General features: G+C 39.5%; 4 protein-coding genes across 6 annotated transcripts; 1 reads left to right on the top strand and 3 right to left on the bottom strand.

Annotated features, from left to right (window-relative positions):
* Positions 1 to 49,262: 49,262 nt before the first annotated feature.
* On the bottom strand, positions 49,263 to 55,647 carry vrtn (vertebrae development associated). The gene is made up of 2 exons (XM_088647995.1): positions 55,282 to 55,647; positions 49,263 to 53,268 (listed from the first exon to the last, which is right to left on the bottom strand). The coding sequence occupies exon 2, from the start codon at positions 53,264 to 53,266 to the stop codon at positions 51,248 to 51,250; it is 2,019 nt and encodes a 672-aa protein (XP_088504121.1). The 5' UTR covers positions 53,267 to 53,268; positions 55,282 to 55,647; the 3' UTR covers positions 49,263 to 51,247.
* Positions 55,648 to 59,933: 4,286 nt separating this feature from the next.
* Positions 59,934 to 71,631, top strand: abcd4 (ATP binding cassette subfamily D member 4). Of its 2 annotated transcripts, XM_088647998.1 has the most exons (19): positions 59,934 to 60,345; positions 61,354 to 61,472; positions 61,928 to 62,055; positions 62,588 to 62,727; positions 63,359 to 63,475; positions 64,016 to 64,141; positions 64,420 to 64,470; positions 65,264 to 65,358; positions 65,867 to 65,988; positions 66,706 to 66,797; positions 67,501 to 67,590; positions 67,918 to 68,123; positions 68,936 to 69,027; positions 69,456 to 69,492; positions 69,718 to 69,767; positions 69,870 to 69,922; positions 70,012 to 70,088; positions 70,661 to 70,776; positions 71,269 to 71,631. In XM_088647998.1, the coding sequence occupies exons 1-19, from the start codon at positions 60,305 to 60,307 to the stop codon at positions 71,335 to 71,337; spliced, it is 1,821 nt and encodes a 606-aa protein (XP_088504124.1). In that variant the 5' UTR covers positions 59,934 to 60,304; the 3' UTR covers positions 71,338 to 71,631. The 2 variants fall into 2 exon arrangements, with proteins under 2 accessions (XP_088504124.1, XP_088504125.1); XM_088647999.1 differs by lacking the exons at positions 59,934 to 60,345; positions 61,928 to 62,055.
* A 4,130-nt stretch (positions 71,632 to 75,761) lies between these two features.
* On the bottom strand, positions 75,762 to 92,645 carry LOC148653240 (acetyl-coenzyme A synthetase 2-like, mitochondrial). The gene is made up of 14 exons (XM_088647997.1): positions 92,032 to 92,645; positions 90,082 to 90,178; positions 89,665 to 89,864; positions 88,024 to 88,199; positions 87,110 to 87,262; positions 84,664 to 84,811; positions 84,134 to 84,271; positions 83,126 to 83,218; positions 81,017 to 81,129; positions 80,318 to 80,444; positions 79,547 to 79,674; positions 78,802 to 78,865; positions 78,322 to 78,443; positions 75,762 to 76,816 (listed from the first exon to the last, which is right to left on the bottom strand). The coding sequence occupies exons 1-14, from the start codon at positions 92,354 to 92,356 to the stop codon at positions 76,640 to 76,642; spliced, it is 2,061 nt and encodes a 686-aa protein (XP_088504123.1). The 5' UTR covers positions 92,357 to 92,645; the 3' UTR covers positions 75,762 to 76,639.
* Positions 92,646 to 93,250: 605 nt separating this feature from the next.
* On the bottom strand, positions 93,251 to 109,016 carry vsx2 (visual system homeobox 2). 2 transcript variants are annotated; one of them, XM_088648001.1, is made up of 5 exons: positions 108,508 to 109,016; positions 107,457 to 107,541; positions 104,220 to 104,343; positions 99,947 to 100,127; positions 93,251 to 95,372 (listed from the first exon to the last, which is right to left on the bottom strand). In XM_088648001.1, the coding sequence occupies exons 1-5, from the start codon at positions 108,914 to 108,916 to the stop codon at positions 95,062 to 95,064; spliced, it is 1,110 nt and encodes a 369-aa protein (XP_088504127.1). In that variant the 5' UTR covers positions 108,917 to 109,016; the 3' UTR covers positions 93,251 to 95,061. The 2 variants fall into 2 exon arrangements, with proteins under 2 accessions (XP_088504127.1, XP_088504126.1); XM_088648000.1 differs by having other exon boundaries at positions 93,251 to 95,435.
* Between the last annotated feature and the right edge of the window lie 9,801 nt (positions 109,017 to 118,817).

Consider the following 118,817-nt stretch of genomic DNA (forward strand, 5'->3'; position numbering starts at 1 on the left):
TATAATCCCAGCGAATGTATCACTGTTTCCGTGTTTATGTTTGGTCTTCAGCCATCACACTGTGCAATTTCCTTTGTTTGCTGATAAATTGGCTCAGATATATGTGGGTGCCATCTGTGTGAGCTCAACAGCAGTTCAGAAACATTCACTGCAGTCTGTTAAAGAACAAACCTACCTCATCCCATCAACAAAATAGAAATGAGTGTTGTGTCTGAGCAATAGCACTGTTCATCTAAACCAAAGTGAAAGTCCAAACTGCACCAGAATCAGGATTATTAAAAGTTTGACATGAGTTGTACAACTTTAAAGAGACCGCCTTTCTCATTAATCAGCCCTTAAGTTAAATCCCACTTAGGCAATTTATCTTCTCTGTACCACTTGGCTGCGACAAAATTGTTTGGGGTGTCTTTTCAAATCAGGTCAAATAGTATTAACTGAACTTTTTAACTGAAACATGAAACATTTTCTGAGTTAAAATCTCCTTTTGATCTCAAAAAGCCCGCTGCTGTGGGAAATGAAAAAGAATCTCTCCACATCTGTATTTTATGATTCTCTTAACATACAGTATCAAAATATGTCCCTTATCTTTCCAGGCTTTGTTTGGGCAAAAACTGCTTTAAGATTCAATATACAAGGATGCTGGACTGGGTGAGAACTGCATATTTAGATTACATGTTTGAGTAAATATTGGAAAATCACAAAAATAAGCATTGGTCTATTACTTATACAATGGTATTGAAATGGGACTATTTAATGTAACACTGTAAACTATAAGCACTTTGTGAAATAACCATTCCTCAAGCGTGGAATGATTATGATCAGCAGAATTTTCCTTCTTAGAGAACACTGGCATTAGTAAATCAATGATGGATTTGACAATGACCATGACACTCTTATTTGGGTGGTTCAGAAACCGATTGTGTTGACTGCTCATTCTTTTTCATTAAAAGAGGGTAGAATAGAATTTGTGGTACAACTCTCTGGTTGTGTGAAAAGCTGAGGATGCAGAGAACCGAGTTCTATCTCTCTAAATGACATTTCTTCTCGGTTATATTATTCGTGTTTCGTGTTACTCAGGAAGGCACATGAACTCTTAGACAACAGAAAAGTTCAAGTACCATTTAGATCTGGATTTTCTCTCCCTTTAAACACACAACTCATGCAATGTTTAAAAAAAAATTAAATTCTTATTTATTGTGCGCACAATAATATGGTGCCACTTTTGTGGATTCTTAAGAAGACAAGCTGCTTAATGTTTTGCTTTTTGGAAGAAAAGGAGAGTTTGTAGTCATTTAACATCTACAAAGAAAGCTGTTAATGTATCTTTTTAAATGACCTTTCACAGTCACGTGAAAGATTTTTATAAACACAGGATTCATGATGCACGTGCAAGAAACAAGTTCTTTTTTTCATTTAGACATATTCACTCCTTTCCATCTCTGAGCCTGGTCAGTACCTGGATGGGAGACCTCCTGGGAAAAACTAAGGTTGCTGCTGGAAGAGGTGTTAGTGGGGCCAGCAGGGGGCGCTCACCCTGCAGTCCATGTGGGTCCTAATGCCCCAGTATAGTGACGGGGACACTATACTGTAAACAGGCGCCGTCCTTCGGATGAGACGTAAAACCGAGGTCCTGACTCTCTGTGGTCATTAAAAATCCCAGGGCGCTTCTCGAAAAGAGTAGGGGTGTAACCCCGGTGTCCTGGCCAAATTTCCAATTGGCCCTTACTAATCATGGCCTCCTAATAATCCCCCTCTATGAATTGGCTACATTACTCTGCTCTCCTCCCCACTGATAGCTGATGTGTGGTGAGCGTTCTGGCGCACTATGGCTGCCGTCGCATCATCCAGGTGGATGCTGCACATTGGTGGTGGTGGAGGGGAGTCCCCATTACCTGTAAAGCGCTTTGAGTGGAGTGTCCAGAAAAGCGCTATATAAGTGTAAGCAATTATTATTATTATTATTATTATTATCTCTTTATCCCCCTTTCCTCGACCAACAAACTTAGCTGTTGTTCATATTAATATTAAATAATAAATGAACATATCCCAAAATAGTTCAAGTGTCATCATGCATAGGCTGCAAAGGAACAAGTAATAGGTTTATTCCATGCTGAAAAGAGAAGAGAGAAAACACAACGTTCTGGCTGTGGAGCCTTCTTCAGTTTTCATAAGACACCCGAAGGCTCTACAGACGATACATTGTGTTTTCTTTCTTCTCTTTTCAGCAGGGAATAAACCTATTACTTGTTCCTTTGTAACAATATATTATGTTGATACAAACAATTGATGAAAATTTACTGAAGGTAAAGTGCATTTAGTAGCAAAAAAAGCGATACATTTAAACACAAAATTCAGTTTCTCTCACCTCTGCTTCTTTACAGGGAATTTCCCTTTACATTGTTATGTTGTTCTGTATTTGTTCAACATTTGCTATTTTTCAAAAGTAAAAGTAAAATGTGTTCAAGAAAGCACCAATCAATATTTTAATGTGATTCTTAAATAAAATATTTTTGGGATCTGATGCAATCAGGAGAAATGTTTGTGTCCAGTATAAAATGATAATAGCTTACTTGGAGTACTACACAAAACAAAATTGATAGCAAAGATGGGGATGAGAAAGAAAAGAAAATCAGGAGAAATAAATAGAATACAAAGAAAAAGGAATGTGTTGTTTTTTTTTGTTGCATTGTGTTTGTTGCATTCATTATAGTAATCCAACATCACTCTTGAATGCTAATTGGTTGAGATCAAGGACTTTATTTGTACACAGTGACAGGACAACCTCTGAAGAACGGAGAAAAAACACTGTAATCAGGAGAAATCAAATGGGCTTAGCATAACCAACAAACTGTAGACCCAAGGGTACAAAGTCTGATTAGTTGCACAGAAGCCAATTAAAATCTGTCATTCAGCCATCAGTGAGCAAAAACAGGCCGTATTCCCAATGCAATGCAATGCAAATGCCTTGACACTTCAGGTAGGTTTGCATCTGATTCACAAATCAAAAATATGCTTGTCTCACAGAAGAAAGAACAGCCTTTAAAGGCTAGAGCTCACCAGGTGGTCTGATTCTTTCTGTCCCTGTGATGACACTTCACTGTTAGTGGGGTAGTTACCACTGACTTCTCCACCTCAAACAAAGCCAGCACTATCCCAGGTCTTCTCTCACTTCCATTCTCAAGCAAAACGAACAATCGCACTCAGTGTCAATTTCCATGAAAAAAAAACTTTTTTAAAAAGTCTGACAAGCCGTTTGAGAAACAAAAACACATCTGTGTGAAGCAGTGGTAGGGGTAGAGTTCAGTAATCTGACAGTTTGGGGGAAGAAACTGTCTCTAAATCTGGAGGTCCCTGCCTTTCTGCTCCTATAACACTTACAATTGGGAAGGGGGGAGAAAAGTGAGAAACCAGGATGACAGGTATTCTTAGCGATACTTCCAGCCTTCCTAAGGCAAAATAGAGGGGAACTGTACTCCAATGATGGACTGGGCTGACCTGATCACTACCAGTAACGCCTTCTGGTCAGACAATGAGCTGCTGCCAAACCATACTGTAATACTACATGTGAGCACACTCTCAATAGCTGTTGTGCCTTCTTTGTAGCACCAGTCATATGCTGGGACCACGTTATTTGCCTTTTACTGCTAAAAATATATATTCATGTTCTATTCTGATGTTACTATTGGGTTATTTTCTGCTCATTTAATTACATATTTTGATGTAAGTTTATGTTTAAAAGAAGTAACATGAAAGACCTTCTCTTATACCTAGCCTGTTTGGTTGCATCCAAGCATCTCATTTACCTATGACTTGAAGGAAGTCAGAGTATCAGCTTCAACAACATGGTTATGTAGCTTGTTACACTTTATTTAATCAAAATCATGGAAGATCATGCTTGCATGAAATGCCATGTGGTTGTTTTTTGGACATATTTAATAACAGCAATTGTTCTAGGAATGTTGTAGTGTTATAAACACTATTCCCACTATCCAATGCAGAACACCTGTCAGACTTCAGACACAACTTCGAGCCCTCTCTCAAAATGCTTTTTTATTAAACAGTATGACAAAAATGACACACAAACGTTAAAGAAAAGGATGCATATTTCCATAAACATAATAACCCCTGCCACTCACACCTTTCACAAAGCCTTATGAGGGACATTTGAAGTGCCGCTGTGGCCTGCTCAGAAACGTTATACCAGTGACAGCTATAGCAGTTGACAAGAAGAATCAATACTCTTATATCACAATAAGCTGCTACAAGACTGATTCCAGTCAACTCAGGGCTGCTTCTGATAGCCACACTTCCACGGAGAGGAGGGAAGGTCAATCAATAAACACTATTTCTTCAAAGATTTTTTTGCAACGAAACAAAATTTAATTGTAACAACCTTGATCTGCCAAGCCTCTAAAGCAACAAACAATTTTTCATCATCATAGGGCCATTCTGCTACAATGATGTCGCCTTTTACAAAATTACCACTTGAATGATGGCTTTAAGAAGAGTACAGATTAAATTCCATAGATTTTAAGCAGTATGATTTGAAGCAATAAAATTGAATTTTAAGCATTGCTAAAAAAATATTTGAATATAATGGTTAATGGAAACAACTACCACGCAAACACTTGTTTTTTTTAGCAATACCAGTCCTGCTGATGGTGGACTTATCTGTTAATTAAGCACGTCTAAAATAATTTGCATGCTTATTCATAACAAGAGAGAAATAAAGAAATAGATATTTCCTGTTCATAGGAATGATGTGATCTTCAAATATACTGAAACTTGTTTTAACAAGAAAACCTCTATTCCACTCATTTAATCTTGAATTCATGTTATAGAATCAAAGAAAGAACGAAGTGGAACTTCCACGGTCCACTCTGAATCACTGATACGGATGAACAACTAAATCTAGTTGTTCAACTAACTCAGTTGTTCAATGAACGACTATTAAAAATAGCATATTTCATAAGTAGCATATTTTTAAGAAGCTATTTTTGCTTTTAAAGAGGCATCAGTAATGACCTCTAACTGAAAGGGCTATACTGCTGTATCTGTAATACCGTTCTCTATGGCAACAGGAATGCTGGTCTTGATTGACAGCAATTGTGAGTTAACGCTCCATCCCATTGGTCTAGAAGAGGTTCAAAGTGAAAAAGCCAGGGTCTTTATGAAGCCACTGGGATATGGAAGAGGTGGGAAGAGGATCATTAATGTCTCATTACTCTGCTCCTTAGTAGGAAGCACATGCATGTCGAAATAACATGAAAGGGATGTTGCTCATTTTCTATGTTGAGCAAATATATTATTCTCCTACTAATTTGTACTTTCTAAATAGCTGCACTGGCATCCAGTATTAATTGCTGTAAACTTTGAGCAAATTAATTGCATTATTCAAATTAATTCAGGTATGCTATGCAAGGGAAAATAATGTGGTGAAAAAAGTAACACTGCTATGGGTATGTATACTCTAATTTTAATAAAAGGCACCAATACAGCTTCAAATCTTATTTGTCATTAGCTGACCATGCATGCAATTTTTTCAGGTAGTTCTTGGGCAAAGCCAATGTTGGATAAAACCAGATTAATACAGTATACTGTATTCTAGTGAAGGGGTACCCCAATCCAGTCCTTGGAGTCAAGAGATGCTTTGTCTCCTAATGTACTAAAGTGTGCATACGTTGTTAAACTGATAAAACAGGATTGAGTTGACCTTTTGTACTTTCTACAGAACTGACAATTTAACACCTGGTCTGGGGTTTTTGGAGGAAACAGGAAAGAGCAGTGTGCACAATCAAACAATTCTAGATCTGTCATCACCTCTTATATCACTCCTATATTTGCCACCTCCAAGACTACTTTGAGAAGGAAATGAGCACTGTTTCGCAAAACAGCATTCTCCGGTTTCTCGATTTTCCTAAGAGCTTCAGCTTCCCAAGACAGATCAAGATCAACATTGCCTGGTTCCTCAGATCTGATAAGATTACATGGTGACACAAAAGCGTCAATGGATGTGAAATTTAGCAGTTTCTTATTTGGAAATGAAATGTTCAACAGGCTCTTTCAATCCGAGCTGGACAGCTTTTTTTCTTCACCATTTTATGATTTACAATAGCTTGTGGCCCTGCAGTCAAGCTCCAGGATAATTTCTATTTTCAGAAGAGTCCCATGGAGATCCAGGCTCTTAGCTAGGAGATAATGAAACACTTTGCAGCTCTCTTATTCACACCATTCTTTCCAGCGTTCGGAAATCCTTTTCAAATAGTGTAACCTTTGCATTTATACAGCATTTATCTACCAAATAAAGTGAAGGGATTTTCAAGGTATCATTACACAGATTTAGATTGAGAAAAAGCATAAAAGGCAATTGATTTGACAGAAAACTGCAAGATAAATAGAAGTAGACTGGAGAATAGGATAGTGGGTTTTGTCAAAGATAGCAAGAAAATTGTGCCAGGTCCTGGTGAATTTACAATACCTAATCATGATTTTTTTTCCTGAATGTGAAGTACTTAGGATGTGCCACCTTTTCATTGAAACTGCTATATCTATCTACAAGAGCACTGTGTAAATTTAATTATATTGCAAAAATAGAAAGTAAGTCAAGGTTTCATTACTCAACAGGATGTGGTGCTCTCCTTAGAATCTAAAAAAGCTTACTTTAGACCTGGTAAGCAAATTCAAGTACCATAGCTAAAAACCATTGTATCTACAAGCTACACATTTAAAATGAGTATTATGATGCACGTTATGATATCCTCACTTTTTTCTACCAAAAAGCAATAGAGAAGAAAAGTGTGTAGTAGCAAATGTCTTCATGCTCTATTTCTGTCAAGCACACACTACTATTTTAGAAAGAGACCCACATGACAGAATTTGAAGTAAAAATGCAGAAGAGGTAAACACCATTCTTTGTTATAATTTTGTGAAAGAAATATATGGTATTTGATTTGCAATATAAAAGCTCTTTAAATGAATTTCAAATGGCAATTTCAAAAGTGTGTAAAAATCTTAAATGTCTCCTCTCATGCCATATTTAAAACATATAAAGTCCATTAAAATGACCATCAACATAGCTGAAAAACAGTAAAAAGGAACCCGAAGAACAACCAATGTAATGTTGTAAAAAAGTCTTCTTTTCACAAAGGTTCCATTGGGAAATTAAAGCTTCTTTCTAAAGGGTACAAATTCAAATTAGCTTCAAATCAATAGAACAATATATTCTGTTTTACAGTTTTTCTTAGTGAGCAAAGTCTCAAAGTCATTTGTAATAAGTTATGGTACAATGGGGCATTGTGAAAGTACAGCATACAAATTACCGAATTATTATCGGCAGGTTTTCAAAATATACAGCATGATGATTCTAAATTACAGATCACCCGGTATAGAATGCTTTAAAATTTATGAGTTTACTGTACATTCACAGAAAGATGAATCCATTATTTTAGGCTTTATACTAGGGGATGCAAAATCCTTTTATGACTTCTTTTAAAACCTGTGCTAAATTTACACACATTTACAGAGTATCAATAGGCACTACTAATGACTACTTGCATGCTTCCTAAAGAAAAAACACATTTCTCACTTAAATGATTTAACAAAGCATAATTGATTGTTTATAGCTTTTTTGTAAGATTCATAAAATCTAATGTTTAATACATTTGATTTAGGAGGACCCTGCTACCTGTGTTTTCTATAAATAACATACTAGCAATTTACAAATAATTGACAACCACTGTATAAAGACTAGCCAGGTGTGTGTTAACCATCATCCCTAGTAATTAGTATACATCCTAACTTTTTCACTGATAGGATATCTAAAACAAATCCTGTCACATATCAAGCAGTGTTTCACTAATAAAGTAACACATGGCTTACAGGTTACAACTAAACTAGAATCTTACCCTAAAGTGTTTCAAAAACTATATTATTATTATATAAATATTAATCCACATGCGTTTATAGAAGAATGAAGCACACTGATCTTGGAACTTCATTCTGCAGTTTTAGTGTTATTCTGAGGAACTGATCTTTCGTGACTGACCATGATGCACTTGAGTGAATCTGATTTTTGCATAAGCACCCAATTACCTAATTAGTGAGAGAGTTTATCGGGCACAAGTGATGAGGAGATTTGACTTGTTCAATGTCAAGCCTGGTCTAAATCAGAAAGAAAGAAGAGCACAAAAAGGAAGCAAAATACTCTGTTTGCCAAGTGTCTCCTTTGTGCCCTCTGCAACTATTGTTTCATATTTCTGCTTCTAATGGTGTCCACACCGGCTCTGGTCCTGTGACTATCACAGAAGACCCCCCCTGCTGATGACAAACATTAATCATTATAAAGAATTAACCTGTATCATATCAGTGTAATAAAATATCTGTGCCCCTGCTACAAAAAAGTGACATTTTACAAATAAGAACTTCTTCTGTTGCAGTTACAGTATGTGTCTAATACCAAGGATCCTCTTAGAAGGTTGTCAGAAAGTAGGCTCAGAGAAACCCAGACAGAGCAGCTGTGTCTTTAATTTAGATTTTCAGCATGGGGGGCAGCAGGTGGCATGAGATGACAGAGGTCAGGCTGATCTTGTGACTTTGCTGTAGGAGCTCTCACTGTCAGTACAATTCACAAACAGCTCTGTCATTCCTTAGGACACTAATCACCATGCCTTCGAATCTCTTCTCTTGACATTGTATTAGGTTAGCAACTTCAGGTAGCATACTGTATAAAGAAAACATCTTCCAGGACATTCAGTTTCAATCCAATATACTGCAAATGAAATGCTACATTGCTGCTTTCTCGGGAAATTCTTTTTGTAAATGCCGAGTGTAAATGAGGAAAACTGAATGAATAAAATACCTTTAACGGTTTTTGCAAGAGCCTGTTTTCCATGCAACAACAGCATTCTTCTTGAGAAATAGCAGCAAAAAAAAAGGCATTTTATATCTCTGAAACCTTCTGGAGGAGTGTAGTCATCACTGTAAGGGTTTATTTCTTGAATTTATGAATTTATGAAAAAAAAACTGAATGAAGCAGTGCTGTACCAGATTGTAAAAACTATTCAAGCAAAGCCCTGCTGTGACTGAAATGTAAACATTTTAATGCATCTGCTTTATTTCATGGTAGTCTTTAGAATGTGGCAAGCAACACATTGCAGTCTGTCACACTGAGCTACCCGCGAACAAACAGTGGAGAACAAAAGGGGTTCAGTAATTAAATTGAAGTCAATGTGATTACAGCCAAACCTTAGGCTACTGCATCAGAAAAAATATATAAATATGTATATAACAGATTCATTATAATTTGTATACAAATCTCATTTAATATGCATTCAAAGCAGTCTGTTTGCTGATGCCTCCCTAATGCACTTATTTAAACCTATCATGCACTTTTCAGTGAGAAGTCATTCATGTGTGTTCTGAGACGTTGTGCCAGGCAGAATTATTTGCCTTTTTGCCCAGATTTATTTTTCCAATAAATGCCTACCCTGAAGTCCCTGAATATTTCTTCTGTATATGTGTCTGTTATGCCCAAAGCTGTCATCTATAAAAAGATCACAAAATATTTGTAGTTCCTTAAAAGTGGAAGACTTTTAGACCAGATGCTTTTGAAGTACGAAAGTCCACTGTACTAATACCAATGAAATTAGTCAGTCTTTTAAATGCTGAAGCAAATTCACTCTCCCTTGCCAAGATAAATGTATAGGCCACAAGAGGGGGTGAATGACAGTGACAGATTTGTTTGTATTCTTGCACATTTTGAAGTGGCATCCCTAGTGATGCATGTAAGTCAATTACTAATTAATTGTAGTGTCAATGATTTAATAACGCACGCCCTCATCCTTGCACATAAGCAAAGATTAAGATCAAGGGTTGCAGTGGTATCGTGGAAGACATCCGAAACCATTAAAAGATCAAACTTTTGGGTTAAAAAAGACTTCTAAGAGATTAAGAAAAAAATATGATTCCTGATTATGGAATGCAATGTTTATGTCTGCAACACTTCAGATAAGTGACAACAAAATTTAAAACACATTATACAGGATGAACATTGTTTTCTCATGCAGAAAATGAAGAAAGGTCTTGAAACTAGAGCACAGTCAGCAACGATTAAATGATAAAGGATTCAATACTTTTGATGTCCCTGTTCCTTTTGGTCATAGTGTTTCAATTTTCCAGTGCTTTTCCATCTAAAATTAAGTCAATTTCATGATGACCCCTACCAATTACCTGCTTGGAATTACATTAGTCATCAGCTGTCTTTTTCAGAAGCACTGGTTCATGAGTAATGATTAAAGACAAACAGAAAACTCCAATTGAGCACCAATCTGTATTCAGACGAACTTCTAATATGGTGTCATGGAATCAGGAATGTACTGTATCGGCAATCCTAACATATAAGGACAATTACCTGTACAGAAAACTACCAAACAGGCTGGACGTGCCCAATGACCCCTTCTTGTCTGTAACCATTCTTATGAATTCTAACTACCTTAACTCTTCTTCCTTTCTGGTTGTGCTTGTTGTCTATAATTATGAGACAACCATAAACAAGGAGGGAGCCTCAGTCAAGAGCTCCTACTTTCACCTTCCCCTACCTTCTTGTCTAGAAATGTCTCATGCATTTGTAGCTCTGCACAAACCTATTTAGGAGCCATCACTTCCTAGCAGGCTGAGATTTAAGGGGCATTAAATGCCACACGCGAGCACTGCACCCCAGCAGGCCTGCCCCATGACCTTCTCAGTGCCTCCACATCAAAGGATCCACACAACCATCCAGGATATTCAGCAGTGCTGTCACTAATTAGCAAAAGTCAATGATGTTTGCATGAAGCAATTAAAAAAACCCATCAATGACTTTTAAATTCGTGCATTTTAGATCATTTTTAATACCTTGCATCGCTAATCAAAACAGGTCCACCATCGATCTCTGTGTGAATATTCCATTTATCTTCTTCTTCTGCTGTATTTAGCCTTTTCGAATTAGCTATACTTGACATTTCTGCCAGTTTTTATTGCCACAGATTTGTTTTCCCCTTTTTAAAATTCAATTGATTACTATTATGTCCATGAATATTTTACATGCTGTGGCCTAATTATGCAGGCTGCCAGACTGATCCTAGTAAACATGATTCTCATTGAACCTGTACCCACAGCTCAGTAGCGCTGGGACTCTATCTTGTTAAACCAATAAACACACTAGTGCGCAGGACTGTTTATAAGTGCACTTGTCAAGAAGAGCTGTGATGAAGATGTAGGTCTAACAGGCACGTTTTTAAAAGGTGATTTGAAAAGCAGCTGAACTGAATTGCAAAGAGTGCACTTTTGAAAAGAAAAAACAGGAGCTTCTTCTGATGAACTGGCTTCGATTGCAACAGAAGAATAAAACTTCATCTATGTGGTTTGGGAAGGAATGTCCAAATCACAGAAGTAGTTCCAGACTTGGGAAAGTGGGGGGCTAAAGTTGGGGATGATTTGGGGGGCGCAGCACCTCCTAGCAGGTATATAAACTGCTACTGCTTAATCTTCTATGAATTACAAAAGGTGCAAAATCATCCCAGTTAAGAAAGCTCATTTCTACTCTTAACTAGAGTATGGTTACATAAATTCCAACAGAATAAATAAAGGTTTATTCCATACTGAAAAGAGACACACCCAAAGAAGTCACCACAACAGAAAAGTTGTGTTTCTTTTCTTCTCTTTTCAGCATGGAATAAATCTTTACTTCTTCCTTTGCAGTCTTCGCATGCTGACGAAGCTCCCTACTTGAACTAAGTTCCGACAGGAGTGAAAAGCAGTAGTCCCATAGGCTTAGAAAACATTCGGGTCATATAAAGATTGGAAATGCACTTGGCCACTGTGTCAGTCTTACAAAAGCCTGCCTGCAGAGTCCAGCTCAGATTTACCGTCTGTGCTCAGACCCAGACGATGTATTTCTCTTTTTAAATGACATTCAATTACCTCTCACTGACAGTTTTACCAAATGGTACTCTTACTTTTTAGGCTTTATTGACATTTCCAGGGGAAAGCTAGGTTTATAGCACCGCTTTTAGCAATACATTAATCCTCTGTTTTATTTATATTGTATTAGGGGTAAAACCTTCCAACTGGATAAAGAAAACAAATGATTGACAGAAAAAACTGTAGAAGAAGCAAAGACAGATTGAGAAACTAGAGACTCTAAGTAATATATCAGCACTGTTAATTGCAAGCGGTACAATTCTAGCCATAAAAAGCAACACATGCTGGTCATAACACCAAACAGACAGACAGTAGTGATGAAACAAAAGGGCCTGGAATAGCTGGATTTAACACTTAGGGGCACAGAAACTGAATTGACTTGCTTCTTCTCTTGCTTCAATTTCTAATCACTTCCATTAGTACACGAGGAAACACCATAGACTGATAGCTGCAGGGCTCCTCACTCCAGACCAGGGCTTAGTAAGAGAAAGGAAATGGAGTAGCCAGAGAAACCTGCAGTGGTAATCACAGCAGATCAATTCTTAATTACGTCCCTGCAGCCAGCTGTCTGTGTATTTATGGAATTCTTTGATTTCCTGGGGGGGGGGGAGAGAAATCCGTTGAATGTGTGAGAATGCAAGTCTTATCCACAATGGCATGCAATTACCTGCTTCCAAAGCATCTGCATCCTATTGTCTCGTAAGCAGGGAGAGAGTCAGAACAGATTGGACAGTCTCGCTGTCTCGGGCAGGTGCTGTTTTGTCCACTCCAGGTGTTTTTTTGTACATTTCTGGCACCCTCCTGCAAAAGAGAGGTGAGTCACTTTATGATATAATATCTGCTCTCATCAATGACAACTTTATGAAGTGTTCAAGTGGTTTTGCTCAGAAACGTGCGCTTTAACGCTTTATTTTTCTGCTCCTGTTTTAGAACACAAAGCCTGCGCTATGCAAGCAACAACCCAAACCTGTTTATGGTTTTTCATCTTTGGCAAAACATTGTATAGGATGTCTTGTATTAGAAATTATCTTATTTTTCTTCCACTTTAAATTGTTAAGGTCTATTATAGAAAATGGGGTGGTGTTTTTTATTTCAATAAAACAATAATTTATTACTGCAAACAACACTAATCAACCAGTAATATAGGATTCTCAGTAAATGATTTGTGTATACTGTTTACTAATTTATTTGCAATTTTTGCAAGTTTGTGTCTTTTGCTCTCTCAGTCCTAACCAATGTGTTTCTCCTCTGAAGAAATGTCACACTTGTTCATCTGCTTCACACTGGCTCCATTCTCAAAGGCTGGACCTATCAATTAGCAGGCAGATCAGCAAGTAACCATTAATCAAGACACCACAACTATACTAATGTGGGGAAACTTCCTTCTCTCTCTCTCTTCGATTTTTTTCACCTCACAAACTCCTATCGAAATGCACATTTGGGAGATGACAATGAAAACTTTTTATTTTTAAATAATAAAAATTTCTTTCTGTTGAAGATGCACAGCATATTACTTCACAGTTAACACAGCTTCCATTTTGTTCCATTGTATCAGACGATGCACAGGTCTCCCTATAACACATAATCCTACAGAGGTCTGGTTGTTCTGATCCTGTCTAGCATCCTGTGTATGATAAATCATCTGCTGAGTGGAATATTTTTCTTGTCAATCTCTCTCATCAAGGACATTTGTCTATCCTGCTGCCTGAATACATATTATCCAATAATTTGCACCTGCAGCCCACCCAATTGTAATGAATGGTGACCACCATTCCTCTGGATAAACCTAACAATGGACACAATTGTCCACCTATCTGTGTCCTGTGGGTTCATACTGTATGTCCTCTCTTCCATTCATCACCATGGAAACCAAGATAAATTCTGACTCAATGAGCCATAAATATGAAAACTCCCTATAACTCATAAAAGTGAAGTAAATTGTGATTTTGAAAGGCTATGTCTAATAAGACAGCTATTTTAAGTGATAAAAAACTCTGCACCGCTTTTTTTTCTCTGAACTCTGAATTACCTGTGATCATGAGACACAGGGATTATCATATTCCATTAATTGCACTGGGACACTTCCTTGTTATGATCTTTGTGTTCAGCTTTCTTACTTGACCCAGACTATAAGCATATTTTATACTTCAAAGGAAAACAGACACTAGGGATGTCTGAGAGTAACATTTTAATTTCTACATTTCTTGCTAGGAAGAAGGAGGAATAAGGATTAATACTACAAACAGATAAGATGGAAGTTTCCAGTGTCTTTACTTTTGAACTCTTTAATCTCACGTCAAGTACTTAACTATTTTTAGCATGCAGAGATACTGTATTCACAGAAACAATAAAAATGAAAAGAAGAATAAGAGTAAAATTGTATTATTTCTGCCAAAGTTAACCTTCAAACCATTCCTGAATGGTTTGATATTTCAGTTAAATCATCTAGTGACAGTGTAATCGCAAGACATAAGTAATTACAGTTCCAATACAGCTAATCTAACAGAAGTGTTTAGATTTTACAGAATAGACCCCTCTGAGAATGATGCACCTTGCTGAAATTCAATGGTTGGTCTGCTATTGAAAGCAATAACATTATGATATTACAATTTACAGGTCTAGTTCAAGCTAGTGGCTATGAATTGGGTTATTTCCAAGAGTTTGCTTTTCCACTGTCATCAGTCTTGAGAATATGAAACTGCAAGGTTTCTGAATGCCATTCAAGAAATACTTACAACAAATGACACAGCCCCTCAGACGTACTTACACAGCAAATGTTTTTGGAAAGCAAATGCATAAATGTAAGATGAATACATTTCATTGTCAGATCTTAATAGCTCTTCAAATAAGAAAATGTTAGCCCTACATATGTCTTTTGTGGCAGAAGAATATAATTAACGTATGTGATTACGCTTTTCAAAACCAACAAAACAGGTGGGGTGGTTAATTGCTTAATTAACATAATTATCCTGTGAGAAGTATTATATATATTATAGATCCAGACCCCACAATTTGTGTTTTCAGAAGACAGATATTATGGAACACAGTCATAAAATGGACAATGTTATTCAGTGCACAGAGCAGTGACTGATTTTCTTTGGTTTTTGTTTCATATCAGAATACACCACATAAATTAAAGAAAACCTTAAAATACATTTCTAATGTATAGTGTTGTACAGAGAGAAGGACAATCAAACAAACAGAGGGGTAAAAACTGGGTCACTGATTTTCAAACCATTTGAATTTACTGCATCCTTATATTTACAGTACCTCTGTAGCAATTACGTGGATTAAATGTATTCGACAGGGTTTCAATTACAGAGGCTGTGTGCCCAGGAAGTCTTTCTTAAATTGTAAACTTTGTCATTCAGGAGAGTTTCTATCAGAGTAGCACAGGAAGAAAAGATGCAATATGGCTGTGGATAATGACAGCACGACACAGACAAGCTAATTGAGAGAGATATGGTAAAGAAAAGAATAAAACAATGAGTACAAAAAGAGTAAATCATTAGCATATAATAAATGCATACAGTAGTAGACAGATTTACTTTGAAGAAAGTAAAGTGAAAAAGTGGGGTAATGGATTCAATCGTTTTAGTTTCAGGGATGTACAGTACATTGTTTCCTCCAGAGTCTATTTGTAATCCTTACAGCCTGCAATATGTGGGTCCAGCAATGGAGGCCTTTGTTCGAGTCTGAGATAGCTCTCCTGTTTCCCGTTGTGCTCTGCCTATGAAAGCTCTGATCAATTGAGAGAAGGAGAGACTGGAGAGTAGCATAATACGGTTGTCATTATTACAGCATAAAAGCTTCTCATTTCATAAAATCACTGCATGTTTCAAACAGTAATAACCCCAGAATAATTTAGGAGCCCAGCTTGGTGCTAGAAGAATGCAAATGTCTTGCCAAGCCATATTTAACGCAGGGGCCAGTGGGGGCGTCAGTGACAGCTCATTTCTGCAGGGAGCTGTGGAGTGAAATATAGACATCTCTGGATTAATTTCAGGTGAAGAATATTTCATCCGCTGGTCGAGAGATCCTTCAAGAGTTCTAGAATCAGGGAGGTTCTAATAAGTACAGAAATGTGTCACTAAATTCAAATTGTCTGACCAACAGACCCAACAGATTGATCAGTGTCATTTCATTTAAGAGATGCTCTATGTATAATGTATGAGTTTTATCCAGGAAGGTGTCTCTCATTCTTGCTTAAACCTAATATGGTACCAATATCTAAAGCAGCTGACCAGAAAGAAATACCAGTAACCTTAGTACTTCATCATTTAGTCTTGTATCAAGAGCCGGTTTCATCTCAAAACTTAAACACATATCCCTCTTAACACTTTCTTAAGAGACCTTCTGCACCATCAAAACACAATGACCAGTCGATTACCATGCCCTCAGACTTCTTTCTACCCACTGTCTCTACAGAATGCCCAATCAAGAACCCCAGTACAGCACACTGGAGTGGAAAAACAATAAAGCTACTCCTCAATATTGTAACGCAACGGGGGCACAGGCGGGCGCCCTTGCCGCATTAGGTCAGCCCCCCACCGTCGGGGGCTCGAACCCGGGACTCCCGCGTCTCTCTGCAGCGACCCAGCCCGGTGAGCCAAAGAGAGATCTCTCTACAGCCCAGTAGCTGTAGTCCTGCTATCACAGGGAAGGGCGGTGACGTCACCTGCTCTGGTACGCCAGCTCTTACACAGTGCCTGTCGGCCGTAAGCGTTACACTCTCCCCCGCTTAAATCGCCGTCCCCGGCGAAGGGCTATCCCATCCCATTCTGACACCAATGTAACGCAACAGGGGCTCAGGTGGGCGCCCTTGCCAATCAAAAGATTGATTTTCTTTGGATATGAAGAAATGTTCTGCCTTCTCTTTGGGCAGTCACACCCAGATCCAGGAAATCACTACTTAAGCAGTACATTGGACCGTCAGGATCTGCTTCTGAAAGCCATGACCAGCAATTCTCATGATCAACACTTTTACTTTAAGTCAAACTACCTTCAGTCAAATGAGAAATCTAAACAATAAACTTTACATTAAATAAGAATAACTTACAGGTATGACGGTAATTTGCAAAGTGTAAAAAAAGCCCAACTTTCTAAAACAATTCACACATGGGAATCTATGCCATCTGTGAGGAAAGCACCAGGATTCCAAAGGGACTAATTAGAAAGAAGACATCTTGAGTTCACCTCACTGAAAAAGTCAAAACTGCCAAAACTATTGTGAAACAGAGTTTTCTGTTACCAAATTGAAGGGTCCAAACTGTTCTCAACAGAGATGCTTCTAAGATGGTGATGACAGGATTCGTCTTTCCTATTAAATTAAGCTAAATGTGTCAGTACGCCTCACAGGATGGTGTCGGTGTCCAGTTGACCACACAGCTGGAAGAAGGATTTTATTCTGCCATCCTTAGGAGATGGTATCAAAAAGTCAGAGACGGAAGTGTTGCTGTGCTTCTGGTCATTATTATGACCAGTTCTGTCTGGGTGACGTTCTGTGACCAGTCTTGACCAATCATTCTGTCTGATTGGTCAAGAAAGATAAGTCACAGCCATGCGACCTTGGACCTGGAAAATGTTACCCTGTATAGCTGCATGAATATTTTACAAAATAAATAAATATATATATATATACCCGTGAGTGTCCGTGTATTTAGTTTTTTTTTATTTCCTGTTTTCAGGTACCCCCTCCTATTGGTCCATCATTACTCCATCACAGCATGTGTGACGTCATCACCAATCTACCCCTGGCCAATCAGAACCCAAGATCAACAGTTTATTTACCAGAACAAGTCTGGACCCCGACAGATTTTTGCTCAACTTCGGTTAACTTCAGCTTGTGTTCTACAGTATTTGCTCGCTAGTGTTCGTTGTTAGTCTCTGCTTCATTTGTTTGTTGGCTTGTTTGATTAGTCTTGATTACCTGCGTTTTGTTATTACCTTCCCTGCACTTGTTACTTTCCCTTTTACCTTGCTTGTGCTCATTTGTTACCCCATTCCTTGCTCACGTATTTCTTCGTATATTACCCGTTTCCCATATTCGTGCAATTGGTTCACTGGTGTTGTGTAGTGTTAACTGAACTTGTTGTACACCAGGGGAAAAGATAAAGGCAAGGCCGGCGGGTTACACTGTGCACACGTAGGTTTGTTTTGTTTAGTCACACTAGGTTAGGGGCGAGTGCCAGCAGCCATATCACCCTGCAACTCACAACTGGCAACCCACTGAAGCTAAGGAGGTGTGAGCCTGGTCAGTACCTGGATGGGAGACCTCCTGGGAAAAACTAAGTGGGGCCAGCAGGGGGCGCTCACCCTGTGGTTCTGTGTGGGTCCTAATGCCCCAGTATAGTGACGGGAACACTATACTTTAAACAGGTGCTGTCCTTCAGATGAGACATAAAACCGAGGTCCTGACTCTCTGTGGTCATTAAAAATCCCAGGGTGCTTCTTGAAAAGAGTAGGGGTGTAACCCTGGCGCCCTGGCCAAAATTCCCCATGCCTCCTAATAATCCCCATCTATGAATTGGCTTCATTACTCTGCTTTCCTCCCCACTGATAGCTGATGTGTGGTGAGTGTTCTGGCGCACTATGGCTGCTGTCGCATCATCCAGGTGGATTCTTCACACTGGTGGTGGTGGAGGGGAGTTCCCATTACCTGTAAAATGCTTTGAGTGGAGTGTCCAGAAAAAGCGCTATATAAGTGTAAGCAATTATTATTATTATTATCTTTGTATTATCTGGTTTTGTATAGTCAGTGTAGGTAAGTCGGGGCTTTTGAAGACACCAAAGACCTTATGTTTCGTGTTTGTCTTGGTTAGTTAGGTCAGATCTCACTCTCACTTTATTAGCTAGCTCTGTTCAGTTTGGTTATTTTCTTTTCTTTGGCACCGCTCAACTTCCTTTTCCCTGTGTGTTCTTTGTATCCTTTAAATACGTACCAGTCACTTATTCACTTTTTTTCACTTGTAAATCACTTTTGCACTGAAAGTTTGTGGTTCACACTTCCCAAGTCCTTCACCGGAATTCCATCTGCATCCAAATTCATCCGGAATGTGTGTAACACATATATCTATATCCCCTATATCCCTAGACACGTGGGGTCGTAACACATTTAAAATTAAAGAGATTTTGTAAAACATTTAGTAACTGTATTTCAGCTTTCATCTATTGCAAGCAGTAGTGTTAAACTGTGGTCCTAACTTCTAGGTCATTAAAAAAACCATGATGCATGTTTGTAAGCATAATGTTAGCTCTGGTGTCCTTGCTTAATTCCAAAATGGTCTTCCTTATGTCTCCCTCAATGCAGTTGGTGAAATAATATATTTATTTTCAATGTGATCTGCTGTGCTGTGGCTGATGTGTAATGGAAGCCACATGTAACCCAGCTGGGTGGTGCATTTCAGTGGGGGGTGAGCTGGACCACCTCTTATATTTAAAAGTGCTTTGGGGTTCTTTGATTTGAAATGTGAGGAATATTGCTATTCCAGTATGAAAGTTCTGCGAGGTCTGAGTCAGATCTTGGTTTAGCATTGGACTCTGATGCACTCTGAAAAACTAGCACCCACTAAAATCAAGTCAATCTTTGCTGCCTGAAGCATCTTGTTTAGAACATCTAGCAGTTGTGAAATCTCACAGACTGTGTGTGCAATGAATTTAAATTGAGGTTCTGTTATTTCTTTTAAGACATAAAATCTTACATCTGCTTGACATGCACGAATATCCTCAGTTTCTGAAAAAGAGTTCAAACATGCTATGGTATGACGTGACAATCAAATCTAATGTGGCATAATGACAAATCCTTTGATGTACCAGTCAGCATGGAAGTTTCTCACCATCTTAGACAACTGACAATTTCCTTTTGAACATCTAGAGGGAATCACAAATGGCAAAGAATTCTCCTGCTCTTCTTTCTGATGACATGGCATGTACAATGACTAAATGTGATTGATGAATTTCATTCCAGTATTTCTGGCATCAGTTTTGGAACTGCCTCATGCTGGCCTGACATCACGTTCACTCCATAATAGCACTGACTGAGCATTTTGGATATACTAAGCACTGCTATTGTTATCTCCCTGCACCACAACAGTGTTAAAGAGTGATAAAGTATCACGTGCAGCAGTGATGGCTATTATGAACCTTCCTTTGATTTATAGTTTCCTGTTTTTTGAAAGAAAACAAATTACGTAGAGTCTCACATTCTATTCATTTTTACAATATAACACAAATTTCTCATTTCACAGATAAAATTATTTTTTGTACATTGTTTGCAATCTATGGGTTTTACTACAAGGTATACTGAAATAAAGACAAGAGAGGTCTGCTAGACCCTTCAGGTACATTATCGCTACCACCTATGAATGATGACTGCCTGGACCAGGTGAATAATTGAAGACAGTTAATAATGATTTCTAGCAAGAAGGTCAGTCATCTTTAGAGTAGCTGTATCCTTTCTTTGTAGTTCTTTGCCTTTTTTTCGTACCACAATTTCATGCTGCACAAGTGCTCCATGCCGTAGGAATTCTTTTTTAACCCTTTATGTGATTCCATTGCATGTTTTCAATCACGGCAACCACTTAAAGTAAATGCTAGATCAGCAATCCCTGATGAAAAAAATTGGATTTCTACACAGGAAAGAGAATGCCTTGTCAGCTTTCTTTGAATACTCAAGCTGGTCTTTTCACTGCAGGAATTAAAGAAAAATCAGAACCAAATCTTAGAACCGAAATAAGGGACAGGATGTTAGAAGGCTTTCCCACTTCTATATCCTTAAGCACTGTAGCAGCTGGAGTATTGCTGTACTGTCGGGTTGCCTGAGTCTTCTTTATTTACCATTGCCAATGTAGCATAACTGGGACCACTCTTTTTTTCCCCACTTTTTCCAAATACTTTTCTTATGTCTGACTTATACTTGCACTAAAGCTGGTTAAAATTAAATATAAAAATTAAATTGTGATGTTTTCCCTTTATAGATATAGCTGTTATATACCATATCGGCTCTCTAATTCTATATTAATGGATTAATTTTGTAATTGCGTATTGAAACAGCCACCAGACCACAACTAAGGTTTTAGTGCTATTAATTCCCATATAACCTTAGAAATTAGAGTTTTTGAGACATTTATTGGCATTATAAGGACACTTAACATTAATTGGATTCATGGTTTGTAATGCATTGTATATCATTCTAGAATCTGTAAGCACTGGATCTCGTTTGGAGAGGTCTTACTCACCCAGAACAGTAGGCCCATGGGTAGCATTTCACAAACACTGCCTAGTGTTTGCATTTTAAAAATACTCAACAAATTATGGGAAACATGCAAATTATTGTAGAATTTCCTCAGAGCACCTTACAAGGCCTTTGTGTGAACATCACCATAGTTCATGATGGGGAGTACAGACATTTGAACTACTGTAACACACATCTAAAGGAAAATTTAACACAAGATTTTTTTGAAACAGAAGAATCAGGTCTAGACTTAACGATAGATTGTAATTTATTAACATGAAAGTTAATATGAAAGTGAGAAGACTGTCCAACCAGATGTACAGTATAGATCTTTATACTCTGTGACTCGCTTAAAGGAAACAATATAGTATCTTTACTACATGAGAAGTTTAATGATTTCCTTGAATAGCATTAATAGGGGTTAGGGTTCTGTAGAAGATGCACTTCACAGACAGGCTCATGAATTTTATCAAAACTAAAATGCAAATGGGTCATCGTTGATGAGAATGAGATGGTTTAATCAACAGATGGATAGTGTTGTTGTCTCTTGACTGAGCAACGTTGTTAATATAGATGAAGAGAAGAGTTGGGTCCAGGAAAGAGCCCTGTGGGACTCCCATAGCAACTGGAAGAGACTGTAATTTAAATCTGTCACATTTACACTGCATACTGGAGGATTTAGTGAATAATATGGATTGATATTAACAAGTAGTTTAAATCAAATCAAAATACAATAAAAAACAGCTTTTTTCAGAACCATTGAATGATCCAGTTTTTTTCAACTTCAATTTAATTTTGCTTTAGATAAATCCATAAAGAACACTGCACAAATATGATCTTTGTCAATCAACATCCATGCCCACAATGAAAACTAGACATCAGATTAAACATAGTTGCTGTTAAAAAAATGGCTTAACTGCTTGTTAACAGGTTTTTTCTATGATCTTGGAAAGGCAAAGCAAATTGAATATGTCTATATCATTTAGGATCTAACTCATCACTTCCTTTGCAAAGAGGCAGAACAAGGGCAGACTTCCATTCCGCTGGGATTTCAGATGGATTGAAGGAGAGATTGAGGAAATGGGTCGGTAGTACAGATATTAAATGAGCAGTGCGTTTTATAAAAAATGGATCAATACCTTCGTAACCAGCCAACTTATTACTATTAATTTTACAAAGCTCAGCTCAGCAAATGTACACAACCCATTCAAAGCTCCAAAAATGAGCCATTAAAACCATAAGATATCTAACCCTTTAAAGAGTCCTATGAAAATGAAAGCCGTTTATAGAGAGTTTGCATTTGTTTCGATTACATACAAAAATCATTTCATGCTAGTTAAACAAAACTACATTTTGCTAATGCTGGTTATGTGTTTGATGCCGCAATACTTAACCGCAATGCTGATTCAGTTTATTTTTCTGTCATTAAGCTTCAAGTGGGTTGTTGGATGGGAGACCTCCTGGGAAAAACTAAGGTTGCTGCTGGAAGAGGTGTTAGTGGGGCCAGCAGGGGGCGCTCACCCTGCGGTCCATGTGGGTCCTAATGCCCCAGTATAGTGATGGGGACACTATACTGTAAACACACGCCGCCATCCTCGAAAAAAGTAGGGGTGTAACCCCGGAGTCCTGGCCAAATTTCCCATTAGCCCTTACCAATCATGGCCTCCTAATAATCCCCCTTTATGAATTGGCTACATTACTATGCTCTCCTCCCCACGGATATAAAATTTAATAAATAAAATAAATTTAAAAGAGATATAAAAAACATACCCTGAGACTAAAGGGGTACGATACAAGCATCAAACTTCCCACCAGCCACTTCTTCATGGAGACTTTGTGTTGACATCTATTTAGTAGAAACCTGCTGTCAGTCCCTGGACTGATATTACTGATATTAGCTGGTAGTCAAAGCTTTGCTTTAATCCAGACATCAAACAAATTAATGTTAAATACCTTTACTGACTTGTATGGCTCTCCAAATAATTTAATCTTTTTAAATCAGTTATTTGCAAGAAAGAATGCATTCTGCAGGGTTAATTTTACATGATTACGTAAAGTAAATAGTTACCTACTCCCTTTTGAGTGCCTCTCACTTTGGAAGCTATAGTCACTTGCTTGTCTTGGAAGTAAGAAACTTCCAAGTAGGAATCATAGGACTAGGACTGTCCATTCAGTGGTCAAGCAAACAGAGAATGAATGCAAACAACTCTTCATTGTAGTCCATCTAGTTAGGTAAACAAATCAGTATTCTGTTATTTTTGCTTATTTTCTTTATAGGCATGGATACTATCCAAATGGCATATTGATATATTTATATTTAAGCCCGTAAGTGCCGACATGCAGACAGTGATGTTTTGGACCAGTGACAGTCTATACCTGTCCAGAACATCACTGTTTGCATATTACTACTAGAGGGTATTAATTGTTTTGAGCAGCAAATAGGTCAACCAGTATACACAGGGCACCCAGTTCCTCCATATGGCCAAAATAATATGGCCATTTATTTGTACAATATGATGCAAAGCAATTGATGCCTCTTGCTGCCAAAGATTTGTAATAAGAAACAGAGATTAAACATGAGGATGCATTTTAATTTACAATTAAGTCTTCAATTAAGTAAAAAGGCAACAGTAATGCCTCTACAGTCTCAGTGTTGATAAAGACTTACACAGTCAATTTATGGGATAAATGAGAGAGAAACAGATCTGTGGTCTTCATACAGTATTGATTTCCAGCTTTTTTTCCAAACTTGTAATTTTTGGCACAGACGGAAAAATACCTGCTCCGTCTCGAATCGGTGGAATACCCTTACTGAGAACTGGATAAAATGAAGTTTATTTTATTTCTTTGTTACTGCTGCAAAACCAGGGCCCTTTAGTCCTGTAAGAAGCCTGTGTTCACACCAGATGAAACATTTATTACTGAGCTCTTCCCTCTCTTCATCATACTCTCATGCCTACCCTAGAAAAAAGATGTTTATTCATTGACAAAATGCATACCAGAATGTGGAGATCTTTAATACCACCATAACCTTACATAATATTATGTTGTTAAAGAAAGCACACAGCTGTTTGTTCATATATTAGAATATTGGATGAATGTCCCGTGCCCATGGACTCTTCAATACTCTTATTTTACCATCGTTACCATTACCACAACAAATGATCATTGTTTGAACAAAGCAGTGATACTTCAGGAACTCCTGTGTGTGAGTATAATCCATGTAGTAGGTTTAAATAGCACAAGAGTAGCCATTTGACTCTTGTGCTTTTCCATCAGCAGACAGCCTACAGTCTTAGCATCACTGAAGGTTTAAAGGGCTTGAAAATGTTAATGAAAAACGTGCAAGGATTTTGCTATGGATTTAATTAATCCAGTGTAAATTTTAGCATATTCACTAGGGTATATATTCCTGGAAGTAGTTCTAAAACACCAGAGTCTCTGTGGGAGTGTTGCTCAGTATTGATTATAGTTCAGTTGGACATCTGGGCATAAAAGGATAAGTAAAGTAAGGCACACCAGAAGGTCTCTGAGGAGACACAGGACATTTCTTCCTGGTAAGGGGAAGCTTAGCCAAATATGGTTAAGTGTGCCAGTGTGTCCCAGGTTAGGAGTAATTGTAATTTACTTTAGGTAATGGAAATTACCTAAATTTACCACACACTACCAGTGTGCAACCCCACCTGGATGATGCAATGGCAGCCAGAGTGTAGCAGCACGGTCACCACACACCAGCTATCAGTGGGGAGGAGAACACAGATGGCAATTATTAGGCAATTATTAGGAGGCGATGAGGCCAGGGGAAAATTTGGCCAGGGCACTAGGATAACACCCCTGCTCTTTTTGAGAATATGCCCTGGGATATTTAAAGACCACAGAGAGGCAGGACCTTAGCTGTACCTCTCTTCTGAAGGACGGCACCTTTTTTACAGTATAGTGTCCCCATCACTATACTGGGGTATAAGGACCCACACAGACCGCAGGATGAGTTCGCTCTACTGGTCCCATTACCAGTGGTAATTTATACCAGTGGTCTCTGGAGTTTTTTTGTAGTTAATAGCTAAAGTTCATCCAAAGATGATCTTAATTTTAAATAATTAATTATTGCAAGATCTGCACAAAAATGAGAATCATTTTACCCTACAGGACCAGAATAGGAGAGCCCTGAGATAAGGAATCATGCAATAAACAAGGCATCACATTCTCAAACCAAAGAGCACCATGGTAATGTCAATCCAGACAGGAAAGACTATGCAAGTGCAGCCTTTTGGAGTCTTTCAAAAACTGCTTATTACATATGCGCATCCAGAAGAGCAGGGATCCCAAATCCTGAACCTGGAGAGCCTGTATGTCTGCAGATTTTCCAGGTCTCTTTAAAACATAGCAACTGTGGAGCTGGGAGAAGCTGTTAAACTGGTTTAATTAGGCCGCTAATTATTCAGGACTTTACAAGCCCTACATGACTGGCAGTAAATCTATAAACACACCAGCCTTCTGGGACCAGGACTGGGTAGCTCTGCGGGAGAATTTAATTTTGTAGACACACATCATAGCAGAAAACTACACAGAATCAGGTCTGCCACACATCCTTTGGGATAGGATGTGTTCACCTGTAACAGAAACAAAGTGAAGGAAATTCATTCACAAATAACTAATTAAATGGGCTTCTTTCTGCAAATCCATTGAAAATTCACAAAACTCACAATCCCACAGAACCCAACAAAGCAGTTTAATGTTCAACTCATAAAATCAAGCTGGGAGCTAAAAGTGTTAAATAGAAGTTTCAATATAAGTGTGAGAAGTAATGTCAGAAAATGCAGAGAGGAAAATGCTATTGCATTCCTGGAAGACTTATAGACTGACAGCAAAAAATAAGCAAACAAGACACAAATACAAAAGGACATTCATGCACTGGGTTCTTTAAAACTAAGATCCCATATTCACTGATAGAGACGCGTTTTTTCAGTTTGATTGCATTGCAAATTAGCAGTCTCTCTAAAATGTAGTTCTAAGTTCTTCCATAGCCCACATAACTAAATCTATAGTCACATGGAATCAATATTATGCCCTGATTATACTAGTTTCACAAGCTTGTCAGGAAACTGTGATGCTGAGCTCTACTGTAGTTACTCATCTTTGTCCTGCCTTAGCTGGTTTCACTATGTCCAGACCTAATTTCACAAAGCAGCTGGCAGTACTGGTCACATTCTTATGGGTACAAGCTTTGTTATTTTTAGTCTCTAGATCCCACCTGTTAAAATAAAACAAAAATGTTTCTGTTATCTTATATATCACAGAAAAAAATAGATTAAAGTAAATTGGATTGTGCTTGCCATTTCCAAAAACTGTTCTGTTACCTGCAGGGTGAGTTTGCTTCAGAGCTCCCCATTAAATGCTAATTCTAAACCCAGTTCTAAAGCCCGTTTTCAGTGGCATTTTGAAAGGCCACTCCTGCCTTCCTAATGGAAATATACCATCAAATTTTGGGTTTGCAATTTGCAAAGGATGAACAGGGAGATTTGTTTGTTTGTTTGTGTTTGTGATTTGTGTTTAGTCAAAGTTTTGATTTGTTCTAGCCAACACCATCTGACAAATTGTATTTTAGAGGTTGTGCAAAGCGAAGGAAATTATCACCCTCAGAACATTAATGGCTCACATATTATCACTAAATTACAATGCTACTGATACCCAATACTATGTTAATAACACTAAGATAACGCAGATATAACAATGGGCATTACATTGAAAACAATGTAATCTCTAAACTGTTTAGAAGGGATGATGAGACTCTTAACACATTTAGGGAATTACCATACATGTACAGTATTTACAAAGAACATACTGATTAATTCAGTAATGTAGCCATTACTCCAACTGCAACAATTTTTATTATATTTCTACTTCAAAGCTGTAAACTACATTTTGAAGTCTATCTGTTGAAAATCTCTGCATTGAGAAAGATAACCCAGTTGAGCACAAAAGGCTCCTGCTCATCAATCCCAAGCAATCCTAGTCTCATGGCTGCCTTTTAACAACAGTGCTGTTATCTAACCTTTGGATGAAAGCATGACAGGAAATTAGAAAAAAATATTTACCAACATGTACAGTGCTCCATATTTATTTGACAGAACTGCACAGACAAGCTAAAAAAAGTAAATGTCTGAAAAAATAAAACTCTGCATGACACATAATGGGGAAAACTCTACAGAGCAAGCCATTTTATAAGATCATATCTGAAAAATATGGAAATTTTAACTCTTAACAGTATTAGATAGATTGAGGATCTTAATCAGACGATTCTTTTTCAGGTGAAAATGTATCTGTTTATCAGCTGAATTTGAAAGAAAATGAAAACACTGTTCATTTCACCAGTGCAAACCTTGGCTCAGGTGGAAGTCGCCATGTTCCACAGAGGGAGAGCTATTTAATGAAAACCACTGTTCGAGAATATTAATTTAAACCAGACAATATGGGAGAAGAATTGTGCATCCAGAGCATGTTTTTGACTTGCTGCTCTACATCTCCTTGTCATGTCTGCACAGAGGTCAGCATTTAAAAATTACGTTTAATTATGGTGATACAGTGTGGGTGCTTTCATAATTAGGTTAGCATTCTGTCAGCAGAGTTACACTGGCCATAGGGGCTGGATCCAGATAAAGGATCCAGGACACTGACTACACACATTCCGAAAGACAGTGTCCCACTCTTATCTAGGCATGCGAAAATACTTCATGGGCAAAAGTGTCTGAGGCACACAACAGAAATGTCTTGATCCATGCCGAAGAGACAATTGCTTATTTTGTTGCTTGCAGATTTAATATTTGAAGTAAGTCTTTAAAATATTTAAGGTGAATATAACAGTATCGAAATGAGACTCATCTAACTTAGAAAGAAAAAAATAACTAAAGTTTAATATTATCTGTCTAGCTAGCGGCTTTCCAATTGATATTAAACTATGGCTTAAATTACACTCTTTTGCATGTTTACAAGGGCAGAGCCACGGAACAACACACCATTTTCCAAACCATATTTAATACACTGAATACCAAAGGATTCAATGGTGGTTTCAATACTAAGTGTTTTGAATATAGGCCCTGTAGATGTAAGGTACAAAAATAACCATTGATTTCAATGGTCATAAATCTCTCCTGGACCACACATTTCTTCTACATCACACTATTGGCCTTCATTGTCTTAACAAACGTTCCTTCACTGGTGAAGAATTGACTAGTCTGCGCCAACCAGTAATGAAAATTGATTTTCCAATTGCTGCTTCTCTGGGTTTTTCTGCATGAAAATAAGAGACTATAGGCATCAGCAAGTCGACAGGCCTCTTTCCATTCCTCAGCCTCAGCAACAACATATAAACTGCCTCCATTAGAACTCCCACAGCTTGTGTATGTGGCAACGCATCATTACAAGGCGATAAAAGATTGACAGGACCCGAGGAGTTCCAATTTACAGAAAAAGCAGAGAAGAAATATATGCATAGGACTTTTGTATTTGAATATGCTAAACAAATGAAAGAAATATCCTGCCTCGGGGAAAAAAATCAAAATGCATGGCACGCGATTGTAATGGTGGCGTGCTAAGGTCAGGTGCATACAAAAGATGAAATGTTTCACCAATAGGGACCGATGCCTTTAATAAATCTTGGTTTCAAAATAGGGTGAAAGGCTGTTCCTAAACAACAATTCCAGCATCTCTTGGCCTGTTTAGTCCCTTAAGTCTAACATTACATCATTAAGTAGCAGAGCTCCTTGCAGAAGTCAGTCTAGAGATGGAGTGCTGCTCATTCAACCCTCATGGCTAATGGAGGAGAAAATGAAAGCTCCCAGCTCAATGAACTGAGATGAACATAATAGATTTATGCCATTCATAGGTTAGTTATCATGTTGAGGATTTTGTTTTTTAGAAAGCAAATAGATTTCTTAAAGCGAAAGCATCATAAAACCAAGTAGATAAGAGCACATGAGGCTGCCCTTCTGAAGCTGTAGTGGTTCTCCTGCAATGCAATTTCCTTTCATGAATACTATAGGGTAACGATATAAAATAACTGTATACGAATGTGAAATAACATCAGCTAAATACGGTAATAAATGAACTAAGATGTGCTCCCACTAGTCTTACCAGTGAAAAGAAGTGCTATTATATGTGTTATCCTGTACATCAAAGTCTTTTTGACCCTTGTTTGGGGTTGGCACCCAGAGGTCCAATGCCATAAATTATTTTGTGCTGAAATGTAATTTAGGACATTCACAGTATCAGCAGAGTTAGATGATTTCTTAATTACAAAAAAGCGTAATCAACATTCAGATGGCAATTCTGAATTTATCTATACACATTAACAACTCTGCTCATTTTCTACACTCTTAAATTATTTCTTGAAAACATCCTTTTGTAATATATAAATCCTTATAATACATAATAATCATCCTTTTATATATATAATAATCTGATTTATTGGTGCCGTTTTTTTCCTGAAATTGAAGTTGGTAGGTGTGTGATAGTTGGTAGTTGGATACCTATTGATAAAAGACAGTTCTGTATATAGATACCAGTATGTTATATTCTCATTTTGTTTCAGTGGAAATACCACTGATCGCTATATAAGCAGTTTTTTCCGAAAAGTTTGAAAAACTAACATCTCATACCATGAGTAAGATCACAAAGACAAGGTGCCCTTCATTTTAAACTCCATGTGTCCGTTTTCCAAAAAGTGACAATTATGCAAATGGGAGCTTTTAGCCAAAGTCTGCGATGAGAGCAAATATATCCCACCAATCAGCAGTTCTCTAGGGCAGGGGTTCCCAGTCTAGAGCCTGGAGACCCACATACCTGCTGGTTTTTGTTCCAGCCCAGCTCTCTGTCACCCAATTAAACTCTTAACTGAGTTTATAATAGGACTAATTTGAACTACTTGATTATTTTCAGCTCTTTCACATGCTGGAGGTTGCCTTTTAACTATTGCATTTCAGAAGAAGTGTAAAGTGCTTAGTAGAAAATTTGCAATCAAGAAAATTATTAGCTCATTTAAGTAATTAAATAATTCAGTGATGGACTGAAATCCAACAGGTGTGTGGGCCTTTCAAGACCAGGATTGGGAACCCCTTCTCTCGGGCATAAACAAAGGCCTTGAGTTAGTTCCTCATACTAACACCACTCCATCATTACCCAGAAACAACACCTAAGCAACCCTTTGGTTTAGAATAGGAGCGCTGACGTCCTCATTCATATTGCGAAGCTGTCATCTCACAAAACAAATGGATTTCAAGCCAGACATATCAACGAATGCACGTTCTTTATTGTAATCACTAGTCTGGATCTTCTCAATTGGAGCTCATAATGAAAGTCTGGGAGACAGACAGAACCCTATTCCTACCAATCAGCAGTTCTATAGGGTATAAACAAAGGCATTCAGACCATTGGTTTCCAACTTTAGTCACACTAGGACCCTATCTCCAGCACAGCAATCCTTTGGGATATTATATGCACCACGTGGCCAAGAGGTCATCCCTCACACCCAGACTGTTTACAGCCAGACATGTCATTGAATGCTCTTTCTTTATAAGATCTCATTAGTGGAGTTTGTCTGCATCCTTTTTCTGAATAATGGCACGCTCATGACAAGGCTCGTAATTTATTTATACAGTCATTTTAATACTTTGCAAGAATTTAATTGGTTTTTAGGAGTCACATCTAGTTTGCATTTTTAAAAGTGTTTTGTATGAATTACAACCTTGTTTTTTTGCAATCTCTCATAGCTGTGCTCTTTAAGGGATGTGTCCAAGTCAGTAGGATAAGAAGTTAATTTCCTGAGTGTGAGCACTGCAAGTAAAAAGAAGGAATTAGTTTCTCCATATATCTCCCTGGGGTCATTTGTCTTTATGTTTTGGGGATGTTTTGGTGCAAGGGGAGTGTGCTGACTGACTAGACAACCATACAATAGTTATTCTTTAACCTTCACTCGTGCATTTACAACAGCATACAATGCCTCACTGTCACAAAGAGGTGTTTGGAGAATTCCCCAATGAAAACAGCATCTTGGTTTGCTGTAGATAAAACATTTGCTGTAAAATATTCCCTGACTGTAATGGTACATGAAAACTAAATGCCAAATAAAAGGCAGGAACCATAGTAGAATTAAAATCCATGCATCCATTTCTAACCAATTTAGAAGCCAGAGCCTTAGAATTATAATAATCTGTTCAGTTTGCAGTTCACATTTAAAAACCTGCAGTTAACATTTAAAACAGCACTCCTGTAATTCAAACAGGTGGCAGTCATCCTTGGCTACCAGAATTCTTACCATAACAGGTCCATGATTTGATTTTTAACTTATCCAGGTACTGAAAATCACTTCAATAATTAAGGATTGGCTGGAGCAAAGACCAAGGTAGAATGTCTCTCCCTGCACAAACAGAGTGCAATAACATTTACAACCCATATATTATAAAACTGTACTACAGAGGATTTGTTTTCAGTGGTAACTTATGAAAACATCTCATACAAGGAACTAATTGGGGTACATTTCCATATTGAAAAACAGAAAGGGATGCTTCTTCAGGTGATCATACAGTATACAAGATAACCAGAAGTGTTATTGTCTTGAACTGACAGGAGACTGATACCATGTAAATGACATGCTAGCACAGAACCCCAAAACACACAGCTGTTCCTTTAGCTCAGTGTAAACTCTTAAATGCTTTGTTTTCATACTACACTGGTGCCATTATGTCTTTTGCATTAAGCATAAGCAATGTTTTCAGGATGATACCTACAGTAGCAAGTGATTTATGAACATTCATTAGTTAAAATCTTTTTCACATAGAGCTACTTGACCTGATTAAATCATGCCAAGTCCTCAGACTGTGATTCATGTTATAATCTCTTATAATTATTCCATGTAGATGTCTCTCTTTTTATGCCTTGGGCTTTTTGAAGGGCTAGGTTTGAGTCATTACCAAGGTCTAACAGGTTCTGGTCTATAGTCTGCATCATTCTTTACTAAAGAAGCACAATGAAAGGTTTTCCATCATCATCAGTAGAATATGCAAGGGGTAATTATTTGAATGTTGTATGAAATTTTTCTATTTATATAGAATTAAAACTCTGACTCTTTCCTGCATTGGCTTGATTAAAACATTCATACTTCAGAAAAAACGGATTCAATTATTTTGCTCAACAAATCTTATGGTATTTACATGGCCCTCCAGATTTGTAAATACACTATGGCAGACCCTACTCTTACCTAGTCCCAGGGGTCTGCAGACAAAACTCCATGATCACAATTCAAAGTAAGCACAGGTGGCTTTATTGCACAGAATATTGGGGAAAGAAACAACCATCACTAGCACCATATATGCTCTTTATATACCATAAAACCACTAATTATACCCCATGTGAGAATGTCCATTTCTACACCTATCACCAATCATCCAATAATTAAAAACTGACACCCAGTATAGCAATTTACAACAATCTGAGGCCTTTTGGTGGCCTCTAGTGGCGGGGTAGTTGCAACTGCAGCCTGCCATACCCCCTATGAAATATGAACTCAAAACAATTCATAACTCAATGAGTTATATATTGGATAATGTTCATTGCTAAAATGAAATCTATAAATGCTATACTGTGGAATAGAACCAATACAATGTGCAAAGTCATATTTGTCACATATAGATAATTTACTTACACATGACACAATGGTCACATTTCACTCCCTTCAGAATTCCATTTCATAATATCCAACAAAACCAAATACACAAAAAATATTCTACTCTTTAGAATTGCAAAGGAAGGAACTATATAGATTTCTTGTAATATGATGTTTTATGTTCTTATTTCATTAAGGGTATGCATATAGTATTGAATGCCTTGAATTCTATCCCTGAAGAGGAAAAGCTTAATTGAGAAAATAATTTAACAACGTACTTAAAATATCCCATATATGACCGTAGTTTACAAAATAATTAGAACATCATCAAGTCCCCAAGTCACCAAGACAACCTCTTCCTGTTGCCCCAACCCTCTGTAATACCCAGAAAAATCAAAAGCATTTGTATAACAAATATACGTACGATAATAAATCTACAAGTAGAGATGTCTGGTTCAGAATATGAAAAATAATTAGCCAATCACTGGTCATAGACCATTTAAGAAAACATCTTCAAGGGATACAGAATACCAAGCACACAACATCAAAAAGGATTTTTAAATTTTACAGTACATATAGGAATGTATATGGCTTAATTAGTCATGTTATTCACTGGGGATCTCACACCTCTCCAATTAAGTTTCCAAGCTGCTTTCTGTTAATAACTAACTGGACACAGATCCCCAGTTATCACTGAATCTACCTTTCCAATGGAAATGCTATTGCAATGACAACTTATATAATCCCAATATCATCAGTCTCTCCCCCTTCTCGGTATAACCTGTTGTTGTTGGAAACAGCATCCCAGTGTCTACTATGATGTGCTGTAAATGGAGATAAAGCAACCTAATATTCAAAGGACCTAGACAATATATAAGAGAAATTAAACCCAGGAAATCTGAATAGGCGATACATCTGCGTTAACAGTACCTGCAACTGTGCATTACTTGCTAATTTACAGGATTGCTTAAAAGAAGAAATATAAATGGCAATTCTAACACCAGTACCATTGGGAAATACCCTTTAGTGAGACCATCCTCAACATTAAGCTTTGAAGCTCCTGATACACTGGTCTCTCTAGACAGGTTTGTTTCCCCTTCTTAGTGTGACATCTATAGACAGTCAACTGGAGCAAAGATCAATACCCAGGCGGTTTCAGGGCAGTACATTAATCAACAGGAACTTCATTCAAATGGTGCCAGTAAGAGTCACAGTGAAGAGCCAAGTGTTCCTGTCAATAAAATCAGCCCGGGATGAGCCCTCTCTGTGGACACAAACACAGAGCTGTCGGAAAGGGCAGCGTTTTCATTAGTGCAAAAGCCTCTTCCCTATCAAATTGCCTGGTCTTTAATCATTGCTTCGGCTGCCTTGCTGTGTAGTTCAGCGATTTGTTTTTCTTAGGCACTAAATGTAGAAGTAACAAAAAAGATGGGATTAGTTTCCAGTCCACAGAGGAATACATAAAGCCTATCTGACTTGCTTATTAACCTTCCATCCAATGTTTTACCAGTTCGTGTGGTGCATGAAATAACGGTGTATTATTTCAGAAGGACTACAGTTTCTGGAATACACTAAAACATGCTGTTTGTCTTCCATTGAAATCTTACTTCAGTGATGTCCAAGCCATTCCAGTTGGACATTAAATCATTTCTCTAATTTCCATTATGGTGTATGAGAGACAATTAAAGTCTACAGTGCACAAGCAATTTGTATTTACTTTTTAAAATATTCTTTTACACCGTAAGACTGGGGAATGATAGAGTTATGCTCCATCATTTAAAGCCAGCAGCCATACCACCCTGCAACTCACAACTGGCAACCCACTGACGCTCAAGCAGGTGTGAGCCTGGTCAGTACCTGGATGGGAGACCTCCTGGGAAAAACTAAGGTTGCTGCTGGAAGAGGTGTTAGTGGGGCCAGCAGGGCCACCACCCTGTGGTCCATGTGGGTCCTAATGCCCCAGTATAGTGATGGGGACACTATACTGTAAAACAGGCGCTGTCCTTCGGATGAGATGTAAAACCGAGGTCCTGACTCTCTGTGGTCATTAAAAATCCCAGGGCGTTTCTCGAAAGAGTACGGGTGTAACCCCGGCATCCTGGCCAAATTTCCAATTGGCCCTTACCAATCATGGCCTCCTAATAATCCCCATCTATGAATTGGCTACATCACTCTGCTCTCCTCCCCACTGATAGCTGATGTGTGGTGAGTGTTCTGGCGCACTATGGCTGCCGTCGCATCATCCAGGTGGATGCTGCACATTGATGGTGGTGAAGGGATCCCCATTACCTGTAAAAGCGCTTTGAGTGGAGTGTCCAGAAAAGTGCTATATAAGTGTAAGGAATTATTATTATTATTATTATTATTATTATTATTATTATTATTATTATTATTATTATTATTATTATTATTATGCTACAGCGTCTGATAAGATGCTGGTCACACTGTTGAAGGGTACCTCAACTACTCTTACCAGCCACTCCTAAAAATGTCTGCTAGGATGTCAAAAACACCAAGAGCATTTATACAGCAGCCAGATGAAGACAGCATGAAGAGAAACTACAACATTCCAGCCTCTTTAATGGTTGCAGCTGTCGGTCTTAAAAGAAACACTCTGGACAAAAGAATTTAAAAAAATCTTCCTCTTTGCTAATATTTGCTTTTATTAACAGGCACAGCAAGGTATTGTTCACTGTGGACAAAAGCATTGTTAGTATAGATTATACTAGACTTTACTAGATATTTTTGCAGATTTTGATATGATTGATATTTATGTTTTACTTAAGGTCTGTCCTATAATTAATCTTTCTTTAAACTCTTTGATTAATTTGGTGCATTTACAAAGTCACACTTCAAAATGTCTTGCATGTCTTACATTAGTAGCACGTACCGCATGTAAGATCTGGTAAAATAAATACATTATTGTTTGAAATTAATGTGAATATTCTTATAAGATAAACAGGTCTCAATACACGGTTGTAAGGAGAAATGCGTGTTAATTCTGTGTATTCATACATTATTTGTAACAAGTGGAGAAAGATGGGGATCGTGTTTTCTGTTCACTGAGGAGTCTCATGTCCTGAAAGATTTCAATGTCAATAACAGAACCACAATATTTAAAGCATCTGATATAGATTGTGTCTAGAAATATATAAAGAAAAAAGCACTACAGGCATCCTGAGTGGCTCAACCAGTAAAGGTGCTGAGTACCAGACTTAACCAAGCTAATAATTAGGCTTGTGTTACGTCGTCTGCAACCAAAGAATACCCAAACAGTAACAAACAATTGATTTATTATTACTTAGGAATACAGAAAAAATACAACACATGGTCTCAGCATCTGATATAAGAAGTTGTGGCTATTACTGCCCTTTTTACAGTCCCAAATAATAATGATAGAATATACAGTATGTTATCACAATAATATTTCCAATCAGCATCTTACAACAAAATCTTTTATATTATATATATTCCAGACACTCATCTTTGTTTTGCAGCAGTAAAGACTTGGACTATCTATAAATGTGAATTCCCTCTTTATCTACAACATGTACGCAACATGTATGCCCAGTGTTACAGTAAATGAAGGCTTGTGCTTTGAAGCCCCATCACAAGTACTGGCTTGACCGGTCAGTTCTTCTCAGACTGAAAACCACAGGAGACTGTCAGTCTAACTAAGGCTTTCTAGTCATGCATTCCTGCATATTCTCAAACGTGGTCGTGCTATTTTCCTGAAAAGTACCAGCTCTGTTCTTTTTGCGGCTGGAGAAATAAAGGCAAATCAAAGGACAGGATGATAGCAGCTCTGCTTCGAGAACAGAACATGGCCGCGAGAGAGAGTGGAGGTGGCACAAGTGTACCACAGAGGAGCCACTGTCTTCCTTTTTCCACTATAAAGGTGGTTAGGAAGAAAAGTAGATGTGACAGGAGGTGTGTGAGCACGGCTTGCAGGAATCAGCAGTTCAGACAGCCTGGCCACTTTTGTTTTTGAAGTCCGATCTTAATGATACCTCATGCTTGGTTCCCGAATACATACTGTATTAGCGCTCAGAGGAGTGAGTCACCAAGGAGACAGCCTATGTCCTGTCCTGAAGTGTTGCAAATGTTAAAAAAAGATAGAAATAAAATCTGAGGTGTAACTAAAGAACTTAAAGTGGTTGCTATCAAAGAGAAGCCATATATTCATCATGTTTCCATCAAGCAAAGGGTTAATAAGAATACAACCTTCTCCTTCCATCTCCTGTCATTTCCCCTTCCTGCCAAAGGCAACTCTTGATTCAGGCTAATATGCCTTCAATTAGGGCGCTGCAGCACACTCTGAGACGGACAGGAGACATAACCATTTCAAGCACCTTTCCAGGCATCGCGTCACAAATTGACATTTCCAGGTGAAAACTGAGTTCCCTGGGATTCAGAATACAGAAACTAACAAGATGAAATTAGATCTGGTAACGATAGCGGTAATGCTCTGAGCTGGACTAAGGTAAAACGGTTTTGACTACCTTTCTTGAGGTTTTGCTTTTCCACTGCAGAATGGTCCCAATATGAAGAACCATTACATCCAATTTAAATAAGAAATGTATTCATTTTATATTAAATAAAAATAATATATATGTAAATATGTCTTTTTATTTATTTTATGTTACTTAGTAGCTCAGGCGTTACAATATCTGTGAAATATGAGCCTCTAGAACTTACTTAAAGCCCACCGGTCAACAAGGAATAAAACAACTACTGTACTTCCCTCCAGTGTGACAGCCCAACAGCGTTTCCAGGGAAACGGACCCTTCCCCCGAGAAGAGATGATGCCATGGGTGTAGCTGGAGTGAGGGAACCACAGCCGACCTGCGCTCAGCTCCCAGAGTGCACAGCTCTGCCCACAATGCAGCCAGCAAGCAGGCCAGCGAGAGGACCACGCTGTAGGGACGCAGGAAGTCACAACGCAGTTCGGGGTAGTTCTGAAGTAAAGTTATTAAAAAGCATGGAAAACCTTGGTGGGCAGACTCTGATCTGGCCCCTAGGCAGGAGCAGGAAAAGGAGAGAGGTCCTCAGTGTGCATTTCATTCTCTGCTTTACAGCCCTCTTTGAGGGTAGCTGTCATTGCAGGGCTTTAAATTAAAAAATATGTATAACCTCCATTTGCCTCAGACAGACACGAACACATAAACACTCACACCGTGGCCAATTTTCCCAGAAGACATTGTAAATATCAATCATATCTTATTTGATTTTTGTTGTCATAGGCATCATTGATCATCCGAGAAAGGCTGACGATTTGCCTGCAATCAGACCACTGAATGCACCTTTATCAAAGACAGGCTAGAAGATTGGAATGGTAGCAGGGAGAGGCATTAGAGGGTGAGCTGCAAGTGAACAACTAGAGGTTAATTCCGAAAGAGGGTTGGTTGGTTGTGGGACCTTTCTCAGACATGAGAATCGAACTTCGATAATTGTCAAGTGGCCCTCATCGTTAACGTCCATAAAGCTAAAAGGCTTCCTCTTGCATCACAAATTACAGGACTACTGGACTAAAATTAAGAAACAATTACAAAAACATTACCAAATAAAGTAGGAAGAATGTTAAATGAAGAGAGTAGGACAATGCAAAATGTCTGGGGGTTTTGCACAGTAGTATTTTGAGAAAGAGAACTTGAGGTATAAAAGTAACTGAAAGATAGATAGATAGATAGATAGATAGATAGATACTTTATTGATCCCATGAGGGAAATTGCAGTGCAACAGCAGCTTAACACACACAACACAGCCACAGTGTAACGAATTATATACTAATAGTACAATACATACAATACAATACAAGAGTTACTCACAGTCCGGACACACAAGAGGAAACTAGAACAGAACAGTACACAGAAAATCGTATCACACGTATGAATATAAATATAGATGTAACCATAGATATAAATATAAATATAAATGTATTGCACAGGTCCCTGGCATATATTGCACAAAAGTGGTTGTAAACGGGAAAAAGAAAAAGAAAAAGAAAGAGAACAGATGTAGCAGTATATGTGTATATGCGTTTAGTCCAGAAACAGGTCACTGTCGCTGTTGCCTCTGCCAAGACGCAAGGTGGATGCGTTGTACAGTCTTATGGCAGACGCCAAGAATGACCTCCTGTAGCGCTCCCTGTCGCACCGTGGATGAATCAGTCTATTGCTGAACGTGCTCTTCATTCCTGCAAGCCTGTCATAGAGGGGATGGGAGAAGTTGTCCATGATGGCCTCCAGTTTGGACATCATTCTCCTCTCAGCCACTACCTCCAAGGGGTCCAGGTCAGACCCAATGACAGAGCTCGCTCTCCTGATGAGCTTGTTCAGCCTTTTGGAATCTACTGCTCTAATCCCAGAGCCCCAGCACACCACTGCGTAGAAAATGGCACTCGCTACCACCGACTGATAAAACATGTGTAGCATCTTACTACACACATTGAAGGACCTGAGCCTCCTCAAGAAGTAAAGTCGGCTCTGTCCGTTCTTATAGATGGCCTCGATGTTCTTTGACCATTCCAGTCTATCGTCGATGTGCACCATCTCCACGCCACTCCCATGGATGTAGACAGGAGTAGGTTTGACCTTTTTCCTCCTGAAATCTACCACCAGTTCCTTTGTCTTTGTAACATTCAGTTCCAAGTGGTTCACCCCACACCACTCCACAAAGCTGCTGACCAGTCCTCTGTACTCCTCCTCCTGCTCACCCTTGATACATCCCACAATTGCAGAGTCATCTGAGAACTTTTGCAGGTGGCATGACTTTGAGTTGTACTTAAAGTCCGAAGTATAGAGGGTGAAGAGGAATGGAGAAAGAACTGTCCCTTGAGGTGCCCCTGTGTTATTCACTACCAGTTCAGACACGCAGTTCTGAAGTCTCACAGACTGTGGTCTGCCCGTCAGGTAGTCAGTGATCCACGAGGTCATGGAGGCATCGACTTGCATCTCCTCCAGCTTCCTCCTTAGAAGTAAGGGCTGGATGGTATTGAAGGCACTGGAGAAGTCGAAAAACATGATCCTTACAGTGTTGCCAGCCCTGTCCAGGTGTGAGTAGGCCCTTTGCAGCATGTAGATGATCGCATCCTCCACACCAACACTGGGCTGGTAGGCAAACTGTAGGGTGTCCAGTGATGAGCTGACCATGGGTCTCAGGTGGGATAAGACCAGCCTCTCCAGTGTCTTCATGATGTGAGAAGTCAGTGCAACTGGTCTGTAGTCGTTGAGGACAGAGGGGCGCCCTTTCTTTGGTACCGGGACCAGGCATGATGTCTTCCAGAGCACCGGGACTCTCTCCAAGCGCAGGCTCAGGTTGAACAGTCGCTGGAACACTCCGCTCAGCTGATCAGCACAGGCCCTCAGAACTCTGGGACATATGTTATCTGGTCCTGTGGCCTTACCCCCATGCAGCCTCTTCAGCTCCTTCTTCACCTGGAAGATTGTGGGTTCAGAAGAGGAAGGAAGAGGAATGGCAGCAGGTACTGGGGGGTCTTGCCCTTGAACACAGCTCATCCTGGGGTTTGGGGGAGCTGAGGCATTGAATGAAACTTCCTTGCTACGGGGTGGGGTGCATGACATTTCATCCTTCAAAAAGAGGCTTTTGTCCCAAAGGAACAAAGAAAACAATATCTTTATACTTTTGAACAAAGGGTTAAACGTATAGCACTCTGTATCATGCAGAATTACACCATTCCTTTGACATTTTTTTAATTTAAAGGATCAAAAATAAAGAGCCAGTAAATCTGTATTGTGAGGTGCACTCCACTCTGGGTACTTTGGACCTTTAAAATTGTATGATGTTTACTTTATAAGAAAACTAGGGACTCTCAGGAGTGATAACTAGTACTAAACACAGTGTGGAAGCTAAGGAGGTTTCAAAATACTTTTTTTTGTAAAAAGGCAATTGTGAATTTTGTCAATACAGGTCAGGGATATTGGACAGGGATATTCTACTAATTTTAGTATTTTATTTGAAGCTTTTATCTTAAGCAGCATGCATGTGGACCCATTTATCCAGTAGAGCACTTCACTAGAGCAATCCAGTTGAAAGACTTGGTACAAGGGTACAACAGCACTGCTCCACGTGTTATCTGAACCCACAATCTTCCAGAACCCCAACTACAATACCACACTGCTGCCCAAAACAATCCTGTGGTAAAATAACCAGGGTGAACCTAATGGTGCATCAGATATTTTTTCCTAGCCCTTCCTTTCATGCTGCCCTTAAAAGCTAACTGATCTGACCTTTGGTGATTCAAGGAAAGTGAACTGTAATGTTGAAAGAGTAATTACAATATGTACAGTACTCCACAAAGAACACAGTGTTTTAGAAATGAAATGTTAGCAACAGAGACAATGAATTCAGCCAAACTGCACTCTTACAATATAAGCTGTACTGACGTCTAAAAAAAGATAAATCCTTTTTACTTCGGGTTATTTTTTTCTCCAATCATTAGATTGTCAGGGAATGATCATTCTTTTCCATTAAGGTAATATATTGTGGCATTTTAAAATGATTAGATGTTTTGTACCAGGACTTCAAAATGAGAGCATAATCCATTAACTAGCTGAATGCAACCCAAAGGTATGTGTAGTTTAAAACATTAAAAAAAACATATATTAAGTTTGCACATGTCGACTACTCTCCTGGTTTGGTTTCAGACTGCTTTTGAGGCTCTTATCAAGACCAGGTCAAAGTTTGGGGTGACTCATCAAGTCTCTTACCATTTTTTAGTCATGCACGATAAGCTGAAAATAGGAAGAAAAAAAACAGACATGAATAATACTTTAGCTACATATCAGTTGTTTTTGGTGCCAGTGTAAGAGGAGCATCAGTTCAAAGATAAACCTAAAACAACACATCAGTAAAACACCTCATTTGCATTGTTATCAGTCTTCGCACCTTCATTTTCCAACAACCTGCAGTTTGCAAATATGATGGCTTTTGCCAGACGTTTCCAAACAACAGATAAAGAATGCCCACAGATTTCAGACCCTACTTATCTCTCTCAGGCAACAGGGGAAATACTGTCCATCTGTTTTCCCTTTTTTCCTTCTTTTTAGTCCTCATGGACTGTAAACAAACCAATATCTGAACTTCGCTAGTGTATTTAATGGTGCCTCACACTAGCAGTCGAATATATCCGTTGCTGTTTGAGATATGGCGCTGTGGATCTGAACATCCTCTGTGTTCTATTACATTGCCATTATATTTTAAATTGGCAAGGCATGGCTCTTGCAAGGAGAATGCTGTTTTAGGAAACCGCAAAGGAGGCGAGGGTATCAGTGATGCCAATCTGGATATGTATCTGCAGAGCTGAACTGATGCAGGTTCAGTAATCAGCAGAAAATCCACATACACTTCAGCTCAAAGCAACTTTCCTTTTCATCCTTTATTTAGACAAATATGTCAAGTGAGAACAAATTCTCATTTAAAAAGATGACCTGGAGCGTATCCACTTAAACTACAAGGCAGATTTTAACTAGTACGCATTTGATGTAAATTCCTTGCTAAAAAAAAGGTACAAACAAAAGCACCGTTCCCAGGAACTGAAACTACGATCCCTCCAGCTTTAACCATGACTACTCTTCCAACTAACTACCTCCATTCCACCCAGATTTAAAGAGGAACTGCAATGCTATTTTTACATTTCGGAGCTATAATGAATCAGCAATGATGAATGCATTTCAAACTACCAAGTACACGGTAACCTCCAATTTACATTACAAAAGAGAAAGTTCCAATGTATGTCTGGTGCCATCATTGTCAATTCTGAACAAAATTCCCATTAACTCGAATGCGGTCCTATTACATTGTAAACATGCTTGAGACCAAGCAAATTTTGCTGCTATATTAATAGTAAATGTTTTCATGAAACCAACACATACAAAGCGACATGTTTTTTAGATACTTTTGACCATTGCAAAAAAAGAGCAACCTGCCAACCAATTAACACTCATAATAATTAACATTGCTTGTAGACCATGTTTCTCATTCGCTTACAGTGAATAGTGAGCAGGAAAGGTCGCATTAATGTCACAATTCTCCCAAACTCTCGCTCTTGCCCATGGTGAGACCTGCGGCTTTTCGTTGGCCTGCAACAACATGCCAACCATGCAGTACTTTCACAAAATTCACATTTTACACCCATACCGTCAACTGATTTATTTTTTTACCGAGATTTAACAACCGGTCTGAGAAATTGGAACTGCAGTTCCCCTTAAAGACAGGATAGAGATAACACTCCTGCCTACGGAGCTGTTTGTAGATGATATATTATTGTCTGATTGCTCAGAAATTTGTCTTGCATCAAAGCAACTACACTGTACACACACAAAACATTTACAAAGCATACCAACAGTACAAGTAAACATACACGTAACAAAAAACTTTACATATATATTATTTTCACACCATTCCTACAGGAGCCCACACAGCTACACCAATTAACCCCCCCCCACACACACACACAATTACACTTAAACCCATATAATTACACATTACCCCTTTACATTTGCACATTTCTGTCTGAGGATAGCAAGTTAGCAAGTCAAGAAACATTCTTTGTATTACAAATGTCTCTCAGACACCTTTTGCCTTCAATAAAGAGAGCCACAAGCCTGGAGATAATGATTTATTGATCCTTTCCCTGATGAAGACTAAATTTTTCAATCAGCACCTTTAAAAGAGGGAGAAAGTAAAGGACAGGGGCTACCATTGATTCGGCTATCAATTTCTACATTTCAGAACATCTTGAATTTAATTGTGGCCATGGTCTATGACAGCATGTAGCATTCACATTCAAACATATAAAGCCCTTTTTAATTTTTCCATCTTATACAAAATGAGATTTAAGAGCTAAAAGATCTGGACAGCAGATATATGCTTCTGATCGGTTTCCCATCTAACCTAAATGAGTCCAAAGGCTTTTTTCGCTGATGTGTCTGGAGTTTTCTTTTTAAAGCAGAGTAGAAGAAACCAGTTGGGGAAAAGGATGATGAAAATCACAAGTACAGGCTTGCGGCAACCTTTTGCTTTACATAGGAACATGAAAATAGTTACAGATGACAGGACAGGATTTGACCCTTTGGTTTGGTTCAATTTGGTTCAAAGTTATCTAAGTGGCTCATTTAAAAGTGTTTTCATGCATGTGAAGCTGGTGAGTGTCATGGAGTGCCTGGTATAGCTCAACTACATAACCAGGAAGACATATTTTTGTAAACAGCTGTCCTGGCAGTCCAATACCAAAACTCCACTGTCAACCCACATTTAAAATGAAGACAAGCCAAGCCAGATCTGGTATGATACTGTTTTTTTATGTTCTGAAGATTAACTCAGCCTTTGTTTCTTGATACTGTTTCTGTAGAAGAGGCTTTGTTTCTGCCCAGTGTTTGTGTGACAAAACAAGAGGCCACTTACCACAGTAGCCCCTGGTAGCAGCATTAATGGAGAGCTCAGCCAGAGGCTTAAAAAGTGTGCAAATAGTTTATATCAAAACACAAGCAGACTGAGGAATGTACAATACAGCCTTTCAAAATTATTACTGTAAAAGAAACAAACATGCTTTCAGTATGCAAATAAATCTTTCTCACATCAGAATACATTGAAAATTTCACTCTAGGAAATTTGCTAGGCCTGCACACACTTAGTAAATATGGAATCTGGAAGTGTTATTCTATTTTAATTCACTGTTTGCTTCATATTTTATCTCTGAGTGACTTCAGACCATTTTACATAAAACACATCTACATTTTTTAAATGTCAAAGAAATGTTATGGCTTTATGCCTGCCTCTGGCAGCAATCTACACTGTGGTCCATTTCTTGAAAAGTACTACACATCGCAAGAAAATAATACAGGTTATTATTTACTTGGTTGGTTTCCAATCTATTGCTAAGATATAATCCAGCAATGTTTCCTCAGGCAGTCCACCCCTACATAAATACCTACTCACTAAACTGTTTACTTATACTCTGGTAAGAGATTGTATAACACAACTGTGTATTATACATAATAATATATTATTAGATACAATATATTATTCCTATCTAGAATACCTATTGACTAACCCTTTTAATCACACCATGGCTAGCAGATTGCTTTATGCTCTTGGAGGGCTAATGCCCACAGTGAACGTGTTACAGTCAGGATCACAGACAGGCTGTTGCAATATGTTGGAGATGGAAGTAAACAATGAGCAACCATGCTGCTGAAAAGAGAAGGATTTAAGGAAAATAGTGGAGTGGAGTAAGCAGTCAGTGAGTAAATTGTTTGTGCTGATGGGGAAAATATAGATTTATCCTCTAAACTAAAGCAATGGCTTGGACAGGACTTGTATTCAGTCTTTTTATGGCCATTGTTTCTGTGCCGACTGTGACCTTCATGAGGAAAGAATAAAAGTGAATTTACAGACAATGGATCCTGTTTTCCCACTGTCAGGCAGTGAGCTGCTCTGCTCTCATTCTTGGGGTATTTTCGAGCATCCCACGAAACATGCTTACCTTCCTGGGAATCAGATGAAACTATGTTATTGAACAGAAAAATGTATACAAGTCCCTGCATAGATTCTTGGGGCTCCCCCCAAAAAATTGACAAATATGTCTATTAACCCATCATTTGCATGCTAAAAAGTACTACATGATAAAAAAATATATATTTTTAGCCGTGTCAGGTATGAAGAACATTAAGTGGAATGCTGTGTCCCATAAACCTTTATTAAAAACCTGTAAATGTTGGGCCCTAGACAACTGGGTTTAATTGTTTATTTACAGCTAATCTGTGTTATTAATTTTGAATGGTTTTCTATTTAATTGAACTTTTTATTGTGCCCTGTGAATTGAAAACAAACTGCGATCTGGAATGGCATGTTCCCCTGAATCTAACAGCCCCAGTGTCCCCAGTCAGCAGAGGAAAGGCAGCATGGGTGATCAGTCATGGCTGAAGACTCAGGAGGAGTGGAAAATCACTGGGCTCAGTTTCACTGGGCTCAGGGTGAAGAAAGATAAAAAAACAGCAGGAGTCAAAACAAAACACCTCTCAGTGGACTGATGCCCACAGCCCAGGTACCCCAGGCTGCCTGAGGAAAACACCATTTCTGCTCATTAGCTGCATTGCGTGGAATGAGAATCTGGTCAGACAGTGAGTGCCTCTGTGGGTAGCAACACGGGGAGGTGAAATTCAACAAGACTCCTAAAGAACTACCGGAGGTAAATGCAATTAGAACATAAAAACATCCTCCATTAAACAGGACTCTTTATATAAAAGTTTTAGTTTTCATTTTATTGGCACAAATGAGGATTAACCACCCCTGAGGGAAAGTTAAATTAAAAAATAATACTAATTAAGGAACTGTACAATTAAGTCAGATCATTGTTTTTTTTTCCCCTGTAAAGGTGGGAGATTAACAGGGAAACAGGGAACAGTCTGTGTTAGTGGTTAAGCATGAGGGTGTATTTTTTTTTTTAAATAGCATTGTACTGCCAAACCATGTATGCATGCATCAACGGCCAGGCAGATATTACTAGCTGCGTTCACAGAAAAATCCTTATCTCAGGCATTTTAAACATTCCTCCATGCGTTTCATTAAGCAAGGTTTTGTTCTATGACTGGGGTGAACATACAGTCAACAATACTAGCCCTTAAGTTCTGTGTAAACATTTGCTTTCAGAATAACATAATGGAATGGCTGCATTTTAAGAAAGGAGTTAGATCACACTGTTCAGAGACTGTTAGATCACAATCTGCGCAGAGAGGGATTGTTACTGCTCTGACTAGACCTCGTCTAAGAGAAGTGGTGTCACGGTCCTGGTACCACCAGCCCAGTAAAAAATCCCATTTTAGCTGTTCTTCATTTTAACATGTCTATGACAACCCGGTGCTCTCATAAACTAAATCACAAAAGTTGCTAGTGTATTGGGTTCCCATAACAAAACTTTTAAAAAAGATACAAGAAAATATAGCTTTCCTTAACTTTCAGCTAATTATCTGTGCAAAGAGGAAATACAAAAACTATATTAGAGAAACTCTTCCACTTCGGGATGGTTTGCTCTACAGAGTCTTACAGGAGAAGATTAAATGGTTTTAAAAGCCTTTCAGTTCAACACTTCTTCCCATAGCTTGACAAGAAAGGACTGGCAGACAAAGAGCGCCATCTGGTGGATATTATGGGTTATTAATGGTGATTTTTGTTTAACGGAATAGAAAACTGCTGTCCTAAGTAAAGGTTTGCTATTTGCAGAAAACATACAAAAGGCCAGACAAGACCAATAACTGCTACTGTATATGAAATGCTTAAGCTAAAGGTATGTTGAAGATCTCATGAAATGACTGCATATTTACAGAGGATACCCTCTTTCATTAGTCATTTATAAATTCGGTATTTCTGCATTCAAGAATAGAAAACGGATTAAAAAAAACTGCTTTTATGCCTTTTAGAGATATAAGATACAACACACAGCTTTATATGCTTCACAAAATCTCTGCAATCAAATTAAAGTATTTTCTCACTCTGTGATCATTTTCCACGTTTCAATAACTTCTCTTAGTGTAACATCTGTCATTCATTTGCACTACATGCCTGTTTCATTTATATATCCTATTTCTACAGTGAGCCATACATTTAGCTATAGCAGTAGGGATTTAAATGAATGACTCATACAACTCATTTTTTATTTATATACTCTTACTAATGATTAGGAAAGGAATGCACTTTGAAGAGATTTTAAATAAGGGATACTACGATTGGATCCTGAGCTTTCCCAAACCTCGATTTGCATTGTCTTACTGCTCCAGTAAGATTCTACCACTCTTTATGGTGGAATGTGCACATTGAGGGTTATTATGCAAAAGAAATGCATTCTTGTTTGCTGTTCAAGTGTTCTTAATCCAGATTCCTCAGAGTATTCTGGATCTTTACATGTCATTTGTTCCGAAGGCAGCACAACAGAAACTAATTGCTTTAACCTTTGACCCTTGTGATCCCCTTGCAATACCCGACTGAACAAGGAAGTAGTTTGGGTTTTTTTTAACAAGAGATGAACCCCACCTCTCATAACCACTCAGGACAGGCAGCTCTTCAGGAAGTTCAGGAAGACTGCAAAACAACCCATCACTTTTACCCCAGTTGTCCTATCCATTTCCCATAGTTAGAAATAAGTGACCCCCTTTTCACCGTTGTCTTACATATACCAGCTCCACCTTTGCAACCCCTTGAATAACCATCTACCCAACCAGGCTGTGGGGATTTTTGCAAAAGGTGCCAAGTCTCACACTACAGTAGTGCATTGCTCATTTTATTTCACATCTCAACTGGATGCATTTTTTCACTGAACCAAACCTTGAAAGCACATCCAATATTCTTCCAACTGCATTCCACATTTGACTTGAGATCATGAAGACCACAGATAAGACCAAGGACAGTGAAAAATCAAGTATTGGCCTGTAAGCATACTCAGATCATCAAAACTGTCATTTTCTCATTTTGTAGTAAAAACTAACTTTAATGTCTTAATACCTTCCTTCTAGTCTCACATTTTAACAATAACTAGGTTTAAAGAAGTTTAAGAGATCAAACTGGTACATGTTCCCTTCACGGACTTGAAATGTATTTATTCAATGTTAAGCTGTTAACCTGTGCTTGATGGTAGGAGCCATAAAGCCTGTAAAGTAAGCATGTTAAGGGAATTTATTGAAAGTTTTTGCAAGTGTGACTACTCTGTTATTCTGATCAGTTTTACGAAAGTGGACTTGAAAGCTAAACTCCCATTTTAAGAAACCACATTTTGTACATTGTAAGGAAATTTAGAAATCTGGCAATAAATAAACTGAGAAGTGATAAATTCTATCAGTTACACAGCTGCACCTAACTGCAAATCTTTTTCCTGTGTGATTCAGACTTTTGTATTGCTGAAAATTAATCTTAAGCACTTAAAAAAAAAACTTGTTCTTATAATCCAGAAAAAAAGTTTAAGAAATGTAAGTCTTACAGAAAAATTGATTCCGCCCAACAGCTGTGAATTACTTTTTAAAAGTGAACAGAGGACAATTTTTAGAAACTTGAAAATTGCACAGGCAATCTGACATAATTAACTGCCACAGACAAGGGGAGTTTCTCCTTTTTCTTTTAAAATGGATGAAAATATCTGCATCTGAAACGCTTCCATGTCAGTGAGCAGTATGTATGCACAGAAGAGGTTTTGTGATGATTAAAGAGTTTGCAAAAATGGATCAATTTTAAGCAACAGAAATGAAGAGAGCAACATGGCACTCTACTGTCTTTTCGTTTTAAACAAAGAAAGCTGGTTTGACGATATTGGTTCCCAGAAGAGATTTTAATTTTCCCCACAGATGTGAAATGATGAGTGCATCAGGTTACAGATGGAATCGATTCAAGAAACAGTCATAGCAAGAATCATTAAGTCAACATTTTATTGATTTCCCAAGTTACATGGAAAATCACCTACCTGCTTTACTGCAGGAATGTACACATCAGTCAGACACACCCCACAAACAAAACCTAAAAAATACACAAGCTCACAGACGACCGATTTCTTGTACATAAGGTTATTATGCTGACTGGCGTGCCCTACTTTTCTTAAGTGAGGATACTCCCCAGAACTCTTGACATTTTCTACCTGAGGAGTTGCAAGTGATTAAGTTACATTAACATTCTTTTACAAAATAAAACATTGCAATGAAACAAAATTATTCTTCAACATAAGAATGACATTTGCGCCATGTCTTCTGAAACAAACGTTTGCCTGAATCTTTTCACAGAGGCTTGCGAGCAAGATACAGAAGGCAGATTTTAAAAACTCCAGGAAGGAAGGGAAAACGGTGAACCAGAGGAATTCGCCATTGGAAAGTTTCGTCCAACGGAAGCTAACATAGTCAATGGATTTCAAGAAAAAAAAGACTAGAATGTACCTGAATATAAACAGCATCCTGACAAAAGGCCCCAGAACAAATAATGTTCAATCCTTTTGAAATACAAGAAAATGAGTGGCAACGTCCTCTCGCATCACACAAACTCTACAAACGAAAGCTACAGCAGGAAATCTGCCGTTCCTGCAGTCACAGTCCTCCTTAATCAATCCAGTTCAAAACAAGGCCTAAAGCCTAAATACTGAGACTATGACAAGAACCAAAGTCCATTAAGGTGAAAGACAACATAGGCCTTTAGTATAACCTGTAATGTGGATATGTCATTTGTGCAAATTGCCTTTTGACAATAGATAGAAGCACAATGCAATACAAAAAGATCCCTTAGAAAGGTGCCTTTACCCAGTAGATGGAGGGGAACACCTTAAATGGTGATTTTCAGAGCCTGCTAAAGCAACTGATATAATCTTTCTTTTTTTCCCATTTGGTACAGCTCATATGCCAAAATCAAGACAGCTTTCTGAGGAAAAGAATGAGTTGTCAGTACCTGGGGCCACTAAAGACTAACCCACTGAAACATGCACTCGAAACAGCTGTGTGTAAGCATTACAAGCACCTTTTGTCTCATTGATGAAAAATCTCTCAGGCATCACAAATAATGTTACAATCATAGCACGAACGCCATTAAGGGTATTTTGTGAGTCACTCAATTACATTCTGCAACAGTAAGGAGCCATTTTCACATCACAGACAAAAAGGGGAGAAAGAAGCAACAGGCTTCGTGAACCCCATCTTAAGCCAAGTAAGGCTGCACAAAGGCCATTATCATTAAAGAGCAAAGCCAAATCCAACGCATTAGGATGGCTTGTCTCGTTAAGTATTAACATTTCAACCAAGCGCCCCAAAGACTTCAGTGGCAACAGAAAACTGGCAACTGGCAACTATTACTCTACAAAGCATTAGAATTTGGCTTGGAAAGAAGCTTAACTGAAGAATGGAAATTTGTGTAAAGTGGAAGTTATGCACTGAAATACATATGACATTCTTGTACCTTACTTGAGAAATCTGTAGTGTTTAAAAGAAAAATTAAATGTGCATACTTTTGGGAATCTACCTCCCCCACAAAAAAATGTAAATTCAAAAGCTCAAGGAAAGCATTTAACTATCAGCAACCGGAACAGCTTTCTGGCCGGAGGGCATGTAGATCTTTCAGTAGGAATCAGGGCAGTTAAGGTCCTGTTAGAAGCATGTAAAAAATTTGCATGTGCTAAAAACAAGGTTAAAGGGGAGGGGGGAAAAGGTGACAAGAATGCTTAAGGTGCAATAGCCGCAATTACATAGCTTGTCAACTTCACCTGAAAAGCTGACTCCAAACAGATCACAATGCCTAGGCAAGGAAAATCCAGGTCAAAAACAAAGAATAGCAGCAGGGATTCCAGGCAGCAAAGCTTCGCTCTGCAAGAAGATGACAAGCTGAAGGGAAACTTTCATGTTGCAGGTTTGTGCATTCTGCGATATTCAACCATGTACTAAAGGTAGGCCATGATGCAGAGCTCTCTTCCACATGTAATAGGTCGAGCGAGGGGTGAGTGGGAAATAAGACCGAAATTCCTTGAAAGTGGGAAAGGACTTTTCTTCAAAGCGTTTCTGCAGGAATAGCTTTGCCTTGGCCTTGAAGTTTGCCAGTGCAACAACATCCATGACGAAGACCTGCTCCTCCACGTTTTTCTCAGGAACTGTGTAGCCAGAGAGTTTGCCGTTATAGGGGCTGAAGGATGTACTATTCATACTCCCATCATTCTTCTCGCAGGCAGGAACATCTTCAGTTGCCATCATGTAAGGTGTCTGACAAACTGGGGACTTAGACAAATCCGTTTCCCATTTCATCTCGTCACCGACTTTCTTGTCGGCAAACCCCTTCTTCCAAAACCAATACAAACATGCAGAGACAGAAGGGTACTTGAGTCTGAATTTGGGAAAGGACATTTTACACTTCTGGACCCGTGTCTTTGCCTCTCTTCTGAGCTTCATTCGTCTGAAGGAGGAAAAACGGAAGCTCTTGTGATTACGCTTATAACAACTCCCGTTGGAAACGGACAAATGAGCCTGAGCGATCACAGGAGAGGAGTGTCCATTAGGATGGCGAATTTTTACTTCACCGCTCCCGAACGCATCCTTGAAATTGGAGTTGGCCACCAAAGCTTCTCTTCTCCAGTTATAGTACGTCGACCTCGAAATGCCAGGAAAACGTCTTTTGAAATTCCTATATGGAAGCAAGGTGTTCATTGCGATGCAGTTCTGCAAACACTTTTTTGCTTCTTGCATGAAAGCAAAATTCTGAGCGCGGTCTCCCGCCAGCTTCTCGCCATTGACGGCAAACAAATGAGTCACGTTGTCGTAGCATCGCGGGCGATTTGTTTCAGAAGGGGACACGTCTTCTCCCGTGTCTGCTGCATCGTTCTTGGGGGTCGCCATGAAGTTGCCCCCACCAGACTGAAGCTCGTGCTTCCAGGCATAGTATGTGGATCGGGAGATTTCCGGGAAGAACTCCTTGAATTGATGAAGTGGCAGCAGCTTACCTTCCGAAAAGCAGGCCTGTAGAAAGTGTTTGGCCTCGTACCTTGCAGCAGCTTTCTTCCGATGTTCCTGCGTCTGCCTCTTCCACCGGTAGAAGGTACTCTTTGTGATGTTGTACCTGTCTTTGAGGCTGGAGTACGAGAGTTGCGGGTCCCGGTTCAAAAGCTCCAGTGTCTTTAGGGGGATGGCGTGGTGCTCCTCAGCTGGACTTCCCATCTGAAGGTCACTTGCTTGGACAACGGCCACAAAATGGTGAGGCTTGAACACCGAATCGGGCTCTAACTCGCCTGACCACATGATATGGAGCGTCATCATCTCAGACCCGCCAGGCCAGGTCCTGGGGCGAATAAGGCGATTGAAGTATGGCCGGATCTTCAGGTTGTACATGGGGTAAATGGAGTAGATGTTACACTGCAGAACAGAGGCCAGGGCGTAAACGTGCCACATGTTTGCGAAGGAGCCAGGGAAGCAGGATGCTTTTACGTCCGTGTCGAAGATGGCTTCTAAAACAGCCCTAGGCAGATTCAACTTCTTGGCCGATTCCTCTGTACAAAGGGAAAACCTTGCCGCCTGCAGCATCACTTTGGAGTCTATCATCCCACTGAGGTAGTATTGCTTGCGCAGCAGCATCTCCACTACCGTGCGGACCTGAAGCTCCAAACTGAGGCTGGTGTTCCCAACGAGGAGGGTGCTGGCGGCATCAAACAAGAGGTTGCCGTCCCCCTTGCAGGCCAGCGGGAGCATGCCACCGGGGGCGTCGTCTGGGTAAAGGCAGCGGGCTGTCGCGTCGATCTCCACTCCGGGAGGAAACTCCCCGCATGTGGAAGCTGGCAGCAGGAACCCAGCCATGGTCTTTTCCACAGCCAGTGCAACGCTGACCAGCCGGTGAAGCCCGGCACACTCTGTGGCATCCTGCAGCTCTCTCAAGACAGACTGCACAACCTCTTGTCTCTGAATCATGCCTGTAAAAGACAACACACATTACCTTATAAGCACACAGTATGCAGACTAAGGCCCTATACATCAAAGTAATTCATTTTAAAAAAAAAACGGAAGGCAAGCACCACATGCAGCATATCACTGAGATGCAATACTTGATATTTTGTTAGTGTGAGACTAACTGTTAGAAAATCTTAAGACTTGTCTTGACTTAATCTTAGAAATGTAATCTAGTTAAATGTTCTGTAAACTGTACATACTGTCACTTTAAGTCGTCAAGGTGCTGTGGTGACATAAAAATGATACTTGTCTGGATGCTGCATGGATACATCAGGACCTCAGCTTGGAATGGTTTACATTTGGTAACAGACCCATTTCAATGGCTGTTCAATACAAAATGTAGACTTATTTTCCTTATTGTTCCAGAAGTGAATTTTGCTTTGCAGGCAGGTAACAGACATATTTAACACAACATCAACCCATTAACAAAATAAACACCCATACAAGTTAGAAGTTTTAAATAATCCTCACAATCCAAAATAGATAAATACTGAAGGTCAATCTGTGAGTTAGATACATACATGAAAATAAAATCAGTTTCTTGTTTCAATTGAGAAGGTCCGCAATGGGAATAAAAGAATCTACTTATACTGGACTTAAATCAGTGGTCTAAATCAATGTCCTGATTTAAGGAGTTCAAATTTACTGTGGTCATGACAGTGATATTATTGGCCTTCCGCAATACTTGAGAAGTTTGCTGGCCACCTTCACTGTCTGGCCCAGTCTTAATACACAAAAAACAGAGCAGAGTGGGCTGTCAGCCATTCAGATTTAGAAAACTGTACTTTAAAATGCAACAAGCAACCAAATATGGTTGTGAGGGTTATTTAAATGAAAAAACACAAGCTTTTAATTTTACAGGTGAGACCATAGGACATTTAAACACACCAATTAGCTGAATATTATACCTATGCAAATAAGACCCCAGATTTCAAAATTGGGTTTCTTACAGTAGAATGTCCAGAATAGCATATTCTTTTAATGATTATATTTCCAGAATTAATGTTCAAAAATGAACTGAATAATATTATCCAAATTTGATAAATATGGGGGAAAGTTTTGCCAAGAAGCCACTTAAGACAAGGCCTATGGTTAAGGTACAAAATCTTATACAGGCCTACCACAAGGCCTCTGTTTTTCAACCAGTATAGTATAAAATAACTTCCTATAAAGTATACAAAAGATAACTGAACCAGACAATGCTTTGGACATTTAAAGGCATTTTTTGGCTTTATTGTTGTAAGTTTAAAGTCCAGTGGTAAAACAAAATAAATTTTTTAGAATATTTTCTATTTTATATGTTTTAAGATATCAAAACTTTTGTTTAAAAATCAAAACCGGCTAGAACAGTACTAAAATTGGGCATTTCATAAAACGCTGATGAAGCTACCAAGCCTCATAATACTTTTTTTCTTCAACCCTTAAGATCGGCTTGCATTGATTTTCAGAACAGATCAAGCATAAATACACAACATTTAAAAATACTCTCAGTCAAGAAGAAGCTTCAGTGGCGGTGATGTGAGACGTTAATGTTTCTTAGCGTTTAATTACGCGTCAGGGTTTGTATACAAACCAAAGCTATGCGATAATGATTACGTGTTCCGCACGGTATTTACTCAGCAATATATTATTCCAATTTCCTTGTCCCCATTCCTTTAAAAAAAATCTGTCCGTGAACGTTTTAATTCACGGGTCTCACACAAACGATGTTGGTTAACCAAATGAATACCGACAATTGTGCGAGTAAATACATTTCATTCAACTTCAAAGTATTGTGCATAGGCGACGCTGCGCAATGCGATTATAATCCATTGAAATAGTTTTGATTCACGTTTTTACGCGATAATTGGTGTAGGTGAACTTAGATGTAGTCTAAGTTAGCATCTTGAACCAGGTTTCTCGAAACTCCACGCGGCGGCAGGTAAAATTGAAATAAATATAGACATAGGAAAAGTTTTTAAAAATTACAACCTTACCTGAGTTATTCTTTTAAGTTTCCTTTATAAAGATTCTAAACTACCATTAGACATTCAGGGCAAGATTTGGCTAAATAATTGCTTTCTACAGGTACTGATCTCGAAGAAAATCCATACTGCTAGTTTGGAAGCTGCCCCACTAGAGTCACACATTGAAATTGAAAGGCTCAAACCGGACAATTTGGGGATTTGAAGTGATGTCAATAGTACCTCCCTCCAGGAAATTGTCAATCACACCAGATTGTTTTTGTCCCCTGTTTAAAACAACCTATATCGGAGCCAGGGTCAATTTCAATGTGAAGTGTTAGAAATACCTGTTGTGTAGTGACTGTTTGTATACAGTTTAGTCTCTGTTTTCTTGACGAAGTTTTATTGGGGATTTCTTAGTCCTCTCTGAATCTGCGGTTTATTTATTTTTTTCTTTGAAGGTTCCTGTTTTTTGAAGGTGAAGTAAGGATCCATGTAAACCTCGTGGAAGACGACAAGAATTTAGCGCCTCACTACAAAATTATGTAATTTAATATTTAATCTTGGTGTTTGAATTATGAATTAGATGTGTCTCGAAGAAGTGAAGCGAAGCGTGCTATTTCTATCACAACTGCTAGGAGGCAAAAACAATTAAACTCCCTTTAATTAATACAGACTGATTAGTCATTTTTGTGTTGGTGTTTCGGTAAATTAACTTCTTACAAATTTGACGCATCGAGCTGTTTTTACTGTTGGCTCTAAATCATACTATACTGCCAGTTTTCCTCAATAAATGCATAACACGCTCAACAACCGTAATTGCCCGTACTCATCCCTGGCTCTCACACTTGTTCTGAATGACCCTTTCTGCTAAAAAGAGGCCCTTCACTTCTGTGTACGCGAGCTCTACAAAACAACAATGGAAGTTTCCTATACAGAATGAGGTGGAGTCTGAAATGGAGAGATAAGACTCTAGTCATTATGTACCCTCTCTTAACACTTCAAGAAAAATGGTCCAAAATGGAGTGTTTTTTGACTAGGACAAGACTAGGGGGTCATGCACTCTGTATGGTTCACATGATAAACACACTGACTCACACTGATCATTCTAAACAGATGCTGCGTGGTTTGGGCTATTCCTGGTTAAGCCTCCGTCTCGTGTATATATATATATTTGAAAATCAGTTCCAAATTACAAATGTATTTCTGAGGGAAAAAAAATGTTCCCTACATTACAACATTAATAGAATTTGCATCTATGTATAGTGGGGTTGTTGGTGCTTCAAAGAGTGTATTGCTATGCCCTTTTTCACAATTATTTACTGAAGCAGGGGACTTTATCACCATCTCATCGATTTTAAGATCAGAATATTACTCTTCAATCACAGTAAAATCAGTAGAGAAAATTGTAGCAAAAGGATCAGGCAATCCTTTATTCCTGAATCCTGGATAGGACGCTTCTCCAGCTGGAGTACAGACTGCATTTCAATGACCGAGGAAGTTATTAGCACTGACAAAAGTATGGAAATGGGAGGTGTGGGGTTGTTATTATTTATTCTCAGCCATTGGCTTTAGTTTGAGAGGTTGGTGTTAGGGGAGTTGTAGTACAGGGCAGCCGATCTTGTTTTTTTTTTTGCAGGGTATTATTTTTAACACCTGTCTCTGCCTTTTGCATAAATAGAGTTCTGAATCAAAGCCATTCCTCTGGGCTTGTTGACACATACACAGCGCTTATCCTTCTGCCCCCAACCCCCCAGAAATTTTTTGGGTTCCGTCTCAGGACAAACAGAACGCCACCCCCTTCGACTCCTCTGCTAGAGTGGTCTCTTTGCTTTGGTCTCAACTGTGGTTTTGTTCACAGCTGGACACTAAGACAACTTGGTGCCAAGATGTCCTCCGCTGTGTGACCACATGTTAAACACTGAAAGAGGGATAATGGGCTTTCATATGGATGCCAGCATTCAATCTTCACAGTAGTGTTACAATTTATGTTTGGAACCGCACATTTTTTTTCCTTTTCTTTGGTCTGTAGTCTCAGATTCTGACATCTTTTGGCAAGGTTATAAATAAAATCGGAAGATGTGGGATTTGCAGAGCACTGTCAACTGAATTTCTAAGGAAAACGCATAAAAAATGATCTCCTCTTTAGTTTTTGTATTTGTGTGTATGCGTTGATTGGGTAACGCTTTCAAGGATTAGGCTGGGAAAGGGAAGTGGTTTGCTTGTGCAGATAAATCCATTAATCAAATAAATAATCCTGTTATTAATTTAATCCTGGCTGTTACATGGTATAAAGATGCATAGCATAGAAGACAGAAAACCGTTAGAAATACTAGAATCACTTAAGATAACCCACTTTCAGGAATCAATTGCTTCAGAAACTATATGAAACTATATTCGGACAAAAATGTGCAGAAACTATATACTAGTTATAATTTTTTTTAAAGACAGAATGTTAGGAGTATGCTGCAGACCTCTATATATTCAGGTGTGGTGTATTTTAATTTTTCTTTATATGGATTGTGAAAAAGCTGGAGCTGAAACCGACATTGAGAAGTTGTAACAGCTAGAAATTGCTTCCTTACTCAGTTTGTCAAAGTACCTACTTGAGTGGATGCCTGTATCAATCTTGTCTTTTCAAGCAGTTTAAGATAGTATAAGGAAAACAGAAGCAACGACATAGTTAGACCACTCTGATCATAACATGTGTAATGTGATATACATTTTGAGACTGGAAGAGTAGACTCCAAAGAAAACTTTTATAGTTTCAGCACAGCAGACCGTGAAAGAAAGAAAATGAAACTTAAGAGAAGTAGTCCGGCACAAGACAGATATGGATTCTGTAGAGACTGGATAACAATAGTTGAAAGACTGAAGCACAGGACACCGTCATCCCAACAGTAAGTAAGTCAAGGGCTAGGAAACAGAGGGCCAGCTTTAATAAATCAATTCTGAAAAATATAAGAAGAAAACACTTTAGAAAATTATTTTAAAAGAACAAGATCTAGTTAAAGGAAAGGAGAACAGAGACTTGTACCACAAGTAAAGACAGAATGGCTGCCATCCATCACTCAGCTGTGTGCTGTATTTCACTAGTGAATGAAATTGGTCCCTTCTTATATCTGAAGCACTTTGGGATCCTTTGGGATGAAAAGTACTTCACACTTGCAAACACAAATGCAAGTGATTGATTAAAATTAATTTGATACCGAATGAAATTGATGGACCAAATGGCTTCCTTTCCCCTGTGATGTTTCTTATATCTGGATTAATAGTCCAGCTGTTTTACAGAACAGACTCATTAAGCACCAGCTCCTAGACTTTCATAAACTGTTAGATAAAAACCAACAGAAGACAAAGTTCTTTACCAGCTTTTTGGGACATTAAGCAAATTTAACACAAAGAAGGCCATGATTCAGTACAACACAATAAGGTGATGTCACATAAATGAATCCAAAGCCATAAGGAGTGTTTTAAAGAATATTGTGTGTAAAAAACTTGTATTTTCTTGTTTCTTAGGTGTGGCTACCAGTCCAATGGCATCTCTGAAATTGTCTGTTGTGCCTGACAGTCGGTTTCAGAAGATCTTAGGTGAAGATTCGGAATCTCAGGTGAAGCAGTGTAGCACAGATTAGCCAGTGTGTCCTCTACTGCTAGATGATTATTGTGTAAACACATGTGGCACTCCTCTTGCAATTAAGGTGATTCAAAGGACAGTGGAACAGCTAGACAGCAGCTCAGTGTACTTGCTCATTTTGTTATTTATGATCTCTCTGTACTTAAAAAAGAAGAAATATGCCCTTTGCAATGAAACTCTACAATACTGAACCCCGTTTTAAAAATAGTTTAATTTACATTGAAAAAAAATGTATTATGAACATATTCATGTCCTTACACTTTACAGTAACATGAACAGAAGAAACGGTCAGACGTTTGGCTTTAAAATGGACGTTCTTTTCCATTTCCCTTCAGTCCTTTGTAGACTTCTGTGCAAACCCAAGCCCTGAAAAGAATCTGTCCCTGGTGCTGTTTCTCTCTAGACAATACTACTTCAACTGGCCTGATATGGCTGACTGCTCAGGACTCCAGAAATCACCTCCCTCCCTCACCTTGGACAATCACTCACCTTCCGTGTGCAGATTAACGGCTGTGTTGCAGAGATTGTGAAAACAGAGGGCAGACCCGAGGTGTTGGAAATGCAAATGGAGTCACATTAGGACCGGCTCCGGCAGTCTGTCACACAGGTGGAGGTTTTTGTTGGGGGGGGTCTTTAAAGCTCTCTGGGGCTGGGGCTGCAGGTTTCTGAGTGGGCCTTTAACAATCCTGCATCTCTTTGTTCTTGATCTTGGCTTTGTGCAATCCAGAATGAGCTGGGCAGGGACCTTAACACCTATCACACTCCTGCAGCAGGGAGCCTCTTTTCTCAGTGCTCTGTGTGAAGTGTCCCCCCCCTTGCCCATCACTCTCAGTATCGTTTCCATGAAGATTAAAATCATATGTTCGGTCCATCAGAAACATTCCAGTTGTTGTTGTTTTTTTTTGGTCCTTTTCCATGTTTTCATTCCCCTCAATGAACCACTGTACAGAACTGTACAGTAGTATGAAATACACTTAGATATACATATTTGTGTCCAACAGAGGGCAGGCTGTTTTGAAGAGTGTGTTTTTTTCCCCCCACTCTGTGGTTTTTGTCTTTCAATCTAGGAAATGAAATTCTTTGAGCTTGCACATGATTTGAACAGTTGCATTTCCAGAATCATAGAGGTTGTTTTGAGAAAAACTGACATTTTAATATGCGGAGGCAAGTTTCGTGATTGTGTGCAGAATAAACGGTGCTTTTAAAAGTGCATTTTTTTCACGCGACTCGAGATTGTTTTCGATTTGGTTTTCACTTAGCTGTGCAGCTCTCAGGCTCCAAAGTTCAATCGACAGACAGCCACACTTCAGAAATCATGATATCTGTCATTCACTTCCCCGTGTTTCAAGTATTATAGCGTCAGTGCTGTGAGATTCATGGTACTACCCTGAGTGTGTCTAGCTAAACATACTGAAACAAATGCCAAATATCGGAAGAGCAAAAGCACAAAAATGCAAAAGGTAAGATGTTTCTACGTTTGTGGTGAGAACTTCCTATTTTGATTACGACATTTTCCACCCTCGAAAATTATCAAATATACAACTTAATGAAAACTTTTCGGTGCTGCGTGCACTCCCGGATACTGTCGTGAAATTACGCAATGCCTGTTGTAGTGTGGTACAGTTTTATTTTATAAATGTGTGCACTGTACAGTAGCATCGATCTTGTTCCTGGAGTAACGGTATCTTCTTGTTCTTAATCACACAGGCTGATTTCAGTTTTCTGTTTGGAGTATATTTTGTAAATTTGTTTTCGGCTTTTAACATGTCAGATGGGATTTGTATCAACCCAGAATACAGTTTTAAGTTTCAGAACTGCCCTCAGTTAAGTGCGTTGCCTGAAATGTAACTGATCCTTTTCAGAAGGAATAAATGCACATTGCTGGCTTGTCTGATACACTGTCACTCCCCTCTGTCTGTTTGCTATCAGTTGAGCATTTAGTAAGTACTGTTCAGTCAGAGGTAATAACAAGCAAAGTCTGCAGAAATTTCTAAAAGCTAAAATCCTACTCTTAAAGTAGAGTACTTTTAACACTCAGGACTGATGACAGAAACAAGTTAAAACTCAAATCAGCTGTGTTGTGTTTGGCAGTTATTACATGTGCAAACATATTGGTGCTTTTAGTCACATGAATTGGATATGGTAGAACTGAGAAACATCAGAAATGAATTAAGAAATAAGCCATTACAGAGGTAAATAATGGCTCTGTAATGAAGAGCTGCTATCACTGGACAGATTTGCCTTTTAAGAAATGTACTAATCATATGACCTTTTGTGATGTCACCATAATCACTACAGCATCTTGCATATCGATAGGTTGGTCCCACTATCAGTGATAAGGCACAATCCATATGGGTATCCTAGGCTGCTTTACTTCAAAGGGAGACAAGTAAAATCTGTGATCAAAGGTTCATCCTTCAGGATTGTGTTCAGTGCTGAGTTACACACAGACACCTTAATATTTTTAGCCCGAAACTGGACGTTCAGTTCCTGCGGAGGTTCTGTGGGATCCAGAAAATCCTCTTCCCTTCCTGCTCATCCCCGAATGTGTTGATGTTTGGGACACTTCTGTTAGTGACCCTTTTTGGTAAGTGTGCCAAAATCAGGAAACTATGTCAGCATAATGTCTCCAGTTATCACCCCCAGCCTGAAATGTATGTCCTTGTGAAGTTTAATAAATTAGATGTTAACTGTAATAAGTACTTAAAATTGTTTTAACTAATGGAGGGGAAAATACACTATTCACAATGGTGCAAAATAGAGAATTTCAAAATCACTTTTAATGGTTTTGTGGCTGTGAAGGTATCCTTAGAGTATCTCAAAATTAATGCACAGGCTGTTACCAGAAAATGTGAACCCAAAGCCTTACGTTTCTTCAGTGACAACATATCTGAATTAAAACACAAAAATATCTGATTTTACACTGTATTGAATGGGATTATTGTGAAGATTACATTGTGTTTAAAGTGTGAATATACATGAATGCACATCCTTATAAATGCTTCATTCATTCTGAATTCGAAACGACTGTGTGCTTTTCAGAACAGCTCATCATTTACCAGGTTGGAGTCCTCCCAAGCAAGTACTACAAGACTCTATCTGACAAGGACTTAAAAGGCTTTAAGAGCCTGTCGGTGGTCGCTGTCTTTTTAATTGTATTGAACTCCACGGTATGTTAAAAGGAACGAGAAAGGCAAGAATTTCAAGTGAAAAAAGCCATAATATAAGCTGTGTTTAAAATCAATTTTAATGTTCTGAACCTTGTCTTAGTCTGTACCTGCGTCAGATATGTGATCAGGTGAATCTTTCAATCATTGCTGAAAGAGTTGTGATGGTGACCTTTACTATCACAGCACTGTCAGTTGTGCTGGATTCACTAAGACACCAGCCACTGGTTCAGACTCAGGGAATTTCTATTTCATGTGATTAGGTCAACAATGAGCTCTATTTTAACGTATGTCACTTCAAACCTTGGGTTTTGGGATAACTGTGGTCATAATTCATTGATTTTGATCATGTAGTTTCTGTTTCTGAGCATGAAAAAGACACATATGATGAAGATTTTGATACTTAGATCTTTTTGAAAGTAGGGTTCAGCGCACAGTGTGGGGTTGTTCTATGTTGGTGGGGACAGAAAGTTGCAATTGAAAAGAATACTTTTGCAGCCTCTGACAGCGTTTTCTTTAATCCTCTTGGTCCCAGCTGAAGAGTCTGGACCAGTACATCTCTAGCCTGATGTATGTGAGCTGGCGGAAGAGCCTGACAGAGTGCCTGCACCGGGACTACTTCCAGGGCAGAGTGTACTACACCCTGAATGTGCTGCGCAAGGACATCGACAACCCGTATGCTCACTGTTGAACAACTAGTCAGACCTGTGGCGCCAGTGAGAGACAGCGTGCCCAACATGCCTACGCCTCTCACTTCATCCATTCTCAGGCTTCGTCAGTACAGTGAACATCACTGGAACCCAGATTAAAATAGCAGCCTGTCTGCTTCGTTCTTAATGGCTGCTTCTGGTTTGTTAGAGGCATTTTGTTTCTACCCAATAGAAACCTGCTTTCAGGTACAGGGCTTAATAGGTGGGTGTTTTGGCAGACTAAGCCTGGGATCCGAAATAAAAATGATCAAAGTTAACATCGTGAAGCTGGGTACTGCATAGGCACAATTCATTCTTTGCCAGAAAAAATTCACAGACTGGAATGCACTAATGAAAAATTCCTGCTTTTATTATCAAATAGTTTGTTCATTCAGGGCTGGGACCTGGGAGAGAGATTGCAGGGGTACTAACTTGTAATGTGGGGGTAAATCTCAACTAGACAACAATTGAGAGCGTAGCCTGTTTCAAAACTTCTTTTATAGTGATGGGATTGGAAGTAACAGTTATCAATCCTTCTACGAGGAATGCAGTACTGCTAAATGGTGGCTGTTAAATAGACTTATCCAATGCAAGAAACTGTCCTGTGATTTTTACAGAGACCAGCGAATCAGTCAAGACACTGAGAGGTTCTGTAAGCAGATGAGCACCATGGCAAGCAGGCTGATCATCTCTCCCTTCACTCTGGCCTATTACACCTACCAGTGCTTTCACAGGTGAAGAGAGACCGGCAGCGATGCACTGAGGGCATGATGTTGAGACTGGAGCTCAACCAGCTATGTCACAAGTCCAGACTCAGCTGTTGGAGCCATTGTTTCACCCCCTTGAGTTCATTAATGTTGGTTTAGATTTTAACCTTAATAATGGAGCGTTCACCATGTCTATCAGTATCTTCAGTGCTGAGTCCTTAATTTGTACGGTTGCACATTTAATAATAATAATAATAATAATTGCTTACACTTATATAGCGCTTTTTCTGGACACTCCACTCAAAGCGCTTTACAGGTAATGGTGACTCCCCTCCACCACCACCAATGTGCAGCCCCACCTGGATGATGCGACGGCAGCCATAGTGCGCCAGAACGCTCACCACACATCAGCGATCAGTGGGGAGGAGAGCAGAGTAATGAAGCCAATTCATAGAGGGGGATTTGTTCTTAAATAGTAGTTCCATGCAGTGCATGCAATTTTTTTTTTCAGTGCAACCTTTTTTCCTCCACTAAAATACCATCTTTCTTTGAATCTTTATTTGACAGCACTGGCTGGGTGGGCCCTGTGAGTATTTTTGGGTATTTTGTCATTGGGACCATTGTGAATAAAGTGCTAATGGGCCCCATTGTGTCAACTTTGGTGGAGCAGGAAAAACTGGAAGGAGACTTTAGGTGAGAACTGCCTTCCTTTCCTACCTCTGACTTTAATTTTTGATTGATTAGGAAAATGCATTAAAATGAGAGTGCATCCTAATTTTCTTTGGGTACAGCATGACTGCCTTTTAATTACATAAAACTGCAAGTGCCGTTGCTTTGGACTAATTGTGTCACTCAGAGCTTCACTGTGTTAAATTAAACTGAATTTGCAAAGTGTTTCTGTGCTGCCAAGCTGCTGCTACCAGAGCATTTCACACCTATTTGGTAATTTGTACCTTTGATTCCTTTTTAAGGTTCAAGCACATGCAGATCCGAGTCAATGCAGAGTCTGCAGCCTTCTACAGGTCAGTATATCACCACAGTATAACTTAGAGTAGATCAGTAACTGATTAAACTCAATGAAAGTGTCTGGGATTAGTAGCACATCAATGCAGTGACTTGACGTTCTTTCCTCAAGAGCATGGGAATATGGAAATTTTCATGCTTGCTGTGTTAAGATCGTCTTTCTTCATTCATTCATTTGATATCCCAGTTCTTTAAGATGTTTAATTGCAGGTCTGTAGGCGAGAGTTACATAATCTGCAATGTATTCCCAGTGGTCCCTGGCTTTATCAGCTTGTAGTCTGATCTTGTAAGATGTCAGAAACATTACTGGGATGCTGGACCCCTAAGGACAATCAATGTTGTGGGAACTGTAGGTGGCACCCATTCCTTTGACCAGAATCGCTAAATCAGTGACCCCAGTCTGGTGGCAGGAGTCAATGTGGCCTAGAAGGTGCTGATGTCTCCACCTGATCTGCTGTGTAGTGGGACTGCTGGAGCGTACTGGCTGCCAGGCATCACACAGGAGGATGCCCCACTTCAGTAGCGGATGCAGTGGCCTCCCTTATATTCAAAGTATTACACAAATGTAAGGAATTGTTATTACAGCTGATGTCACTGTGCGTACATTTAAAAAGTACTTTTAAGTTTGTTAACATTCAAAGCAAAACTGCAAACCCAATCAACAGATGTCATTGGCAGCACTGTAGGTTGTAATTTACCCCCCACACACACACAGTGTTCCTGTTTCATCACAGCTGGCCCAGTGAAATTCTAGGTGCAGTCTTAGCTGTGCTCTCCATGCTGTGTTTGCAGGGCAGGTAAGGTGGAGCACATGAGGACTGACAGGAGACTGCAGAGCCTCCTGCACACCCAGAGGAGCCTGATGAACAAAGAGTTTTGGCTTTACAGTAAGAGTTCCTTTGCCATGCTTATCCTGCCCCCCAATCTGGGCATTGCCTAACATCTGCAAATAAAATACGCACCCATTATCAGAAGGGCTCCGGTGGCTGACAGCAGCCTGGTCAGGATGCCAGTCCATCATCACAGGGCACACACACTGGCACACAGGGAGAATCTGGGATCCAAGAGCTGTGAAACAGGACTGATGGCCAGCATGCCTCAGAGGCCCCTTCAACAAAATATATTTTTGGAAAATAAATGAATATATTCTTGCCTTTCACCATTCCTAAAGGTGTCAAGCAGCAGTAGAACAGTGCACAGCCCCAGACACCTCTTGGGAGCACCACAGCCCCACACAGATGCTAAATTGCAATTGGAAGTGTGTGACTACAGAAGGGGAATGCAAAGTATAAGCAATAATGCATTACATAGTTTATGATGCAATGGTAAACATTGCATCAGTTTCTGAAAGCTCAGACTCCAGTCACTGACCTTTTCACCACCTCCTCTCTGCAGTTGGAGTGAACACCTTTGACTACCTGGGAAGCATCCTCAGCTACACGATAGTTGCCATTCCCATATTCACAGGGGTGTACGACACCCTGACGCCAGGGGAGCTGAGCGCTCTCATCAGCAAGGTTTGTGCATGTGAGGGCGAAGGCACAAGGTCCGTGGTGCTTTTGCACAGTTGGTGATGTTGATGAGGCCATTTATGTTAAAGTTTTAAAACCAGGGTTGAATGGTTTAGCGTGTACTTCCAAATTTGCATCTTTTAAGGCTTAAAACTTATTTTCAAGAATATTTTTTATGGTTTGTTTTGTTGAACATTCTTGAACCTGAAGATCTAACAGAGGAGATAGCCCTGTAGTTAATCAGGTAGGTAGGGTGTTAATCATAGTATTCCATCTGAATTCTCCTTGGTCTTTGAGTAATCTGTCCTCCCTCTTTTCCCCCTTTTATTCAACTAGTGAAGCAGTTTCTTACTTCTCCTGACCTGCTACACATTGGGGCTGCTGGTAACGAATTGTTTCTGCATGTCTCATAGGAGGGGGTTCAGTGGGTCCCCTCCATTCAGTGAAGTTGTTTGAGTTGAGAAAGGACTATGTAGATGCCACTGATTGTTAATCGATGTTATAAATGAATCCAGCCATAGCAGCGACAAGAAAGGAAAGGGTAAATGGCACCCTCACAAATGCCCAGTAGATGGCAGTGTTTTCCACTAAAATTCCAATTTAATCCTCTCGCAGTGAGACCCACTGGATAAAGAAGAATGTGAAGTGACACCAAGGAGGCAGTTCAGCTAGGATTACATTTAATTTTCTTGGAATTGCCTTACCTTTCGCTTCTCTTCACAGAATGCCTTTGTCTCCATTTACTTGATAAATGGCTTCAGCCAGCTGATAGACCTGTCTACCACAGTGTCTGATGTGGCTGGATACACTCACAGGTAACACCTCACCTCATCATTCCAGGATTCTAGGACACAATGTCTCTGCTGCCAAGATTGAGACGAGGAACTTTTCTGTTTTTTCTTTTATTCAAACCAAAAGAAGAATATTTTATAAATATTAAAATATATATATATATTTTAAATAGTTTCACAAATGCTGAGCATTACATGTACTTGAATTAAGCTGTCACACTGACTTGAAACTCTAAACTCTTAATTACAAAAAATAGAAATATTTCAATAGAAAATGTATGTCACGGGCTTTATGTCCTAGAAATAATACGTCTTTTAAGGTTTTGGTTTTCTTTCAAGGTGTAGAAGTATTATTTTAAAACTGGGTGATTCCCTTTAATTGTTAAGGTTTTTGTTCAATAATAGATTATTGTCTTTCATGCATAAAGTTCCTCTCAGCCTTGTATTGGTAAAGCAGTTAGAAAATGGATGGATGTTTAGTGCTTATGTTAATGGATGGATAAGCTACAACTTTGAAAGAATAGGATTCTTCTGGCTGGGATGAAGACAAGCACACCGAGACTCTCCTGGAACATGTTTTCCTTTATCATTTTCCAGAGGGCTAGGCCTAATATCTAAAAACACTTTTAGAAGAGCCCAGGCATCACAGATTCAGTCTGTGATCTGATAATCAGGCTGCCACTGTGTTCTCCAGCCAGGTGGTGCCTTATAACTTGTGTGTTGACAGGATTGGTGAGCTGAGGGAGGTGATGGAGGACATCATTTGGAAGCAGTGTGACTACGATCCAGCTTCAGGGGAGTGCTTTGACTTTGACAAGTAAGAGAGGGATTGTTTCTTAAAGTTTTAAAGAGGTATTTTTTTTTGTTCAAGGATTAATCAGTGATAGTCACTCCTAGTCTTGGAGAGGATTGTGAACCGTTTTTTGTAATGTAACTGAATCAGTTATTGGCTTTAATTTTGTAATGTAACTGAATCAGTTATTGGCTTAAATCAGCTGAACTACCACCGTTTGTAGTATTTTGTTGTTGTTTACTTATGTAGCCTGCTAGCCCATGTTTATAAACGAACAAGTGTAATTACTACCGCTGTAGTCAGTACTTCATGAGTAACGCATTTCAATAAGGCATTTGTCTCTACCTATAGCAACATGGATCCACCAGCTGCTTCCTCAGACACAGCGTTCGTTCTTGATCGGTTGTCGTACAAATCACCTTACTCTGATGAGCTGTTGGTGAGAGACCTCAGCCTGAAGGTCACTCAGGGCAATAGCCTGCTGGTGGTGGGGAATACAGGCACTGGGAAGACCTCCTTACTGCGGGTCCTCAACAGGCTGTGGGAGTCCTCTAGTGGTAAGAGGACTTCGTTGCCATAGTGATTTCAAATTCTGCTTTGCTGGATGAAAAAAGGAGCTTTGCTGAATTTGTAGTCATTCTTTTTATGTCGGATTACATGAAAACAGTACTTACAGTGGGTACCCCATTTCTCAGAAACAAAAACGTGAAATGCTTTCTTTTTTAAATTGAAAACTTTTTTTTTCAGCTTGGTCCCCTTGTCATGAGTCTGTAATGTTTACCTTTCATATTGACGGTATTATTTGCTTTTCATACTGATGGTTAAAAAATGTATACACTGATTCCAGATCTTGTTAAATACTGTTAAACATTTTGTGTTATGTTTTTTTTTACCCTTAAATGAACAGAGCATAAGATCTAGATTAATCGTACCTAATTTGTGTCTCCTCAGAGACCTTAAACTAAATGTATCCCAGATATAAACTCTCAAAAAATTTCAATATAGCACCAAAATACATTTGTGCCTATACAGTTTGAATCCTTAATTTGACATTAATCCAAAATTCCTTTGCTCCTTTTTCTTCTGTTAAAGGTTGGAGTGGAGCTAAAGTTAGGATCAGAATAAAACTTTTAATTTTCATATTATTGCTAAGGTTAAGGTTTGAGATTTTACCATGGCCATTATTGGAACTTAAGATTTACCAGTAAAGATCTGATTTTGGTTTACGTGGTTTTTGAGCAAGAAAACCTTCTTTCCACGATTCCATGATCAACATACTGTAGCTGTCGACATTTTCTTTATTCCTCTGCTTGACAATTCATATATGTTTTTCATTGGCACAAACCAGCTTTATATCTGGCTTTTCCAGGCTACCTTCAGATGAATGCATGTTTTGGGCCCCATGGGATACTTTTTCTACCTCAGAAGCCCTACCTGACAGATGGAACCCTGAGGGAGCAGGTACAGAGCTGAATGAACCCCACATCCCTATGAACAGCTTGAAATTGCACCACACATCTGTTTTCTTTAAACCCCTTGTGATGATCAACTTGAGAGAAGTCAGATTCTGTTGCTTGAGTGTTCCAAGACTTTGAAAATGGCCTGTGATCCACAGCAATTACTCTAAAACACATAAATCGTATTTTTTGTCGTAGGTAAGCACACTATCACCCTCTGTAGTGGAGTAGTTTACTGACCTGCTGAATTTGAGCATTTCCAAAAACACCGTATAGAAACTTGACATTTCTAGGAAAGGTAAACATTTTGTTTTTGTTCATTCATTTTTTAAAATAAATGTAATGGGATCTCTACAATAGTAATGTGGTTCATATTTCATGTTTAGGTTTAGTGTAGTTGGTTAATTGTGATATTTCTTTATTGTTGAACAGGTCATCTATCCTTTGAAGAAGATATACCCTGTGACAGGTTTGTATGATTTTGTATTATATGTGTGTGAACGGAATGTATATAATAATTGCTTATTATTCTGATCAAAATAGTATCTTCTAGCACTTAATGACTGTTTGCATTGTATATCTCCAGATTTACTTTCTGACGTGAAAATGAATGACTCAGAAACTACTTGAAATGTTTGTTCCTACTTTGATATTTCTGCTCATAAACAGTCTACCTGATGGGTACCTTTTGCAGGTTCTGCTGATGATGAAAGAATACTTCGCTTTCTAGAGCTGGCTGGAGTGGTGAGTTGGCACGTGCCAGTGACCTGATAGCATCGTCAATATTTGAATCGAATTGTTAACTAATTCCAGTTGACTACTACTAACAGTTATTTTATTCTGCAGCCTGGCCTTTTGAAAAGGACAGGAGGGCTGGATGAGAACGTGGACTGGAACTGGTAATACTGCTACAAAGGTCTGTGGTGTGGAAATGAGTAAGCAGCGATGTGACGTTTGGAGTTTATTGTGTGCCTGTTTCTTTACGTAGGTATGATGTTTTATCGCCGGGAGAGATGCAGAGGCTGTCCTTTGCTCGACTGTTCTATCTGCAGCCCAAATACGCAGGTTTGATTATACTTTCTTTGAATTTTGTGTAACTATTAATCATTTTGTATCAACATAAACAATCCGTTTTGCAAGGGCTGGCAGACTCCTACGTCATACATCTATTGCTCAACATATTTATACTGTACAGTCATAAAAATGAATCATTCAATAGAATGAAATCTTTGAAAACCTGCAGCATGAAGTCCATAATAGTAAGAATAGTAAGAAAGAAAAGTTGAGTAGTTTTACAATGTGACCAGTTTCCACTGACCTGACAGGGGAGCAGTTCAGTCTGGTATCTTTGGCGTTATGGATGCTGACTATCATTGTCAAACATCGCCAACATGTAGTTGCACTTCCAGCATTGGTGGGAATTTTCCATTGACTTGCTGTGGCTCATCCATCCTCCTTTACTTTTTCTGGGGGGGAAGATATCAACAGCGCGTTCGTTCTTGTCTGTAGAGGAGACTGGGGTGAAGAAGAGCCCGAGGAGAGCTCTCAATCCCCAGCCAGGGTTATTCAGGGGCAGCACCGGTGGGATATGTGCTGACGTTTGTCTTGTGTACACGCTCCCGGTGTCCCTGTGGCAGTGCTGGACGAGGCGACGAGCGCGCTGACTGAGGAAGCAGAGGAACAGCTGTACCGTGCCTGCAAACAGCTGGGCATGACTGTCATCAGCCTGGGTCATCGCAGCAGCCTGGAGAAGGTAACTGGCCTGGCGGCCCTGTCTGAGCCCCCACACAGGCTCTCTGCGTTTCTGGAGAAGGGATTAAAACCAACCCATCAAGTCTTGTCTTCCATCTCTTACATCACATCATACCTCAGGTTCTTCATAATAACACGCAGGGTAGGTTGTTGATCATGAATATCTAACTAAATTACAAATACTATATCAGATGACTTGAGTGGGCTTCTCAAACTTTTTCTATCATAATGGCTCATTTCCAGGAACTTCAGTGAAAGCAACATAATCACCCTTTTCATTGGACAGTCAGTACAGAAGTACGGATTTATTTTTTATGGTGGCACAAGACTTTTCACCTAGTTCCCGCCCTTCTTTCGGTCTTCTGTTTGGAATGATCTGTACTTCAGTGTGCTTCCCAGTGCACACCCAGCCGTTTGCTGTGCTTAAAGTGGTGTGAGTTACCTAAGGCTGACCCTCCAGACCTGTCAGGTGTCTGCGTTTCTTTGTTTTCAGTTTCATGACACCAGGCTGAAGCTGTGTGGGGATGGGAGATGGGAGCTGGCCAGTCTGAAAAAAGAGTAAAACCACAGAGAGGCAAAGCTGTTCTCTGGGCAAGATTCCAGTAGAGCAGCACTGTGGAGCTCTTTGGCAGACGGACACCTGTTGTGAAGGAAAATGCAGCAATAAACCTTGAAGGGGTTTCTGTTTTCATATAAGTGCTAGAAAAAAGCCCAGTATTATTTTCTGATCTGAAAATGCATATTGATGCTTACACTGCATGTAATATATACCATGTTACTATGTACTGTAATATAACATACCTGGTTGCTGCTTAATAATGTGATTTTGTCTTCATTAAAGGCCTTTTTTACCAGTGTCTGTTTCCTCTTTTAGTTTGTTTTAAAAAGATGTCATAAAATAAGGCCGAGGGAAGCAAATCTTGAAAAAGGTTTTTAAGATGGTATAAACAACAAAGAAAATTCACAGTTTTATATAATTCTATATAGCAAACTCAACACAATTGGGAGAACAGAAAGGTAATATACTGACATCATGTCACTAATAGGGCTTTCAGATGTCCTATTAGTGAATGACCAGCAAACAGTTTAATGAACTGCAGTGAAACTAAGAGCTGTTCTTTGTAGAATGGGTTCACCATTGGCCATTAATACAGAAAAAAGATGTCAAACCTTCATCTACTTTATTTAATCTGACCACGTTTTCTCCTTATGTATGTACTGTTAATGAGACTAAATGCACAGGTCTTATGGATTTTTTTTTTAGAATCAGCCAAGAGCAGAGCTTTTCACGACTGGTCTTGACCAGCAACACTTCTTTACTTCTAGTTACTGTGTTTTTAAGCATACTGTATAAAGCATAAGGGAAAGGTCTGTTATTCCATTCCAAAGTTTTGCATTAATTAAAACTGACCTTTAATGCGTATCCCAAAGGACGGATTATTTTATTTCCTTGAATTGTCACTACAAGACTTATTTGGTGTTGCCAGGGTAGTTCCATTCTGGTGGCAGTCAAGTGTGAATTGAATTATTGCAAAAATATAGTTTAGGGACACAATTTTTTCCAGTCATGATTTAAATTAAATTCTAAACAGTATCACTCCTGTCTTGCATGCTAATATACTTTGGTTGTGTCCAATGAACTTAGATTTTATATAAGAAGAACATGTTTTCATGCAACTTTTAATGTGTAAAGACAAAAATTGATCATTTTGTTTATAAAATGTTGATTGATTTTTGAATTTATATTTAACAGCTGTATGTTTAATATTCTTAATTAGATTTTGTGTAACCACATTATTTATTAAACTGGAAATTTATTGTACATTTGAAAAATTCTCCTTTTCTCGTTTTGCAAAATTGTTTTGCTAAAATGCAACAATTTCTGAAGTTTGTTAGAACTGTTTCAAATTTTAAAAATCTTAACTTCTAGGTTATTATAGAAATCATTCAATGTTGTTATAAATTATGCTGAACAATTTATATTTCAACCTGTCCAGACAGTAGGATGTATTACTACAGCAATGATTACCTTCTATAATAAATAAAATGAAAATGATCATGTTTCATGATAATGTTCCTACTAATTGGGAAAAACTGGGAATGAAATGGGACTGAGAAAATGCAGTCAAGTTGCTATATCATACCATTTTACAAATGAATATGAAAGAGCATTTCAAGCACCTTGAAAAAGTATACATTTAAAATATTGTAGTATTATATCAAAAACACAAAATATTTCTTTAAAAAATTAAGGTACAAAAACCAAATAATTCCAGGATTTAGAAAAATAATAATGCAGTTAAAGAACTGACAATACAGAAAACTGACAATTCTCATCTACCATATTGATAAGACAGGATGCAAATCAACACTGAGAAAAGAGGATAAGAATATATTTTAACATGCAGATAATCCTAAACTATAGTTTTGTGCTATTAAGTGCAATCATGCATGTAGCTTGGAAAACAGTAGTTGTATTACACAAATTAAAACTGACTCCCATGGCTCTATCTGATATTTGCAAAATAACACAAAATAAACCCTGACACGTAATTAAAATGCGAAGTGTATCTGAGAAAAAGCAGAAAAATGTACAGGAAATCAAATAATTTAGTTTTACTTGCCTGTGCTGCTTAACGTGTACAGTATGTGTTACCAAAAAGCAACAGCAGCAGTAAACGTTGCAAAACACCTCAATACAGCCAATTAGAAGTGGTACACAATCCATACTCGACACAACAGACGAAGTCCTCTCTGCGGACCTCGTCGACATCCTAAGAACGTTTTGTTTTCAGCTTTTGCGTGATGCTACATGGAAATAAACTGTCCGGCACCGGTTCTCAAACCTTGTATATCAGCACAGGAAAAAGCCTTTGACTGTCTCTTAAGACACAGATATGATATTGGCCGCGGGATCTGGCCGAGGTGGTGTTGTGCAGCACCTTGCCCAGAAGCTGGTCAACTTCAGTCTGACATCCTGGTGCCCTAATAGAATGATATAAGGAATCAGAGTGCCATACAAGTCAAACACCGTCCTCCCGATGTCGGCAGAAAGTGTGCCAATGAAGCCATAAGTGAGTATGGACTGGAGGAGGACACAGGTGTCGTAGACACACACGAGGCACAGCAGCGTCACGGCCGCACCTTGCTCCCGGCGCAGCTCTCGCCGCGCCAATGTGTCGCTGCAGGAGGACACATGGGCATGGCACTTGAACAGGAAGTGCAGGGTCTTGACGTTGAAGGCAGTCATTAAAACAGCGGCCGTGTACTGCAGCACTGGCAGGTACAGGGTGCTGTAGATGACGAGGAATCGGGATTCTCTTCCTGCGACGTTGGCCACGGAGCAGATGCAGGTCTTCGTGGAGTTGTTGCCCAGGGTCTCGCGGATCAGGAATAAAGGGGCATAAAGCAGGCCCCAGCCCAGCCAGTGGAACGCCAGGAACATGCTGACCTTGGTAGAACGTTCGAGTCTGGAGACCCAGAGAGATACGTGGGTAGTCCTCTTCATCTTGCAGAAGCGGTACCAGCTGAGGATGACGATGCACCACACGCTGACCTTGCGGCCCGTGTGCATCACCGAGGTCACAAACTTGCAGGCACCACTCATGGGGTAGCAGAAGGGTAAGGACATGGGCACTGTCACGGACAGGACTCTGAACACAAGGTGGAGTGTGTTTCCGCAGGCAATGTGGATCTCCAGCATTCTACTGAACCGCGCTCTGCTTTTGCTCTTCTTCTTCATGGCAATGACCAGGCTGTTGCCAAATATTCCCAGAACAGCACAGACACATGATAAAACCAAGCTGTACATTTTCTGATCAGCGCTTGCCACTGCTTCCAGTGTTTTATAAGGATTAACAATTCCCAAGGGCAAACCTGAGGCAATTATTTGCATCATTAAAGACGCAAGCTGTGGTTGGTTGGGACTTGTTTAGCACTAATAGGAGCTTAAATCCTAACAGGAAAAAATAATGTATTTACTAGATACATCACACTATAGTATGTATATATATCTCAAACTAGTACTTTGCACAAGTCACAGATGTACAAATTGTATTGCTTCCAACAGTGGTCATACACTTTACTTTCACAGATATCCCCGTTAGACCGATCCTGTCGATGACAAACGTTGATAATGCATAATGAATCTGCCATTCTTATGTCTGTTTAGTGAAATGTTAGAGCACCCGCTGCAAAAAATGCCATTTCCCCACTAACTTTGTCAATCTGTTGATCTTTCCATGTGAATCTGTGAACTTGTTGTGGTCAGTGTAGTAAATCTGAACTGTGAAAATTTCACCAGTAAGCCAATACTTAATTGCAACAAAGATGTGGTTCTGTATACCATATTTCTGTATACAATTTTCTGTATACAATATAAAAACACAGATGTTTATATGACATGTGGAGTTTTCATGTTTTACTGGTGTGGGCGTGGATTATCCCCAGATGCTGTAGCGTTTTTGATGGATAGAACATGATTTGAAAAACACAGCTGAATTTGCCAATTTCATTGTCTATATCCAGTATTTCCCCAACAGCACAAGAGAAAACCCACTGTCTCTCTCCGACACAGAGAGAGGGGTATCGATGTGCAGTGTTTGCAGGCAACCTCACCAACACTTGCTGTCCTCCATTTAAAATGTCAGAAATGAATATTCACTTTTCAATTTCGCTTCAAAACCAAGTCTTCACTGCATCAGTAAAGTAATTCAGTTGTGCCTGGTACCTTAGCACTATTTTGATTTATAATAATGGATTTATAATCTAGAATCAAATTCAATTAGGAAAGGTGATGCCTTGATATAATGATTTATCTTTTTTAATAAAACTATTGGCAGATGTGCCTTGACACTCCTATGGCACCTAGAAAATACACTTTAATTAGCTGATACAAAGATATAACAGTGTGTAGTGTGTGTGTGAACATGAAAATATATACAACATATAACATATATTTGAGAATGAAAACAACCCCACCTCAAATTTTCTGAAACACACTGCATATTTATTGGCAATACGTATTTATATGAACAATTGTATTTCTTTTATAATTTTATTCAATGGCATACTACAGACCTTCATTTACATTTGTTCTTCATGCTTTACATTTTGTTCTACTTGTATAACTTATAAATGAACAATTGTAACTGCAAGACCCTACAAAGCCAAAGACCAGTTTAAGAAAAACAGCCAAGTGGTAAAGTGACTAACTATAGCTGCACTTAGAAAAGCGTGAAAATTATATTAAACCTAAGGTCTAGATGATAAACATATCATGTAGACACCTCAGTTACACTATAAAGAATTACTGTGGTCACTGGACTTAAATTTCACATTTTATGCTCTGCTACCAGAGCATCTAATCCCTGCTGCTATTCAGTTATTGCTCAGCTCCTGCAGCGAGAGGTAATTTGTTATTAATGCATACCTAACAGCAGAACGCAATCATGAAGTGGAACCCTCTACCTATTAAATGCTATGCCCCAGGGTTTGTGGCTACAAATAATTGAATCTGTTTTCACAGAAAAGGTGCTATATATAGCTCTTCAATTAATTCCTGATTATTTGTTTGCGTTTAAAATCAAGTTAAAAAATAGCTTTGGAATCCTTGTCATAAAAGTTTCTATGTACTGATGTCGTACCGGCTTAGACAGTATTCCTCTTTTATGCTGTGAATAGATGGCACCAGTTCAAGAACGGCCATATGAAAAGATCCATTCTTCGTTCTTCGCGTTTCCTGTTTTTTTAAACATATTTCATGATTCTAGACAGGAGAGGGTCAGAACATGGTGCTTCTAAAGTTACACCATGTCAAATGCGCGATCTGGTATGAGTGGGAGACTCACTGTTTCCCCTCACGGTTATTTGCTTTGATTTAAATCCAGGAGGAGCCTGCGCCCCTGGATAATCTCCTCTACAACTCTCTGGTCGTCCAGTGTAGTGAGGTCCCCTAGTTCATCCACCTTCCCTTCCACAATCTTCCTCAGGATGCGGCGCATAATTTTCCCCGAACGCGTCTTGGGCAGCCGTTTCACAACCTGAACAAAGTGAGTCAAACCAAATGTTTAACTAAAAATACAAAATCATCCACTTCCGAGTACAAAGATGTGATCAATATTGCCTTAAAGGCTTTATGCTTCAAGCAATACATTCTTAGAGAAGTTTTTGCTTTGAACAACCCACCCGTGTGCTTTGTACACGCATTGCAGCTGCTGGGCCTGGATTGCACAGAAGGCTCCATCCGGAACCTCTCACACGGCGCTGCTGCCTGTGATGTCATAAATGAGGAGGGGCCAGAAGGTGGGCAGGGTCTGAGAAGTTCACCTATATTTCCTCATTATCTCCCTCGTGTGTGGTCGCGGTGATTGTAAAAAAAACATGGAACTCGTGATTTTAAAATCTGGTGGAAATGTAACAAAATAAATAATAATGGTAAAAAATACCTAAAAAAAACTGAAATTTAAATTGGGAAAGGTTTGCTCATTTAACACTAGGGAGTAAAAGGATGCTTCCAGACTGAATGAGAGGGGATGACCAATGACACCTAATCATGAATTGTCTATGTATGAAAACAGCTATGTGCCTCAATATTCGACTGTTAACAACGCTACAAAGCAAAACATAAGAGCAGCTAGGATCATGCATCTTGATCATGACTGACCATTTATCATTATCACACAGGTACTTCTCTTGGATTAATTAGTCACATACATATACATTTTCTGCCTCAACATGTCTCCCTAATCCTTCATCTACAAGAGCAAGTCCTGGGAGACTAATCTGCCTGCTCACTCAACGGGACAGATACATGTATATGTAGGCATGGACTAATGCTTAATGACCCATTGCACTAATCTGCTACATTTACTGCACAGAAATCCATTACAACAAATCTCTTTTAATAACATATATGTATTCATTGATGGGAAGAGCTTGAAAATGCAGTATTAGACCATTTATGAAATGGAATGGCATTCTTCAGCTATTATTTATTGCACACATCACGCGGTTTTAATTTCCACATAATAAATAGGAGTACAGAGTTTACCACGTTACAATGGAAAACCAATGTTGTCATACCACACCATCAAGGAATACCAGAGTGAAGTAGAAAATATCAACACAGATATTACCGTCTAAACAGTCATGATTCAAAGCCCAAACTCTTAATTCTTTAATAAGGTTTAGCTGGTATCTTGGTAGCTTCACAAAGCCAGTGTATTAAAAGAAAACTGCTAAGGTACAGGGCTGAAACAGCCAGGGGACATTCTGCCCTGGAAACTCGGCGCGTGTGTGTACGTGTGTGTACGTGTGTGTGGATGTAGCAGAGCTAGTTTGGGCACGGTGACATCATCGCCCTCCCTGTGCATAGCAGGGACCTCAGCCGCCTGTGCTGAGGGAGGTCTCCTTTAGCTCACTCGGCTGGTTCCCTGTTGTATTACGCCGGAGACCTGGGTTCGTGGGACAAACCGGCGGGGTGGAGCGGCGAGGGCATGAGCCCGCGCGGAACCGCGATGGTCACATGTGCGTGCTGTTTGCTTACCTGGATGTAGTCAGGAGCAGCATATTTTGCAATCGTCTTGGAAACCATGTCCTTCAGTTGCTGGGCCAGGAGGGCCTCTGGTGTATCTACTTCCTCTTTCAGTACTACAAATGCGTAGACACCTGTAGAACATCGAGGAGTGGTTGAACTGTATCCTTTAGAAGATGATTTGTCTTCTATGTGCATTGCATAAACCTTTATCATTCGCTAGGTCGATCTTGGTATTATTGCCCTAAACATTCAAGTAAAACCATCTGTGTCATAGTCCAGTTATTTCACAAAGCAAGTGTAAACCCATGTTAATCCAGGTTATATCGTTAGCTCAGTTTAATAATTTGAATTCCTGTTAGGATTAAATTGTCAACTGTGTTCAATCCATTCCCTCATTAAAACCACAAACACAATATCTTTCCATTTTAAAGTGTTCCATAAAGCTGAAAGTTCAGAGATGCTTCAGTTTCACCAAATCTTTTCTCTTACCTTGTCCTTTCACATCATGCGGATAACCTATAACTGCCGACTCTGCAACACCATGACACCGATTCTGAAAGAGACACAAATACAGCAGGCTACCAGACTGAAGAAGGAGAATGGCATTTCTTGCCTATATGTAGCTTTTTTCATCCAGGAGTCCAAAGCACTAAACACATAGGTCACCCACCTCTGTGATGCTTATGGGTCAGCAGCCCTACTACACATCACATTATGATGAGAAGCGATAAAACTGTCGACAGAAGTTGTAAATCTAATTAAAAGTTCTTTATGGAGTCCAGGCTGTAGAAGCCCAGAGTTAAAACCCCTACGCTTACAAACAGTGCCAAGTTCTCAGGACACCAGTTTAACATCTTATCTGAAGAACAGCACCTCCTTCAGCACAGTGTCCCTGGTCACTACACGGGGATACAGGACAGAATTTTCTGGTCATTAGCACCAGCTACTGGTCCGCAAACACCACTTACAGCAACAGCCTGGTCTTCCATCCCAATACAGACCAGACCTAACCCTGCTCAGCTTCCAAGATCTTTCTAAGATCTGACTATATGAACAAAAACAAAATACGAACTGAAGTATACAGTTATTGTTACCTGGTTGTAAACATTCAGAATCTTTAGAAATGTGATAAATGCTTTGAGCTACTCTGACGAAAAAGATATTCTGCTTCTTTTGGACAGAAGAAACATTTTTTAAATCATACAAAGCAGAGGGTCAGGCTGCAATTACTCACCACCACATTCTCGATCTCCGCAGTTCCCAGGCGGTGCCCACTGACGTTGATGACGTCATCGAGGCGACCGACAATTTGGTAATAGCCTTCCTCTGAACGGTACGCGCCGTCGCCGGTGAAAAAGTGATCTGGGCAACAGCAGAATGATGACTTCACTTAACAACATAATTAGCATTTTAATATCACCCTTATAATATCACCCTGCATCTCACAACTGTCAGCCCACTGAAGCTCAGCAGGCGTGAGCCTGGCCAGTACCTAGATGTGAGACCTCCTGGGAAAAACTAAGGCTGCTGCTGGAAGTGGTGTTTGTGGGGCCAGTAGGGGTGCTCACCCTGTAGACGTAATACTGAGGTCCTGACTCTCTGTGGTCATTAAAAATCCCAGGGCATTTCTTTAAAAGAGTAGGGGTGTCCTGGCCAAATTTCCCATTGGCCTCTACCAATCATGGCCTCCTAGTAATCCCCATCTATGAGTTGCCTTCACCACTCTGTTCTCCTCCCCACTGAGAGCTGGGGTGTGGGGAGCGTACTGGTGCACTAAGGCTGCTGTCACATCATCCAGGTGGGGCGGCACACCAGTGGTGGTGGAGAGGATTCCCCTGTAAAGCACTTTGAGTGGAGTGTACCGAAAAGCTCCATATACAGTAAGTGTTAGCATTATTACACTAGTATTGCTCCAGGCTATCACTGCTCCTGTGTTGCTCTTCACTACAAATCTGAAAAAGTTGTAAAAGAAACATTCTCCGATATGAACGTTTTTATCTTGTACCTGGGTAAGGCTTGCAGTAGGTCTCTATGAATCTCTGGTGATCGTTGTAAATGGACCTGGCCATACCAGGCCACGGTTTCGAGATGCAGAGTGCTCCCGAAGTGTTGTTAGCAGACATCCTATTACCCTGTTTTTAAGAAAAAAAAAACATTATCCACTGAAACTGCAGTTTCCCCAAGTCATTTTTTCACAACCATAACCCAAAAGTCCTCAATAAATATTCTGGCGACCACAGTATGACTTATTGGTGCCCCTGTATCATCAACAACTTGGCTGGTTTGGTAAATAATTAGCTTACTAGTAACAATTCACATTGATATCATTACCGAAAGACCTTACAGACCCCATGTACTGAAAGCATGCATTCCTGCTGACTTTGTAAGTAGTGTTTTTAACAAATGGAACTACAAGCCTTTTGCTTCATACAGATGATTACTTAAATAATGCGCATCCAATTTAAAGTTGACTGGAGTAGTCGTTTGCTATTGATATTTGTATATAGTGCAGGAGTACAGTAGATCCAGTGTATTTTCAGCCAGGATAAATCAATGGTGGGAAACTAACCCTAAACTACCGATAATGTAATTCACAGATGTGTGCAAAGCAAAGTCCGGGGTTCTATTAGGTTTATCCAAGAGCCCCAGTATGAGTGTGTGGCTGCTCTTGAGCTACGCCAGGAGTGTGCAGATCACTCGTCACCTTGCTGTCCATCAGAACGGGCTGAATACCAAAAAAAGGCCGCATGGCCATGGTGGGGATTATCTCGGCCTCAGGATCGGACGGTCTGGGAGCGATGCAAATCCCACCAGTCTCTTGGGGAAGGCAAGGACAGGAAAAAGTCAGGGATCATCATGGCAGATGTCAATTAATTAATTACAGTTATGTTAAGTAAATTAAATGTAATTAAAATAGAATTATACACTGTAAATCAATTATCTGATGACACTGCGCTTGCAGTTTTCTGACTCTTAATCTCCTTCCTGCAGAGTTTCCAGCTCAGGGATGATCTGTGATCGAGAGGGAAATTCTCCTCTTGTGCCAACAGTCTGCTGGTTGTGTGTGTGTGGTGGGGGGGAGAAGGGGGGTAGATTTGTCTGTGATTTTCACTGTACCAGAATGCATCCATAAATGTACTATAGATCTGTTAATTATTAATAATGTCATTTACAGCTAACTGCCAAGCCTATTAAACTGCAAAAAATTAAAACCATTATCCCTCTTATTTAAGCATTACTGTGATGGAGTGTTGGGGTCATATTATATTATACAATCAGATAAAAGCTTTGTTGTGTTTTATTATTAGCATTTCTCTGTATAAGAAGGTAATTACATTTCCTCTGTGTAACACTGTTAGTACATATAAGTCCCACAGTGATATTATATGAACTTTCAGTTTAAAAAAATATTCCGTCCTTTCGTCGGAAGGTGTTTTAAAAAATCTTAACGTAATTTGTACACATTACAAAAAAACAATTTTACTCTTCAAGAACAGTTTTCTCAAGTATTCTTCCTCTGCACTATTCCAGAAAAAAATCCAATTACTTCCCATATGAACATTGATTTCAAGGCGAGAATGTTGACTTGAATTTTATCGTGGAAACATCAGTATACTTTGCATATTTAGAGATTTCCACTTGGAGAGGTTTAGGGGAGACTGTGAGGTGCCGCCCAGGTGTGAACTAACCTCTCAGTCAAGTGTGAAAGATAGATCTGTCTCAGTGAATGTTTCTACACATGAAAGGCACAGCTACAGCTCTCCCTGCAGGGACCACTTAAAAAGAACTGTATAAACCAGTTTTTCACATGCATTCCTTAAGAGTATAACTGAAGGATTGGAAGCAGACGTCAAACTGTGACAATATTTTCTTACGTTACTGTATAAAAGCCACACATAAGGTCAACATCGCGCCTGCTTATATCAGAAAACCATCTGGAGTGAATTCACTGCATAGGAATGTGAATTCTCCATGCCAGTGAACAACAGAGAGTAATGGGATACAGAAACCTATTTCCTTGCTGAAGCTGCCAAGTTCTTACAGGACTTTGCAGACAGCTCATTCCCTTTAAGACAATGCCTGATTGGCGTCAAAAGCTGTTCTGCAGCCTGTTTTAAAGTGCATGAACTCTACATTACAGCCTTTCCTTGCTGCTTGGAAGGCCATCAATTCTGTTGTCAGTCATCCAGATCTGGACCCGTAAAGCAAACCGCAAAATGTACTGCCAACAGAGCAAGAATAGCTAACTAAACCCCCAAAAAACACAAAAGAAATGCTACAGTCAGAAAATGCCAAAGCCATACTTTTCTCAAAAAGAAAAAAAAAATCCTCCGTAGTATTTGTATTACAGTAGAAATTAAACAGAGTTATGTAATAATGTATCTGAGCTGGCAAGTGAATAAAAATGGTGCAAATAACATTTTAAAACTGCAGAAGCACGGAGCAAAAAGGTAGTACTGTACAGATTTTTTACAGCTGAAAAACAGCTCAAACAAAGTAACAAGTAAAGGTTTATTCCATGCCTAAAAGAGAAGAAGCGAAACAAAGTTTTTCAAGGAGCCTTCACCTTGTACTTGTTACTTTGCAGCCTACGCATGTTGACGCACCTACCTACTTGAACGACTTCAAACAAAGTAAGTTATACAATTTTCAGTGGCTAAACTGAAGTCCTGTGTACTGCTTCTTTGCTCATTGGAGAACTAACAATTTCAAATGTGCACACAGGGCACAGATTAAGCAAAGCTAGTTTCTTCCTCAAGGCCCCACCCTCTCAGCGCTGAGAGCTGCAGAGATAAAAGCTGGATCTGTTTACCTGTTTGCCACCAGGTGTCCACGACAGGACATCTCCCATCTCCCACAACCCTGAAATACCATTCCCAGGCTTCCAGATTGATTGGCTCTCCCACTGGGAACAAATCAGCTTAAAGGTTAACAAATATCTGCACTTTTGCCGTTAGGATTGAACATTTTTCTGCAGAATAAAATACACAGGATGTAAATGCGCAAGAGAAGATATCAGTTATATAAGATATCAGGAAAATTACAGAAATCTATCCGGAGGGTGAGACAGAAGCTCACAACAGAATAATTAATTTGTAGGAAACTACTGTTTTATCAACTGTTTTCAATCACAATGTGTGTCACTGCAAAGAGTTCAATCTTCACAGAAATATCTGATAACGGTACAATCTGCTCCAGACAGGCATTCAATTCCATTGATTTACAGAAAACAATAGCCTGGAACCAAAAGTCCTGTGAGAGATCTTTGCAGGAGGCACAAACTGTGTTGTGTAAAACTTTATGTTAACAGTAAGGCGGCACTCAGTTTATGAGATAAAGAACAGCACCACACTACTGCAATTCAAAGTAGTTTTAAATCCATATCTATATGAAGGCAGTTAACCTACAGTCTTGCAACATTATAGTGCAAGATATTCCATATTCATAGAAAATAAAAGAAGCACTGTTATTAATATTATTTAAAAACTCACTAATTTGCAAAAGAACTGTATAAAGCCATGTAGGTATTCCCATATCAATATTTTGACAAAGAGTAATGCTGTCACCCAAGAATATTCTAAAACCCATAGCCCAGTAATTTGTATTTAATGGACTCTATAAACACACTAGCCATTATGAAAATATTTCAGAAAGCATAACCATACAAGTACTTCATACAGCATTTCTACGGGATTTAGAATTATTGGCTGTGGACCTCTCTCTGCTGTCTATATCTGAGAAGTAACACCAAGTGATTTGTTCATCAGATTCATCGGCAACAACTGAGCTGCCTAAAAAGGTCCTATAAGATCTGGCATACCTGAGCCTAGGGTTTTAAGAGACGATCTGTCGTATTTTTTCACCCAGTCATCACCATATTTCAGCAGAAGCCGAATTGCTGTTGGGGCTCCATAAAACTGACTGATTTTTAACCTCTCCACGGTCTCCCAATACCTGCCTGTGAGGAGACAGAAAACCACCAAAAACATGGAATTTCAAAGGCTCTGGGTTACTGTAAAAAAAAAACACCTTAACTTCTCCTGCACGCTCAATTAAGTATACATTACTTAAGAAATCTAACCATGGTACTCAGATTTCTGTATAAAAGCTGTTTACACTGTTTAAGGTACTGTACCTTACTCAACTGGCTCTTTACTGATGGAGCAGACAGGCACAATCATGTTTTGTTACAATGTTGCTCTATTCCTCTCTGTCATTTCCTCTTCCTGCTTTTTCAGCTAAAATTCATAATGTTGTGAGAACAGGAGCTGTGTTATTTGACAGGTTATGCTGAATGCCTCCTTTGTACTAGTATTCTGATCATAAGAGAGTCAGAGCTGTCCTTCTCACCTGGATTGGGATACACTGGAGTGCTTTCAAACAGGACAGTAGTTCCTCCATTGCAGAGTGGACCATAAACAATATAGCTGTGTCCCGTGATCCAGCCAATATCAGCAACACAGCCAAATACATCCCCATCATGGTAGTTAAACACATACTGCAGAAAAAAAACATGGCAGTGTCATTAAGAAGGCTGGACAGAGAGCTGGCAGCTTTCAAAGATACAGGTTGCTTTTCTTCTGCAAGTATGACAAAAGAAAAATAGATCAGGGCTTCATAATCTGACCAAACCTACTCATGAAATAATTAATTTTTATTACTTGATCACATCATAAAAATCATTCAGTGGATGATTTTTCATTTCTGATATTTGACATAGGTACCCATCAACTTGTCGAGAGAGGGGGCTTTATCAAATTATTTAACTCAATTTTTTCCAGCCCAAAAAAAACAACAACTTTTGTTTCTGATCGTGATGCAAGACAAAGGCTTCAGCTCACCTTACAAAAAACTGTAAACCTTCACCGGGAGCTGGACAGAGAAACAAAAAGCCTTGTGGTATTGAGAAGTTCATGTGCTTCCAGAATTACTCTATATTTCCTGGCTACTGAATTACCAGAGCAAAGTATGGGATTACATTCGGGGATAAGCCTCTTGTCAATGTTTATAGAAGATTTGCATTTCCATTGCTTTGACTGAGAGCGTTTTTCCCCACCACAGACTCTCTGTCTATTATTGAGGCGGGTATTAACTAGATTTGCCCATCTGATACATTTCAGGATATTACTTACAACCATAACCTGAGAAACAATTAGTATCCTTAGAATACCTTTCATAAAGCGTCTCAAGTGTTATGTTTTTCAAAAACACATTACTTATTTTGTATTCCATTAGGTGTTGTGTTGCCTAGTTTATGCTGTCAGATGGTCCCTGAGGTGTGTGTGTGAATTAACCAGGTACCCTTTGCTCACCTGCAGATGTGGATCTGATATGGTGTTGAAAGACACTTTTTTGGTACTTCTTCACATAAAGGGTGGTGGGAGTAGGGAACAAGTTACCAAGCCATGATGTTGAAGCCGACCGTTTTCTATCAGTAAACCTTACACTAATTGGCTAGTAGTAGTAAATCCAGATGGGCCAAATTAATATGGTTTTAATACAGAATATGTGGTCAAAATGTCCTTGGCTGTTCTTCCCAAAACAACAGAAAATTCATTGGTTCAAAAAGAAAACTACAGAGAAAGTGTATGTCACTTTTTAAAATGCTTTTGCCCTTTTCCAACATGACTGTCGAATCACCAGTGTTAATCCTGATGGTGGTTTTATAAATGAGATTTAAAAATGCTGTCATTGTTTTTAAGGGGGTAATATATACAGCTTAATTTTATAAATCTGTCTAATTTTCTATTTGTCTGACATCAGAAATGCAACCTGCTGAACTTCAACATGCTTCTCTGGCATGATTAGGCCATGAAGTAAAGCCTAACTGCTCTAATGTCAATACTTGATTTATGTCTGTAGCCAATAAAAGAAAAATGCAGATACATAAACCAAATGAGACTGGTACCTGACATGTTGCACAAGTCTTATGAAACTCTACATTACTTTAAATCTGTTTAAGAAAGCTAGATTCCCAGATGCTATATATACAATGTGTGAGTGCAGTGATCAAAGCAAGAAAAACTTCCATCCCATGATTGCAGCAATTACAAAAATAAACAGAAAACACTTTTTTGGTGGCGAAATTAAGTGCTATGACCTTTTTGTAAGAAGGGCTCTGGAGTAAGTAAATAAGACCTTGTTGCGTTGCAACAATCACTGGCTGGCCCATCTGTGGGGGTGGAGAGATTAAAATGAATGTGGGTGGCTTCCATCTGTCTGAGTATTATGATTTCATCGCTGTGCAAAGCAGTCATTTTTTTATGTTACATACAAGAATCCACTCTGCAGTATAAAAGTACAGATATAATTTCATTCTCCTACCTGAAAGGGTATTAAAAGGCATTCAATGCTCTGCTGTAGAGTGGGACCAACACCATTATTTGTTTCTCAAGTGTTTGCTGGCCATGTGTTCAGATCCAGGAAAGCTTGGCCTGCTGTCTCTGGGCCAGCTGCACTTTTCTCCCCCTTTACTGGATTGCAAGCGGTCTCCACTCTTGACGCGAAGGCAGCTAAATTACTTTCCAACCCGTAATCCGCAGGGCCCGACTCCTACATTAGCACAACGCTTTTGCCATTTCCACCGAGAGAGAAAGCCTATCAGTCTGACAAGACAGATTACTGCACACAGTAAGGTGGACTACTTACACTCTTACTTACAGGGCAGGACAGAGGGCCTCAAGTTACTTCTTGCAGACATATAAACTATTTCAGCAGGTCAGTTAGACAGACACAGAGCTGCGTCTCTGGTGTATTAGGTAATGTGTGCTGCTGGCAGGAAGAGGTGGCGAGTTACCCTGTGTGTCAGAGATGTGTAGAGCAGATAGCCAGCCTGCGTGTGGACCAGGCCCTTGGGCTTGCCAGTGCTCCCAGAGGTGTACAGCACAAACAGAGCGTCCTCACTCTCCATGGCAACAGGCTCACATGTCACGTCCTCCTTCATCATCTCCTATGGAAACAGAAACTGCACTTAGAACCGTTTGCACTCTTCTCCACAACCTTGCCATTTCAATCCAAGTTCCAGGCAAGCTGAGCTCGCCTTTGGTTTTCAAAGAAGACTGATCAAGAAACATCGTGCCCATAAGATCATAGCTCACGGAGCATAAATCCTCACTATGATGATCATGATGAAGACAACTGAACTAGACTATAGGGTACAGCTGGCATCATCCATCAATGAGGCTTCCTAATCACCCATTAGTCACCAGAAGCAATTCCTCATGATGTTGTTAGTCTTGATTTTTAGTGGCGAGTTCTACCAAATGGAAGGATTACTATCTTCTTCAAACAGGGTGGCAATGTCACAAGTTTTTTTCACTGAACACAAGACCGTTCATGTTCCATAGTTATCAGGATTAATGATTAAACATCATTCAGAGCTAAAGATTATTAACCAGGAGGTATTTACTGTACAGGACAGACTTGAAGGGTAAAAAGAATAATGAACAAGAAACATGAAGCTCAATGAATGTTTAGTCACAGCTAGGACTGCCTCTCCTTGGTTTGGAACAGGAGGAATACTGTTGCAGTATTGACCAACTAATACTAAGGCCATTAACAGTGAGGACAGATAGAAGAGCTCCAAACAGAGTACTATGAAAACATTTTTTGACAGATACACTGCTCTGTGATTTACATTTAATATGAGGTCAGCTTTACAATCCTCCCTGAAGTCTACAGTAAATTAGAAAAAGAGAAACATTACTGTACCTCCTCCAATGGTATGTCTTTGTCCGTCATGGCAACCGGATTCTCTGTTCTCATGGCGACGAGGACCCGCTGCACTGAGGGGCAGCTCTTGATGGCCTGATCCACTGTCTTCTTCAGGTCAATCGTCTTGCCTCCTCGCAGGCCCTGGTTCACAGTGATCACCAGCTTGGACTGAGCTTAAACAAGGACAGCAACCGGAGGAGTCACTAAGGATTTGAACCCTCTGGTTTTTTATTTTTTTTGCGTTAAAAAAAAATAAGGGGTTATACATTGTGCTTTCCCTGACAGATACAACTATATTGTATACAACTACAATGTTATTTACTTCTCACTGTGCCCCTGTTCAATATTCCCAACCTGAATATTCTGATGTAATTAAGTTGTTTTATACAAAGTTTTCAAACATCGCTTTATTAGATTCATAGAATTATTTGTTTTCTATACTTTTAATGCTGATGTGTAAGGTAAATTCAGAAAATAAGGATTCTGCTAAGAAAATTTAATGAATAAAAATATGCCTGGTGAAACCCCTTTTAGACACAAAAGGAAAAACAGAGTGTGTATCTTGAATGAGGCCAAAAGTAATTTTTTTAATGAGACACAATTCACAGCTCTGGCTAGCTTCCACCTTGATTCTGCAGTCTCATGTGTTTTGACACGAGTTTGCAGTCTCACCAGGCCAGAAGCCCACACTCAATGTTCACACAGACATTGGAGGGACTTTCAAGGCCAGACAGGACATAAAGGGTTAAAAACTCGGGAGGAAGACATTCTTGCACAAGGATTCCTGAGTACAGCTCCCCGACATTTTCCACCATATTTTTTAAACCTTCAGAGCAGATTTCCAAAGAAGCACTGAATAAAATACCAAAATGCAAACAAAACAAAAGGAGGGGGAACATAACTCCACTTTCTTGTCTGAAAACTACTCAAATAATTGCTGACAAGCACACTGTCTTGAACTTTACCCAGTAATTTCAGCCTTAAGGTTTGCCATCAAGATCAAACTATGCAAAAAAATAGATTCTTGTGCAGTAAGTCAAATTAATTTGCATTGTTATCCAAACATTACTATACATAGTAATTGCTGCTTCATCAGCTGGTGAGAATTCAGTTGCCAGCCTACTCCATGAGCCTGAGAATTGCATTAAAAGCAAAAGAAAATGACAATACTCTTAACTCCTACTACTTCCCTCCTGGCTAAAGTTAGCACTGAGCGCAATTATTTCCGCTCACTCCTTCCACATTCCTCATGGACTGCAGTCCTTCAAAACTTCTGTAACATTACCAGAACAAGACGCTATCCCACAAAAACTCTTAGGCTCGACAGCAGTCTGTTTATTCACAACGTTGCAAGAAAGAAAATCTGTGGCACAAAAAATGAACTGTTAATCTAAATACAATTATAGCAGCTAAAACATGAATACAATTAAGCAGACCTGAACTATTATGATGATGATGATGTCAGAAATCCTTCCCGTGCTTGAACAGAATGCAGAACAATGGGTGCAAGAAAGCTGAACTGCCTGTGTAAACAACAACAAACTCCCAGCTAAAAATTTCGATTTTTTCCAGGCACGGTCTGTCACTCCGATTGTTTGGAAAGGAAAAGTCACATCACGCAGTGCCATCAGCGCATACCGTCCCTGATGCGGTCAGCCAGCGCCTCCGAGCTGAATCCTGCGAACACGACGTTGTGGACAGCACCGACTCGGGCACAGGCCAGCATGGCGGCCACTGCCACAGGGCAGGGGGGCATGTAGAGAGTGACACAGTCCCCCTTCCTCACTCCCTGCCTCTTCAGGACGTTCCCGAGGCGACATGTCAGCTCCAGCAGTTGCCTGAAAGCACAGAAATATGACCGAAAACACAACAGTGGTAATTATCACCACTCAGCCTGTAAAAAAATTCAGAAATCAGGGGTAAATTTATTTATTTAATACACTAGCAGTTCTACAACAGTACAGTTATTAGTGAAATTACTGATTTAGTCCTTATGTGAAGACATACAAATCCACACCACTTTGGAAGAGGTTTATCAACGATGTTCTCGCAGACCTGTACGTGATTTTGACCTGAGTCCCGGGCTCGTCCTTCTCCCAGATCAGGGCCACTCTGTCGGGACACGTGTGGACATGGCGATCCAGGCAGTTCACTGGGAACACACAAAGTTTGCACATGGAACCAGCGTACTCCGTTACGTTCTCTCTAGTGCCACTGGCGCCCTTCTGAGGCAGTACCTCACATTGCCTCACAAGATCAGGTTGGTTCACAGCAAAATTTTCTGACAAGTCAATGTGTTCTGTTCATTTTGAGTTTTCCTCCGAACATCATAGAGGAATTCAAGAAGGCGGCTGCGTCAGCATGCGTAGGCTGCAGAGGAACAGGTAATATGCCTTAACTTGAAACTTTGACTTTCATACAACATTATAACATCCACCTTCTAGAATCCTTTATGGATCAGCATCTGGCTCCTCCTTTTCATTAATGAGCGGATTACAACCAGTGTAATGAAAGCAAGCAAATAAACCACCCTGTGTAAGAGAAACAGCACTTCTCTAGCCACTGTGGGTTGGAAAGTATATACAGTATAAAGGATATCTTTGTTAAAGGAAGAACAAGGATGCAATATATTTGTGTCAGACTCAATGGTATTGGAGTATGAGCATTCAAACATCTTCCTCTATTAGAAGCCTCTGCTGTGTGTGTGCTCTGCAAAGGCCTGGGTGCAGAGGAAACAATGCTGCAGAGAAGGATCAGGGCACATGTGTTGGCAAAGGGGAAAGGACATGATCTTGGGAGTAAAAATGATTCCCACTTCCAGCAGCTCCACACTTTCGAAGGAAAAGAATGTTCGGTTTATGGGCACAGAAATGTCCACTTCTTCCTGTCCATGAGATAGCGAACTTGGGCATCAGTAAGGGCCTCAGTTTTTGGACTGTGATTCCATAATTATTTAATTAATCTTATCAAAGAACAACTCCAAACACTTGGTTCTTTCCCAATCCTGTATAGAGGAGGCTTCACAGTTAAACAAAATCCGAAAACACCTCTGGGATTTCTTAACCAGAAAACCAAGGTCTCATAGGTTGCAGAGGATCAGAAAAGCTGCGCAATAGTTAAATGCTGACTCCAGAAACACAGAACCTCCCACTGTTTTTCCTTTTAATTCCCACCTCCTTCTCTATTGCTCTTTTGTGTAGTCCTTGTGAAGGACGACATTGTCTTTGTGGCTCATGTGACGACACGGGCACAGGGTTCAAAGGACAACGTGCTCCTCATGACTCAGAACCTGAAAGACCAGCTTGCAACATGTGCAGTACAACAATAAGGATCTAGCCCAGTGATACCAATCAGCATTTCACAGTTTCTCTGAAATTGGAATGAAAAAGGCACATTCCAGTCTTGTACTCACATACAGAACGGAGAAGAATCCTGAACACACACCACACAGGTCTTGGATCAACAAAACTATCAAATCCAAATCATTAACAATTAATAGGGAATTACATTTTCACAGGTAAAAGGCTTCAGTGCAGTTTGTATAACCTGTTCGTAAATTCATACTTTCACCTGGGATTAAAGCAGTAAACCTTTATTTAAAACAGGATGCTGATCAAAGTTTGTTTTACCTTAATCCTTTTTTAAAATGATTTGAAATTCTTAGATATGTTTGTATTCCCTAGAAAATACTTTCGTTTTACTTAAAAAACACTCAGCCCACCAGAATAGCATGAATGGTATGTGAAGCACAGCCATGAAGCCTGAAGATTACAACGTTATGCTATGTGTACGGAAAGCCAAAAAAACACAACAAAATGTTAATTGTTTCAACACTCTTTTGTTGAGGCTTTTAATGCCTTTCGGGATAGAATACGGAATTAACATCACAGACAGACTTATAAAAACATGAGATCACTCTTTCCTGCTGAGAACAACACAAACCCCTACTTAACCAGCACAAAGGCCACGTAATCCTATTCACACGACGAAGTGTTACCCTCTTACCTGATGTGTTAAGCTGTCCTCCTTCAAACCACCTGATTCTTCCCTGGCGCAGGTCACAGTTCTGGACGGTGTGGAAAGGGGTTATCCAGGACAACCTTTCTCTGCCCAGGGCTCCCCAAAATCGCTCCCCCTGATTGACGGAGAACTCGTACAATTCCGAGTGATCCCCGACTCCGGTGAACGCCGCTGCCTCAGGCATGCAAGCGGCTATATTGTAACTTTTGCTCCTTGACAGGCAGTACTTCGGAAATCCTTTCCAAAAATCGGAAAATAAGTTTCCGGATAAAGTGTTCTTCAAAACCGCGTATCTTGCAGACGGAAACATTTTTTTTGTATTATTCTGAATTGTACGCGCCAAGTTTTAGAGCACCTATTTATGAAATACGGAGGAATATACTCCGCCACTTTACTGAAATTGTTCTCCCAGTTGGATTAACAACGTTTTAAAAAATGCAAGAACTACATAGGAAACTCATGCAAACGCATATATGTAAGTGTTTTAAAACTTTTTTATTGTAAGAAACCCTAAATTCCCCAGTGCAAAAATGTCCAAAACCATCTCTACAGTTATCCGTCATTCGAAAGAAGAAAATTTGGTCTTCTTAAAGGGAGTTGAAGAGGAGGAGACGTTTGGCCGGTAGAAAATTAAACCCTGATTAGTTACGTTTTAAACCCAGCTGAACGTTTGGATGTATGTAGTTTATATATAACAGCGTGAACGGGGAATCATGACAGTTCATCTTTACCAAACCTTTTTGTTTCGTTTTCTGTTGTCCGGGAGTAGTATTTTAAAAGCTAAAAAACTCAATCAATACAAGATTTTCAACCGAGGACTGAGGAAAAACAACTGCAGAATTCGTCTAAAACATCGTGTTAGTAACATTACGTTGCAGCCGTGGGTAATGTCTTTTGTTGTTTTGGTGTCTAAACAGTGCTGCAGCTGGATTAAAAACAAAATGTTTGTTCAAACTCATCACATACTAAGATTTATTCATATATTAAGAATTGTGATGTGTGCGGAGGTTGTTACATTCTTACATTTTCTTGTTCTTAATAGGTTGCTCGTTTGCTTAAGGTACTGGCGAAAATTTAAGGAATTTTAAAATAACTGCAAAGAGACAAATAAGCGCGCTTTACAGACTAATCAGGCAGGGAGGGGGTTGTGGAAGAAACATGAATACAGAAGTTGATGAAAGAACTGTAGGACACACGACACGCGTTGTCTAAATAACCATTGCACGTTTTATTTTTATCATACAGAAAGGTAAAACAAAAAACACATTGTTTTATTCTTAGCTACATTAAAGTATATTTCATGTTTTTCACACTTCAGTGGTATGCTATTTTCCCATTATTTACACCATTTACACCAGAAAGAAGTACATTCTAAAGCTGCTTGGTAACGTGGAGAGATCCGGAGAATGGTCAGGTTTAAACTCATCACAAGATATTTATCAGTGTTCGTTCATGGTGGGCTGTTGCAATAATGGCATTTTAATGTAAATGAGAGGATGATGGAAACTGTCTCTCTGGAGATGGGTTTATGTATGGTCAAACCGGAGTCTTTCTTATCTCAAGCCCAGATAACATCTGCTTTAAACAGTCCAGAAATAGAATGCAAAACCTGTCATCAGCTAAAGTAATTTTTATCCTCACAAATAAGTTCCACTTGGTACAGTCGAGCGTCTGGCCCTCCTAGCAATCTCAGATCTAAAACCCAGTACTTGTTGGCCTTTGTCTGCATTATCTATGCTAGAGTGTGATGACAAACGCAAAAGGATTATTAGATGGGAATGATCAGATGGGTCAGTGTTCTTTTCTAATCTGGAATCTTGTCTGCTTCATTGTTACATTCTGGATACAAGATATAGGGCGATGTCTTCATCGAGCACCAGATCTTCAAAACAGTGGGTGAGACAATGTATAGTAGGTTAATGGTATCAAAAGTAAGTTACATTTGCAGTTACAAGTTACAGTTATTATTAAGGGAATGGGTGTTGAAAAAATCCAGAAGTGAATTCCATTCACAAACAAAGGGCTTGCTGCCACATCCCACTAACCACTGAGCCCAGATGTTCATCACAAGTTTAAGTTCCAGTTATGGGATTCAGAGAATTATTATTTTGTATGTGCTCTCATCCTTACTCCTGAAAAGGGAGAAGCTGTCTTTTCATGGTGAATACAAGCTTGCCTGCCCCACCAATACAGACCTGTAAAACCAAACCTAGCTGCCATCCTAATTAACAAAGTCAATTTAAACAAGGCTTCAGTGACAGATCTGGATAATTTAGAAAGTAAAAACGAGCAAGTTCAGATGAAAGTGGACACCTTTTGGGATTTCTGGGATCTCAAATTGAGTATACTGAGTGTCATGTGGAAAAAACTGGATACTGCGTCAAGGTTTAAGCACAGGACAAAAGGTCTTCTGAAGTCTGCATGAGCTGATACCGAAATTGGAGAGATTTGATTTTCTCTGTTTAATTGCATATGACTGCAGAAAGGGCTTAAATTCAGGTTATTCTCTTATGTCTTTATGCAATTTCAGAAAATATAGACAACAGTTTTTGTTTGTTTTTCTTCCAGTGACAGGTAATAAAACAGTATATACAATGCTCCTGTGCAGGACCATGCATACAGCAGGAATAAAAGTTGCATGAGAACCATGCATGAAAGACATCACACCTTACTACTGAGTTTGTTGACCTTGACTGCCTCCTAGTGGGTGTTTTTCACTTCAGTAGGTTTGTATCACCTGTAAGAGACGTTCTGTCTTTGAAGCTAAACAATCTTTGTGCAGAGAGAAAGATTTATGCAAAAGCAAAGGAGGAAAGACAAGAAGCAAACCATAATTACGTGGCTAGAAAAAAACTACATGAATATACATGTATGTTACACTTATAAAAGCTGTAAAAGTGACGGAGATTTGACGATTCTGAAAGAGTTCTTAGAGAGGTTTAAAGTACTGCAAGGGCACTGAAAAGTCCTAAGATACAAAGAAAGTCCTTTGTTTTCAAAAGGTAACATTTGTATTTATTTTTTTTCCTCTTCTGAAGAATTTAACGGATCTCTGGTTTTCTCTTCTGCGTCGTCTGTCTCCATCTTGTTCCCCGGTCCCTCACTGGATACTGTCCCCAGCACTTTAGCACTGTGCTCCTGTGCTTTGGCCCTGAGTGCTGCAATGCTGTTTTCCCTCAGTTCCTCTTTGGAAATGGGTGACTTGGACTCTTTCCTCCTCTCCTCTGCCTCCAGCTCATCCTGTTTCTGATTGGCTGGCGACTGAGTGGCATCGGGCTTCCCTGCTGAGGGGGTCACTGACGCCTCCAATGACTTTTTGTGCATCCCTAAAAAGAATTGTGGGTAGTCGGATTTAGAAAACCGTCTGGTCATTGGAAAGCCATCTTGAACTGAAAACAGTAAGCAAAGAAAGATTCCAGATTAAGCTATAGCAGGTGCTGAATACTGTTTCTTCAGTTTGCTTTGCTTTCTCCAGAATGAGCATGCATGAGCAGAGAGAGAGAGAGAATGGAAAGTGGATGCATGTGTGAACCATGACTGCGGGTAAAAAGACTGATAAAACATTTACAAGAACTGTTGCGCACAGGAACTACCAAGTCTGTTCTGAGCATGAAAGAGCCTGCTTTCGAAAGAGATATGTGATCATATCATGTAAAAGGAGGCAGACCAATCACAGGTCCAAAAGACCAGATCACCTCAAGTTCTGTGCTCAGAAGATCTTTATAAATATCAGCAACTGATCATTTTTAATGAAATTGACCAGCAAGATGAACTTCGGCTGAACAGTCCTTATTTGAGGACACTCATAAATAATCTATCAATAATTTTTATAATCACTAATACACACAATACTATACAAACCAACAACATCCTTATGAATATGAATGATGAAGCTGAATAGACATCTGTGCATTAAAACTTTGATACGAATGTCTCGTTGTTTCATATTTCAAGTGCAGGCTGCGTGTTTCTAGTGCAATTCTCACAAAGTAAATGGAATGACTTTTATACCTACGCCTATATTGTGTATCTATATATAGATAAGTATACATATATTTAAATGGTAAGGTTCCTCTGTGACTTTGCAAGTGTTCAATTTTACATCAAGATTGTGCTGTCTAATAGGTTGCACGCTTTCTGACATTTCACTCTTCGGTCAGTCATTGTTGCTAGATGTTTTTGACTTGATGAACAAGTTAAAGAAGTTAGACCAGTCAGGGGTCCTTGAGAATGCATTTGTGAAAGCAACAATAAATATTTGAATTGAAAAAGACACTGGTATGTTGAAGGCAGTACCCTGGCTTCTTTCAAGTAAAGAGTGGATGAGATGTTTGAATCAATGAGCTTCAAACTACTCAACAGGCTAGACAGACTAAATGGCCTCCTCTTGTTTGTGACTATTTTTGTGTTTAAGAACTGGGGAGAGACTAACTAGCTATGCCTACTTTAGCTGAAATGTTCAAGGGAACATCTGCCTCCACGTAGTTAAAATTCATAGTCAAAAGACGACAAATTGGAACTGCAAAAAGCAACTTCCCTCAATTTAATCTTGAGTGTTTGTTGTTTGTTTTTACTAGTATAAACTTTGAAACTCATTAGCAGTGCCCACCGATGACCCGTGACTATAAAATGGCACTCATCATCTGCGAGGGATCTGACAATACCCAGGACGCATTACCAGGGAGACCAAAACAAATGGTGATGCGAGTGGAGGAGTAAATCCTCAGGTTGGTGGTTGGTCCCAATCAATTTGGCTGTTGGCTTAAGTCCTCTCATCAGCTGCAGAGCAACTATAAGCACTACAATCAATACTAATGATGTGAAAGCAGAGTAACCAAAAAACTAATCCATGTTCTCTTAGCAGATTAAAAACAGATGCTTCTTAAAAGTTACCAATACATTCTGACATGTATAATCTTGTATTGCTTTGAGGGACAGCTACATAACAGAGGCACATCGGGTCAGAGTTTATCCTGGTTTCAGTGACGTTTTTTGTTGATGAAAGAGGATGTGACACCCCCAGAATGGACACCATATTGTATAAATTCAAGTAGGGAGCTTTGTCAGCATGCCTATGCTGCAAAGGAACAGATAAAGGTTTATTCCATGCTGAAAGGAAAAAAAAGAGACAACGTGTCGGTTTCAAGTGTGTGAAGAAGGAAAGAATGTAACACACCTGAAGAAGGCTCCACAGGTGAAGCATTGTGTCCCTTTTTTTCCCCTTTCAGCATGGAATTAACGTATCAAAAATACTGTTTTCCAAAATATATGGAAGTGTGTTGGAATAAATGTGGAATGTAAGACTACCACTTCAAATAAAGGCTTGAATAAGCTACTGCTTTGGCAGTGAATGTTAAGTTCTTAATTTACAAAATAAATTGGTGCTTGCTACCCATTTTAATACTGAGCCAATATTGAACCAAATGAAGAAATATATTATGCAGTTGATTGGATAAATGTTGTTACTCTTTATACAAAAAATCATATTTATACATGAGCATCTGTTTAAAAATACACAGAAATATGTTTTTATTAGCGTATTTTCACATTATCTGAAAAACTGGAGGATTTTGTTTGAGAACGAATGCTAACACATAGTAACACATAATGATACCACTTCGCTTCAAAATAAGATCCTCTCAGGGATGCTGGTTTGCATACATAATGGTGCTTTTGAATAATTTTACTTCTGATTTAGGGATTAATCCTAAACATACTGTAGATATCAAGACATGATATATATGCCAATGTATTCTCAAATTTATTTCTTATTATTTCTTTAATTAAATATTTCCTACTCCTGTGTTCTTTCTATTTCAAAGTCTAAGAACCTTAACTGCAGAAAGTTAAGGTATTAATATCTGAAGTGGGAAGGAGGAAAATATATATTATTTATATATCATATTATTTCAATTTATTTTACCACCAGATACAGAAGTGCTGAGGTAGTTATCTTTAATATACTGGAACATTAACTTCATGTGCCTCATCACTACACCTGACAAGGGAACAAAAATGAATCTTTTCAGCATTGAAAAGAGAAGACTATGATTGGACCTGACTCAAGTATTTAAAATCCTCAAAGGCATTGACAAAGTCAACATGTAGAACTATCTTCTTCAGAATAAACAAAGTGGAAACTAAAGTAAGTGGAAGGGCATTTAAAACTGAGAACAGGAGGCAGTTCTTTACGTAAATGATTGTGGGGGTGTGGGACAAGGTACACCAGCAGCCATATCACCCTGCAACTCACAACTGGAACCCACTGAAGCTAAGCAGGTGTGAGCCTGGTCAGTACCTGGATGGGAGACCTCCTGGGAAAAACTAAGGGTGCTGCTGGAAGAGGTGTTAGTGGGGCCAGCAGGGGGCGCTCACCCTGCGGTCCATTTGGGTCCTAATGCCCCAGTATAGTGATGGGGACACTATACTGTAAACAGGCGCCGTCCTTCAGTCTTAAAAATCCCAAGGCATTTCTCAAAAAGAGTAGGGGTGTAATTTCCCATTGGCCTTTACCAATCATGGCTTCCTAATAATCCCCCCTCTATGAACTGGCTTCATTACTCTGCTCTCCTCCCCACTGAGAGCTGGTGTGTGGTGAGCGTTCTGGCGCACTATGGCTGCCGTTGCATCATCCAGGTGGATGCTGCACATTGGTGGTGGTGGAGGGGAGTCCCCATTAACTGTAAAGAGCTTTGAGTGGAGTGTCCAGAAATATAAGTGTAAGTAATTATTATTATTACCCAGCCATGTTGCTGAAGCCATTACTTTGTCTTTCTTCAAGAAACAGCTTTGTCTTTTCTGGTTTGTCACCATTCTTATGTCATGGCAGAAGCATTGACCTAACAGTGTTATGGCCACATTGAGGTGTGAATGGCAGTGAGGGTGTGTTGAAGTGTGAACAGTCTGTCAACAATAATCCCCAAACTGTGGCTCAACACCCTCTCGGGGGTCACAGAAGGGCTGCAGTGGGGTCATAAAGGCTCTGTGGCTTCCTTTTTGGATCCTGGAAGCCCACACAAAAACTGTTGCTTCCTGTCACACTATGTAATACAAGTGAGTCTGCATGAGTATTTTAAAATTACTACGTGTTACTGCTGCACGCACTGGCTTCACTTTGTAATCCAAAACATCGCATTGTTAGATTGTAATCAATAGAGTGATGGGTTACGCAAAAAAGAAGGATTATCCTAAGACAACCCGATTAACTGTGATTTGCTGCATATCACCAGTTAGCAGATAGAAGAGACAGTCTTCTTAAACACTGACTTAAACTATATCCCTGCTAAATTTTAACCAACCCCAGGCAATAGAAACTATAAATATGTGGTGCAGTATTCTTTTATGACCCCACAGTTTAAGAGTATCTGCACACTGATTCTTATTAATTATGGGTGGCAGGGTACTATTCGTAACTTCATCGAGAGTCTGTCGTAGTACTCTTAAACTATCAACTCATTCATTTTCCTGTTTCAAAAAACATGAAAACATGCGGCTCATGGAGCACGGAAAAGGTATTTATGTCCAGCAGTTCCTGCGTCTTCACTTGAGCTTAAGATCTCATGGAAGGCTCTGTGATTTCACCTAACTGGTTCTATACACAAAGATTGGTGCTTTCACTGCACAACTAGAGAGCTAGAATGAAGCTGCCAACTGGGTTTGCTTTTCTTCCACACACCAGGCTCCCTGTTCCTGTGGTCTGTCTGGTTAGTGGTAGCTGTGCAAGTTCAGATAATTCCGCGCGACCCCTGCAGACGGGTCGGCCACCTGGATGGGCTGGAGGATGGGGTGGAGAATGAGAGACAGAAGGATAAAGACAGGAAAGAGCACAGAAGAGAGAGTGCACAAAAAGAGAGAGCTAAGGAGGACGACGCAATTCCAAAATGGCGCCTGATCTTCTTACCAAGCAGCCAGGGGGCACAGGAGTCCATGATCCCATCCTTGGCAGATTTGAGGATGGACTCGGGCAGGGGGATGGAGTGCCGGACCATGGCGCCGTACAGCCCGTACTCCGCCATCACGCTGCTGCGGCCCCAGCACTTCTCGCGCTTCCTCCACTTGGCACGCCGGTTCTGGAACCACACCTGGACAGGAGCCCCCAGGCAGGTCAGGAATACCGTACCCCCACAAACACCGAACTATGCCTGTCCCGGCGTGTCTACATCCCACCCGCGCTCGGCTTCCTCCCTGGTGTGGCTACATCTGCTTTATCGAAACCCCTGCAGCTTGGACACCCCTGATTTGAGCTCAGGCTGCTCCTGGGGGCCTTCGCAGTTAGGAAGGAAACACCCTGCGGGCCGTGAGGCCCAGGACAGGAACAACAGGACTCCCTCAACTGGAGCCCTGACAGTCAGGACTCAAATACTCGTCCTTCTCACTGGCCTCTGGAATTGAAGAGATTGTGTTTTAAAATGACCACTTCCTCGTTTCACAGTTGCCATCTCCTTATTCACTTCACACGAATGCTACTACTGCCCGTACCAGCGCAGGGCTGCCCTGTCTCCACACCTGAAGCGATACCACTCTCACCTAATCTGCAGCAGCAGCAGCACGGAGGTGAAGGTTTTAGGCCCGTAATGGGAAGGTTGAAGATTATAATCACTGGGCTCTGCGGTTGTTCCCTTGAGCAAGATGCTTTACTACAGTAAACTGCCCAGCTATACAAATGTGCACATATGTTAATTCATGGCTTCAAGTCAAAGAGTAACACAAATAAATGAATAACTCTCAGTGGCCACACTGTGATCTCACAGGTACCTGACAAGTTGCTGCTGTGTAACAGGACACAGGGACCCTCACGTAGCTCCAGGAGGAGCCCCTCAGTGTGCACAACCACTTTGGAAATCATGGCCAAGGTCAAAACCCACCATCCGTGGACTATGGGGAAGTGTGTCATGATCATTGATTTTTATGGTGAAGTCTCATTTCTACAAAGGATAAGGCTGAATAAATTGCCAACCGTTTATTTTGAGTTGATTACTATACAAATCTTTTTTTTTTTTTAGTGCCAGAACGAATTCCCAATCCTATCAGATTACCCATCCCTCCACTCTCGAACCGATTCTTCCAATTCAGGGTTGCCGTATCATATTATGAAATGCGCATACTGTACATATAGCATACGTGGCAGCGAGCCCTGGTGGTAAAAATGCGAACTGCTTTTACTCCATAAAACAGTGCTGATTATTTCAATGTAATTATCATGTCATTCTACCTTCTGCTGGTCATACAGTCTCTCGTGTGTTCATTATTATTGAGGAGCACCGTAAAAATGAAAGCTTGCAGTTCTCTTCCGAAACCTTCAACTGCTATTGCCTGTCGTTGCAACACGTTTCTTTAAACTTTTCATTCCACTGCTCTTAGAAATCTGTCGGTCTTCTGTGTTTGCCCATTTCTCTATGTGAACAGAAGTAGTAAAGGAATGTTGTGGGTGTCAGACACCCACCCCTGTGCCTGGGATATAAAGTGAATTGATGGCCGGTGTCATGTCTAGATGTTTAACCTGCAGAGCGCTCAGTGTCAGCCACTTGTTTCTAGCCGATAAAGCCTGGAGCGATCTGTCAGTTTAAGGAGCGTCTAAATTGATTTCCACGCAGCCAGCTCCAAGCATTTAAGAGCGAGCTATCCATGCGCTTCGTGATGTTTGGATTGCAGACTGGAGGAAAGAGGAGGGGGGGGCTAGGGTTCGCAGGAAGAGGCAGACATTAAATTAAAAATTATCAAAACCGTTTTTGAAACCCTTTCTCGTAATTCTGATGATAACCCTTATCTCATACAAGAGATGGGTTTTTTGATGAAAAATTGCTTCTCTGGCATTCAAAGAAAACCAGAGGGGAAGCGAGAGGGGAAGCGACCCCAGGGGCAACGGAAGGCTGATTGAAAAATAAGTTAATTTCAAGCCCAATCGATGGTCGACAGGCGCTCAAATATCACGGGAAATTAAACCAGCGAAGCCCGGGGGATCTCCGCCATTGACCCGTGCTAATTAATTCAATGTAGTTATCATTTCATTTTAACTCCTAGTCTCGCGCCCACCCTCCCTGGGGACACCGCGGGCTCATCTGATTTAACTAATTACACTCGATGAGAAAATTGGGTGTTAATTTTGTTTAGGGGTGGAATATATTTATTTATTTTCCAAAGGCAGCCGTAATGGAAATGAAATTAAAAGGCTCTCTGGCAGATGGATGGTCCGGGGTCACACTGCAATCTTCTCCCGCCCTGATTGCATGATTAGGTCGTTAGAGCTGTTCTTGGGAGAGGGAAAAAAATGTTTCACATCCAACTGCACACGATGAGAGAGATGTGTTGAAAATCCCAGACGTGGACGAGGGGGCGGGGACGTAATTTATCTTTTTTTAAGAGGGCAAAGAGGAATTGAAGTGCCGTGTGGAGATAGAAATACAGACCCGCATTTAATACCTGTGTACAACATCACTGCGCACACTTCAACACCTGCCAGCATCATTTTACTGTTCATGTCCTAAACAGTATGACGACAGTGCTAAGAATCGCGGTCCCTGTGGTCTTCAGAAAACCCCGTTTGTTATACTTAGCGAACCCTTCTACTTCTAACTTAAAGGTGATGTCTTGAATGATTTCCTTTTCGCACGTCCGACCAATTAATTTTGGGGTGATACATCAAGAGTTTGAATTTTTACGGTCCGTTGTTGGAGGTCTTAGTCATTTTGTGTTTTTAGTAAGACGTTGAAATTGAAACGTTAACGGTTAACGGTCAACTTGCAAATATTCTTCTCATTATTATCATAAGCCTTACTTATCATCATAAAGACTGTCCTTTCTAAAGTATAATTCTCGACGCAAAAACCGGACCACTAGCAGAATTAATTCACCTCAAAATAATTAATGCAATGTATTTCTCATCATTTTAGAATTTCCCTCGTCTCATTGATCCAAAGAATACTGTAGTCTTTTGGAAATAACCTTTATGGCATAAATTACACACACGACACACAGCTCAGAGCTACAACTGTCATAACTTGAAATGGCCTTTTTGCCAGTTGAAAGTTAGCAGCTCCGGACAGCTGGTATCATTTTACGTTGACAAGACCTAACATTGGTACCTAACACCTGTGCTCCTGCTTCTGGCTTCATATGCACAAATCGCCAAATGAAGAGCCGTAAAGCAATTCAGTCTCTTGCGTCTTTGGGATTGGAGTAAGAGCTAAATCGTATTCATACCCCTAATTCATTACAGCTACTGATCCTACTCTCCAACCTACGCTGGAGGCTTTCTCCCTAACGTTTATTACATTTTACAAAACAGGTTGTGCTACTTTGTACGGCACAGATGAGGTACATGAAAATGTTTTTCTTTACACGTTGCTGAAGACTAGCAGAGAACCTAGAGGGACAGCAGCGCATTTTTTCGTTTTCTTATCATATTTTACTGCTCTAGCTTTTCTTCGGTTTGATTTCCACTAACAATGCCTGTTCTCCCGAAAAGGGCTTCCGAAACACCCACCGAAAGACCTTCTTTATGTTGTGAGGAAACATGAAGTGAGCTATTTGCTCACGGTGCTCAGAAGCTCCGTCAAGGAGCTCTGTGCAGCGTGAACATACCTCCACATCTCACCTCCTCCAAGCTCGATGGGGATGTATGACATTTTTTTTGTATGACAAAAAAATAAGAAAAAGCTATTTTTTCACTGAAGTGAACTAACAGCTCACTTCGGTGGTTCAGACTCAATGCACGTCTGCACTACGCACTTTTTGTGTCGTCAACCATGTTTAATTTCACTACCACGTATTTATTGTTCTGGTTTTATTATTTGGTGTAATGTACTGTCTACATTGTGTGGTGTTGTCTGTGGTACTGTGTACTGTATGTCCTGAGAAATCGGATATTGGAATAAGAATGCCAATGTACTTGTACATATGACAATAAATACCTCTACTCTACAGTAATAATATCCTACTCGGGGATCTGAAAAGGGTAGGTTATAAATAGTAATGAAAGAGAAATGAAAACAACTTTATCCTTGTTATTGGCAGAAACCCAGCTGAGGAGTATCAAGAGAGGACCAGAGATAAAAGCCGGAATCAGGGGTGGGTTATCAAGATAGCATCTGAACCAAGACTGCTGTGTCCTGCTTCGACAAGTGAAACAGGCAGCAGACGTCCTCAGAAAGACAAATGGTCAATCATTTCTCTACCTGTATTCTGTCCTCGGGTAGCTCTGTCTTCATGGCCAGCATCTCCCTGGCATACACATCCGGATAGTGGGCTTCGTTAAAGGCTTTCTCCAATTCCTCCAACTGGTAAGAGGTGAAGATAGTACTACAGGAAGGAAATCAAATGATTAGGAAAAGAGACTGAAAGTCAATCGCCACTTGTTGCCTCCACTTGCACAGGTGCACCAGAAAAGACTGTCAGTCTCTCAGAAAACCGCCAACCTTAAATAGAGCCAAAGCACTATGGGACAGGGACTTGCTCCGCTTTGTTGTTAGAAATTGAAGAAAGCTATGAGTTTCCTCTGAGGAAAGAAAAAATCATCAGGTATTAACTCTGCTCACTGCTGTGTGGGCGTGCGGACAGCCTCACAGTCTTGCACGTCCAGAGCACAGCCTGGTCTCCACTGGCTGCCTTTAGTGGGGACTGTTCAGCTGTTACCTGTCAGCCTGTGCAAGATCTGCTGCCCTTCACTTGCACTTTCACGCTCGGCCTCCAGCCAGACTCTCGGCATCATGTCCCCACTCTCCATGTGGAAAGTCAGGAATCGTTACCCTTTACCAATCATTACCAACCGGTATCTATGGTTCATCTGGCCAGATTAAATGAGGTAAATTACTGAACAGCAAGCAACACAAAAAAACGAAGTAATACAAGTTCCAGAAACATGACTAGATAATAGTAGTTCAAGCTGGAATTCATATAGCTTTCCGTATTACCCAGAACAACTGATTGAATTTGAATTAAATGGCCTAGATGACTGAAGTTGGATTAATCAGACATTAGCCTTGGCTTGATATATTTTTTGTATATAATCCCCTGGATATCAGTCATATTTAATGCACCCACTGGGTGAATGAAGATTTCTAGGATTTCATTTCTCAACTCATTGTTTCCTTGGTGATAAAGCCCCTCTTCTAATTTCTCTTGCTGAATCAACATGCCACAAAAATTCTTAATAAAGGATTCATCATTCATTTTTAGTATTTTCAAAAATTTTGCTCTTGCACTGGTCATTTTTTCTGACCAGATTTACTGGAAAAAAAAAATTACCGAGCATTTCTCAACTCTCGTCTTTTGTTGTTCAGTAACTCCTAAATTATACCGCACTAATGCTTTCGATTCTCACACACTATTGGGCCACTCTGTCCCCACGTTATCTGTATACTGCTTTAATGTTAGTTCTTTGGTTTCTGTTTCACCTAGCCTGCGCAGTCAGTTTGTGGTTGTAATATTTCCGTATTTATATAAATGTGTTTCCTGAATTTACACTCGAGGACATATATTCTGTAAATAATATTAAAGAGGGAGGATAATTAGTGCTTCGAAAAAATATGGAGGTGGAAAAATATTTCGATAATTTGTTTTTATAATAAATACTAATAGTTTTTAAAAACTAATTGTATTTATTCTACAAAATATTCTACAGATTCTACAAAATATGAAATAAATTGAGTATTAAAAACACTGAAATGAGTTGTCTCACCACAGGTTGGTGGTACGTTTATTATTTTTAAGGCGGGTCTATGTTTGTTCTGCTGAAAGGTGAGAGGGGGAGCAGAGTGATTTTTTTAAAAATTTAATTCGCCCGAACAGTTTACGATTCAGTTTCGCTGGCAAAGCTAAATACGACAAGGTCGGTACCTGTCTGATTTGTGGCCCCAGAGCCACGCAGGATTTTATTATGAGTTTTAATTTCGGGCAAAGTCTGTTATTAGCCTGCCAACGGTTTGTGAAGGCAGCTGTTCCATGTTCATAAGGCGTAACATGTTCGAATGTTCAAAATACCCGATACTGATAATCGCACGCTATGTCCTAAAATTATTGTGTAACGATCAAATCATCTTGTTCGATTTCTTTAATTCACGCTCCACGTTATCGACAATCCTTGCAGTTTTTTAAAGGAGCCCTTCAAATTGAAATTGTGCGAGATGTTATCATTAGAATGTCCAATGGAATGGATCTGAAGGAATATAGAAAAGAGCCTGTATGTTTTTCTTTGTTATTCGATGTAATTGCAATATGTTCGACGTAAGGAAGAAACATATAGATGTAGTTTGATTATTATCAGTGCCTTATGCAACTGAGATGAACACCCCTAAAACGCTCCACTGCCAAATGTATTATCTCGGTATCGCTAGCCCATTGCATTAGTCAATCTAACTAAATCTAACTAATCAAACAGCGCAAAGATTTTGTTCCATTTAGACAAAATTGGCAATTGAACAAATCATTGGAAATTGAATAAAAGCTTATATAGCCTGTATCACCGTTTTTATCACAGTCGTCTGGGTAATCGAAGGGAATATTAATACAACACTCAACAAGCACGAGACGGCTCCATAAAGAAGAAACAGATTATTACCGATACCTCCCTTTTTATCTGGAACCAAATATAACATTAAACCGCAACCCCATGTTTACAGAGTAAAAGCAACAGAGTGCTACTTGAAAGATAAATTATTTCCCACGTCATATTTACATAACTATAACCGCCCATCTTAAAAGTGTTAATTGCAGTGGTAATCGCGATCAAAATCCAATGAATTAGTATTAGTATAAAAACTCGTACAGTATGTATATCTCCTGTCTACAAGGGAATTACCTCTTTTTCCTTTTCCCCCGTTACGTCGTCTTTCCAGGTCTAAGGAAAGCTCCCCATCCACCCGTTTCTGTTTTTTTAATGTTATATATTTCATGATGATAACAGACCTGACATGCACTGCAGTATATGCACCGATAGCCCCAAATATACAGATTTAATCAAATCCAAACATTTCCATCTCACTTAGAATCTAAGCAGATGAAAAGGTTTCCGGATTATTTCCACTTTATCTACCAGAGAAGAGCGGATCACGGGAACTGTTAACGCACGCAGAGCATAACATCGAGATCAGCTAAACAAGTGAGCGAACAAGCAATTTCTCATTTAAAGCTAAGGGAGCTGATCTTTTTGTCATTTTTGGTACTAAACATTTGTTGTTGTTTTTTGTTGGTTTTTGAAGACACTACAAAACTGCATTACCTCAGCTGAATATTGAGTTGTGTAATATTTAACGTTTTCTTAACCAAAGTTTTTTCCTACATTAATTATTTTTTCCAACATCATCAATAATAATAATAATAATAATAATAATAATAATAATAATAATAATAATTATAATAATAATAATAATAATAATAATAACAGCGGTGTTCCATAGATGAAAGAATCTTTTTACCGGTGTCGCCTTTTCTTCCTTTTCTTGCTCTGACTCAACGAAGATTTAGAAACTTTCCTTTCACTTGAAGAAACATCTTCGGAATCTGAAAAAAAAAATCTTATTCTTATTATTTAAAAAAATACCAGATCTTATTATTTTAAAAAAAAGACCAGTTCGCTTTTTCTAATAGGTTTCATATAAAACTTTTTTTAAATACTGTTTCTAAACTAAATGGCACCTGGCATAAAATAAAAATGTTAATTTAAGAAAGTAAAAGCTACTCATATCTTTTAAAAAATAATACGTGTTAACTCATTTGAAATTTCACGAGAGTCTAGTGGAAGCAAAATTTTATCACATTATATTTGAAAAGCTTTTATAAACCTTGGATGGTTTTAATTGTTAATTTTCAAAACAAAACAACATATTATTAGTCATTTTCATTAATAATTTAATTAAGTAATTTTATTATAGGAAAATGCCCGGTGCTAAGGCATGTGTTAATATTTATACACGGTGCTTTAAAAACCACCAATTGTGAATATAATCAAATCATGTTTAAAGATTGAAGGGGAACACAGTATTAATAAACCCCGAAAACGAAAGCAACTTGCTTGCAGCATTCATAATGTTTTGATTTATAATCTGGTTTTGATTCGATGATGGCAGATACAAATAGTATTGAATACAGACTCACACGGGGTCACAAAGTGAATCATTGGATCTCGGTATGTAACTTTGACTTGTATGATTAACTCTTTCAAGACTTCCATTTGTATAATTTTATTTTTATTGACACAGTACGCGTTTTTTTTTACTGTCGCGTTTGATACACAGCGACCAGAAGTCCGAAAACAAGAACAGTGAGGGCTAGAAAATTGAAATACCACTCAATAAAAGAATGAAAAAAAAAGTTCTTATATACAAAATTCCGACGGTCGAGACTTCGACACATACGCTAAATATTTCTGGCAATAGCTAGACATAAACATATGAATTAAACCAAACATATTCAATGCATTTCGGTTTTCATTTGCAGATTTCCACGATGCCCAACGTTTTCCTATACCTGAGCTAGCGGTCTGGCTTGCGTCCAAGGGTCCAATCGTCCGGTTAATGGGTTGCAGGTGGACATTTTGTGCGTCTGACAGGACCTCTAAAAAGGCAGGCTGGCTGTAAAATGAGGGGATTCCTCCAGCTCCAATTAATCCCATCCCAACTCCGGCGGGACCCAGCACCGACCTGGCGGCAAGCAAGTGCGCTCCAGCCGGCAGAGACTCCAGGGCGGTCCTGGGGGTGGAGGGCGGCTCTTTATTGAGCCCCAGAATTTCCTGGATCCCGAATCCCGTACATCTGGGAGCGGTGGAGGAATTTGTCTTTGATGGTTGGTGGTTGTTTGTCCCCACATTGTCAGCGGGGGATGCCGCTTTGGGCTTGTTTAAACTCTCCGACAACACTGACCCTTCTTTCCCTGTCATGATTTCTTCGACTGTATTCCCTGACTATTTTTTTTTCTTTCTTTCTCTCTCTCTCTCTCCCCCAAGTTTGGTCCCCAGTGCACGCGCCGCTGTGCAATGTTCATCATCCCCTCTAGAAATTCCCTTTTTATCCAACAGGTCCATCCCAACAGGGGTCAGGGCTGAGCAGCCAATCAGCATCAAGGAAGTAATTAGGAATTTCAGGGAAATACTTTCTCGTCACGACCGAAACCTGTGTTTTTCTACCGCTGAAAGTATTAACAAACACTACGGAGTTCGTTGCTTGTTCAAGTGCCACAGGACATCTGACGCTTTCGTAAAAGTAATATCTGCACAGGAGAGCCCGCAGTATGCAGTGAGCGCTTTTAAATTGACGGAAGGTTAGCCCAAGGAATTAGTTCAAAATTCAGTTGTGGTGTTCACACTGATTATATTTCGTTTTACTTCGAGTTCGACTATACTAGGGGATATGTGACACCATAACAACCACCTGTATAGTATTGTATATTAGCTTGTAGACGTTAGCAATTGCAGTATATAGCGTGTAAGTAAATACATTTGGAAATGCGTGTTAAATGCCTGTTTTGATCAATTCTATCGCAGGTCTGTCAGAGTGAGACCATGGCTGCAAGATACAGGCCGCAAGACTGTGTAAAACACAAAAAAACATCGGAAAGAGGAGGTGTGGAAGCAAAGGAGCGAAACATTCTAATGTCTAGATCTACGAGATATCTATCCACCTTTTTTAACGCGTTAAATGAAGGGTTGAGTCAAGTGCAAAACCGATGCCCCGAAAATCTCTACAGCCTATTTGTTTTCTAGCATAATCATTCTTTCCGTATTTCTGCTTCAGATAAATAGATAATTGATCTCCAGATGCCCCTGAATAGAACCACGAGCATAAAATCAAAGTCCTTCCAAAAATGACAGCTGGTAGCTTAAAACAGATTTCTGGGTCCTTACCGCTGTTAACAGCTAATTGTATCACTATATTGCACGTGAGAAGAAGCTATATAGTATATATATATAAAATGAGAGTTATGATTAACACAGTAAACGAAATTTTCGTTTTTATGACCGAGTGATGACAGAAGTATTTATAATCGCCCCCACGCTGCAGAGCTAAACAGCTAAGACAAGCGCCGCGGAAACAGGACAGTAAATCGAGACTAACACGGTAGCTTCCAAGCAAGAGCACCCAGGTTTATCGGAGAATTCGTTGTACTGGCCCGACCAACTTATATTACTTATATCGGTTTTGCATTGCAAGAAAAAAACAACAAGGCATTTTTTGAAAATAGCAATTATTGTGTTTTTAAACATTCGGTAGGTTAGTGCTGTAGCCTCGAGGTTGGTGGTGATGTAACCTCTTGGAAATATTTAAGATATCTGATTCAACGTTTTAATACGTTGGCGTATCTTGAAAAAAAGTACTTTACCATACGTTCGATATTCCGGGTGACGTTTATTATGCATCAGTAATGATAAACGTGATTTGATAATATTATATATTTTTAGAGCCTGTGTGTTGCATAATTAATATATCACGCTTGCGTAGTTCCTATTCATATTTTTGTTAATGGATTTTTTTTCCCCATTTTAGATTCTAATCCGTTAGTGGAAACCGAAACAGTTATTCTCTTCAAATGCTTTACTGGTATTTTCTTTCGATATAAAATCGCTTATTTTGGATAGGGAAAACAGATTATATTTAATATTTTGATGGCATGATCAGATTATTGCTAAAAATGTCTGATTGAGGTACATTTCATTTGGTGAACTTAAATACAAGATTCATGGTAAAGCTGAAACATGAACTTGACTTTAAAGGATATTAAGCTGTTTCATATTATATTAATATACGGATTTTGCAGTAGAACAAGGACTGCTAACGTACAAATAGAGTATCGACAGGAATCATGTCCAAGGGGACGCGAGCAGATGGAGATCAACATCTCTTCTGTTTTAATTGTCAAGACCAGGAGCTTTTCTCTGGCTCTCCGGAAAGCAAGGAGAGAGTTTTTTTTTGCAGATAGAGTCAAACTCTTTAATGAAACAACACATGTAAAGTAAAAATCAATAAGAATTGGGAGAGTCTTTACTTTCACTGGTTGAACCTCACACATAGTATCCAGTCTCAATACATTTTTTTTCCAGGACTATAATCCCCGCCTCATCAGCTCGTAAAAGAAGCTCTTATCTGTAGGATAAAGCCCTCATTTTGCGACAAATCAGCTTAATTTGGAGTAGTTTAGAACGGGTCTCTGCTGGATTTGAATATCAAATTATCTTTTTATTATTAATGCTTGAGCAAAGGCAATATGGAGTGCTATTTCCTCTCTCCCTCGACATTAAAAAATAAATTTAAATGTTTAGTTTCTTGATAGGTCAATTTTCCGTTAAGCAAGATGACAAATCACACCTCCTGGCGTAGATATCAGTATAAAGGATCATATTGTAGCTGTATAGACCGAAAAAATACGTTAATCTTGTCCTTTAAAATCATCAAGCAAGCAGAAGTGACAGTTGACCCATTCGAAGAAATGCCGGCTAGTGTAATGTCTGTTTAACCCCCCAAAACAAAACAAAACAAAACATTTTAACGATTTCAATAGGTTACTTTTTTCCGGAATATTTTCAACCCACCCGCCCCAGAAATATATATTGTGCTTTTAAATCATGAAGAACAGAAAAAAAGAAACACTAATTCAAGTAATTTCAGTATTGTCCTCGCACCGCCTTTCTGTATTTTGTTTACTACTGAACAAAAATGCAACTTATGAGGTATTCAATTAAAATTGCATCTACTAATAGCATTTCAGACATTAATTACTAATTAAGCGGAATAACTAATTAATTAAAAGGCGTCTCACAAATATTAATCCCCGATGTCTAGAGATTAATTTACATATGCTAATTCGTTTTCTATAAAGATTTTGGGGGCGTTCAAAAATAATACCATCATGTTTTTAATTAAAATGTCTGTAGAAAAAACAGTATTGGATGAACAGAATTGCATATTTCTTGATTTACATCGATTCCACTCAGTAATTAACCTCCACATGATCCGAAAATGGTCATTTTTAACCTATTTCAGAATATGTGCAGAAACAACATCCAATAACAGCCCGATATAACGAACTAGATTCCCCACTTAAAGTCAGATTTTTATTTAGAACCCCGTTGATCTTGTTTGAACACCAAACTTTCTAGTGCATTTCATCCAAAAACTGATATTCTACATACGACATAGACGCGTTAGAAAAAAAATGTTTTCGCTGGAATATCATTTGAAAATGACCCTTCAAAGACAGTCGTTCCTGACAGAAGACAGGGGCGTCCTCACAAAGTAAGTGGCTTTATCTATTAACCAAGTGGCTCACGCAAGAGGTGAATCTACCAGGTCGGTCAACAGGTTCACTCTACCCAAGACTCAAATGAAGGGAGACTATTGGCACAGACACCTTTCAGGATTTAAATTTGTTATGAATTATTGTGATTTGTAAATCGTTTTACATTCTAATTCTACAAATACAAAACTATTCGATTTGGGATCTGTTTACACTGCGTTTGGAGATTTATTTCTGCAGAATGGGCTGTAGAACAGTAAAATAAAATGAGTTTCTGGGAATCCCTCGTGATGATAGGAAGTTAAACGTGTGCGTGTTAGCCAGGTATTTTTTAATTATAGATATGCAGTTGTCTCTATTCTATCATCATGCAAATACAAGTTAATAAGTGTAACTGTGTATAATATCTATAAGTACACAATGCACCACAGCATCTATTTGCGCTAATCAAATGTGTTTAGTATTTAATCGAAGGTACTGCTAACAGTTCTTGAGTTCTTGGTCGGATTTCTGCCGGGGGTACCCTTTGTGCAGAGTCCTCGCGCACACTTTGGTGCATGTTCTGTCAGGGACATCTTTGATTTCTGTGCTGGCTCTAGTTTCCTCCCATAGTCCAAAGGCAAAAAGTTGAGATTAACTGGCTTCTCTGAACTGTTCCCTGTGAACGTGCTCTGGCTAAACCCTTCCTTGCATTAAACGATCATTGAAAACGGATGGATAGATTTTTGAAGCCTACAAATGTATTAAAACCACTTAAAATACAACGAAAACAAATATGGAGCTATCACCGAGATCTAGTTTAAGCATAAATATGCAGTTCAGCGCATTTATGTGCGTGGAACACAGGGATTGTTTGCTTTTATTTTAATATGATCCCTGGCGACATGGGATATATGTAAAATGTAAAATGGCTTTTTAAATCATATTTCAAGCCCGAAAGGTCTCGGTGCTAGTAATCTTCCTTCTCCTGCTTTTGGGGAGCTGTTCGTGGTCCTCTTGACTCCCGGGATCAATAACACCCCTCCCTATACAGGCCTTTACACAGGTACCTTTTCCTGCCACATCAAGAGCATAGGGATGCCCCAGAATTAAGATTAAAGCTTTACTAATTCAAGAAATTAAAGAAGCTTTAACTTTTTTTCCTGCATAGCACCTTTTTACTCCTTTATGGTAAGACATGGTACGCGTCTTCCCTCTTCCCAGCATGCTCCGCTGCCGTCTATTATAATAATAATAACAACAACAATAATAATCATTCTTTGCATTTCTATAGCGTTTTCCAACATTAGAGTTCCTAATTTCATATCCATTTAATCAATCATTGAGCTGCAACCCTCCTGGTCCTTGGTAATGTTTGACAGCCATCATGCACAAAATGCACCACTGTACAGCGGATCAAGTGGAGAAGGGTGGAACGACTCTGCCGGTTCAGTTAGGCAGGGGATTTGGGGGAAACCAGATTATTCAAATCAAGAATGGAATTTACCTTTAATAACCGAATAGTCAGCACCTCAGTCGCCCCAGTCACCAGTTATTAAATTCTCATCTGAGCACCACCTACTGGTCACCAGTCACCATCACCCATTTATAGCAGCAACCTGGTTTTCCTCCGAGACCTCCCATTCCAGTACTGACAAGACCCAGCCCTGCTTAGCTCCTGAATCTGAGGAAATCAGGCTACAGGGAGGGAATACTGCAGCCCGAATGGCCTTGGTTACACGCAACAGACTGATTCTCTTTTGTTTTAAGTAGACATGTCCACCTACAGCGAGCAGAATCTGAATCAGAGACAATCTGAAATCTCGTTGCTCTGGTGCGAGGTGGCATTTAACAGCGTGTATTTTACCAGGGATGAATCTAAAAGAAAACAAGAAAAACAGCAACGAATCCTGTCCTCTCCCCAGCTCATTCTGGCACATCTGTAACCTGGCACACTGTCTTCCAGAAACAGACAGGGTTCTGTGTTCTCCAGAGCTTTTATTGCCTTCTTTCAAAAGTATACGTGGTTTAAACATTGCACGGATGCCATCCCGTTTAGATCTCACATGTTGCACCTGCCTGCACTTTTTAATGATTATCCGGAACCATTATTTTTAAAACCAAAATGTAGATAGTGTATACCAACGATAAATAGCACACCCCAGACCATGTTACCAGCAGTAATCACAGTGCCTGTAAATAATCACACACTGATTCTGTAAATTCCTTAGACCTTGGCTCGTGATTTTGAAATCTGACAGGTTGCTTTCACAGACAAAGAGGAGTGCTGCAGGAGGTTACGGCAGCTTGTGGATTCTCCCAAGGAGCACAGGCTAATCCTATCCCTGGCACATATTTTTCAGGGGTTCTTTCCTGAAAATTATGGTTACGAGAAGGAAACAATAAACCCAAGTGATAGGGAGCAAATGAGACATGGTGCCCAGTCCAAAGCTGTACGGAGTTCCTTCTGAAAGCACACAGCTGCAGCAGAGGCAGAGAAGTGTAGTTCGCATGAGGTAAGGCAGAGGAATCACATCGAAGGTGTTTGCTGCTTTCTCTGATGCAGATGATAGATTTTCCTCTCCCTCTGTTGGTGAGCTCCATGTAATCAGCTGAGAACAAAGGGGATTGCATTTGACACAGTTATACTGCACTGGCATGGACAGAGGGCAAAATATTTCTGTCTCATTTTGTTGTTTTGTGTATTTTTTTATATGCTGAGTTCTAATCCTTCTGCTAATCAGCTATTATTAAATTATAGCGCAGTTTCATTCGCTTAGACATAATTTGTGGCACACTTTGGACATCTGGACAGATAATTATGCGGAGATAATTTGCGGAAATGAAGTAAAGCCTTCGATGGAAGCGGAGATAACACAAACCTCAGTGAAGTGCCATGTGGTAATGAGTAAATTAATACACTGATTTATCTGAGGCAGTTGGCAGTCACAGGTCTACCATGATCCTGCCAGAGGTGACCAGGCTCGCTCTGCACATGGTAGCTGAATCACAGGACCTGTAACAGGTTTTACATGTGTAATCTTTTCAAACGGCTTGTGACAAAAGCTGCACTTGACCACTTGTCTTCAAGGCTCACCCATTTCATGCATGCCGCAAAAAAACGTTGTCACTTAAGGGAATGATGACCCTACATATTGCAGACGTACACATATTGTGTTAACGTGCCAAGCTGTTCTGTTGTGCACAATAAGGGAAGGTACACTGTAATCCTGTCTGAACTAGGGGTTAATCAGATTTAGAAACATGAAAACCTGCACAGTTCTGCAACCTCTCTGTAGTTTTATGTATGCAGCTACCACTACATGCATATGCTGATGGTCTGTCTCCATGGATACAGAGCCCGTTCTTGTGTTGTTTGTGGGGAATGCATTCTCAGCAAGTGCAAGACAACATTTTGGAAGGGGTGAGTGTAGTGATGTCCTTGTGTGAAGTGACAGTGGGAGTGGTATCTTGTTCAGAAGTAGTTCCGAGCAAAGCATTTTTTATCACTGCTGACAACTAACTATGTGAAACTCTAGTCTCTTTTTAATACACAATGTTTAGGGCTCTGCAGTATACGAACTATCTGGTCTTCGAGGCAATCAGTGGAGTATATTGAATTGTATGTGCAGTATGGAGTTAAGTACCACTCTTAAAATAATCTCTAATTAGCTCAGGTTTCACTTTGGTAACAAACAAAACTGCAATAAAAATATAGTTTAACCTTAAAATGAGCCTTTTATATCTCTGATGGTTCACAACTGAAATAGCGAGCGATCATATCACCTTCGTCTCCAGACAGTCTCTTCAATCCAACAACAGCTTCACATCTGGAATGCGTCATCAGTTAATTGGTCTTCTGCAGGAATGAATGCTAGCTGGCCTTTGGAATGTTGTGCACTCATTGAACTAAATACATAATAATGAAAGATATGGATGCATTTTTGAAATAAAACATAATTTGCATCTGATCCATATTCTCAAAGCTTTTCCATCCAATGGCTAAAATAAAAAAAAGAATGTTTTTTCCCCCCCAAAAAAAAGCAATCACAATTACCTGATCACCAGTTGAAACTAATTAGAAGCCATTAAGTGGAAATTTCATTACGGGTAATGAAGAAATCAATGTTATCATGATATGCTAATGATACATCACCCAGACAAGACAAACCCATCTATTCATCTGCAGCCTGAGCTAGTTTAAATTAAATCCCAGGCTCACAGACCAGTCAATTTTGGTGAAGTTCGTAGCCCCCACTCTTCAGCCACTTCTATTATAATCAGGCAATGCTTTGTTGTTTATTGTTAGGAGAACCCCTAAAGCTTTTAATAATCCATCTACATATGAAAATGACTGCAGCCTGATTTACATGCATAAGAAGGATGTACTAATAAGGCTGTAGATTAAGAGAAGATTTAGTTCAGTCGTTCGTGTAGATTGGGTGTCCCATCAAAGGCCAGAAGATCTGACGACTGAAGATTAAAAGACAAACAGCTGTTGCAAAAATTTGTTTTTTTTTTTTATTCCATTGCAGACTTGTGGACTTTTTAGCATGCGCCCGACTGTTCCTAAGCCTGTGTCTGCTGATGTCAGGGGAAAGGCCTCTGGTCTAAGTGCTGTACTAGCAGATGAGCTACAGATTTCAGAAAGCAGTGGAACCTAGAACAGTCCTAGTGCGAGGAACAAAATTTAAAATTGTTGAAATATTGTAATGATAGGAGAGCGCGTGAGGAAAACACAAACCTGACAAACCGGGCAGTGATTGCATTACAGAGAGCCATGCAAGCTAAACACGAATGAGATTCCAGAGCAGGACACTGTCTTCGAAAACAATTCTGCAGAGTGCCACAGTTAAAACAGTTGCTTTCATTTTCTTAACATTGTCCGGTTTTCAGACATTCTGTAGTTACCGTTACAGTTTCAGAACAAAAGTGTGGGTTTTCAGTTCCCTGACAGGCTTGATGCTTGTATCAAATAGATAATCTTGGCATCAGGATGAATCTGATTTGAACTCTGACCTCTGTAAAAGAAAGCCAGGACAAATATCCCATGGCAGCCAGGTGACAGAAAATGAATTAGAGCCAAAAAGCCACAGGACAAAAAGGCAATTTCCAATGGTTTCTCCACTTGTTGTTTTCATTTTTATACCTGACCATTTAATTGAACAGCTGCGCGATTAGCCGGTTCTCATCATTATAAATACTCAAAGACCTTTCACTTTGGAGGAAGTGTTAATGAGCTTTGTGATGGGTTTGCATTAGCTGCCTCTCTTACATGAGCCAGGGCTCTTTACATACTGCATAAACGGGATTGTTCAGTCTGTAATCTAAAATTAATCATGGCTGTGTAAGCGCTCCAGTGCCGTTTTGTTTTATGTCGTATTATTGACGACAGTTTTTTATAACGTTAATGTGCTATATATGGAAATAAAGGATCAACATGAGACAATTCTAGCAGATGACAAAAGTTTTCACGATGAGGAATTAGCCACTACGCCCCATGCTGACCGGGTGGGTTAGTGTGCTCGTGCCAGCTGTTCCATAACCTTGTACTACTATTAAAAAGTGCTGCCAGATATGTGTTATACATCCTGAAAGACACTGAAAATGCAACAGGTGAGCCAGGTCCACATGCTTGAGCTGTGTTGTTATTGCCTTTTGGAATGTTAAAACACTATGCTGACATATTGTATGTAACCAGGTTATTTAAAGTAGGTGAGCTCAATTTATTTTTCATTAATATAACTGAAATTGAAATCAAGCACTCTACTGTAAATTCTGCTACTTCCTAGACAACACAAATGTATAAAGGGAAGCCAGCAGGCAGTCTCTATGCTCTAGGATACACGGACAGTACCCTTGTATGTAGTAAAGTATGTAGTGTACAGGGAAAGTTGGTATCCTATTGTCGTCCCTCATTGTATTCAGACAGTATGGTATTGTATGCTAGTGCAGCAACACAACCTGTAACTAAATTAAATGGGACCAGAATGAACAGAAAGTTGCGCGATGACAAATAATAGAAAAACCGGATTTTCTATGTATATCCAGAGAAATAAAGGACCTTGAATGGTTTCCCAAGACCCTGTCAAGTGGGAAATGCACTCCTGACACAAAGCGAGTTTGCTACCTCCAGCTTTCTCAGGGCTCTTCCACAATAGCTTGTTTCTGAGCTGCCTGTCGGCATTGCTTAATTAGGCGAGGAGTTGATTAATTTGTGGTAATTGACAGCTAATTAAAGGCTCGAGGGCACATCGAATTGACGTTTATCAGGGTGGTTGGGGCTCAGAGGGGTCAGGGAGAAGTGTTGCTGATGGCTGGCTTTTAGGGATGCCCGTCCTTAGGAAGTGACCCCAACATCAGCAACACGTCACGACAGGCCGAAAGTATCTGAGCTTCCTGCTCAGGAAAGGTCTGAAGCACAAACACACTTGTAGACCAAATTTTTCATTTGAGCATCCAAGGAAAGAGTTTGATGGATTCCTTAAAAATAAATTGGCGATTAATTTTGTTCTTTTACCCGAAACCAAAAGGCTCTCACTTTAAAGTAGACAGGTTACTGTGCGTCATAA

This window comes from Lepisosteus platostomus, chromosome 10, assembly GCF_059453375.1.
Source record: "Lepisosteus platostomus isolate fLepPlt1 chromosome 10, fLepPlt1.hap1, whole genome shotgun sequence".
Classification (NCBI taxonomy): domain Eukaryota; kingdom Metazoa; phylum Chordata; class Actinopteri; order Semionotiformes; family Lepisosteidae; genus Lepisosteus; species Lepisosteus platostomus.

Bases quoted from the DNA above. Each gene is read 5' to 3' on its own strand.
- abcd4 (XM_088647998.1), top strand. From the start codon at position 60,305: ATGCCAAATATCGGAAGAGCAAAAGCACAAAAATGCAAAAG. The intron at 66,798-67,500 runs GTAACACCTCAC...GTGTGTTGACAG, and splicing joins GTGGCTGGATACACTCACAG to GATTGGTGAGCTGAGGGAGG. The intron at 69,493-69,717 runs GTTTGTATGATT...TACCTTTTGCAG, and splicing joins GAAGATATACCCTGTGACAG to GTTCTGCTGATGATGAAAGA.
- LOC148653240 (XM_088647997.1), bottom strand. From the start codon at position 92,356: ATGTTTCCGTCTGCAAGATACGCGGTTTTGAAGAACACTTTATCCGGA. The intron at 87,263-88,023 runs GTACAGTAATGT...CTGTTTCCATAG, and splicing joins AAGACATACCATTGGAGGAG to GAGATGATGAAGGAGGACGT. The intron at 84,272-84,663 runs GTGAGAAGGACA...GTCTCCTCACAG, and splicing joins TCCAGTGTATCCCAATCCAG to GCAGGTATTGGGAGACCGTG.
- vrtn (XM_088647995.1), bottom strand. From the start codon at position 53,266: ATGATTCAGAGACAAGAGGTTGTGCAGTCTGTCTTGAGAGAGCTGCAG.
- vsx2 (XM_088648000.1), bottom strand. From the start codon at position 108,916: ATGACAGGGAAAGAAGGGTCAGTGTTGTCGGAGAGTTTAAACAAGCCC. The intron at 104,344-107,456 runs GTAAAAAGATTC...TCCTTCCTGTAG, and splicing joins AGGAAGAAAAGGCGACACCG to TACTATCTTCACCTCTTACC. The intron at 95,436-99,946 runs GTAAGAAGATCA...TACTGTTTTCAG, and splicing joins CTGTGCCCCCTGGCTGCTTG to TTCAAGATGGCTTTCCAATG.